Raw genomic sequence first — 137,126 nt, 5'->3', positions numbered from 1 at the left:
TTTCCCTAGCACAGAAAATAGAGGATTTTACAAACAAGAAGCCCTTATGCTTTCACCCACATTCAGACTGGTGTTAGCTCTTAAGTCACATTCCTTTCCCCTTGTCCTCCCACCAAGCAATCTTCTGTAGCTGGATGGGGGAGGAGGTATATCTTTCCCTTGCTCCCTTATTTCCTAAGGTCCTACTTGGATAGCCTCTCTTCTCACACTCTCCTCCTTTCAGGGGAATTGAAACCATTGTTGCCATCCTTGGCATTCTCCCTTCATGGTGCTTTTTCCAAGACTCTCCCAAGCTGCAATTACTGGTGACACACAGGAACTGCAGGGCAGCAATCAGTTCCAGTAGAGAGAATAGCAGACCATAGTGGAATTGCAGCCAACCCATCCAGAATTCCCAAGCCACAAGCAAGTACTTGTGAGATCAAAAGCAGACTGAAGTACATGGCCAAAATTATGGCATTCATGGTACTCCAGTGTTGGTAAACTTGGGTCACAGGGTGGAAGTTGCAGGGTATTTCTCCTGTTCCCCTGATTCTCAGTTTCTTATGTGGTCAAGAGGATATACTCAGGATGGGGATACTCAAAGTCATTTACATTTTGTTTCTCAGAAGAAAAAAGTATGCCTAGTGACCACTTTATGCCAACTAGGCTGGCACAAAAGGATCCTCACATAAATATCCCTGGAGAATAACCCTAGAGTAAAGGTCTCTACAATTGGCCAATTGAAGCAGAGGAAAAATTTGTTAGGGGCAGGAGAAGGCATTACTGGGCAATTTTGTGCCTCAGTAGCGGGCAAATTAAGGTAGCCCGCTTTCCTGTGCATAACTGTTCCCTGTAGCCAAGGAATAAAGACACAATCCACATGCCTCAGTACCTGAGCCAACATAAGGATTAATCTTGCCCTGAACAGTGTTATGACTTGGTTAAACCTCATTAAAGATGGTGGGTATAACAGCTGCCCTTCACACAAGATAATTGTTATTTACATTTAAGTTCCTTTATGGAACCAGGTAGCTAGTAGTAGCTTCACCCAAAACACAGGTACATGTTATGGTCCAAAAAAAGCACATGAGAGGCTGCTCAGGAATCTGAACTTATCGGCTAGTGAAAACCCTCTGCCTGCAGATTGATGGAGCTGTGTGTCTGTTGGGTGTCAGAAGCAGCAGAAACACCACAGAAGGACTGAGAGAGAAATGGCAGAAAGCCAAGAACATAACCAGAACAAGCACAAGGAACATGGCCCTTAGGTAAAAGCCTACAGAGGGAGCTTTTAGGCTAAGTACTGGCTGGAAAGGGGCTTGGAAGTTGGAACTCTGAGCAAAGAAATTGTCTTCTTCTGTTTGACTTCTGCAGTGTTCAGGGAAAGAACTTTGTACATTCTTTGTAAATAAACTGCACTGTGTCAAAGAAATACCTGACTGCAATATCAGTTTCTCCTCCTAACCAAAACAACCTTCCAGACCAGGGGTGGGCAAACTTTTTGACCTGAGGGCCAAATCAGGGTTCCAAAACTGTATAGAGGGCCGGGTAGGGAAGGCTGTGCCTCCCCAAACAGCCTGGCTCCCACCCTCATCTGCCCTCTCCCACTTCCCGCCCCCTGACTGCCCCCCTCAGAACCACCGACGCATCCAACCTCCATTGCTCCTTGTCCCCTGACCGCCCCCCTCCTGGGGCTCCCCACCCCTAACCACTGCCCTGGGACCCCACCCTCTCTCCAATCCCTCCTGCTCCCTGACTGTCCTGCCCCCTATCCATACACCCGCCCCCTGACAGGCCCTCCAGAACCCACACCCGATACAACCACTCCCTGTCCCCTGACTGCCCCCTGGAATGCCCTGCCCCTTATCTAACCCCCCCGCTCCCCACCCCCTTACCATGCCGCTCAGAGTGCCAGGACTGGCAGCCATGCTGCCCAGCCAAAGCCAGCCACGCCATTGCACAGTCTAGAGCATCGGGGCAAGCAGGCAGCTCTTGCAGCCACACTGCCCAGAGCGCTGGTGGTACGGCAAGCTGAGGCTGCAGGGGTGGGGGTACAGCAGGGGAGGGGCTGGGAGCTAGCCTCCCCAGCTGGGAGCTCAAGGGCCAGATGTGGCCTGCGGGCTGTAGTTTTCCCACCTCTGTTCTAGACACCTAATTCTGGCCACCTGTTTTGGTCAAAAAGGGGTAATGCTGGTGTAGTGTTACATTTTAATGCAGTTCTCCAATATACATGGAAATAAATTAGGGGGAAAATTCTTTTGCTTTTATCTGACTCTGGCATACAGTGGCTTAGTACATCATCACTTCTGTAAATCCCTCAATTATGGGAAAGTCTGTTTATTACATTGGTTCACAGTAAGTAGTTATATCCTAATTTTAAAGGACAATATCCCTGAAATCAGAATTCTCTTGCTGTATTCCATTGTGTATTCATGGTAGTGACCAATATGGTGGTTCTGTAATTTTTCTCCATTTAGAAGGAAATGTATTTTTTTGCTATAATTTTGGCTCCCAAAGTTACATATCCCAGTTTAAGGGGAAAAAAAAGTTCCCTGAGACTAGAGCAAGGATAAATATGTATGTTGTATATTGGTCCTCTACTAGTGCTTAGAAAGGTTTCTTAGTCCTTAAAAGATTTCCTCTGAAGTATTTCTAGCCCTGATAGGTCATGGGACAGCCAACCTTAAAAACGAAAGACAAAAATCAGCTAAGTCTTGAATTATACTCTTGATATTTTCCCCGATTCTCCCTTCAGTTTTAAGATAATTTTGAAAGCTTGTTATTTCATGAACCACTAGAATAGGGTCCCAATCCTGCAAAGCAGTTAATCACTTAAATACTTTAATGCTTAATTAAATTAACATACAAGACAATTGAACATACTTAGACATATGTTTAAATGCATTGTCGGATCCAGGCCCTTGAGATTAATGCCTACAGAAAGATTTCAAGCCTTCAGATAAGGTAAGAGTAATCGTTTCCAGTTCTAGAAATTGTGGCCATTAAAGCCATTTTGGACTCGTAATATGTGGGAGAAACAAGGAAATACCAAGGACATCAATACTTCCTAGTCCCAAACCACAACTCTCTGACCTTGTTGTGCAAAACACCATGTAGCACATCAATAATAATATTTTAATTCATCATGCACACCACCATGGAATGAGATCCTAAAAATAGATATAGAAAGTAAAATGATAATCTGAATTATGAAATTCTAATGTAAGATATAGTCTGAGCTACCAGGGATCCCAGAATTACAGTGATGTGATATAAAGCAGTCATAAAATATTGGAACTTAAATTTGTCACAGGTCACTCATTATAGCAATGACATTTTAGCAGCAATTCAGTAGTCAATGGAGTTCCAAAAGGCCAACCTATACCTCAGGGCTCTGTGCTCTGGAGTAAAGCATCCTGAACTGCAAATATTCTACCCTTTCCTGTCTGTATGAAGGGACAGCTTTAAATCTGTACTCCCTAATAAGGCCAGTTCCCACTCCTGTTGTCACAACCCTTCCCTATTTTACCAGCTCAAGGCAGGAATTTGAAAGGAGTGAAACCAATAGACCCAAAGTTACAACACAACAGAACCCCCTAATGGCATGGCACCCACCTCCCACAAACACCCCTTTCTGGTCAGGTGTGTCTGCATTCTTTAAACCCGCCCTGCTATTCAGCCATACCCCCACAGCTTCCTCCCTGGAGGCAATGGTTTCACATTCTTAGTCTGTTCTGACCCCAGCTGGGCCTCCTGATAATTCAGTCCCCTTCTAGGGGTGGAGGATTTACTGTTGTCCAGCTGTAGGCCCTTCCCCAGTGGCCTATGGTGGGTGGGACCAGGAACCCCAAGAAGAACAGACATGAACTGCTGTGTCCACTTAGAAAAACTGCCTTCAGTTCCCTGGTCCACTTCCCCACAGCCCCAACCTTCACTGATACCTTACCCTTAGCTCAGGGCTCTTCTAAGGTGAGGCCCAGCAGCCAGTCAGGAGCTCCTCCTCACTCCCCCAGTCCTTACTAGCACTGACTTGCCCATTATGCTGCAATTCCATTCAGCCAGCCAAAAACACCAGCTGCACTCTTTTAACACCAACAATGAACTGCCTGTCTCTGGCTTTCCAGCTCCTTTTTATAGGCCATCTCCTGGGCCCTGATTGGATGCTTCCCTTGTAGCCATTCTAGCCTCATTGAGGATCTCTCCATTGCTCCTTTCTTGGGCGAGTGTGGCAGGGGCCTCTGGGACTAGTCCACCCCTCACAAACCCCTAATTGGGCTATGTCTCAAGTAATTATGAAATCCAATCTCAGCACAGTTTTGTGATTTCCAGAGGAAGATAATAATCCCTCTGAAGATAAAACCAATCTACCACAGGAGAAAATTCTGTCCTGAATCCTAAATATGATGATCAATAGAACCCTGTGCAACCAAACAAAAGTCATACACAATCCAAGCCAACACTCCACAAATGCCGAACCACAGCCTATGGGCCCATTTCATGTCCAGGTGGCAAACCCAAAACTTGTTGATGGGTGATCTTACAAGTTAGGGTGGGAGAATGGGAAGATTCTTATTGGTCTAACAAGGTGAAGCTGATGAGTGCTACTCTTCATTCTTTCATCTCCTTTCCTCATGCCAATCCCAGTACATGGTGTTCAAACTATCCAATGGTGGAACCACTTGCATTGCAGTGTACCAAAATAAGCCCATTCTGTTGAGCAATTAGGGAAGGTCCTCCTGTCTTCTTTGGCACCAGGATGGAAGACGTGGTAAATCACGTGCCTATGGCAAGTAAGGAGGCACGATTTTTTGTGGCTAATCAGAATAAATAAATAAATAAATCAGTCCAGGCAACCAGAAAAATAAATTACAAATATAAAGAACGAGTTGTTGATCTTCCAATGCCGTAGGGTTAAACATTTGTCTGTAGAGTTGAATATAAAACTACCATAAACAAATGCTATTCATCTGAACCCTACTGCATGTAGGCCATCCAGACACTTTTTTCCATTTCAGCTGCTTCCCCCTGCATCCAGTTGGGGTTGTCATTCTGGACCAGACTCAGTTTACATTACTTAAATTTTCAGTCTCAGAGTGATGAAAAAACTGCTGGTTAAGAAGCAAACTTATTTTCAGCCAGGATTCCAGGTATCTCAAAAGGGCATGTTCATTTTTTAAAAAAGAATCTGTACTTCTTGTTTAGTCTTCTGAGTAGGGTTTTTTTTTAAATAAGAATGTGCATTCTCTTCATCTCTTGAAGAGAGTGAACTTTTTGCTGCCCTAGTAATTTTACTGGTTCTCTTTAGCAGATTGCTTTTGATGTGGTGTAGGCATGAATTTGCTTTACAATTACCTTTCAAGTTGTTTTTCCTTTTTTCTTTCAGCCCCAGAGAAACCCAAGCTTTGTCCTGTGGAATTTCTTTAGAGAAGGGTCACATGAAACACTTGTTGCTCAGTCACTTTCAGGGAAGACAGATTCTGATTTTGTTTATATTTCTAGTAAGCCTCTAGAGTCACAGCATATGTCTGGATGACTACATTGGATCATCCCCTCCTTGTTTTTTCCCACCAAGTGGATGAAGCCCCATGTGAATTGTCAGTTTGTTAATAGGAGGGGGATTGAGTGTAGGTCAATCGCCCTCCCTCCAGCTCCACACAAGCCGCAGTCTGTGATCTCCAGAGGTTTGGAATGCCATGACTGGGTAAGAAAGAGGGCTTTGGTACATGGGTGATAAGCAGCTTTGAAACAACTAACGTTGGTAATATAAAGATGAATGGGTAGACGATAATTAGATGGATGCAAGGGTGGGGACAGAGGCTGGGGATGGCCATTCCCCATGGCATCCTTCTCCTCCAAACCCAGAGAGGAATACTGTTGGAATTAGTGCTGACCCTGCCAACATTAATAAGCTCGGACTGCTCCTCCATGTATGCAAACACTCACTGAAGCGGGACCTTGTGACGCGCCACTTGGTGGAAAAGCCATGCTGGCACAGAGGGCTCTGGAAGTCTTGTGAAGGCAACAACTTCTGCACAACCATCCTGGCCTTCAGTAGACGATGGATGTTGGGACTTCCATGAGTTAGGAGGGCTACCTTTTGTCCACTCCATAGTTGACAGGGTAAGTATATTCTGCCTTTGATGGATGATTCCAAGAAACATTTGGAGTTTCCTTGCCCTTCCACAGGCTTTTTCTAGTTTGGGGCATATGATTTGGCTCTTCCATTGCATACTCCTCAGATCTGAAAAGTGATAGTGCCCCATGTGTACACTGATCTGCAAACTAGAGAAAGTCTTTTGTTGCTTTTGATATTTGTCTGTTTTCTGACAGTTGCTAACAGAAGCTCATCAAAACCAGCATTAGCTTCAGCTTCCCACAAAGAGGAATCTCCATGAGAACAAAATTTCTATTTTAAATTAATAAAATACCTCAGTTAATTCAGGTATGTTGTTTATATATTGTATGATAAATCAAGAAAAGGAAAAAAACACTTTCACAGATAAAGCTCTAAAAGTTTTTGATTTTATAGGAATTTAACATCTTCACAACTTGTTTTTTTCCCTTCCGTTTCCTTAGCTTAAATTATCCTCTAAAACATAATGTGCCAATGAATTTTGACCAGTGTATTAGATAATCAATAAAACGTAACAAAGGATGTGGTTATGACACATATCCATATGCCTTGGGTGCATTGTGAGATATATGATCCCCAATGCAGGTTGCCTGCAACCACGTGAGAAGCATGAGTATCATGTAATCCAAACTTACAAAACTCTACTCACCTGGGGCAGGTAATTTTTTTTAAATGGGCAAGTTAATTTTAAATTATCGCTATGGTGGAAGAGGGGCCAGTAGATTTTGTGCCAAAGATGATAAATTTATGAAAATTTTGCAAAACTGGTGTAATCAGATTGCTTTTGTGATGTATATTTTAACCCTTCTTATCTTGATGCTTAAACATAGTTGGTTTTAAAATATAAGGCCATACCCATAGATATATGAAATTGGTAGCTGGAGACTTTAACAGGTAAGACCCAATTCTGTGAGGCATTGAATGCCACCTGCAAGGTGCTAAGTCTCAATGGTGCTAAACCACCATTCTGCATCTTACAGGAGGTGCTCAGCCCATTGCAGAATTGGGCCTACAATAACAGTGTTCATTCATTCCTCCCTCTCCTTCCCCACCTTCCCGCCCCAAACAACAGTTTTCTTGGGAACAGCGTTCAGAACAAAAGCATTGTTTTAAAAGCCTTAATCCAATTCCCCCTGACTTCAGTGGGCTTTGGGTCAGACTCTTAAAGTCAATTATATATTTCATAAACCTTAACTTTATTTTCACCCTTCTGACAGAGCTAGACAAATAATTTTAGTGAAAGATTTGACCAATTTAACTTGTTTTCGGTTTGAAACTTGTCCATTAACAAATTATTATTTTTCTCAACTCTACTTGGTATTCAAAATCATTGGTGAATAAACTTATTTTTTAAATAGTTACTGAGTTGTAGGTTCCTGTGCAAGTAGCTTGTTGGAAGAATTAGATATTAACAATTGATTAATTTTGATTGTACATTTTGGTTACATAGCATTGTTCTGCTCTTGGAGTGAAACATCATAACTCTTATAAGCACATTACTGAGTGAATATGTACATTTATGGTTTCGAAATTTGCTTTTCATTAGTTTTCTCCAATATTTGCTTATTGTGTAAACATTCCTCTGTTAAACTTATTGATAAGAATATAACTGGAAGGTGAATGCTAAAATGGAGCATATACAGTACAAACAAATTTAGTGGATTTATATCAAGGAATATTCTCTCTCCCCACTCACCTCCCGCCCCTTCCAAAAAATTTAGCTATTTGATCAACTCATCTCTCCATGGAAAAATAAAAAACAGAAATCTAAAATGTGAGGTCTTGTTTATTTCAGCTGCTGGATTCCAGTTCCAGTACTTATACATTTTTGTGTTAGTTCACCGCTGCTCTCTGTCTTTCTACAGGTTGTTTACTGGAAAAGGAGGATTGGACACAGTGAGCCCTTGTCTGTGTTCAACAACTTTGCTAGACTTGCTTTCCTGCATCCCCTCCTCTCTGGTTTGGCAGTCTACAGAATATGAACATAAACTCAATGATTGTAGGCTGAGCTCCAGTCTACTGTAAGGCTCACACTTCCATGTATCCACTAATCCTGGATGCTGAAGAGTGGGACAATACTTCTTGGTGAAGCAGGAAAATGTTGCATCTTACTTATTACATAGCATTCCTGTGTTTATTACAATAAGAGAAAGGCAATGAGGTAAAGTCTTCCCTGTTATTCTTGTACAACTCCATTTATAATCAGTTCTTAGAAATGGAGCTGGTTGCATGCGTTAACAGAGGCCAGAGCTGACTTTAACTGTTAGCTTGCAGTTCTGTTGTGAGTTTTCATCAAATTTAGAGCATTTAGAATTCACTTTGTTCAAACTCTATAGGCAAAATGCTGCTATTATCTACGCTGGTGTAAATCCAGAATATCCCAGTTGAAATCAAATTAGCTATTCCACATTTACACAAGTGTCCCTGATGCCAGAGTTTGACCTGAAAAACTGAGATAAATGAAGCGGAAACAGAGTACAGATTCTGAGCTGAAATCTGTCCTACTGAAGTCAACAGCATTTCAGTGGAACTGGGATTTCTCACTGATAACTGAAGAAAATACAAAAAGATGTCAAGAAAGTGGGCCAATTTCAGCAGTGATCTAGTCAGTATGCAGTTTCCATATTTTGGCGTAAATGAGCCAGAAAATAGGCTAGATTCATAAGTAGTAGTGCAAGGTAATACAAGTTATAAGGCATATGAAAGGTTGGTACACCATTCAAACTGTAAATAGTCACTATTTGCAATGTTGCTGTAGCCATGTTGGTCCCAGGATGTGAAGGAGACAGGGTGGGTGAGGTATTATCTTTGTTGGTCCAATAAAAGATATTACAGTTCCCAACTTGTCTCTCTCTAAATAATCATAGCTATGTAGTGCAGCAGTATGTACATCAGAGGTTGAATTGCAATCTGCTGTCTACATGATAGACAGATATATATACCCTCATGATACCAGTAAAATACTGATGTAGGGCCACGCCTTAGGGCCCTAAAGTAGTTAGTCTCTGCCAATGGCACCAGCGGGTCAGGAAATTATATTTAGGTCGTTTAAATTTGTGCACTGCTTTGTTTTTTTCCTAGTTCTCAAGGACAGTTTTAATTGTAGCTTTAGACCATAAACCTCAGCTTCTATAGTTTGTTTGCGAGTTTCCATGTACAGCATATGCCACCCACTGCTTGCTGCAGTCCTGTAATGAACATTTGCATGGATGTTATAGTTTTTGTGCCTAACATCCTCTCATTTTTATACACCATGCTGTGGCAGTTTAACAGCATTTGCCCACTTACCTATGAAATATGCCTTTTTTGTTGCCCCTTACCCTATGTCTCTGCCCTACAGCCTTCCTGAACCAAGAATAAGGGGGTACAGGGCAATCCTCTAGTGACTAGTGGAATGCAGTGGCTCATGTGAATTATGAACAGCTTTTACAAGTTGAAGTAAACTATGATAACACTGCCCCCTATTGTACATTGAATGTGCAGACACAGTTTGACTTCAAGTGAATGAAAATGTTGCCTGAAGAGGCTTTATAGACACTATCATTATTAGTCACTAATTGCTTTGGTCTCTCTTCCCATTATGGTTTACCCTTGTTTCTGTGCATTTCTCTTTGCTTTAGTATAGAATGCTGGAAGAAAAATAAGTGTAATTGGGATTAGGATAAAAGTCACCTGTGGAACAAAGATCAAGGCTTTCAAACAGTTAAGCCATGTTTTGGGGCTATATGTATTTGGGGGAGAGGGGTGGCAGAAGCCAGCTGTAAAAATTTGACCTCTGTATTGCCTACATGACAGGGAAGAGCTTCCCATAGCAGTCTCAGCAATCCAGGACGGGAACAAGCCCAGGAAAGGTCATGGGATCTTCATTTACATATATCCAGTAGCCCTAGCCCATGTACAAGTCATACAAAGGTGCCTCAATTGTTTTTGCAGCCCAAAGACTGAAATTATCCATATCAGGTAGGGGAACTGTGCTGCAGACATATGTCCCAGCTCTGCGATGGGTGGATGGATTTCCCCATCTCCAATCCTCTCCTCTATTCTGCACCCACATAAAACCTGGGTATTTAGGCTATATGCAAATGAAGTTAAATTCTCCCTCTAATCCAGACAGCCTAAATAAGTGCATCACTGAAGGTTTTTATGAAAGATTTTAGTGATATTCTCAGGTACCCTGGTGCAGGCCCTCTGCACTGGGATGGATTTCATACTTGGAGTCATTGGAGTTAGTTAAAGGTTAACGACAAAATAATCTTCAAACAAAAGACCACCTCAGTGCATACTATCGTTAAATGCTTTTCCTAAAACTCCACTAATTTATTATTTTTTCTGGTTGTATCTCTTCCAAACAACCTTTTTTATTACATCATAATGAGTTGTGGTAAGTATTAGTTTCATCTCATCACTAGGTCGTGCAGAACCCGTTTGAAGTTAATAGTAGCATAACAAACTCAGAGCAACCACTATCATTTACACTGTCAAATCAAAAGGAAAAAATAAATGGTGACATTATAGCACCTGCTGCTGTGGTGACTGGGAGAAGGTTTTGTATGCAAGTTGTATCTTATATTGATTTGGGGAGACAAAAGCCAAATGCAAAAAAACTGATCAAATACCATTAATGGGAATTTTATTTTCACTTAATTTATTCTATAATGGTATTAATGTGTCTTAGTAGTTCTAAAAAGTGAAGTTTAAAAAGACAAGTAACTTATTTCATGATTCTCTAAAAATAAGGGCATTTAGACCTTAATCTGTAATACTTTTGTCCTAAAATAGAATCTGCCTGGATGTAGCTTCTAACAGAGCTTTCGCTACAGTCTGGCCTTTTCTTAGTTATACTAGAACATCAGCACTGTAAGACTGGAATAGCCCAATGCTCCATCTGTTCTGGTATCTTGTGCCTGATAATGGAATCATATAAAAAGCGAGATCCATCGATGTAGCATTACACAGCTTGGTGTAAGAATTTTTTCTTCACCACTGCTGGTGGGCAGTTTATGTACAGAAACACGAGAGCTGATCACATTGGAAATTTTATCCTGCCAGTATCTGTGCAGATACTATTCTTGTTTATAAAATGCCTAGTCATTTCCAAATATTAATAGTCTATTTGCTTCAGTATCTTCAAGCAGCAAATCATACAGTCTTGCAATATAGTATATTAAAATATATTTAACTTTACCTCTCATACATTTGTTGTCTAATTTCATTAAGTGCTCTCTGATAAACATATACATTACATTAGTGCCCGTGGGTCCCAGTGAGGCAGGGACTCCATAGTATTAGGTGCTGTACAAAGATAGATAATAGTCCCTGCTGTGGTCATTTTACAATTAAGACCTCAATCCTGCGAACACTTACACTTACTCAGCTTTAACCACACAAGTAGTCCCACTGAGCTGAGCACCTGGATAAGATTTTGCAGAATTAGGGACAAAAAGACAAAACACAGACAAAAGGTTGTGAAGACAGCTGGGGAGCAAATGAGTTTCCTGTCCCACAAAACTATGTAAGACTCCAAAAATTTTTCTGTTCTGCACTGGGACAAAACGGACACCTTTTAATTTTTTTAAACTAGGGAGAAAAAGACCCATCCCAGAACAGCTAATTGGTTAGAACGCTCACTTGGGAGACCCAGGTTCAAGTCCCTACTCTGCCATTCTCCCAGGTGAATGCCCCAACCACCAGGCAATTGGCTATGCTGGGCTGGGTCTCTCAAGCTTGCCTGTTGAAGCTGTTCCACTTGTAAAATTAAACATTCATTGGAGCAGAAACTTCAGCCTGGGCCTCGGCCTGCCAGGTGAGGGCCCTAACCATTGGGATATAAAGTCAGTCTCTCTCTGGCCCAGTGCACAGTTAATTATTTATACAGTATAACAGCTCCAACAGGACACCTTAAGGTGAAAACAGACTCAATAGCCTGGTAGGTAGAACGCACAGCTAGGAAAACAAGGTTCAAGTCCCTGCTATGCCCAATTCAGAGCAGAAACCTGAAACTGTGTCTCCCACATCCCTGCTGATTATCTTGACCAGTGGGTATTCAGCAGTCCCTCTCTCCTCTTGCCAAGCCCCCCTGTTCCATTCTTGAGCTGAGGGGACCTTTCCTGACAAGAGTTTTGTTGAAACTGGCACACTCCCAAAAAAGTTTTGGTGTCAATGAACTGGCATTTTCTGACAAGTTTTGTGAAAAACTTCTCAGCTAGGGAACAGAGAATAATATGCAAATCAATGAACCTGGTGACTGGCGTTATGCTGTTAGCTATGTGTTTTGTTGTTGTTTTTAAACTGGGGTTAGAGGCAGGGTGAAGCTTCTATGAGGCAAAAGGTATTTCCAGGAGCAGTTAGCCTTCTCAACTGCACCAGTCATTATTTTAGATCTTTTATGACAAAATTAAGTGGTGGGAGGCAGGGTTTCTCCCCTCCACTGCAGCTGGCTGGGGGAGAATTCCCCATGTGCAGGCATGATGTAGGAGTGCTACACCATCTAGGGTTGCCAGGTGAACGTCAAGTCAAAAGGGAAACTGGCAGCGTCCGATGCCAAAAGTCCAGTTACGTGCAGTGACCAGTCCCCGCCACTACGGGGCGGGAAAGAGCAGCTGCTAGAGCCTGGAGAAACTGCTCTGCTTAGCAGCTGCTGCTCTTCCTGCCCCACAGCCTGACTGAGAACTGGCTGGCTCCTGGGCCCAGCTCCGGTTGTGTGCTGCCTACCTGCCCCACGCTGCCCCGCTAGACCCTGATTTTCTCCAGCCCCTAGCTCCAAGGACCGACACACCCCACTTCAACTGCGCTGTGGCACCCTTCCCCTACCTAGCCCCTCGCTCTGGGGACCATATTAGTCTTTCTGAGTAGAGCCAGATTTATGCGCAACTTTATGATCTTTAGAAGCCTCCAGAAAAAATGGAACAAAACCATAACTTTTTTCCCATTCTGGAGAAGGGATCTTTAGAAAATATTTAGGGATGTTAGGAAGTATGTTAAGTATGTTAGGAAATTAAATTGCTGAGCAAAAATCATTTAAAGTTTTACCCTTTTACATAGACTGAGCTTTAAATTTTTCCATCTTCCACTATTAACTCATATTTGTCTAACAGGGATCCAACTGCATCCAAGTTTGCTGTTTAAACCTGCATTTTACTATATATGAACCACATCCTGGAAGATACTGAGTACCAGCAGCTCCCCTTGAGGGCTTGATCCTGCAAAAGCTACTGGTATTAGAGTTTACTACTGTGACTAGTCCATAGAAGTCAACTGGGCTACTAATGGTACTAGCTCTACATACCCTGTGAACGTTTTGAATTTCTGCCATACAAGATAAAGGTATGTATATTAAATTTAGTGGTGGAGTTTACAGGTGTGCATTTTACATGCAGGTGCTCTTGTTGTATATGTTCAAAATTTGAGGATCTTATTCTATGTATATGCCATTAAACTCAATTGGGATTTTGTCTGAGTTAAAGATTGGTTACAAATTAAGTAAGGAACTCAGATTTGACTCTCCGTATTGTGCATATTGTACTAAGGGCGTAGGGGAGGGGCTTTACTTTTGCAATTGGTGCTCATTTGGATACTTCCTCTCCTCATCTTAACAGAGAAAAGCTTCAAGTCTGATGTGGGGGGTTGAAGGCGTCAGACCATTTCCCCCCCTTTTATGCAGCCAGGCCCACACAAATCATACCAGTCCTAGCCTCAGGGTAGCCTTCTTTAAGAGGCCTTCCCTCATACACCCTCATATTCAGAGTTGCTGTGTACCAATCACTCCCCTTGAAATCAATGGGAGTTTCAGGTGCTCAATCTATTTGAAAATTGGACCTTTATTGTTTAGGGATCAACAAAATCAAACCTCATTTGTCAGAATCCTGAACTTCACAGTCACCTTAAGCCTTTCAGTTGGCTAATCAAAAGAAAACAGAAATAAGTTCAGTTTTCTAATCCCAAGCAATCAAAAATAATGAGATACCTTCCCTCCCCCTGCACACACACAAATCATGACTGGCTTAAAAATTGTGTGGTTTTTTTTAAGATACATTTTGGGTTCTGTGGTATATTTACCACTTGGGTTTTGCACCTTTAGGTCACACACAAGTCACATTTTGAAGTTTTTCTTCATACTTTTAAAATTTGAGAGTTGAGATGCTTATAATTCCAAGAGGTGAGGCTTTAAGAAACACCCCCCCCCCCCAATGTTACAGTAGTCACAATAAAATCACAAGTATTAGCAACACTGCATGTTCTAGATATTTGTCTACCACTGACAGCAGGATTCTTCTCTCAGATACTTCCTCTTCCCTTGGGCTGAGCATTCATTTCTTGATAACTCCAATGATTCATAGAATATCAGGGTTGGAAGGAACCTCATGAGGTCATCTAGTCTAACCCCCTGCTCAAAGCAGGACCAATCCCCAATTTTTGCCCCAGATCCCTCAATGGCCTCCTCAAGGATTGAACTCACAACCCTGGGTTTAGCAGGCCAATGCTCAAACCCCCGTGAGCTATCCCTCCCCTACATCAGCTCTGTCTTTCCATGTACTTTACAGAGACTGTGGTTCCATTAAATGATTGTATTTTGGCCTATACAGCTGGAGATAAAAGTTTACACTCATGATACAGCTGGAGAGGTCATTAAAAGATCTAGAGAAATCCATCTGTGACTCTCACTCTATAAAGGTTTTATGTAACAGTTTTATCTAACCAAGATGGAATTGAATAACACATTGCAAGCTGAAAATCTTATAATGCTTTCCAAAGCCTGGATTTATGAACAGGGAGATAAAATAGATTGCTTTATGGTCTGGCTGATAAGAAAGAGAAGAGCTCTAGATTTGCTGGTGATATATTAAAGCTGGATGTGGTTAAAGGTTTTCCCCCCAAATTAAGTTTGTAAAGCATGATAGTGTGATACCTGGGATGAATTTGACCTATTACTTTCACTGGAGTTATGTCAAGGATGAATTTGGCCCTTTTTGCTACCAAAAAGCTCTGTAAGAATTTAAGGAATGAATATGTTTTAACAAAATTATTGGAGACCAAAGGGTGATTAAGAAATAAGCATTGTGGAGAACTGTCATTTCTGCCTCTGAGAGTCTTCACACAGGGAAAACCCAAATACTGATTTGTCATTTGGCTAAAGATCTGTTCTTTGTCTATTTGCGATATACAGGAAATAAGTAGAGACTCATGTCTTAGGTAATTTAGTAGTCTCTTAGAACAGCTTTGATTATGCCACTTGTGCTTACACATAGGCTTCAAAGCTAAGGCTACTATAATCCAGTTGAAGTCAAGAGAGTTACACCAGAGATAACTTTTACCTCTGATATCTTCCAGGAATGTTGGGGAGTAATAAATGTATCAATCATTTGTATTATAATGGTATGCATAAATGTATTCCTGTCCGTATATTTATGAGTTCAATAAATGTTCTTGATATTAGTCTAATATAGATACAGTGGTCTAGCTAGGAACTTGGATATTTGGGCCCTTTATTCTCCTTATATGGAAAAGCCATTGCCTACCTTCTGTGTGAGAGGATATTCTGCTGCCCGCTGCATGCCCCATATAGAATAAGGAATATTCTAACAACATAAGCACCCTGAGCAAGTGTTTCTCAGAAGTAGCAGGGCTGCAGAATAGGGTCCTTAGTTTGCTGTTACTTAGGGTCTGATTGTAATGCCCTTATTTATATGGAGTAGCACTTCACTCCACAAGTGGTCCAGTAGGGCTAGTCATGAGGTAAGGTGTTACCCTTTCTTGTGTTGACTATCACAGTCTGATCCTTAGCAAACTGTTATTTAGCCAATGTTCTAGCAGGCATAACAGAGAGAATTCAGGTGAATGGAACTAAGAATATAGCAGCAGAACAAATTTAGAAGACAGTAAAGGATTTAATTAGATAATGGAGGGGATTTTCAAAGGAGCCTAAGGGAGTTAGGTACCAACCCTTGGTTCCTCTGAAAATCCTAGCCCTTGACTACTTTCTTGGGCTATAAAAGGAACTGAAACAGTTGGATATGAGCATCTGTGGGACAACACTGATGTATTTAGCACATGAATCCCCATAAGTCTGTCTGTATGTACATGACCTAGTTCAGGCTGTCATAGGGATTGTGCCTACTTCCACTGAAGGAACTGAAATTTTTGCCATTAATTTCAATGCAAACAAGATTGAACCTTTAATGTCCTTTTAATTTCCTGTTGCCAATTCACATAATACTTACAAAATATAACATCCCCTAAAACCAGTAACTTACAACAGAGTGAAAATATATCTCCGACAATATTATGTACAGATAAAACTACAGTATTATAGTATCACACCTGAATTTGCCTCCCACCAAAAAAGTAACTAACTTTAGACGATATACTTCTCAGGATTTAAAGTTCAAGCTACACAAGATACTCAGCGAGAGACACTTGCCCATAAAATGAGAACCTAAGTTTTCATGGTAGTGCATAGGGAGTATGTTTAACTTGGTAACTTTTGCTGATAGTCGTACCACTACATCTCTGTGCATTGCTTTGAAAATGTAACCTATTATAAAATTCAACATCACACCTTTTGTGCCATAATGTTACTTTATCAAAATAGAAGATTTTGTTATTTTATCACCATCTTGGGGTAGATAGCTCCCAGCATCCGATGACTGCACAGGATAGCTGTATTATCACCAGTCTCAAGAATGTTCAAAAAACATCACGTCCTAGAAGGAAACATACATTAGAAAAATGCCATTAGATGTGTTTAGATATACACTATAGGTCCTTTCCCTGAACAGTTATATTATCATTTTAGCCATTGCCACATAGTGCTACTCCCAGTTTGACTGGCCATTGTTGGTATGTGTATTTGTAGTGATCATAGTTATTACATAATGTTTGTACTGCTATTAGCCACCATAAGTAAGTGGCAGTGGCATTCTGAACTCTCATGCAGGGCACAATTTTGCACAAGTTTGTGATTGCAGCACAGGCTAGTGGAGATACTAAAGTGGTTGATCCTACATTCAGATATTTTACACCATGGAGGGCAATATATGTTCCAAGATTGGAAAGGCAGAACCAACATAGCATCTGAAACCTTTATTAAATGACTGAGTTCAGACTGTAAGATTTTTGGGGCAGGGACTGCCTTCTGTGATGTGTTTGTATAGTTCCTAGCATATTGGTGCCCCGATACACAACTGGCATTCTGAGGCACTACAAATATATAAATAAATAATAATGGGAGATAATTATTAGGGTGAATTTTCTGATGTAATGGAGTCATTTGCATTGCACTGACAACATAAACCAGCCCTGACACCAGCTTAACCAACCCAGGGACAATCACCCCACTGTAAGAGCCAACACAGAGCTTCATATACCTCTCAATTTTGCTACTGCTGGCATAGCAGGGAAAGAGGAGAAAGGCTGGCACTCCCTGTGCTACACTGAAACTCATTGGCGTTTTGGTTCCTGTGGCTCTTGCAGCCAGCATAAAGTGATGTAGTGGACAGGGCCAGGCAATGCAAAGGTAAGCTTAAAGCCACTTTTGCATACACAACCCATGGCCCTCTACGCAGCTTAGACACACTTCAGCATCGAGCTCTGTTGTTTTGAGTGTGTGTGTGTGGGGTGACGTTCCCCTCTGGTGTTGTCTGGACCGGTGATTGTTGGGTCGCCCTCAAAGTTATATAAGTATGATAGAATTATAATTATGTAGTGGTAGAAATAAAGATAGTCAAAAGAGTATATAGGTATTGTAAAAAGCTATGAACATCAGTTCCATGCTGTTGAATTTCACTCTGTAACAAATGCAAGGCCAAAGTGCTAATTATTTCAGGCCGGTACAGGACAAAGAGTCTGTGCTGGAAAGTGATAAGTACTTTGAGGAAACAATGCTGTTCTTTAAAACTATACTCTTCCCCCGTGGGGGCCCCTTGTCATGCCTATGTAAATCTTGGTATCCAAAGAGGGAAAAATAGATAGTGGGATAAAACTTGTTAAATGAATCAAGAGTCACAGATTGTGTTGTTAAGTAAAAGAATGAATGATGCATGGAATTGAGAGCCTGAAGCAGGGAAATAATTGGTTAGTAAATGGTGCCAGCCTAATGCTAAGAATTTCAACCTTGATATCGATGGGCCGAAGAATATGCAAAGTGGAGATAACCGGATGACCCCCGGAGGGCTAACCGGAATCCACCCAAAACGCATCAAGGAAGAACAAGAAGATAACACCTAGCCATCATGGAGCCGTCATGGATGTACCACCTGCTGATTTAGCTGATGGATGGTCATGTCAATTGTAAATTCAGCATGATGAAGCAACTTCCATAGACTTGTATTGAACCAGAGACCTATAAAAATTGGGTCCAGGGACTGTGTTCTTTGAGTCTGGTTCTACGACCACCCTCCAGGAGCATCGGATGCGCATCTGACAACGACTCAGCTCCACTCTCGTGTCCAGGCCACCTGGCCAGTGACTTGGCACGAGCAACATCTAGGCTAGTAACTATAACAACCTTTATGTAGAACCTGTGTGTGAATGGATCTATATAGAAATTGCATATAGGAATATTTTGTTGTATTTACAATAAACGTGGCAATTTGCCTTGTCCCTCTTACAAGATGTCATGGTTCCTCCCCCACTCTGAACTCTAGGGTACAGATGTGGGGACCTGCATGAAAACCTCCTAAGCTTACTTTTACCAGCTTAGGTTAAAACTTCCCCAAGGTACAAATTAATTTTATCCTTTGTCCTTGGAATATCCACTGCCACCACCAAACTCTAACTGGGTTTACTGGGAAACGTAGTTTGGACACGTCTTTCCCCCCAAAATCCTCCAAACCCTTGCACCCCACTTCCTGGGAAAGGTTTGGTAAAAATCCTCACCAATTTGCATAGGTGACCACAGACCCAAACCCTTGGATCTGAAAACAATGAAAAAGCATTCAGTTTTCTTACAAGAAGACTTTTAATAGAAATAGAAGTAAATAGAAGTAAAGAAATCACCTCTGTAAAATCAGGATGGTAGATACCTTACAGGGTAATTAGAGTTTGTGTGTGTGTGTGTGTGTGTGTGTCCCCGGGAAAAGGGGGGGGGTGAGAAAGCCTGGATTTGTGCTGGACATGGCCCACCTTGATTACCATGCACATTGTAGGGAGAGTGGTCACTTTGGATGAGCTTACCAGCAGGAGAGTGAGTTTGTGTGTGTATGGGGGTTGGGGGGGGTGAGAACCTGGATTTGTGCTGGAAATGGCCCAACTTGATGATCATTTTAGATAAGCTATTACCAGCAGGACAGTGGGGTGGGAGGAGGTATTGTTTCATGATCTCTGTGTGTATATAAAGTCTGCTGCAGTTTCCATGGTATGCATCCGATGAAGTGAGCTGTAGCTCACGAAAGCTTATGCTCAAATAAATTGGTTAGTCTCTAAGGTGCCACAAGTACTCCTTTTCTTTTTTCAAAACACAGAGAATCCCTCCAGGCAAAACCTTAAGTTACAAAAAAGACACAGACAGAAATAGTCATTCTATTCAGCACAGTTCTTTTCTCAGCCATTTAAAGAAATCATAATCTAACACATACCTAGCTAGATTACTTACTAAAAGTTCTAAGACTCCATTACTGTTCTATTCCCAGCAAAAGCAGCATATAGACAGACAGAGACCCTTTGTTTCTCTCCCTCCTCCCAGCTTTTGAAAGTATCTTGTCTCCTCATTGGTCATTTTGGTCACGTGCCAGCGAGGTTACCTTTAGTTTCTTAACCCTTTACAGGTGAGAGGATTTTTCCTCTGGCCAGGAGGGATTTTAAAGGGGTTTACCCTTCCCCTTATATTTATGGCACAAGATCCTGTTGGTATCATTTTTATTAGTGTACCATGATCTGCTAGGCCACTCCAATCCTTGACTCTAGGAGCCAGCCTTACCCTGCTCTGCCGCGAGAACCCCCACTCCTGGGTGTTCACACACAGCCTCTGGCATGTAAGCTGCTCCCAGCTACTTGCAAGCGAATGACACTCGCCAATATCTCCGGTCCCAGGAACAACCCTACGAACCTCCGTCTTTCAATGTCCAGTTATGCCCACTGGATGCTGCAAGATTATATAAATTCATCAATTTAACAAAGAAATCAATATGTACCAGGCTTGTTCTCCCAAGGGAGTCTCTGACACACTGCAAACCAAATGCACTGCTTCAGGTAGAATAAACAAACAGATTTATTAACTATAAAGGTAGATTTAAGTGATTACAAGTCAAAGCATAACAAATAAGATTTGGTCACATGAAATAAAAGCAAAACACATTCTAAGCTGATCTTAACACTTTAAATGTCCTTACAAACTTAGATGCTTCTCACCAGAGGTTGGCTCTTCAGCCAGGCTCTCCCCTTTGATCAGTGGTTCAGGCGCTTGGTGGTGGTGGTGTCTGTAGATGTAGGTGAAAGAGAGAGAGCATGGCAAAATGTCTCTCCCTTTTATCATGTCCTTTCTTTCCTCTTGGCTTTGCCCCCAGCCCCACCCTTCAGAGTCAGGTGAGCATTACCTCATCACAGTCCCAAACTGCCCAAAGGAAGGGGGTGACTCCCTGGAAGGTCTAACAGATTCTTTTGATGCTGCCTAAGCCAGTGTCCATTGTTCCTGTGAAGCTGGGCTGGGTTTGTCCTATCCATGCCCTTACGAGGTGTAAACTACCTCTCTGTTCTTGGAGAGTTTTTGCATGGGCTTGCTGTAAGCCATGAGGATACATTTTTCAGCCTCATAACTATATACATGAAATTATAACCTATAACATTACTATAACATTTCTATAATCACCATGCTCGGTGCATTATGAGCCTTCCGAAGACACCCAACATGACAAACTTTGCATTGGATACCACATAATCATTTTATAAAGATGAACATGGAGGTGTAGGGTGTTCCCCCAAGGTACAGAGCATCATGGGGGAGGGAGGGGAGGTTGTTTCCTTGGTTGTTTTTTGTTTTAAGTTTAAAGCCAAACAGAAATAGAAAAGTTGGGAATCATGAAAGGGTTATTTAAAAGGGACTAACACTGCTAAGGTAAAAAAAACTGAAGCGTAAAGGCTGTAAAAAGAAGTCAATTATATTGGGATGATAGCTGGCAGAGCTCAATAAAGATGTAATTCAGATTGAAATTGAAAACAATTAACTGGAGTTTGACTTTCATTTAACATAAAACAAATATTTATGAATATGATAAAATTGTAAAATTATTTGCTTTGGAGGTGCACTCAACTGGTGCTTCTCCACTTTATTTTATGGGAGCAAGTATCAACCCTTAGTTAAATAAAAAGGAACTAAATACCCTGTTAATTCAGAGAACCAGTGGAGGGAAAACAATACTGCATTCAGTAAACATTCTTTTCAATATTACAGATAATAGAAGTCACAATCAAGAGAAAAAAATGCTGCAGTTAACAGACGAATGTAACAAAAATGGATGAGCTACAGAAGAATATTATGAATAGTCCTACTAGTGAACATGCAATACAGGTATGATTCCAGAACTATCACACTGTAAAACCACCTCTCAGGGCTTGCCAAATAGCTAGTTAATTTTTAAAAAGATATTTAAAAGAAAATTTGCCACACCGATACTGGCACTAAATCAGAGATACATTAGGTTTTTTCCAGTTTGTTTTCCTCTCTCCCTCCTTCTCCTGAGATGAGCAAAATCATCATTTTTTCTAAAAGGAGGAGAAATCCAGCAGGATCTAAATCCTGTTGCCCACGTCTGTTACTACTGAATAATGAATAAGAACAATTGTACATAATACAAGCCAGGAACCTGGATCTTGCCTTTATATCCTCTGTGGATGGAGAGTTACATTTCAAGTACAGCTGGGGATGCTTTGATGTAGAGAAAATTCCCAGGTGATGTTGTCAGGGTTCCCTCCCCACTCTGATCTCTGGGGTACAGATGTGGGGACCTGCATGAAAGATCCCCTCAGCTTATTTCTACCAGCTTAGGTTAAAACTTCCCCAAGGCACAAATCCCTTCTTGTCCTTGGACGGTATTCGCTGCCACCACCAAGTGAGTTAGACAAAGATTCAAGGAAAAGAACTACTTGGAGTTTCTGTTCCCCAAAAATATTCCCCCCAAACTCCTTCACCCCCTTTCCTGGGGAGGCTTGAGAATAATATCCTCACCAATTGGTACAGGTGAGCACAGACCAAATCCCTGGGTTTTTAGGACACTAAAGCCAATCAGATTCTTAAAAAAATCAGAACTTTATTATAAAGAAAAAAAAGTAAAAGAAGCACCGCTGTAAAATCAGGATGGAAGGTAATTTTACTGGGCAATCAGATTCAAAACACAGAGGAGTCCCCTCTAGGCAAAACTTTAAAGTTACAAAAAAACAGGGATAAACCTCCCACTAAGCATAGGGATAATTCACAAGCTAAATCAAAAGATACTCTAACGCATTTCCCTGCTATTACTTACTATTCCTGTAATTTTAGATGTATCATTCAGAAGGAGCTGGATTACTTGCTTGGTCTCTCTCTTTGTCTCAGAAAGAGAACACACACAGAGCACAAAAACAAAGCTTTGCTCCCGCCCCCAGATTTGAAAGTATCTTCTTTCTCCATTGGTCCTTCTGGTCAGGTGCCAACTAGGTTAATTGAACTGATTAACCACTTACAGGTAAGGGGATTCTGTACCTCTGGCCAAGAGGGATTTTGTATTACTGCATACATAAAGGTTGTTACCCTTCCTTTTATATTTAGACAGATGTAAAGCTGGTGGTTCCTTCACTCCTGGGAAGAAATGAACTGAGATGGAAAGCAGTCCACTCAGGCAATCCTCACACAGCAGAATGATCCCAAGGGGAACACTCCATATGGAGTGATTTAGAACAGCCCTTAAGCTGCTAAAAATTATGAAGGGGAACATTTTGTCCTCCAGCTAACCCCAGAATTGAGAAAGCTTAAAGCCACATTTCCCCCAAACCTCTGTGGGTTGGCTGGACCCAAGTATCTGGTCCTATGATTTAAGCATCAGAATATATATTACCTTGGATAATATAGCAGTCATGCTTTGTTTTGGCACCATCAACAGCAATGCTGAAAGAGGTTATTACACATTTTTAATGTGACGATGTTTGAAGTGATGCTTGTGCAGCATCTTCACTCAAAGAGGAAAAGGGACTGGGGGAAGTTAGGTGTGGCTACCTGTTGGCTGTGTTAATCAGTAATGATTGCAGGGAATATTTTTATAAGTATATATTCTGGCTCTCATGCAGGAGTTAAAACAAATATACACTCATCAGATGTAAACATCTGCAAAACTACTTCAAACCTCTTCATCCTACTTCAAAATCCTTCTTGAAACTCTTATTTACCATGAAGCCTACAAAGAATGGCTAGGTTATGGATGTGCTGAGATCACAACCTATCATGCTGACAAGCGCATTCTCATGGTTTCCTTGTACTCCCACCTCAGTCTGTCTGCATCCTCTGTGCCTTGTCTTATATGTAGATTGTCAGCTCTTTGGGGTAGGGACTGTCTTTTTGTTTTCTGTTTGTATAGGACCCAGCACACTGGCATCCTGGTCCATGACTGAGACTCCAAGGCACAACGGTAATGCAAATAGTAAAAAATAATAATATGGGCATTATGCAGAGGAGTCCTATGGCTCATCGGCCTTTTGTTATTTCAGCGGAGTGATTGGCACATTTAAAAAAGGTTGAATAACTAAACAAAAGGAATGTATTTTGAGAAAAGTGAACAAGTAATTAGAATAGACTTGTCAACAATATCACACAGATGGAGGCACTCACACAAAAATGCCACCCTTAGCATGTAATAAGCATCTGGGACTGAGAAGCAAGTGTGTGCTTGTGAGAATAGGGGCTGGGAACTGACAAATGTATTCATTTGTTTACCCAGTTCAAATAAAAATGCTTATAAACCATAATCAAAAGGAGAAGACAAAACAGTTGAAAACTGATTATATAAAAATAGCGTCATGGGGTCTTATGTCTGTTTCTCCCTATTTCCATACTAATTTGCTGAGTTTACAAATAAATTAACCTACCAAGTCTTCTTAAATACCTCTGATAGCTAGTGCCTAGGCCAGTGGCCAGGAAGAGGAGTAATGATATTACCAGAGCAAAAAGAGAGGGAAATCATTAACTGTTCCGACTTTTTTCTTTTCTCTCTAAATATGTTTACCTAACTGCCTTGGTTCTACGATCAACTGTAATTACTGAGCAAGTGAAAGAGGATTCACTCTAAGGTACAAGCCGCCATACAGTTATGTTTCCATCATACTACAAAGAATCAAAAGTTCATAAAAAAAAAAGAGTTTAAAGGCCACTATATGATCCAGCTTTTAAAAGAGTTAAAAAGTGGCCTATCAATAACTGTAACAAATTTTAACCCAGAACACCAAAATCTCCCTCATGTTCTAGGTAAGTGGGACAAGTCTATTTTTAAAAAGGGTTTAGGTCTGCTTTAATCTTGCTTGGGTAAACTGTTAATTCTGAAAGACTACCAGCTGTATACAATGTCTTTAGGAATCACTTTTGCCAGTATCAGTTAACACATAGTTAAATTACAGTGAGGCACTCTACTTCTGTTGGGCAAATTTGCATCTGGATTGTGAGATGCGGATGAAGATAGTGGAAAAAACAGACCTTTCATTTACACCTCTGCTCTCATATAATATTTTCTTTTATATAGTTGAAATATATTATAAACATCAAAATATGAATGCTAATATCTATTTTATCATAATTAAACAAAATATAGGATTACAGTGTTTAATATACAATATATAGATATTACAGAGAGAACTGAATTTTTTATATATATATTTAAAAATAAAACATTGACAAAGTTAAAAAATCTGCCCTTGTTGTAGGATCAACTGTAGTTTTGTGCAAGTGACAGAGGATTACTCCCAGTCTTCCAGTACTATAAAAGATCTTCTACAAAGTGCTCACAAGAATAAAGAAATCATTTTTGCAGTTCATATTCTAGTCAGAGAAGATTCACAAACATTTCACATTATTTATACAGATCTAATCTATATTATATCAGAGGTATAGAATTGTATTTGCAATATCAAAACAATAAAATAGGGCAATAGAAACTAAGTTACAAAAGAAACTAGCAATAAGCAAAAGATCCATACATGTTCTATATATACTGGATTTTTTAAATATATTTTAGAAAAAGAGCACAAAGCCGTGTGAAACTTTTCTCTGTAAGCACGTTTTAAGCCCAACAATAGATTCTACTGCCACACTCCTGCTCGCTGGTTCTTATTCCCAGTTTGTTCAAAAAACATGAAATCCTAAACAGCAAAGAAAATGAACATAGAATTAGATAGTTCTAAGAGGCCAGGTATGTAGATCAGAGTCATCTTAATGCTTTTAGAGATTATTCTGAGAACTAAAACTTCATGGGGGTTTTAAATTCTATTTTGCAGAAAATACAAAATAATGCTCTCTTCCCCTTGGGTCATTTGATACAACCTTCAAAGTTTACTTTCCTAAGAACACATGCTGTGTCAGTGATAAAAGTACGAATAAGGATTTCTGAACAAACATTGTTGCTGTGTGCCAAATAAAAGTAGCCAAACATAAAAAAGTTTATTTTTAGTTTACCATTTAAAAAGTGAAAATTGACGATTTTTTTGTACTAAGAATAGGAAAAACGATCTGAGCTTACCTGAAAGTGTACTTTTTTTTAGGTAATATCCATATATCTGTTATTTACATACTCCAGCCTGCTTGCAGGTTGGGAACAGAGCCAGACCTGTCAGTCATTAGCGGAGTTGGGGGAGGTGGGGATGGGAATGCCCCACCTCTTAATTTCTTTCTTGTTGAGACAACTTTTACACAAGCATAATTCCATCTTTCTTTCCTAAATTACAGATGCTTTAATTATATTCTCCGTGTCGTGGTGGTGAGTTTCTCCTTGTAACAAGGTGTGTAGAGAGCCAGGCGGCCTAGTTGCTGGAGCGCCTGATGTCCGGCCCCTTATTTCCTTGGTTAAGGTACCTCAGTCTTTCAGGCAGTGGGGCTAGGAGGACCTGGGCACCCCCATTTCCACCGAGTCCCAGCCCAGGGCCCTGTGTGAGCGGACCACTGAACAGGGGGTTCTTTGAGGAGGGATTCTAAATCCACTGCTCTGGGCTACTTCCTACCAGAGTCCATTTAGTTTGGGGCATGGCCCCCTATAGTCCAATATGCTAGGGTGGCTTGCCACCCAGGTCACCCTCTTGCGGATCTTGGGTGGTGCCCTACTGCAGTTCCAAGCTCTTTCAAGAGGGGCAGCCATCAGTTTGGTACTGCCAAACTCCACAATGTCTCTGGGTTGCAGTCAGACAGATACTTCAGTCGCCATTACAGTTACTAAAGGCTCCTAGGTCTCCTCCGCTGTCTCTCTTGGCTGGGAGTCAGAACATGCTCCCTGTTGGCTGCCTTGGCCGGCAGGCTACTGCTCCTTCCTGTCTTTGCCAGTCAGCCCTGAACTACGCTAGACTCTCCCTTTTTACCCGCTCCAGGCCTGGCATTAGCTGCAGGTATAATAGGGTAGGGCTAGCAGGGCTCAAAGGTTCTCCTTAGCTCCTGCTGTGCTGGCAGGCAGTTTCTCTGCATTATCACACATTCCCCCATCCCCATAACCTCATCTGGAATCTGACCTCCCCAATCTGGTCTCCTCCACCTTGTGAAAAGAAGTCAGCATTCAGGTGTGCTCTGCTAGCCTGGTGTTGGATGTAGAAAGAAAAGGGCTGGAAGGAGAGGTACTAACGCATAATTCAGGGATATTATCCTTCATGGCCTGTAGTCATTGGAGAGGGGAATGGTCAGCGACTAGCATGATGTGAGCACCCCAAAGGTAGTAGCAGAGCTAGTTGATAGCCCGTTTTACTGCTAATGCTTCCTTTCCAATCATGGAGTAAGCCCTCTCTCTTGGGAACTGCTTCCAGCAGATATATAGGATGGGGTGCTCATCACCTTCCATTACTTGGGATAAAATGGTCCTTATGCCCACGTCTGAAGAATTGGTCTGCAGCAGGAACAACTTGGTGAAGTCGAGGCTGTAGAAGACGGGTTTTCAGCAAAGCTGGGCTTTCAGGGTTTGAGAAGCCTCCTCACAACCTTTGGTTCTTCTTTGGACTACCATTCTTGAGAAGATCGGTAAGAGGGGCCACAATGGTTGAGAACTCAGGAATAAAATCAGTGGTATCACCCAGTCCTAAAAGACGGCACACCTGTTTCCTCGAGGAAGGCATAGGGCATGTCTGGAGGGCTTGGATCTTATTGACCAAGGGTTGCACTTTCCCTTTTCCTAAAGTGTATGAAAGGTAGGTTATTTCATCCTTGCCCAGGTGACATTTCCTTCTTTACTACAATCCAAGAACGATCTAAAGCAAAAGGGAAGGAGGGTGGGTAGTGAAATACATATAGGGATCTCACATCATGAAGAACCTCTCTTTGTCTTTGAGTGTTGGTCCCTATGTGTACTCCACTGTGGGTGACAGACAAGCAGTACTCACGTAGGAGGAGGGTGCAAGGTTGCAGGTGGCAGAGCTGTCTGAATCCCCATCATCCCAAAAGATGTGTCAGTGGAGGAGTCCTGTACTAAAGCATATCACCTCACAAATGTGTGGTTGGAAATCCAAGTAGCTGCTCTGCAAATGGGACGCAGAGGTACTTCTAGAAGCAACAGCACCGATGTTGCTTGTGCTCTTGTAGAATAAGCCCACACCTCATGAGAAGGATGAATATTAGACAGCTTATAGCAGGGTAAGAAATAGACCAGGATCCATTTAAATATCCCCTGAGAAGACATAGCTTGACCTTGAACTCTTTCTGCTACAGCAATAAACAATCTGGGAGATATTCTGATTGGTTTTGTCTCTTGCAGGTAAAAGGACAAGGGCTGGTCTACACAGAGTTTACATCAGCATAACCACTTCTCTCAGAGGTGTAAAAAATTCACACCCTTAAGAGACACAGTTATACCAACCTAACCCCCGGCGTAGACAGCGCTAAGTCGATAGAAGAATTCTTCTGTCAATCTAGCCACTGCTTCTCGGGGAGGTGGATCAACTACAGCAATGGGTGAACCCCTCCTGTTGCTATAGTGAGTGTCTACGCTGAAGTGCTACATAGGCGCAGCTGCATCACTGTTGCATTTTAAGCCTAGACATACCCTAAGGCTCATCACGTATCGAGGGAATGAAGTCTCTTCTCTTCTTCAAAGGCATGTGGTTTGGGGGGAAAAAAGAACAACCACAGGTAAGCGAACTGACTAGTTCAGATGAAACTCTGAAACTACTCTGGGGGTGAACTTGGGATGTAAATGCAATGGGACTTTGTCTTTAGGGAATATAGTGTAAGGCAGATCTGCCATCAGTGCTCTGAGCTCAGCCACCCTCCTGGCTGAAGTGATGGCTACCACAAATGCAATCTTCTTCTATCCATGAGACATGGAACACATATCTAGTGGTTCAAAGGGATAGCGAGCACTGAAAGAACAAGATTTAAAGTCCATTGAGGAGTAAGTTTCCTTATTGGCAGAAAGACTCTGAGCAGACCCTTCCAAAAACTGGTAGTCAATGCAGGAGCAAAAATTAAGTAACCATGTGAAGGTGGGTGGTACACAGTGATTGCTGCCAGGTGGTTCGTAAAGAGTTGCTGGAAAGACCCACTGTTTTGAAGAGGGGGCGGCGGGGGGGAGTCCAAAATAAGGGGAATACCTGTAATCTCTGGGGATATATGTTTTTGTTGCTCCCACGAGAGAAATGCTTCCATTTGTCAGTGTAGCATTTTCTAGTGCAATCTTTTTTACTGGTAATAAGAATGCTTTGCATAGCTTCAGAACACAAATGCTGTATTATTTACACCTATCCAAAAACCAAGCCCTGAGATGGAGTGCTTGGGAGATGGGATGCTTGATGTTGCCTTTCCCCGGGTCAGGAGATTGGAAGAAGACTGAATGTTGATCAGCGACAGAGACAACATGCATCAGAGACTTGGGAACCAAAACAGTCTGGGTCACTGGAGGCTGATGATGATGACTTGTGCGTTGTCTTGACAAAATATTCCATAAGACCTGAGGTGGGAGTGGTAAGGGAGGGAAGGCATAGATGGTTTGACCATGGAAAGAGGAGATTGTTGCCCTGAGAGAAGATGACTATGGCTTCTCTGGAGCAGTATGTTGCAATTTGTTCATTTGAGAGGCAAACAGGTCCCTTGCAGGGGTTCCCCACAGAGCAAAAATACTGTCTACCATGGAGCCATGTAATTCTCATTTGTGATTCATAGCAAAGTGTCTGTTGAGGGAGTCCACCGGCGCATTCTGATCCCCTGGAAGGTAAGTTGCCAACAGGGTGATTTGATTGCTGTTGCGATATTTCCATAGGGTGACTGCTTCTGCACACAGGGGAAAGGATCTCACTTGTCCTTTCTTGTTGATGTAAAAATCAGTTGTCATATTGTCCGACATGATGAGGATATGGATATCTTGAATGAACGGGAAAAAGGCTTTGCAAGCTTCCTGGACTCTCACTTTCAGATTGCTGATGTGAATCCTGGTCTCTTGTGAAGTCCAAGTGCCCTGCGCTGCAAGCCCCCCAGCCTAAGAGATGCATCCATAATGATATCCCATCTAGTGAGGGGGAAAGGAATGGCACACTCATGCATACCTGCTGGGGATTCCTCCATCATAGCAGAGATGATGTAAAGAAATAAGAAGCGATGGATGGAAATGGACAGAACAGAGTCTGTCTGGGCAAAAATTACATTGGGGAAGAAAACTATTAGAGCCTCCCCGGGATAGTGCTTGGGGTGTGCTATAGACCGCTGGGATTTAATTTGGATATGGATAGAGTCCTTTTTAATGTTTTTAATAAAGTAAATACTAATGGAAAATGTGTGATCACGGGAGACTTTAACTTCCCAGATATAGACTGGAGGACGAGTGCTAATAATAATAATAGGTCTCAGATTTTCCTAGATGTGATAGCTGATGGATTCCTTCATCAAGTAGTTGCTGAACCGACTAGAGGGATGCCATTTTAGATTTGGTTTTGGTGAGTAGTGAGGACCTCATAGAAGAAATGGTTGTAGGGGATAATCTTGGCTCAAGTGATCATGAGCTAATTCAGTTCAAAGTGAACGGAAGGATTAACAAAAATAAATCTGCAACTAGGGTTTTTGATTTCAAAAGGGCTGACTTTCAAAAATTAAGGAAATTAGTTAGGGAAGTGGATTGGACTGAAGAATTTATGGATCTACAGGTAGAGGAGGCCTGGGATTATTTTAAATCAAAGCTGCAGAAGCTATCGGAAGCCTGCATCCCAAGAAAGGGGAAAAAATTCATAGGCAGGAGTTGTAGACCAAGCTGGATGAACAAGCATCTCAGAGAGGTGATTAAGAAAAAGCAGAAAGCATACAGGGAGTGGAAGATGGGAGGGATTAGCAAGGAAAGGTACCTTATTGAGGTCAGAACATGTAGGGATAAAGTGAGACAGGCTAAATGTCAAGTAGAGTTGGACTTTGCAAAGGGAATTAAAACCAATAGTAAAAGGTTCTATAGCCATATAAATAAGAAGAAAACAAAGAAAGAAGAAGTGGGAGCGCTAAACACTGAGGATGGAGTGGAGGTCAAGGATAATCTAGGCATGGTCCAATATCTAAACAAATACTTTGCCTCAGAATTTAATAAGACTAAAGAGGATCTTCGGGATAATGGTAGCATGACAAATGGGAATGAGGATATGGAGGAAGACATTACCATATCTGAGGTAGAAGAGAAACTCGAACAGCTTACTGGGACTAAATCGGGGGGCCCAGATAATCTTCATCCAAAAATATTAAAGGAATTGGCACATGAAATTGCAAGCCCATTAGCAAGAATTTGTAATGAATCTGTAAACTCAGGGGTTGTACTGTATGATTGGAGAATTGCTAACATAGTTCCTATTTTTAAGAAAGGGAAAAAAAGTGATCTGGGTAACTATAAGCCTGTTAGTTTGACATCTGTAGTACGCAAGGTCTTGGAAAAAATTTTGAAGGAGAAGGTAGTTAAGGACATTGAAGTCAATGGTAAATGGGACAAAATACAACATGGTTTTACAAAAGGTAGATTGTGCCAAACCAACCTGATCTCATTCTTTGAGAAAGTAATAGATTTTTTAGACAAAGGAAACGCAGTGGATCTAATTTACCTAGATTTCAGTAAGGTGTTTGATACCGTGCCACATGGGGAATTATTAGTTAAATTGGGTAAGATGGGGATCAATAGGAAAATTGAAAGGTGGATAAGGAATTGGTTAAAGGGGAGACTACAACAGGTCCTACTGAAAGGTGAACTGTCAGGCTGGAGGGAGGTTACCAGTGGAGCTCCTCAAAGATCAGTTTTGGGACCAATCTTATTTAATCTTTTTGTTACTGACCTCGGCACAAAAAGTGGGAGTGTGCTAATAAAGTTTGCGGATGATACAAAGCTGGGAGGTATTGCCAATTTAGAGAAGGACAGGGATATCCTACAGGAGGATCTGGATGACCTTGTAAACTGGAGTAATAGTAATAGGATGAAATTTAATAGTGAGAAGTGTAAGGTCATGCATTTAGGGATTAATAACAAGAATTTTAGTTATAAGCTGGGGATGCATCAATTAGAAGTAACGGAGGAGGAGAAGGACCTTGGAGTATTGGTTGATCATAGGATGACTATGAGCTGCCAATGTAATATGGACGTGAAAAAAGCTAATGCGGTCTTGGGATGCATCAGGAGAGGTATTTCCAGTAGGGATACGGAGGTTTTAGTACCGTTATACAAGGCACTGATGAGACCTCACCTGGAATACTGTGTGCAGTTCTGGTCTCCCATGTTTAAGAAGGACAAATTCAAACTGGAACAGGTAAAGAGAAGGGCTACTAGGATGATCCGAGGAATGGAAAACTTGTCTTATGAAAGGAGACTCAAGGAGCTTGGCTTGTTTAGCCTAACTAAAAGAAGGTTGAGGGGAGATATGATTGCTCTCTATAAAAATATCAGAGGGATAAATACCGGAGAGGGAGGGGAATTATTTAAGCTCAGTACCAATGTGGACACAAGAACAAATGGATATAAACTGGTCATTGGGAAGTTTAGACTTAAAATTAGACGAAGGTTTCTAACCATCAGAGGAGTGAAGTTTTGCAACAGCCTTCCAAGGGAAGCAGTGGGGACGAAAGATCTATCTGGCTTTAAGATTAAACTCAATAAGTTTATGGAGGAGATGGTATGATGGGATAACATGGTTTTGGTAATTAAATATTCATGGTAAATAGGCCCAATGGCCTGTGATGGGATATTAGATGAGGTGTGATCCGAGTTACCCAGGAAAGAATTTTCTGTAGTATCTGGCTGGTGAATCTTGCCCATATGCTCAGGGCTTAGCTGATCGCCATATTTGGGGTCGGGAAGGAATTTTCCTCCAGGGCAGATTGGAAGAGGCCCTGGAGGTTTTTCGCCTTCCTCTGTAGCATGGGGCACGGGTCACTTGCTGGAGGATTCGCTGCTCCTTGAAGTCTTTAAACCATGATTTGAGGACTTCAATAGCACAGACATAGGTGAGAGGTTTTTTGCAGGAGTGGTGGATGAAATTCTGCGGCCTGCGTTGTGCAGGAGGTCAGACTAGATTATCATAATGGTACCTTCTGACCTAAATATCTATGAAAAAAAAACCTTGGTGGACGCAGTTATATGGCATTCATGGACTGTTTGTTTGGTGAGTACAGTTTGAAGCCACGCTTGCAAGAGGGATTCTACTTCTTGTTTGAGAATCTCCTTATGAAAATGGCCCCTGAAAAGGGGTGGGGATGGAGTGTTTGGAGGAGGCAGGGAGGTAAATTCGATAGTATAGCCAGAATGGATAATGTTTAGTACCCCCACTTGCCTGTTGTTTTTGCAATCCAGATGTGGAAAGAGTCCTAGAAAAATTCCCGCAGAGTGTGGGGGAATCGGCAGGTGTTGGCATCACTGGTTTGCAGCTCTCGAACTCCCATCAAAAATATCATTTCAATGGAGGCTGGCATGGGACCGATGTTGTTGCCACAGAAGGTCTAGGGAGATGGGACTTCTGAACCTTTTGCTTTTTACACGTTAGTTCATAAGATTGTTGGTTGTAAAACTGTTGCGCTATTGGTCTAGGCTTGTATGACTGCCTGAGCAACTCTATGGCCTTAAAGTTGAGGCCAGGGAGGCTAGAAATAAGTTAACGGTGGGCCAACCATTTGTTTGTTCACATCTGGACTGTTCTTTCTTTTGTCACTCCACCATCAGCCGCAGGGGAAGCGGAAATGGCAGCTGTGGTAGGGTATTGTAACTCAGTGACAGTTGGGAATGACAGCTCAGCACTTTCCTAAACTTCTAGGTGTGGCTGAAAGCACTTCTCACATTCTTATGATATCGTCCCAATAAGTACAAGAAGAAAGATACAGCTATCATTTGTTTAGAGTAGCCACAGACCTCCTGAGCACAGTTTCACAGCACTGTTCCTCAAAGACTGTTAGGATTATTTAACATATATGTTTTATTACTTTGATCATTTTTAGTGTGTATAGAGGAATCTGCTCAGGTCTGCGGCTTGGTCTTTATTGGGTTTAATCTGCCATTCTGTACTCCTAAGGTAAGCAGGGGTACCAGATGTAGATTTTATTTATTTCCCCTTTGGAAGATTGTCCCTATGATTCTGCTTCAGAAGGAAGAGTGAAGTTGTGCTAAGAAAGATTTCAGATTGTCCCAAAAACATTTCAGATGATTAGGGCTCTCCCTACCATCAAAGGGAGACACTGTCAGCCTTCGAGCACTGGGGCACTTTCTCAGCCTCTCCGGAGGGAGTGAGATTTGAGAACAGATTTCCCAGAAGTCAGAAATTTCACACTTCTCTTCCGCAAAGCAATCAGAAGAGTCTGCATTTCTCTTGGAGGTGCCAGCTTAGGATATCCATTGGAAAATCTTCGGAGGCTTGTTACAGAGCTGGTAGCATGGGAAGTGGTCTAGGCTTGAAGTCCCCTTACCACAATCCAGCATCAGCAGCATCTATGTTGTGTACAAAGCCCTCCATCTGTGGTCCAAGGAGAGGTGGAGCGGGAGAAAGTGGCTGACCTCCACAGACAGGGGTGTGGCTGCTGGTGCAAGTTCTAGAGATCATCCCTTTTATTTGTCTTGGGCCTGTTGATTTGTCCAACCCCTGATACACTGAGTTCTAAAGCAGAAGGGAGGGGCAGCTGCAGCTCTAAACTACTACTCTGGGTATCCACAGGCCTGAGCGTTTTTGTACCTTTGTCAGCTTTTTCAATCTTGCCTCTCTCTTTAGCCTGGGGGATAGAAGCAGAGGGGTCTTCAGCCAGAGTGGGCAGCTGAGACCAGTGCCTTCATTATGTCCAGCATAACCAGGTTCCCTAATCCTTCCTGGCTCCTCTCCTGCCCAGGTAAGTTGCACTGTGATTCCACATATAATGGGGCTAAGGGGAAAATTCACTTCTGGCCACAGATGTGGCTAAACTTCCCAAAGAGAAACTTGATAAAGGAGGCACTGGGAGAGAAGAGACCGTGGGTTAAAGCACCAGACTGACTTTTTTCTTTTTCGCCTTTAAGATTCCTTGGTCTAGTTTTCTCTCTGGAGCCTGCAGGTGCACCAATCAATGTAGCATCTCAGAAGGGGAAGTGAAGCTGAGGGGGAAAATTCACCAAAAGATAGAACAGTCCTAGGACATAGCTTGGAATTAAACTGAATTGTTAAGCAGAAATTTGAAATAAAATGTTGTTGCCATTTTCTCCAGGAAGGAAATCTAGTTAATCTTGCCTGTCACTGAGGAGATAGAGAAAATTGGAGGAACTACAGGGACAGGACATCACAGCTGTCATTTTGCCCGCAAACTAAAGTGCCCACAATGAAGAAAAACAGCTTTTTTTATTGGAGGGGGGAAGGTCAGTGTCTGTGTTGGAGGGGAATTTAGTAGCTAAACAATAGCTGAGCAACAACTCTAAGAAGCATGTGGATGAGGTATTGGAGTGGGCACTTCCTTAACTTTCCCTCACTTCACAGAAATCTGAAACCTCGTTCTTTGACATGGCCTGGAATTTAAACATTGATTCCCATTCTTTAACTTCCACCAACCCTTTTTTTTTTTTTTGCCCACCCACAATCAGAGAAATCGACTAGCTACACACATGCAAAACATAAAAACCCAACAAAAAGACACAGCACACACACGCAAACAATTTATTTGTGCTTTATAATGCCTTGTGCATTTTGGGCCCATTCAGCAAAACACATAAGCATATGATTAATTCCATCCCTGTACCAATCATTTGATTAAGTTCCATTAAAATCAATGGGACTTAAAATACATGCTTGCGTGCTTTGCCAAATTGTTGTCTCTAAGCAGGGCTGTTTCCCGTATTTTTATCTGCATGACAAAGTCACACAAAACAACATAGCCAAGTAAGAAAAGGCTCTGGTTAATCAATAATGGTCTGATAAAGATTGCTGCTACAGAGCAAGGTGGATTGTTGACGTTTCCATCCCTGAGCTGATGCATATGCCTCTCTCCTTCCTTCTAGTTTTCTTCCCCATTTTCAGAAAACTCAAGCTTGACAGTAAACATCTAGCAGAAACCAGACGTGTCATGGTTACAGTAGTCTTCAAGGGAAGGGACAAGTTGCTCTGCTCTTTGTTTAGTAAATGTCAGCTAATTAATGGAATGGCTCCTACAGCAGCTTCAGAGAAGCCATGCAGTGATAACTGGTTCCTTATGGCATAGAAATGGTGTGAAACTTTACAAGAGCGGGCATATCAGCAATAAATAAGTGTATTCCTAAATGTAATTTTATACTTCCAATTGCACCAAATGTAATTCCATTATCTGAAATAATTCATTTGTCATGCCTCCTAGGAACCTGATCCTGCACCCTCAAAGTCACTGGGAGCTTTGTTGTTAACTTCAATAAGCCCAGGATCAAGTCATATCCCAGTACAATTTTAACATATAGATGAACAGAAATGAGCATATATTCATTGTTTAAAGTTAGTGGATTGGCAGACTTACAATGAGGAAGCAGGCACCAATCATGACAGCTTTCATCTTAACATCAAGATCCAGTGGAAACTGGATTCCAAAATTATCAGCATCTGTAAATGCCTCTCTCACAAATCCACTCCACTGCTTAGAAATTCTTCCGACTACAGAACTTTCATCCATCGACTTCACCTAGTTTGAAATAAAACAAAGAAAGTCTGCCACTCATAATTAAAAAGATTTTGTGTGATCATTTTAAATGCTCATTCAAAAACTTCAGGATATTCACATTTATATTGGTTGTTATATGTACTACAGCATGTGGTATTCAATATTGTGGTAATCTCAACTCTACATCAGTAAATCATGGGCGCAAATCCTAGGCTAGAACTTGGGCTCATATCAGTGCTAACTACACAGTACAGCACAGTAATGGAGAAGGTTGCAGGGCAGCACTGTTAGAAGTGCTGTAAATCAAGGTTCCTTCACCCAGTGACAGGTGTCTACGTGGATATTAAAAGATTACATGATAATTTTCCAAAGTAGGGGAGAAGACATATGTCAACATTATGTCTTTTGAAAACTGGTTTCAGTGTTCAAAGCCATGTAAAATGGCTATTCTGAAGAACATAGTGGCTACTAAGCCTGCTTAGAATGATCTTGCAAACCCTTGCTTATGATTACTATACATTGTTTTAGAATAAACTAGTATCTGGAATATGAAAATAGGATTCATTAACTCTTCATTAGTTTAAGAATTAATTAATTACAGAATTAAATAATGTACAATAAAATTACATGATCCACTTATGCTGATCCATTTTGATCATTTACATCAAGTACTGAACAATTAAGTCAGTGGCTCTAGAAAGTTGTCATTTAATTAATATACTTAAAAATACAGTACTAAGGGAAAATTATGTATTGAATCTATTCAAAAGTGTATACTGAATCTATTTTTACTACCTAAAGTAAGATAATGTAATGATATTTTCCACTGTTAATTCAATAAACATTAAAGAGATTTCAACACCACCACAGTAAAACAACTGCAATATATGCAAGGTACACTCTAATTGGCGCTAAAAGCTTCACTCCAACAGGAAGAAAGGGAAAAAAAAGGATGAAATATTATCTAAACATTCAATATCTCATGGTTTGGTAATCTGAAAGTTGATTTATCATGACAATGTTTGAAACCTGGGTTATTTACTAAGATAACTGTTTTCAAAGATTTTCATATGCAAACAGTTGGACTATCTAAACACCAAATGTTATTACTGAATGCATTACAACTTAGTTTTGTGGGAAATGGTCCATTAGTAACAATAAGACCAGTTTGAGATATTAAACTATTAGGAAAACCAACTAATTAAAAATAGAAGAGAGGAATACAAACACTTTAAACAATGTTACCTACCTCAAAATTAATATCCTCACAACAGCTGCATACAACGCATGGGCCAATGATTTTAAATACATCAATTTTTGCTTCATTTTGAATAGTAAATTTAGGCAGACAGGGATGCCAGTTTTGTTTTATGTAGCCAACTGGTGTACCTGGAGGGGCCTGAACTTCAAGCTTCAAAAGAAAAAAAAACCACAACACAGAAGTGGTATAAAAGTTAAGTATCTGCATAATTATTCCAATTTGTTTTAAATGCTTGTAAAATAATCTTCAGCATAGAGAAATACTGTAATGCAGAGAACGGGTTATATATCCTACAGGAACTGTAGTACTTTAAGATGTCAACACAGATTACATTCTTGGTGTGCATGCGCCCACATGCTCACAAAATCAAATTCTTTTGAATAGCAGTGTCCATTGTGGCAGATAGATTCCAAGTTGGCAAAATCGTAACACTGTTCCTATAAATTTTATGCTCTGTCTCAGAGTCAGTGTTGCTTTATCCTTGTTGATGATGAGTAAGGCTATAATTTAGCCAGAGGTATTTTTAGTAGAAGTCATGGGCTGCCTGAGCAACAGCCAGTGTGGCTGGCCCCAGGGACTGCCTGAGCAGCGGCTGGTATGACTGGCTGCAGGGCTGCCCCACTGGCTGGCTGCAGAGCTGCTCCAGCAGCAAAGCTGCTCCAGCAGCGGCCAGTATGGCTGTCTCCGGGACCACCTGAGCTGCTGTCTCTGGAGCCAGCTGCTTGGGTGGCCCTTGGGTCAGCAAAACTGGCTGCTGCGAAGTCATAAAGGTCACGGAAAGTCATGGAATCCGTGACGTTCACGACCTCCGTGACAAACACAGAGCCCTAATCATGAGGCAGAGGGAGGCAAAGTGGTTTAAGGTGTTCTGCCTAGAGTTTGACTTGTGGAGAAGAGCCTCGTGTCAGCCAAATTATCCAAATACACCAGGACTTCTTGTCTCCTTAAATATACTGTCACCACTACAGCGAGGACTTAGTAAAATCTTGTGGCTATGGACAAACCAAAGGATAGGACCCTGTACTGATAATAGGATGTTTCTATTATAAACACCATTAATTTTCTGTATGCCGGGAGTATTGAGATATGGAAGCAAGCATTGTGTAGATTGAAAGCCATGAACCAGTTCATGGGATCAAATACAGGAATGATGAAAGCTAGGATGACCACCCTGATCTTCTTTGGGATCAAGTAGTAATGGGAGTAGAAGCCCCGCTCTGAATTTGAGGAACCTCCTCTATCACTCCCAACTGTAGCAGGGAGTTTACTTCTTGTTGTAGAAGTATCCTGTGAGAAGGGTACCTGAAGAGCAGTGGGAAGGGAATTAGAACAGCCCCAAAACCTTCCTTATGGTCTCAAGGACCCGTCACAGGTGATCCCAGCCCAAGCTTATTTAAAATAATAAAGGTGGTTGTCAAACAGAAAAGTGGATTGATTCAGAGATGGTCCAGGTGGGCTCTTGACTGTCCTGTCAAAGCTACTTCCTTCACACTTGTCCCTGCTGTGGGGACAGCCAGAGTGAGGTTGATGAGCACCACTGGTGGAACTGTAGGCCTTTCCTCAGTGGTTCTGATGGACACAGTGGGAACTGTTGCTGGGATCTGTAGCAGAATGAGGACTGAGGCCTCAGTTTCTAATGCTGTTTGTGCCTGGGCTCTGTTTTTTTAATGAGTGCAAAGCCTTGTTGGTACCAGTGCTGAACATGTCTTTCCATTGAAATGGAAGATATTCAGTGGTCACTTGTACTTCTTGGGGAATGCTTGACATCTGCAGACAGGAGGAGTGTCTTATTGTGTGACCATGGACACCATAGTTCGTGCTACTGTGTCTTACATATCCAGTGCAGCCTGGCATGCTGTTCTCACAATGAGCCACCCTTCAGCCAAGGTAGATGTTAGTTTTTCCTGATATTTGTTGGGAAGCGTATCCATCAATTAACAGAATCAGTCCCAAAAAGAGAGAATTGTATTTAGAGAGGAGCACCTGTTAGTTCACAACTCTACTTTGTAAATTCACTGATAAATACACTTTGCATCTGCGGAGATCCAGTTTGTTTGGATCCTTTTCTCTCAGAGTTCCTCTGATCTGATCTTTAGACTGGGGTGGGCAAACCTTTTGGCTCGAGGGCCACATTGGAGTTGCAAAACTATATGGAGGGCTGGGTACGGAAGGCTGTGTTTCCCCAAACAGTCTGACCCCCACCCCCTATTCCCCCCTCCCACTTCCCACCCCCGACGACCCATCCAACCCCCCCTGCTCCTTGTCCCCTGACTGCCCCCTCCCGGGAGCCCCTATCCAACCTCCCTGCTCCTTGTCCCCTGACTGCCCCGCCCCCTGACAGGCCCCTCAGGAGTCCCACACCTATCCAGCCCCCTGTTCCTCATTCCCTGACTGCCCCCCCCAGAACCGCTGTCCCATCCAACCGTCCCATGCTCCCTGTCCCTTGACTGCCCCCTGGAACCCCCACTCCCCGCCCCCTTATCATGCCAAAGCCAGTCACGCTGCCGTGCTGCCCGGCCAGGAGCTCAGGGGCCAGGCAGGATGGTCCCGCAGTCCGGATGGGGCCCGCAGGCCATAGTTGCCCACCTCTGATTTAGACTGTTCTTGTGCAACTTGGATGATCAAAGATCCCAGAGTGGGATGTTGGAAAGAATAGCCTAAACCCCTTTGTTGTTATCTGATACTTTCTGTCCACTTGCTAGCAGGTGACAGTGAGCCAAATGATCTCAGCAGGCTCTAGAAACGATTTATCCTTTCATTAATGGGCAATTGCCCGACTCAGAGGGCTAAAGAATGCCTGAGAGCTTGTGCTGCTTCTCCTGAATGTTTTTGAGGAGTCTGTCAAGAGCACTGCCAGATGCCTCATCAGGTCCTGAAAGATCCTGAGCTCACCTATGGAGGGAATGGATGGAGAGGTTGATTGCTTCATCTGGAGGCAACGAAGATATGGCCAATAGTTGCTGGTGCTCTGAGGAGAGTTCCTCCCTGCTGAACTTTTCCTTTTCCTTTGCTACGGACAGTTGGGGAGTCTGTACTAGAGTTATTGTACATGCTGCCTCAGAGATGATTTGAAACTGTCTGGGCAGTTGGCTTTCTGCCATATGGGATGACTCCAAGGGGGCCAATATGTGCAAGGCTTAGATAGGACCATTTCCGCATGGCAAGGGAGATCTAAGTTTTCCCTAGTCCGTGGTATGAGTGTCCTTGTGGACTTTGTCTCACACCAATGTTGAAGCAGGAAAGGAACAGGATATGTAAGAGTGTGTCCCCAGAGCTCAGGTTGGCACAGCAGTTTACAGGAACACTTGAGAAAAGAGATTGACTGGTGGGAGGTGGCCTCTTAGCTGGCTTGCCTGGGTTGGATAACACACTGAAGTCTCCAAAAGATTCAACTTCAGTCTGCCCTCTTTGGATTTTTGCACGTACTTTGAAAAAGCCTTGCACTCCGAGCAATGCTTAGGCATACACCCCTCACCTAATCAAAGGAGGCATCTAGCATGACCATTAATGATGGACATTGCCAAGGCTCAGAAGGAACAGATCTTGACTCCTGGAGCTTTGCCTTCAACCAGGTTGGTCTTGTGTACAGAGGGAGAAGTGGGGAGCATTGGGTCCTAGATATGGAGGTTGGGAGGAAAACTATCAATGCCTTGTTTCCACCGGGGAAATTACACCCCCCCCCTTCAACAAAACAAAAAAAAAAAACAATGTTGAAGAGACTTGCAAACCACATAGTCCAGCCTGAAGGAACTGTGAAGCGGTTGAGACCACCTTGCCTCTCATACTCTAAGCCACAGTAATTGCAAGGGATCTCGCAACAGACACTGCTATTCAAAAGAATCTAATCGCATGCTCATGAGCACCAAGAGTGGAATCAGTGTGGAAAAAAATCACTTGAAGACTACAACTGTTTCTTAAATGATTCAAGGAGATTTGTCTGAACATTCTGTGAGAACTGTCACAGATGCTACCATCGTTTAATAAGAAAAAACACATGTTCCCATCCCCCCAAACCGCCAACCCCCAAAGTTGCTGGACCCATAATACTACAAAAAGCAGCGAGTTAAGTTAAGCCAGTGTAAGCTTTAACTTTGTCCTAGTAAGAGATTTAATAGTGTTTTAATTATAGGAATTTCAATATTGTTTTTATCTATCTGAACAGTATTAAAACTGAGATTTTGCTTAGTATAAAATAATTTTACATTCCAAACTCATGTAGTGTTTCACTTTATTTGCATATATATATAAAAATTTGTAGTGGAAATGAAGGGCAGATTGTGACTCTAAACAGAAGACACCATCCTACTGTGTAGCCCATAGAGCTAGCTTAGCTTTTTATTTTACTCAGCAGTAACACAAGAAACCTACAGGCCTGTATTCTATAAGACACTGGCTTAAGCAAGTTAGCATAAGTAAAGTAGGTCTTGTGATTCTGTGTATAAGAAAGGTGACCATTTATATCACTGTTACCACTATTTCAGAATTTCCATAAGTCTTGTACAAAGTATGTCATGTAAGATACCAATAGAAAAGTTATGAATTGGCAAGTATGATTATCTTGTTTATATTCATGTATCATCTGTGTAGCTGAAGTTCTGAATATGAGTGAGTACTTGTATCTTACACATGTGTTGTATTTCTGGGTGACACCCCGCAGATAGATTTGCATCAGACAGCTAGACTAGACAGATATGTGTTGATGGCCCATTAAGGACACTCAGCTCACAATGGGCCATTGAAGAAATTCATGCCATCCAGTAAGTTTTTCTTGTGGACACCTCAGAAAGAATACAGGCAATGTCTGCCCTTGTGAGTCAGTAAAGCATGTAAGGACTTGTGATAAGGACATGTGACCCTGGACTCCATCTTGGTCCGATAATTTTCCATGCACCTGGACTGTGGGCTTTGTTTGGGACAGTAAATTTCCATGCACATGGCAAAGGATATAAAAGACCTCTGAGACACCTCCATTTTGCTTCTTTCCTACTCTAATTCGCTGGACTGTGGATTTACAACAAAAAGGAGCATCTTGAACTACGGACTGAGGATCTTCCAATCTTTTGGAAGTTACCAGACTTTACAAGCAAACAGTCTATTCATTCACCGCTACAGACCTGACATAAGGACTTTGCAATCATTTGTATGCATATGATCTATTAACCATTTATCATTCTCTTTTTTATTATTATTAAATCTTTAGTTAGTTTACTAAGGATTGACTGACAGCATGATATTTGGGCAAGATCTGAGATACATATTGACTTGGGGTATGTGTCTGATCCTTTGGGATTAGAAAGAACCTCACATATGGTAAAATGAGTTTTCGATAACCTCTCACTATATTAGATTGGCTTGTCTGGATGGGAGCCAAGTGCTGGAATGCCTAACGGGGACTGTGTTTGGCTTCTGGTTAACCAGTGTGGTACTGGCAGAAGCTCTTTTGTTACTGGTTTGGTGAATTTGATTATAGAATAAACCACCAGTTTTGGGGGACTGTCTGTCCTATTTCTTGCAGTCTGCCCTGAGTGTTGCACTCTCATTGTGGTCTAACCCAGGCACGTGGTCACAGGTCCATGACCCTTAGCATAGATAAAATGGCCCAACAGTTATCCTAGATTTTGGGGAACTGGGAATAGCTTGCTCAAGAGAAGGAGTTGGTACATAATGATACCAGGCAACCATAGGAACACTGAACTGATACTGGGATTGGGTATTTTAGGATAGAATCATTGGTAGATGTTTAATCACAAACCTGCTTTAGCAATAGGTGACATATATGATAATGAGTTAGAAGGCATTAATATGTTAACCTATATGATAAGGGCACCCCAATATTAGGAGGGTAAGGAAGTTAGATTTGGATATGGAAGACTGGGCATCTGAATGAATATTCATGATAGTGCCCAGAGAATATAATAACTAAGCCACCATGTAGCTGGGGTAAGCTTTCCATCACCGATAACAGCGAAGAGCTGAAGGGTCAATCACCAACCTTTGGGGTTCTGGACCATCAGATTCATTTGGCATGCCAGGGACAGGGCTGATCCTTTGTCTCTCACCATGTTGGATCATATTAAAGAAGTTCTGTATTAAAATCACAAATGAGTTTGATTCCCCAGAGTTTAAATTCCAGGGTATTACTAATGAAGAGGTCTCTTGGTTTTTGGTACTGTTTCTCTCCCTCTATGTATGAAACTTGCAAGCTGCTAATTGTGTTAGTACATTCTAAGACAGAGTCTGTTCTCAAAGCAATTCACAGAGAGAGAGAGACTCAAAGCAATACTCTAACAACAGAAACAGCACCCAGAGACTCCCCGCCCTTTTGTTGTATTAACAATTGTGATTAAAATAGAGATAGAGGATGTATGTGGATGGATGCTTGGTGTGGATAATAACTGAATGATCAGGGAGGTGCCAGCCTAAGAATCCAGTGTCCATTGGCTGAAGAAGGTGTCAAGTGGAAATAACCAGAGGACCCCCCCCCCCCCCCCGGAGGGCAGACTGGAATCCACCCAACAGCCTCAAGAATGGGAGAACCAAAGAACAAGATAACATCTTGGAGCTGTCAGGAATGTGCTATCTGCTGATTGATTCAGCAACAGCATGATGAAGCAATTCCCATAGACTGGCATAGGAAGAAATTCCTATAAAAATAGACTCTAAAAAGTGAGAACTTTGGGGTCTGATTCTGCAAACCAACTTCCAGGAGCATCAGATGAGCATCTGACAAGGCCCTGCTCCCTCCTCATGTCCAGGCCACCTGGCCAGTGGCTTGGCATGAGCAACTCTAAGGCTGGTAACTATGATAACAACCTTGCAGAACCTCTGTGTGTGTGTGTGTGAATGAATGTGAGAATAAATTTGAGATTGAATGGAATGTTATAGCTATAACTAACTGCTTACTATGATTCTTTCTGTATTCACAATAAATGTGGTATTTTGCCTTTTTCCCTTTAATAAGATCCTGCTGGTTTTTATTTTATTGGTACAACAACCACAAGGTTCCCAAGGAAGGATGAGAATATATACGAAGGATGTACATGAGCAAATGCAGGGAATGATACCAAAGATATCCCTAATAATGTGTTACTACTACTTGTGTATGTGGTTTGGAGCTTTGTCTTTACGGATTGTTTTAATAAAAGTGGCTAAGGCTTTGCTTTGCCTTCAGTGTGCTTTGCCATACATCCTGGGGTTCCCTACAAGATACTGAACTTGTTAGTTTTAATTCTGTGGAGCCTAATTCTGGGATGAGAACCCTATTATCTCCAGCTCATTAAATCAGTATCAATTGGCAATCAATACAATTGTTATTAATCATTAAAAAGGATCAGGCAACAACTATACATCATTCAATTAGTAGTATCAGATTCCTACAATGAGGGTCAGGTCAAAGGTTTATGAACCTGGTACCTTTTTCTCCTCCTTTACTTATCAATATTCAGAAAGCTAAATTCTTTAATATTCTTATTCTTTAATAAGCTAAATATAATAATCAAAATTTTGAATTAAGTTGGTTCCTCATTTGGGTCCAGTCCTAAAAAAGTATTGAACACCCACTTTTCAGGGAAGCCACTGTTGTCTTGAGGAATTTATGTCACTTCCCGAAAGGAAGGATACAAGCATTAAGCCCATAGCAAAATGTCAAGAAATTCCATCAAACAGGAGACAAAAATCATGAAAGAAATTTTCAAAAACCCTCAAAGAACAAAAAACAAAACAAAAAAATCACAGATCCCCACAAAATTACAGATGAAGTTAACCTTGTCCCACCTGACCTCTTGACACAAAAGAAAATCTCTGAAAACTTTTAAAGGTGCAGGAAAGAGAAAGGAATATCTCACCTCTTGCAAGCAGCAAGGACAACAACATGCAGAGCATCTGAGAGGTCTCTGCAGTGTTATCACTTCTTGACCCATATTGTCAATGATCCTAATGGTGAAAGATCGTGATGGTCCACAACAATTTCGAGTACAACAGTCATTTTCCTCTGCTGCAAAATATACTCTTTGCCCCAAGCTGTTTTTGATTTCATATTTGTTGTTAGTTTCAAAACCAGTAAGAACTGAAAATTAACAACATTAAAAAGGTATTCAGTTGATACACTAAATAAAAATATTAATAGAAATAGCAGAGGCCCCAATCAGGGTCAGGAACCCACTGTACTAATCCCTACATAAACATATAGGAAAACATGTCCCTTTCCCTGAAGATCTTACAATCTAATAAGGTTACTAACATATGGGGGGGGGGGAGGGGGAGGGAATCATAGAAGAGATACATACATATTTGCAATGTATTATTTTATTGTATTATTTTTTCGTTATGAATAAGTTGCTAACTTTTCCCATTTGCCCTTCAAAACTAATTAATGTGAATGGTGAGTTCTTTTAGATATTATGGCACAGCTGAGACTTACGGTATCTCAGGATGGAGAAGGCCTTATGATCAGTTCAGAAAGGGCATTCCACGGGTGAGATGCAACAGAGGTGTTTGTGTGAGAAGTGACAAATGAGCAGACAAAACATGCACCACTGTCACAGTGGATGTGGCAGTGGGGAGGAATGCAAAAAAGTAAAAAACAAAAGTAGACAGCGAGGGAGGGGTAGAGTTGTGAAGGGCCCTGACAATAAGAAAAAGAAGCTTTAAGTTGATGTGAAACAGCTGGAGCCAGTGGAGGGATCTGGAAAGTAGCACAATACTGTCAGAGGTGTAAACCAGCAAGATTATTTTAGCAGATGTGTTTTGAATGGACTGGAGGGGGAAAACATGCGTGGAAGGGAAGCCAATGAGTAGGTGGTTACCATAATTGAGATAGGAAATGATAAGGACCTGAACAAAAAACAACAGATCAATCTTAGAAATGTTATGGGATGAAAAAGCAGCAAGATTTGGGTGTAGCCTAGTTGTAGAGGGTAAGAGAGAAGGTGTCAACAACATCATCAATATTAAGGGCCTGAGTAACATCAGGATCATGATGTTGCCAAACATGGCAAAGAACAAGCAGAGTGGAAGGGATTTGGGAGAAAAGATCAGTTAGCTAGCAGCAAGACTTCCAGGAGGAGATGTCAGAGAGATAGGCCGAGATATAGGATTAGATTGAATTAGACAGGTCAGATGTAGCAAAGGAGATCTGTACAAATGACAGTTTGAAAATCACATGAATGAGTGAGATTAGATGTAAAGATTATACTTTTAAATTAGAAATTGTCACTTTTAAAAAAAAAATACAAATTGAAATATAAAAAAGTTCACATAAATTATATTTTAAGTTTGAGATACTGAAAGTAACCAATATTTTAAGAATCAGTGTCACCCCCTCTCGGCTCTCCAAAATGTACTATGGTAGAGAATTGATTAAAGATATAAAAGACAAAAAACAAATCAATAAAGACCCCATCTTTAAAAGGCAATGAATAAATGAAGAATTTCTATCATTAAATAAGACTGGTGTTTAACAGTCATGTATAATTACTTGATATAGGACCAAAGTCATTTAAAATATCTCCAGCATAATGATCTTCCATTTAGCAGTATAGCAAGGTACACACCTTCCAGAAGCTCAATCTGCTGATGAACTAATATCTGGTCAATCTGTTACAGTGGTAAAAAATAGTTTAGAATAGAAGTTAATAAATAAAAGTTATAATTAAATTTCAAAAATAAAATCTACAAGTATGTCGGTTTTTATTTTTCAAAAATTAGATTTCAGGACACAAAATTATGGATCAATTCATAATTTTAACATTAGATCATCTACATTAATTGTGCTTTAGAAATGGTCTCTCTCTCACACACATAGATGATCAAAGAGATCATTCAAACACTAACATTCCAATTTTGCGAGCTGATCTGTTGTGCACTACATCTAATTGAATATACTTGGAGGTGGAGAAAGGGAATGAATACTAGTGCTCAGAAAGAGTACCACATTGAAAGTCATGACGTCTGATGTGCTACTGATGACCATATGGTCATATAAGCTTTTGCCACACCATACTGCCCTTACCTAGGGTCACTATTTCTGATACAACAACGTACAATAGAACAATACCCATTCTCATTTAATCTTAAATTCTTGGCTAAAATTGCCAAATTGGGTGTCAATTAATGGTGGACACTTGTCTGCTAAAACTGGAACTATGCAGTGTTGTTGCAGCCATGTTGGTCCCAGGATATTAGAGAGACAAGGTGGGTGAGGTAACGCTTGTCTCTCTCCCCAACAGAAGTCGGTCCAATAAAAGATATTATCTCAGCCACCTTGCCTCTGTAAAACTGGGACTGACAGTACTTTTTCAAAATGGGCCACTGAGCAGCCATAAAATGGTAATATGCTTCAATTATGATGGTCCTGAGATAGATTTTTAACCTCTGACCTAAATGTAAATGGCTCTGTATCCCCAATACCAATCATGTAAGCCACTTGATTTCCCAAAGTAGATAAAAAGGTACTTAAATGCACAGGTATCTATTAGTTTTGTATTTTCATGGGAGTTTAAAACGGAGAAGAATATAGGTACCTGACTTAGGTATTCTAATCCGGGTGAACAGTTGAGAGTGGGAGGAGGTGCTGGAATCCAAGCTGCCCCACTGGTCCCAGAAGGCTGATTTTGGACTGGAGGGACCCCAGGTCCATATGGAGCTCCTGCTGGGTAACCCTGGAAGGCATAATTAGCTTGTTCTGGAGCATCTAGTTTGTGGCAAGATAAACAAAACACACACAATTCTGAAAAATCAGATATTAAAAACATAGTTTCAACACACCAACAAATACACTTCTGAAGTTCTAGCATTTTTAACTATTGAGAGTTTCATACTGAAACTACATTAGATAATTAGGCTTGGCAGAAATCAACTTATTTTATAATTTCAACAATATTGACATTTATTTTAAGCATTTTTAAATTATTAATAATTTACATTTTCACAGTTGTGCAAAATTATGGGTTGTAAGCTTTTTTTATTTTTATCTATTTAAATTTTTGGCAGTTGTGGGAAGTTATGGGGAGGTTAGACACTTACTTAAATGACAATAGTTGTTGAGATTCAAAAGTTAAAGCTTTATAACCATTAAAACATAAATTGAAAAACTCATGTCAAAATATACAGAGTAAACATCCTTAAATCAAACTCCAATAAGTTCTCAAGGAGCATTTTTCTTATTCTGCCTATCTGCACATTTCTATTATTATAGATGGAAATATTTTGTCATCAGTTTGTGTGCATAGGGTAAAACTGATGTTTAATAATAAAAATCTAATACTTCCAAGCTCACCCATAATTCAGTTCAGTGATCCTCAAACTCTGAAAGCTGGAGAGCCACTACAACAGCAAAGTGAGTAGCCAGGAATCACAAAGCTGCAAACTGATGCCGTCACTCTGTTGTAACTTTCACATCATGATAATGAATCACATCAACAGGTCATTATTTACCACTGCAACTCCAGGGCTCAAACTTCACAGTAACGTCAAAGACACTGCTTAACTATTTTTTTGTGGCTCTTTGACTGACATAGTAGCTCCCCTCTCCCTATCTTCCTTCTGGCTGTTTGCAGCATAGACAGGTCACTATTCTCTCTCCTTTCTAAAAAGCTGATTCTCTCTCTCTCCGTCTTCCAGCACAGCAACAACCTGTATCGGTATAACTACATCTGTACAAGAGTCATTGTATGGCTTCAACTATATTGGTATACTTAAAGCAATATAACTTACGTGTAGACAAGGTCATAGAGTAAACAGGACTTACAGGGAAGCCACCAGAGGATAGAACACTGACAGGGACTCAACAGACCTAGCTTCTATTCCCAGCTCTGCCACTGGCCTGCCTGGGTGACCTTGGGCAAGTCACTTCACCTCCCTGTGCTTTAGGTTCCCCATCAGTAAAATGGGGATGATACTGACCTTCTTTGTAAAACAGTTTGACATCTACTGATGTAAAGTGCTACACAAGAGCTAGATATTTTTATTATAATAAGACAAAATATCTGGAACCAGATATTTTACACCCTTCACACTAATATGAAAAGAAACCCCTCTCCCACACATACAAATTTCATATAGTAAGATATCTATAAATAATCTACAAATTAAATGTAATAAAAATGAAGCTGCTCATTTGATCTCATCATTACAATTTAAAAGTAATATACAGCAAATGAAAATAGAGTATATTTGAACATGGAGAGGTATTTGATAAATGACTGTCATACTGCCATGTTGTGAATAGCAATTTGAGAACTTTTAGAAAAAGATTTTCTATAGTTACTTATTTTCACTTATTTTAGAGATAGTGTGTCTCTAGAAAAATCAGTCTGCAGCTTTCAAGCACGTACTATACTCTCTCTATATATTTAATTAATTTTGTCTAAATAAAGAGTGTCAAGAAGTTTGTCATACTGTTAATTCATACACAGAAATAATTAAATAACTGCATACTGATTTTAGCTATATTAAATGAACTATCTCCCATTTACTTTATTTGCCCACACAGAACTCAGTATAAAATTAGATTCAAGTCACGCTGTTTAACACTTAGCATTGTGATAGGCCCACTAGATGGCGTACACAGTATATATTTATGTTCATGGATTAAGATCTCTCTCTAAAAAAAAAAGGAGGACTTGTGGCACCTTAGCCCTGGTCTACACTAGGACTTTAGGTCGAATTTAGCAGCGTTAAATCGATGTAAACCTGCACCCGTCCACACAATGAAGCCCTTTATTTCGACTTAAAGGGCTCTTAAAATCGATTTCCTTACTCCACCCCTGACAAGTGGATTAGCGCTTAAATCGACGTTGCCGGCTCGAATTTGGGGTACTGTGGACACAATTCGATGGTATTGGCCTCCGGGAGCTATCCCAGAGTGCTCCATTATGACCGCTCTGGACAGCACTCTCAACTCAGATGCACTGGCCAGGTAGACAGGAAAAGAACCGCGAACTTTTGAATCTCATTTCCTGTTTGGCCAGCGTGGCAAGCTGCAGGTGACCATGCAGAGCTCATCAGCACAGGTGACCATGATGGAGTCCCAGAATCGCAAAAGAGCTCCAGCATGGACCGAACGGGAGGTACGGGATCTGATCGCTGTTTGGGGAGAGGAATCCGTGCTATCAGAACTCCGTTCCAGTTTTCGAAATGCCAAAACCTTTGTCAAAATCTCCCAGGGCATGAAGGACAGAGGCCATAACAGGGACCCGAAGCAGTGCCATGTGAAACTGAAGGAGCTGAGGCAAGCCTACCAGAAAACCAGAGAGGCGAACAGCCGCTCTGGGTCAGAGCCCCAAACATGCCGCTTCTATGATGAGCTGAATGCCATTTTAGGGGGTTCAGCCACCACTACCCCAGCCGTGTTGTTTGACTCCTTCAATGGAGATGGAGGCAATACGGAAGCAGGTTTTGGGGACGAAGAAGATGATGATGAGGAGGAGGTTGTAGATAGCTCACAGCAAGCAAGCGGAGAAACCGGTTTTCCTGACAGCCAGGAACTGTTTCTCACCCTAGACCTGGAGCCAGTACCCCCCGAACCCACCCAAGGCTGCCTCCTGGACCCAGCAGGCGGAGAAGGGACCTCTGGTGAGTGTACCTTTTAAAATACTATACATGGTTTAAAAGCAAGCATGTGAAAGGATTACTTTGCCCTGGCATTTGCGGTTCTCCTAGATGTAGTCCTAAAGCCTTTGCAAAAGGTTTCTGGGGAGGGCAGCCTTATTGCGTCCTTCATGGTAGGACACTACCACTCCAGGCCAGTAACACGTACTCGGGAATCATTGTAGAACAAAGCATTGCAGTGTATGTTTGCTGGCATTCAGACAACATCCGTTCTTTATCTCTCTGTGTTATCCTCAGGAGAGTGAGATATAATTCATGGTCACCTGGTTGAAATAGAGTGCTTTTCTTCAGGGGACACTCAGAGGAGCCCATTCCTGCTGGGCTGTTTGCCTGTGGCTAAACAGAAATGTTCCCCGCTGTTAGCCACAGGGAGGGGGGAAGGTTGAGGGGGTAGTCACGCGGTGGGAGGAGGCAAAATGCGACCTTGTAACGAAAGCACATGTGCTATGTATGTAATGTTAACAGCAAGGTTTACCGTGAAAGAGTGTAGCCACTGTTTTATAAAATGTGTCTTTTTAAATACCGCTGTCCCTTTTTTTTTCCTCCACCAGCTGCATGTGTTTCAATGATCACAGGATCTTCTCCTTCCCAGAGGCTAGTGAAGCTTAGAAAGAAAAAAAAATGCACTCGCGATGAAATGTTCTCCGAGCTGTCCTCCCACACTGACAGAGCACAGACGAATGCGTGGAGGCAAATAATGTCAGAGTGCAGGAAAGCACAAAATGACCGGGAGGAGAGGTGGCGGGCTGAAGAGAGGGCTGAAGCTCAAATGTGGCGGCAGCGTGATGAGAGGAGGCAGGATTCAATGCTGAGGCTGCTGCAGGACCAAACCAGTATGCTCCAGTGTATGGTTGAGCTGCAGCAAAGGCAGCTGGAGCACAGACTGCCACTGCAGCCCCTCTGTAACCAACCGCCCTCCTCCCCAAGTTCCATAGCCTCCACACCCAGACGCCCAAGAACGCGGTGGGGGGGCCTCCGGCCAACCAGCCACTCCACCACAGAGGATTGCCCAAAAAAAAGAAGGCTGTCATTCAATAAATTTTAAAGTTGTAAACTTTTAAAGTGCTGTGCTTAAAGTGCTGTGTGGCATTTTCCTTCCCTCCTCCACCACCCCTCCTGGGCTACCTTGGTAGTCATCCCCCTATTTGTGTGATGAATGAATAAAGAATGCATGAATGTGAAGCAACAATGACTTTATTGCCTCTGCAAGCGGTGATTGAAGGGAGGAGGGGCGGGTGGTTAGCTTACAGGGAAGTAGAGTGAACCAAGGGGCGGGGGGTTTCATCAAGGAGAAACAAACAGAACTTTCACACCGTAGCCTGGCCAGTCATGAAACTGGTTTTCAAAGCTTCTCTGATGCGTACTGCGCCCTCCTGTGCTCTTCTAACCTCCCTGGTGTCTGGCTGCGCGTAACCAGCAGCCAGGCGATTTGCCTCAACCTCCCACCCCGCCATAAACGTCTCCCCCTTACTCTCACAGATATTGTGGAGCACACAGCAAGCAGTAATAACAGTGGGAATATTGGTTTCGCTGAGGTCTAAGCGAGTCAGTAAACTGCGCCAGCGCGCCTTTAAACATCCAAATGCACATTCTACCACCATTCTGCACTTGCTCAGCCTGTAGTTGAACAGCTCCTGACTACTGTCCAGGCTGCCCGTGTACGGCTTCATGAGCCATGGCATTAAGGGGTAGGCTGGGTCCCCAAGGATACATATAGGCATTTCAACATCCCCAACAGTTATTTTCTGGTCTGGGAATAAAGTCCCTTCCTGCAGCTTTTGAAACAGACCAGAGTTCCTGAAGATGCAAGCATCATGCACCTTTCCCGGCCATCCCACGTTGATGTTGGTGAAACGTCCCTTGTGATCCACCAGAGCTTGCTGCACTATCGAAAAGTACCCCTTGCGGTTTATGTACTCGGCGGCTTGGTGCTCCGGTGCCAAGATGGGGCTATAGACGGAACCCATATCCCCACCACAGTTAGGGAATCCCATTGCAGCAAAGCCATCCACTATGACCTGAACATTTCCCAGGGTCACTACCCTTGATATCAGCAGATCTTTGATTGCGTGGGCTACTTGCATCACAGCAGCCCCCACAGTAGATTTGCCCACTCCAAATTGATTCCCAACTGACCAGTAGCTGTCTGGCGTTGCAAGTTTCCACAGGGCTATCGCCACTCGCTTCTCAACTGTGAGGGCTGCTCTCATCTTGGTATTCATGCGCCTCAGGGCAGGGGAAAGCAAGTCACAAAGTTCCATGAAAGTGCCCTTACGCATGCGAAAGTTTCGCAGCCACTGGGAATCGTCCCAGACCTGCAACACTATGCGGTCCCACCAGTCTGTGCTTGTTTCCCGAGCCCAGAATCGGCGTTCCACAGCATGAACCTGCCCCATTAGCACCATGATGCATGCATTGGCAGGGCCCATGCTTTCAGAGAAATCTGTGTCCATGTCCTGATCACTCACGTGACCGCGCTGACGTCGCTTCCTCGCCTGGTATCGCTTTGCCAGGTTCTGGTGCTGCATATACTGCTGGATAATGCGTGTGGTGGTTAATGTGCTCCTAATTGCCAAAGTGAGCTGAGCGGCCTCCATGCTTGCCTTGGTATGGCGTCCGCACAGAAAAAAGGCGCGGAACGATTGTCTGCCGTTGCTCTGACAGAGGGAGGAGCGACTGACGACACGGCTTACAGGGTTGGCTTCAGGGAGCTAAAATCAACAAAGTGGGTGTCTTTACATCAAGGAGTATTTCAGGCAGGACTTCACGGAGGGTTCCAATAAGAAATGGTGCACCTAAGTTATCGTTCTTATTGGAACAAGGAGGTTAGCCTGGCTAGATTTACATGGCTAGATTTACCTCGCTGCACCTTCTCTGTGAGTGACTGCAGTGTGACCTAGAGGAATGAGTCCCCTAGACAGGGGAGGAGGCAAATGAGTACAAAACAAATCTGGTCTATTTCTTGTTTTGACCCACTCCATCTATCTTTTACATCTTTGGCTGGCAGCAGACGGTGCAGAAGGACTGCATGCCATCCACATCTCATGGCTGCTCGGCAGAAGATGGTACAGTACGACTGCTAGCCATCCTCATCTCTTGCCTGCCTGGCAGAAGATGGTACAATACGACTACTAGCAATCCTCATCTCTTGCCTGCCTGGCAGAAGATGGTACAGTACGACTGCTAGCAGTCCATATCGCCTGCCCGCTCACCATAAGACGGTTCAATAGGACTGACTGCAGGACTAAAGAGAATGACCTGGTCAAGTCACTCCAAATTTAGTCCCTGCGCCCATGTCTGCCCAGGCGCTCCCAGCCGACGTGGCCAGGAGCACCTCGGACACGACGAGGACGACTACCAATCGTATTGCACCGTCTGCTGCCAGAAGGCAATGGGTTGCTGCTACTGTGCAGCAAAGCCGTACCGCGTCTGCCAGCACCCAGGAGACATAGGGTGACGGTTACCTGAGCGGGCTCCATGCTTGCCGTGGTATGGCGTCTGCACAGGTAACTCAGGAAAAAAGGCGCGAAACGATTGTCTGCCCTTGCTTTCATGGAGGGAGGGAGGGAACGGGGGCCTGACAATATGTACCCAGAACCACCCGCAACAATGTTTTAGCCCCATCAGGCATTGGGATCTCAACCCAGAATTCCAATGGGCAGCGGAGACTGCGGGAACTGTGGGATAGCTACCCACAGTGCAACGCTCCGGAAGTCGACTCTAGCCTCGGTACTGTGGAAGCACTCCGCCGAGTTAATGCACTTAGAGCATTTTCTGTGGGGACACACACACTCGAATATATAAAACCGATTTCTAAAAAACCGACTTCTATAAATTCGACCTTATTCCGTAGTGTAGACATACCCTTTGAGACTAACCAATTTATTTGAGCATAAGCTTTCGTGAGCTACAGCTCACTTCATCGGATGCATTCAGTGGAAAATACAGAGTGAGTGCATCCGATGAAGTGAGCTGTAGCTCACGAAAGCTTTTGCTCAAATAAATTGGTTAGTCTCTAAGGTGCCACAAGTACTACTTTTCTTTTTGCGGATACAGACTAACACGGCTGCTACTCTGAAACCTAAGATCTCTCTGTATCTGTAATATAAATTCTATACTACCAGAGGAATGTGTTATCTATAGCAGTGCTGGTAGTATATAAAATTTATTTATAAAGATTAAAATTGAACAAATGTGTACAATGTTCATGGAAGTTATATGTAAGAACTAAAGAAGATTCAAATTTAGCATGAATTCAACATCAAGCTGGTACAAGTTTCTCCACCTACAGAAAGTAAAAAGTTTAAGCTTCCTCCTCTACAATGAAGCAAGCATTATACTGAAACTATAAAGAATGTTCATGCAGTTATTCACGCACTCTAACATTTGCAAGAGATATTACCACAAACACAGCCTTAGTAATGGCTGGTCCACCCAAATGTTTTGCACAGCTTTTTATAGGATTTGAAAAGGGCATCTTTTCCAGTGAAACTGGATTACACTACAGCAAATAGCAAATAATTACAGTCTACAGAGAAGATTCTTAGCTAGTGTGACTATGACAATGTGTGTTTGTACTTAATATCAGGCTCAAACAGTGAAAGTGCAAACTACTTTGAGCTCAGAATTTAATCTTTCTTGTTCTGAAAAGAACAAACTTTTTTCAGTCTCCACAATGCATAATCATTATTGCCAAGTACTGACAGTGTTAACAGAATGTGAGAGTACAGTTGCACTCTGCCACAAAGTGCATAAAATCCAAAAGACAAGCAAGAAAGGCCAATACAGGACAAACATAACTCAATACTTAAGACATACACGATATCACTGAGTGTGAACGTTCAAGTCAGAGGCTTTCTTACATTTAAAAAAGCTAAATAAAAATGTCAAACATTCATATTTCAGCAAATTATTACTTAAAGGGTTATTTGAAGTGGTGTGTTCTGGAGGAAAGGCTTGAATGTAGAGAGGAAGGTCACTCAGCAAAGAGGGAGAGATAACAAGTTTTAAGTTTCTGTGACAGTGTGGAAGAAGGGGCAACAAAGTGGGAAAAATCATGAGGGTATTCAGATAGGAGGCTGGTAAGACAGAAACAGTACAGAGATGGAGACTATACCTTCTCCAGTTTTAACTCCAGTTCTAAATTGCTAGAAAAAATTAGTAAAATATTTTTATTTTAAAAGACACTATTGACTGAGATGTAGAGTTCAAAAGCAAAGAGCTGCCATGCATGAGCTACTTCTGCAACTGCACCAGCCTCCCTGCCTTCGCCCCTACAGGGTTTTCCTGCAGACAGGAGATTTTCTGACTATTTAATTTTCCTTTATAGGTAGCATGTTACCACAGTAATACCAAATAAACGAAAGAACAACCAATCTTTCCTACAAGTCTAAAGATTTCATCCTGGAAAATTAATAGCAGGGGAATTAGTTCACAGATGGCTGCCATTTTGGAACCCAAACTATTTTTTCTGGGGACAAAACAGATCAGTTAATTTGTACGGCATATCATAATCAAATAACTTACTTTGGAAAATTTGAGGTGCGTACTGAGGATATCCATGAGGAACTTGATTTCCTGCATAAGTTGGAGGGTAAGTGGGATTTGGAAATTCAGCAGCTTTATTTGCTGGAAGAAAGAAACAAATATTCATTTTTTTTTGTTTTGTCAAATTAAAAAACAAATCTATAAAATGAACTTATTTCATTGTAGATAAGATCTATATGAAAATTAGACATTATGACAAGTTTGCTGTATTTAAACAATATGAAATGCCCTTAAAAACAGAAGGCTTGTTTTAAAAAACGCTAATGGGAAATTTTACATTATGAAAGAATCAGAACAATTTAGATGCATTCAAATCCAAAAAGTGCTGAAAGTAAACAGGTACTGTAAACTGTATCTAATTAGGAGGTTAGTTCATGCTTACTCCATACCAGCACCTTCCTTTTCTATTTCTCTTGTAATACTCAAAATAGAAAGTTCTTGGTACCATTCTAATTCAAATAATTACTTGTGAACACAAGTCAACATTCTCCTCCATAGAGAAGGAGAATTAAATGATTCTCCTAATTAATTTTGGTATAATTTTTTCTCACTTAATTAACAAACAGCTTTACAGGTTCAAGATCCTTGAGATTTTTTTTAAATAGTTCCTGCTCCTGCGTTGTATCATTTCACTCACAAGGGACCAATTATCTGCATTTAAATCCCTATTAGCTCATCCTGATAATTTAGGCCTGGTAACTACTTATACTGATCAATGTAGTTGACATGTGGCGACATGTCATAAGGATGTTAAGAGCGATTTAAACATCTGTGTTGAAGCGCATTTATTCTAAGAAGCCCTCCCACTACTACTGTAGCAATATATATCACTAATTTAGCTGTTTAGTTTAGACTCCTGTAAGTGATCCACATTTAGAAGACATTTAACCAATGTTAATGAAATATTTTACTCACGTATTTCCATGGTCCCGTTTACAAGTGTATCTGCAAAAAAGACATTTGTTTCACGCTTTGAAAACAAAAAAAGCCCTCTGTTACACAAAACTCACATTTATGGTTTTCTATTTATAAGTAATTAGCCACGAATACCTTCAGACTATGTATTGAAAGGGAAAGGGTACAATTTTTTCCATTTTCTTAGCTTAATCGATTTAAGTATTAAGATGGTTTTTCAATCATGTTAAGACACAGACTGACAAGGCTGAAGCAGTGTTAGCTGGCTATTTTGTAGCAAGGAGTCAGCCTAAGTTACAACACAGCCAGCTAGCATGGCTTCACATGTGTCACCCTGAATCTTATACAATGCCTTCACTCAAGTTACCCTTGTGACACTGCAAAATAACAGCTCAAGTCAGCACAACTTGTCAGCTGCAGCCCACATCCCTCCACAGGCCAACCAACTTGAGTTAAAAACACCATCACATTTGAGTGAAGGATGTGTGGGGAGGGAGCAGGACTCAAGCTAGGAGCAATACTTTGGATTAACCCTGCAGTGAAGGCAAGCCCTTAAAAGGCATGTTTTTACCAGAATTAGCTGAGCCTAGCCAGGGTATAGCCCCTAAACCTTTCTCCATTCACATGGAAAGACCTCTAACCTGGGCTTGAGGGTGCCTGACGCTCAAACTAGCAGGCACAGATGAAGGTAGAGGCTTGAGGTCATGTTTGCTTTAGCCTGGGCTGGCAACCCACACTTTGCAGGGAGAATGCACCCTAATCAAGCCCAGGCACTGCTAGTTCTCCAGTGCTATCCCACAATTCCACCTGGGCTGTATTTTCTTGTTATCTTTGGACTTTTCTCATTATAGCTGACCCCTTAGGGTCACTAGGGAATGTCAACACTACACTCTAAACACAGCTCTGTGGGACCCACAGTTGTGGACTCTGTGTGTTGAAACCCATACTTGAGCACTCACACTGCATTGTAAACCTGGGTTTACAATTGCTAGAGTCGAGTCACACAACCATGATAATACATCCATACTGAACTATGCAAACCTTCTGACTCAGGACTAGGTTGAGCTGTGTCCACACTGCAAAATAACAGGGTTTGGACCTGAATTTCAGCAGGACCCAGGTTGGTCCTATGACCCAGTCCTGAGTGCTTGCTGACCCAAGTCAGATTTTTGGGGGGGAGGGAGGGGGAGGGTCTGGGCTCCAACCTGAGTCTGAGCCTGTGTTTACAGAGCAGTGTAGGCATACCCTGAGAGGGTGGAGGCAGAAATATCATTAATGTAAGGTTGGGTATTTGATCCAAAAATAACTGGTCAATTGATGAGTCAAATAATGTCAAAAATGGTCAGATATATTAAAGCACTAATTTATTAGAACAGTAAGAAAAAAAGAGTAAGGCTATATTGTCTCCATAAAGGCTTATCCTCAGATAGGTACTTATGCTCAGTCAGAAAAACCAAGTTACTTAACTGAGTTAAAATAACTCAGAAAAATGTGAAACACAAGGAAATGAAGTGCTAAAAAAATGAAAGAATGTCACCATGAGCCAATCAAAAAAATAGGCTGCCACCTACATCAGGGAATTGTTGCTGGAATATTTGACTGTAGTCAAATAATAGGCAATCAACTGAGTGGTCAATTGGTCGGCTGGCCAACCTCCGTTTAATCTTCATGGGTTTAGCTGGTGTAGAAGCATGTAAAGTGCATGTGCACACACTCCACATCCACCTTGCTGAATCTGACACAGTGTTTTGAGAGGTGACTTAGCATTGTAAGATGCACAGTGTAGAAAAACTAAAAATGAATAAATAAATAAAAAGCAACTAACTGGGATGTGTCCGTTTTACAGAGTTTGACTGCCATTCCTAGAATATGAACAGAGTGATACCACTAAAAGGAGCAGAGGTAGGCTCCCTTTATTTTGATACAAAGTGTAACACAAACATGTACAGTTCTGAGGGATTGGGGTGGAGGAAGAAGAAAGAAAGAAAGAAAGATATCCAGACATCTGTATCACCCTGCTGCTCCTATGACCAAATTTCAATAAAATTGCTAATGAGGAGGAGAGACTGGGAAATGAGTGGGCATGTTTGAAGTATGAATAAAATGGGGAAAAAAACCATTTATATTTGGTCCTGCCTCAGCATAGTGGGATGGACTAGTTGACCTCTCAAGGTTCCTTCCAGCCCTATATTTCTATGATTCTGTCTTTTTCAGATAATATACTATGAAGGAGGAAATTCCTGCCTGGCTGAATCCACGATAAAGAATCCATTCTAGAAAAAAGGGTGGAAACTTGCAAGTAATTTGTAAAACCCTTCTACTATTAGATAAGATATTACTGAATTTAATGGTAGTCCCTTTCATAAGTATAGGGAATACATACTCAAACAGGCAATAATTTACCTTCCTGTGAAGGACAATGGAAACTTTAATTACACCCACTGTAACTTGAAAGGGAGGTAAATATTATTTTTTGTAAAAAAGGAATTCCTTCAACAGAATTAATATAACAAAAAAGTTTCAGCAAATAGGATTCCACTAGTGAATGAACCTGGCTCCCACAAACACTTCACAATTTGTAATAGTACTGATACTAATCTTTCTATTACATAAGCCACTTCATGAACTTTGGACTTGTGATGTAAATTGTAATAGCGACTTTATTCCAGTATTTATATGTCCCTTATCATCATAGTATCCAAGATCCTAATAGTAAAGAGCATTATATAATCTTGATATCTTGGCACTGAGGTTCCCCAGGAAGTGGAGGCTGGTGGAGCAGGGTGGGTATTAGAATATAGATATTCAGGCCTGCCTGTTAAGGCCTATACTTTAAGAACGTAGGTGTATTTTTATCACTTAGCTAGTTACCAGGTGTAGCAGGGTGCTGGTGCAAAACCACCTAATTAGCCCCTGCCCAGTCAGCTCCAATCAGGGGAAGCCAATTGATGGAAAAGGCCTGTTGCTCCTGGCCTGACAGGGAGGGAGGGAGCCAGAAGGCTGGGGGGCAGCCAGGAAGAAGTCAGTCAGTCAGGGAGGAAACTGGAGGTCTCCTAGCTGAAGGCTGACTCTGCCTGTAAAGGAGGTGACTAATCCTGTCAAGCTTGTATATAGACACTGGTGGTGGGATAACTTTAAGTAAATAAAGGCATGGGTGTTGCACAACCCTGAAGCCTCTCTGAGCCTTATTGGGGGCAGCAAGCGGGCCCCTGGAAGAGGGGTGGGTTGTGAACCCTGTTACATGTGGGGGCTTGTCCGGGATACATTGCCAGTGACACAGTTTGGCGACCCAGAGATGGAGGGCACTCTGCAGTGGCTCATGGAGCAACACAGGGAGACACAAAAGACACTGCAGGCCTTTCAGCAGTCCCACCAGCTGGAGAGGCAAGCTTTACTAGCTTGGCAGGCCAAGCAACAATGGACTTTGCAGGACTTTATCAAAGATCAGGAGACAGTGCAGCAGCAGCTCCTGCAGAGGCTGGTAAGTCCTGCGGGGAGAGATAGCACCTGGCCCCTGGGCCTTAGTCTCTGTAAGATGGCCCCGATGGATGACCCTGATGCCTTTTTGGGTACCTTTGAGTGGGTGGCCCTGGGCATGGGATGGGACCAGGTAACCTGGGCTCTGCAGCTAGCCCCATATCTTGCTGGGGAGGTGTAAGTGGCATACATGGCCCTGACGGATGCCCAGGCTAGGGACTATGACACAGTGAAGGCAGCCATCTTGGACTGCCTGGGGCTTTCATCAGGGAAATACCGGCAAAAGTTTCGGGCAGCCCAGTGGGCAGGGGGTGTGCAGCCCCAGGCCTTCGTCCAGAGATTGACGGACTGGGCGACGTGGTGGTTGAGGCCCAATGCCCAAACAGTGGGGCAGATTATGGATCAGGGGATCCTCAAACAGTTTGTGCAGTGCCTCCCCGATACCATGCGGGTCTGGGTGTGGCGACATCAGCCTGGCACTATAAAAGCCGCTGCCAAAAGGACAGAGGAATATGCAGAGGCAGACTTCCCCGTGAGGGAGCACTGGACCCTGTGAGATACAGAGGGAGGCAAGAAACACCATGAGCACCCTGCTGGGAAGCTGGCAGACAAGCAACGGGAGGAGCACAAGGGAACCCCTAGCCATCCGGGACGGATTTTATGCTGGTGCTGTGGACAGCTGGGGCATAAGAGCCATGACTGCCCAGTGATGGACTGTGGGGTTGCTGAATTCTGTGGTTGGACCAAGGTTGGGGGGCTGAAGAAGTGGCGTGGAATAGCCACTATCCCCGTGTGGGTGGGGAGAAAGTCCCAGAGAGGTCTAGTCTAGATACAGCCTCAGCCCGCTCCCTCATACAGCAGCGCTTGGTAAAGCCGCATTGGCTTATCCCTGGAGAAAGGATGCTGGTGGAACACATCCACGGGGATGGGGAGTATTGTCCCGTGGCCCAGGTATCCCTGGAGGTGCAGGGAAGGTTTGCCTGGAAGCGGGTGGGGGTAATAAAGGGGTTGCCCTACCCCGTGGTCCTCGGGTTGGACTGGAACCCTTCCTAAAAAGGGAGAGAGGGTATGGGGAAGAGACCAACAGAGAAAGCAAGAGGGAGGACCCTGGAGGGTGGGGGCAAGGCCTGAGACCCTGAGAAGAGGGAGTCCCCACAACCTCAAGGGGAGAAAGATACAAACGCTAGACAACACAGCCAGGATAGGGACCCTACAAGAGGGACTGATGAAGGAACAAGTGTTCCAGAACGGGACCACCCAGGGGAAGGAATCTCTGTGATAGAGGCAGAGAAGCTAAAGAAAGATCAGAATGTAGAAACCCAAAAGGGAGAGGCCCAAACTCCAAGAGGCAGAGGGCCCAAACCAGAGACACGGAGCAGCCTCAGGGCAGTTGACGCCGAGCCGTCTCCCCCACCAGGGAAGGAAAGAGAACATCTAGGGCGACCTGCTCAAGGGTGCGACTGGTGTGACAACCTCTGGGTGGAGGTGGACTTGTGGGGTGGCCCACCCCCTACCCAATGCACCTTTTGTGGGTGGGGCATGCCAAAACCCTACAGGGTTGAGCCCAGGGACCACCCCGCTGGGCAGGGAGGCCGCCCCCAGAGTAAAACCCCAGGCCGAGAAAAGCGGCACCAAGGAAGATCAGGCCTGGCGTCGGCTTAAGGGGGGGAGGTGTGTAGCAGGGTGCTGGTGCAAAAGCACCTAATTAGCCCCTGCCCAGTAAGCTCCAATCAGGGGAAGCCGATTGGGGCTGATGGAAAAGGCCTGATGCCAGCCTGAGGATTGGCAACACCTGCTGGCCAGACAAGTCAAGGGCTATAAAGGCTGGGAGGGAGCCAGGGAGAGGTCAGTCAGGGAGAGAACTGGAGGTCTCCTAGATAGACACTGGTGATGGGATAACTTTAAGTAAATAAAGGCATGGGTGTTGCACAATCCTGAAGCCTCTCTGGGCCTTACTGGGAGCAGGCAGCGGGCTCCCGGAAGAGGAGTGGGTTGAGAACCCTGTTACACGGGGGGTATAAAAACAAAGAATCAAAATCACAGTCCACCTGTGTATGGGCCTTCTCTCACTAGGATAGTCCAAGGCCTTCTTCTTAGGCTAAGCCTTTTGGTTAAGCAGCAGGGGTAGCCATAAGCTGGGAAGCCTAAAGTCACATCCTCACATTCTAAACCAGTCACATTGAAATAAGGTGGTATTGGGCTGTTAGAATACAATCCTGTCCTGATAGTGCCTATCACCACCAGATAAAGATGGAAAGAGAAAACTTAGTTTGATGGCATCCTGTCTGGCAAGAAATCATTTATCATTGGTTGGTTGTGAAACCCTCATTTCTGTACTGTTTTCTCTTTACGGCCTCAACTTTTCCATTGTAAATCTGTCTGGTTCTCTAATTGTTTCTGTCTGCTGTATAATGAATTTTGCTAGGTGCAAGTTAATTAAGGTAGTGGGATATAACTGGTTAGCGAATTACGTTACAATATGTTCGGATTGGTTAGTTACATTTCAATAAAACGATTGGTTAAGGTATAGCTGAGACTATTACTGTATAAACTGGGGTCAAACAGGAAGTGGGGGGGAAGGCAAGTTGGAATCATGTTTGCTAAGGGGACACTGGGTAAATGCGCTGCGGCATCAGAGCTGGGAAGGGGGACACTGGGGAACAGACTATCAGAATATAGAGATAAGCCCGACTGGTTTGAAGGGCTTCAGAATACACTTGCTTGGAAACTAACCCCAATAAACATGGCATTGTCTGCGCTTCGGACTTCTGGTCTCTTGCTGCTTACTGTCTGCGTGACAAGAACCAGGGAAGTGGGAGGGTGAAGGGAAATCCCTCTAACAATGTGTATGGAAGAAAAGGAGTCCCAAAAGCATCTAGTCACTAACTAGACTCCTTCGAGAAAAACTCTGTTACTGAAGGAGGGGATTTGTGGCAATGCATCGCTCTCTCTTTCTCTCCAGGGTTCCATTTTGCTCAGAGAAGCAGTACCCATTCATTCAGACAAAGCACCAAGTGCTATTGTGTGAGCTGGAATCCAAGCAGAGGGCTTCAGTCCCCACTGCCTTGCACAGCATGTAGTCTTTGACACTTGTATAAAACAAGCGTAAAAGTGCTATCACTTTGCACAGGTGTAAAGGACTAGGCAACATGGAAGGCAGAGATTCAGAGCAAGCAGAGTGCTACTCAGTGAGATTTCCCATAGTCCTGGTGACAACAAGCACCAGATGAATAAATTAGATGATCCCCCTTTCCCCCCGTTTCAGAAGTCCCTCTGGTCTTTGTAGTTAACCACACTACCACTTCCTTCAATGACAATACTATTGTTCCTGTTAGCGTTGAACCATCGATTTAAGCAGATGATATAGATCCATGTAGTAACTTAGAACTACACATACATCTTGAGAAAATTTTACAGCTCATTTGTTTCTTCTCCTACAAAAATTAAATATCTCTAGACAGTCTGCACCTGGACGAAACTGAACCCAGGCAAAAAAGACAGTGTTGCTAGAAAGATGCCATTTTGCGTAGTGTTAGGCACATGTCACCACTGTTCTTGTGAGAAAACCGTTTAGGTGCCTGACTTCAGGAGAGGGTTCCTGAATGTGGACCCCAAGCTGAGACAGGATGCCTCCCTTCAACCTAGACTTCGGTACCTAACTCTGGGAGAGGAGTGGGACTTAGGTGATACCCCTCCAGTCAGCATCCACTATTGGCAAGCTTAGGTGGCTTTTATTCTTAGATGTCTATCTCTCCCCATTCATTGTATAGGGAGCTAGATGCCTAACTCAGGATTTGTGGATTCCACTGGGTGGCTATGCACCATGACTGAGAAAAACGCCAACTTCCACCTGAGGCTGCCTAGAAGACTACATCCAATCCTATCACAGACAAATCTGGCTATAGAACCCTATACTTTTGTGGCCTCCTGGCTGAACGTTGTAATTCAATCTGGGAATGAAGCCATATAACTTTAATAAAACAACCAACCAAATAAGAGTATTCAAAAAGCTTTAACGGGTACAAAGTGCAACAGACCATTTCCTTAAAAAAACAAAAAAAACCCCCCCAAAAACAGGTCATCATGAACACATGACCCTGGTACTCTATTTCCTACACTGGCTCCCAACAAAACAGAGTCCTCCCCATCATCTTAATATTCAAATCTCTCCATAGGATCGGCCCTAGCTGCCTAAAATATCATCTCCCTCTCCATATCCAGGGCCTCCATCTACAGCTGTTCACTTCCAGAGATGTAACTGTTTTGTGACTAGAGGATGTCAATTCATGGCTACTAAACATGTCAAATTTTGGATTTTATTTTGCCACTACCAGTTTATTAAGGAACCTGCAAACACTAATCTGGAACAGGTGAGTTAATCATAAATAACTATCCCATTTTCTTTGAATCTTAACATACTGCTTTGAGTCAACTAAGAGGACTGATACAATTTTCTAGATATTGAATGAGAGATTAGTATACATATTTGAAAAAAAAATATTTGAAGTGCAGTAAATATTGTAACATGAATGACACAGATAAATATGAAGCCAGTAACCTAGGATATGACCCCTCTTCTGTCCAAAGATACGAATCTTCTTAGTTCAGGCTCATGTGTGCTCATCATTCAAAATTAAAAAAGATAAGTCTGATGCACAAGTATTTAAATCCCACTGTCCAATAAAGTTCACTGGTTAGCCTCCAGCTGTGAATTTCTGCTTTCTACCATTATCCAGCTTGTCAGAAAGGTATTAGCAAATCTCCTCCTCTCCCTTAAAGTGTGTTTGTAGCTAGGGAGGGCCGTTGCTAAGAAACAGATTGGCTCTAATCAAGTCCTGCCTAACAAGCTGAACTGGCAGAACAACATGCCCTTCTGCTTCCCATTGCAAATTAAAACCTCAAGGCACCTGTTTAGTTCCATTGTCTTACTCAAGCAGAAACATTATTGATGTAACGGGCAGTATCAATTAGTACCAATATTGTTCTGCTACCATTGGAGGGATCCACACTTCCAGTACTTAACTATATGTCCAATAGACAGATTAGCCCAAATGCCTCGGAGACATTCAAAACATTTGTAAGAACAGTGGAGGAAACAACTGCTTTAAGAGAAATCAGAAGAATGGGATGGTGGTATTTTTAGTGTATTATGAAATTTATTAAACAGGGAAATAACACCCCCACATTCTTTTCCCCATTTCCTACTCATGAACTGCACTTGGGGAAAAAAAAAACTTTCAGCAAAACATTTTCATATATGTTTCCTCAGACCATTGTTTTATGATTATTATGTAGACAGATTCTGATTTCAGTTATCCTGGTTTAAGTCAGGAGATGCACTCTCTAGGTTGACAATAGCAAACATAGGATCAGAATCTAACCCTAGATGTATGCAGTCAGGTGCACTACAGGATTTTTCCATGGGCAGAGTGTCTAATAGGCAGGGGAAGGCTGTGCCTCCCCAAACAGCCCTATGTGGCCCCACCCATGCTCCATCCAGAGGCTCCCTCCCCTCTTGCTGCTAGTTGGCCCCAGGTCCCTGCCCACCAGGCAGGCTACTCCTCTTCCAGGAAGCGAAGCCTGCTGGGGCTGGGTCTAGTGCGGCTGGGACTTGGGGTAGCTGGGGCTGCCCAGTGCTGGGGGGGACGCCCGGCACTGGGACCGTACTGCCCAGTGCTCCAGGGCAGGGGGTGGGTGGGTGGGTGGGGAGCTGTGCGCCGCCTGCCACTCTGGGGCTGGGGCATGGCTGCACGCCTGGTGCTCCAAGGCTAGGGGATGTGCGCCCGACCAGCGCTCTGGGACTGGGAAGGGGGCGCATGCCTGCCCAGTGCTCCGGGGGGGGGTGGTCTGGGTTTGGGTGGGGGAAGCCTCAGGCAGAAGGAGTGGACTGGGTCGGGGGCTAGCCTCCCTGAGCCCGTGGTTCACCCACTGCCCATGGATTTTTCTATTTTGTTTTGAATATAATTTAAGGCAACTGTCATCTCTCTTCATGATGAGGTCTAAGCAGCTTTATCTCTTTCTGGTTATGTCACAGAAAATACTGACATGAACATATTTGCTTAGGGCCACAAAAGTAGTAACACTATGCTCAGCCTCATAGAAGAAGCAGGCATTAAAGCAGACCATTCCTTGGAAAGTTTACAGTGTAGAAAGCAGACTTACAAAGACAAGCTGCTCTGGGGGATCCAGAAGGAACTTTATCTTAGATATCTGGGAGTGACTTTTGTTTCTTTTTCCACACACATTATGTTAGATCAGTGGTTCTCAAAGTTTTGTATTGGTGACCCCTTTCACACAGCAAGCCTATGAGTACAACCCCCCCTTAAATATGAAAAAATGTGTTTTTAATTTATAACACTATTATAAATGCTGGAGGGGAAGCAGGGTTTGGGGTGGAGGCTGACAGCTCGTGACCCCACAAGTAGTAACCTTGTGACTCCCTGAGGGGACACGACCCCCAGTTTGAAAACCCCCATGTTAGATTGTTTATATAAATCCTAACCTTCAGCCTCTATTGCTGACAAGCCAGCACATTTCAGGAGGACTAAATTAACATGAAAATCAAAAGCATAATAATTAAATAATCAAAAGGGGCACCTCAAAAACCTCTGGTCCCTCCACAAGCAAGTGAACAACTATTAAAAAAAAATCTAGATACCCTCAAAAGAGTGAAACATCCAAAGGAAATATCTTATCACTCCATCAATGTCTCTGCATAGAAACCTGTGACGAGAGAAAGCTGAAATGCCAAACTGCCCAGCTTTACAGTGTAGCTGTAGCCATGCTGGTCCCAGGATTTTAGGGCAACAAGGTGGGTGGAGTAATATGGTCCAATAACAGATATTACCTCACCCTTCCTGTCTCAGCTTTACAGAGTAAAACTAAGACCAGATTTTTTGTAAATATATATTGTGACACTTTGTATCCCATGTGATACACTGTACCCCATATTCCTCACTTTCATATGGTTATGATATATGTTGTACAAAGTATATTTTCTGAAGAAGCATTTGAAAACTCATAATCTGCTGAATATTATCATCTTGTTGAAATGTGTGTAACACCACTGCATGTAAAATTGTGAGATTTTACTATATGATTGTTACTAAAATATGCTGTAGTTCTGGGTCACACCCACAAACCAGTTTCTCAACGACAAAGATACACTAGCACGCCAGCAAGGTACTAATGGGCCAGGAAGGTGTAAACAAGAAATTTACATTGCATCACAGGAACATTTCAACCCCCACATCTACGAGGGACTACATGTTGTCTACACCCCAACGGGGGGTAATCCTCCAAGAGGGGAGAAGGTATGAGAATGAGTGACCATGACCACCCATCTCTCTGCTTATGACATCAACAACTTTAAAAGAACTGAACAAAGGTTGGAGTGGTTCCAGGCTTGAAGAAGACCCAGTCTGCACTGCGAGGTTATGTTGAGAAAGACATTTTGCTTTTAATTTCATTAAGTATTAGCTTTTGTTTTTATCTTTTTATTTCTTTTGTAACCAATCCTGTCTTATATACATCTATACTTATAATCACTTAAAATCTATCTTCTGTAGTTAATAAACTTATCTTATTGTTTAATCTTAACTAGTATGAGTTTGGATTAAAGTGTGTGGGGAAACCCCATCTGAGATAGAAAGGCTGGTGCACATTTTATTTCCTTTGATGAAATTACAGATGTACCATGAGCTTGTACTGTCCAGGAGTGTACTAAGCAGTACAAGATGCACATTTCTGGGGAACAAGGCTGGGACTAAGAATTTGCAGGTATCACACTATATGTAGTTCATGAGTGGCTGGGAGAGCATTCATATATTTAGCTGGGAGTGAATTTACATGCTGCAGGCTGCATGTGAGCAGAACGGGGAGAGGTTGTTGTTCACCACTAAAGCATTGCAAAAGGCACCCCAGGCTAGAGAGTTCAGGGGACACCGTTATTCAACAGTCAAGATTTTACCCTAGGGACATCTTCCAGGTCAGAGCATGCATTTGATATGTTTCTTCACAGAATTTACATCTCCAACCTTTAAGATGAGTAAATAATTGAAAATGTCCCATAGAAGAGATAGATAACAGATTAAAGAAGTACATTAAACACATGGGGGTTTAGAGATAAAGAAAATAAACAAATTTGGAATTTGCAGATTTTAAGACCAGAAGGGGCCAATAGATCATCTAGACAGATCTCCTGTATAACACAGGCTATAGAGTTTCACCCAGTTATCCCTGCATTGAGCCTAATGACTTAGACTCATAGGCTTTAAGGACGAAAGGGACCATCATGATCTTCTAGTCTGACCTCCTATACGTTGCAGGCCACAGAACCTCACCCACCCACTCCTCTAATAGACCCAGAACCTCTGACTGAGTTACTGAAGGCCTCACATGATTTAAACACGTCAAATTACAGAAAAATCCGTCATTTATGCTAGTTTAGGCCTGCAAGTGACCAGTGCCCTATGCTGCAGAGGAAGGCAAAAAGCCTCAGGGTCTCTGCCAATCTGACCCATGGGAAAATTTCGTCCGGACCCTAAATATGGCAATCGGTTAGACCCTGAACTTGTGGGCAAGACCCAGCAGCTAGACACATGGGAAAGAACTCTCTGTAGTACCTCAGAGCTCTCCTCAGCTAGTGTCCCATCACTGGATGTTGGAGATGTTGGATATTAGCAGTTGCATACTGGCTACATATCATTGTAGGCAGTCTCATCATATCATCCCCTCCATAAATTTATCAAGCTCAGTCTTGAAACAAATAAGGCTTTTTGCCCCCACTGCTTCCCTTGGAAGGCTGTTCCAGAACTTTACTCCTGTGATGGTTAGAAACCTTCGTCTAATTTCAAGCCTAAACTTGTTGATGGCCAGTTTACATCCACTGGTTCTTGTGTCCACATTGGTGCTTAACTTAAATAACTCCTCTCCCTCTCTGGTATTTATCCCTCAGATGAATTTGTAGACAGCAATCACATCTCCCCATAGCCTTCTTTTGGTTAGGCTAAACAAGCCACACTCTGAGTCTCCTCTCATAAGGTAGGTTTTCCATTCCTCAGATCTTCCTAGTAGCCCTTTTCTGCCCCTGTTCCAGTTTGAATTCATCTTTCTTAAACTGTATACAGTATTCCAGATGAGGTCTCTCCAGTGCCTTGTATAATGGTACTAACCCTTCCTAGTCTCTACTGGAAATACCTCACCTGATTCATCCCAGGACTGCATTAGCCTTTTTCACGACCACATCACATTGGTGGCTCATAGTCATCCTGTGATCAACCAATACACCCAAAGTCTTTTTCGTTCTCTGTCACTTCTAACAGATAAGTCCCCATCTTATAGCAAAAAATCTTGTGATTAGTTCCTAAGTCAGTGTCCTTGCACTATTAAATTTCATCCCATTTCTATTACTCCAGTTTTCAAGGTCATCCAGATAATCTTCTATGATATTCCAGTCCTCCTCTGTATTGGCAATACCTCCCAACTTTGTGTGACCTGCAAATTTTATTAACACACTCCCACTTTTTGCGTCAAGATCATTAATAAAAATCTTAAATAAGATAGGTCCCAAGACCGGTCCCTAAGGAACTCCACTAGTAATTTCCCTTCAGTCTGACAGTTGACCTTTCCATATGACCCACTACAGTCTCCCCTTTAACTTATCTATCTTTCAATTCTCATATTAGTCCCAATCTTCTCAAATTTAACTAATAATTTCTCATTGGAACTGTGTCAAATGCCTTACTGAAATCCAGATAGATCAGATCTACTGCATTTCTTTTGACTAAAAAAATCAGTTATCTTCTCAAAGAAGGAAATCGGTTGGTCTGACATGATCTACCTTTGTAAAGCCATACTATATTTTACCCCAATTTCTGTTTACCTCTCTGTCCTTACTTACTTTTTCTTTCAAAATTTGTTCCAAGATTTTTCACACAATTGAGGTCAAACTAACAGGCCTGTAGTTTGCCAAATCACTTTTTTTCCTCTCTTAAAAATAGGTACTATATCAGCAATTTTCCATTCTTAGGGTACAACCCCCGAGTTTACAGATTCATTAAAAATCCTTGCTATTGGTTTGCAATTTCATGTGCCAGTTCCTTTAATATTCTTGAATGGAGATTATCAGGCCTCCCCTTTTACTGCCATTAAGTTGGTTGAGTTTGATTTCCACCTTGGATATGTTTCAGAGTAACAGCCGTATTAGTCTGTATCCGCAAAAAGAAAAGGAGGACTTGTGTCACCTTAGAGACTAACAAATTTATTTGAGCATAAGCTTTCGTGAGCTACAGCTCACTTCATCAAATGCATTCAGTGGAAAATCCACTGAATGCATCCGTTGAAGTGAGCTGTAGCTCACGAAAGCTTATGCTCAAATAAATTTGTTAGTCTCTAAGGTGACACAAGTCCTCCTTCACCTTGGATATGGTAATCTCTGCTTCCATATTATCATTTCCATTAGCCACCCTCCCACTATACCTAAGCTCCTCATTGTCCTGATTGAAAACTGAGGCAAAGTATTTGTTTAGGTGTTGGGCCATGCCTAGATTATCTTTAATCTTGACCCCATCCTCAGTGTGTAGCAGTCCCACTTCTTCTTTTCTTGTTTTCTTTTAATGAATAGGACTATAAAACCCTTTACTATTGGTTTTAATCTCCTTTTCAAGGTCCAACTCTGCTTGGCTTTTGGCAGTTCTCATTTTTTCCCCCTACACTTTCTGACCTACAAGAGGTAGCTTTCCTTGCTGATCTACCGCATCTTCCATTCCTTGTAGACTTTCTGCTTTCTCTTAATAATATGTTTGACATGCTTGCTCATCCATCTTGGTCGGCAGCCTTTCCCTACAATTTTTCCCCCCTTGCTTAGGATGCAGGCTTTGGACAATTTCTTCAACTTTAACTTGAAGTTGATTCCAAGCCTCCTCCACATTCAGATTCTTGAGTTTTTCAGTCCAGTCCACTTCCTTAACTAATTCCCTTAATTTTTAAAGTTTGCCCTTTTGAAATCAAGGACCTAGTTGCAGGTCTATTTTTGTTTATCTTTCCATTTATTTTAAACTAAATTAGCTCATAATCACTCAGACCAAGGTTTTCTCCTACAACCACTTCTTCTATGAGGTCCTCACTACTCACCAATACCAAATCTAACAATGGCAACACCTCTTGTTCGTTCAGCAACTAGTTGGTGAAGAAATCTGGAAGCAATCTCATCCAGGAAAATCTGGGCCCTACTGTTATTAGCAGAACTTGTCCTCCAGTCTAAATCTGGAAAGTTAAAGTCTCCCATAATCACACAATTCCCAGTAGTATTTATTTCATTAAAAACATTAAAGAGGTCTTCATGCATATCCAAATCAGATTCTGGGGTCTATAAGGTACACCAAGCACTATCCTAGGGGAAACTCTGGCAGCTTTCTTCCCCGAAGTGATTTTGACCCAGACAGACTCTGTTTTATCCATTCCATCACTTCTAATTCCTTTACAGTCTACCTCATCATTAATATACAATGCTATTCCACTACCTTTATCTTTATTTCTGCTTTTCCTGAACAGCACATGCCCTTCAATCTCATACTCCAGTCATGACTGCTATTCCACCATGTTCCTGTTATCCCTATAATTAGGGCCCTACCAAATTCACAGTCCATTTTGGTCAATTTCACAGTCATAGGATTTTAAAAATTGTAAATGTCATGATTTCAGCTATTTAAATCTGAAATTTCACAGTGTTGTAATTGTAGGGGTCCCGACCGAACATGGAGTTGTGGGAGGCGGTTGCAAGGTTATTGTAGCAGGGGTTGCGGTACTGCTACCCTTACTTCTGCACTGCTGCTGCTGGTGGCCCTGCCTTCAGAGCAGGGCAGCTGGAGCGTGGTGTCAGCTGGCTGGGATCCCAACTCTGAAGGCAGAGCTGCTGCGAGCAACAGCACAGAAAGATGGCATGGTACAGCATTGCCACCCTTACTTCTGCACTGCTGCTGGCGGGGCACTGCCTTCAGAGCTGGGCACCTGGCCAACAACCGCCGCTCTCCAGCCCCCCCCCGGCTCTGAAGGTAGCGCAAAAGTAAGGGTGGCAATACTGTGACCCCCCCCCTAAAATAACCTTGTTAATAAGGCCCAACAAAGAAAGTAACAGAACGCCACTAGCTGTCGCCTTCAGCCCCCAACTAAAACCTCTCCAGCGCTTCATCAAGGATCTACAACCTATTCTGAAGGACGATCCCTCACTCTCACAGATCTTGGGAGACAGGCAAGTCCTTGCTTACAGACAACCCCCCAACCTGAAGCAAACACTCACCAGCAACCACACACCACTAACCCAGGAACCTATCCTTGCAACAAAGCCCGTTGCCAACTGTGTCCACATATCTATTCAAGGGACACCATCATAGGACTTAATCACATCAGCCACACTATCAGAGGCTCATTCACTTGCACATCTACCAATGGGATATATGCCAGCATGTGCCAGCAATGTCCCTCTGCCATGTACATTGGCCAAACCAGACAGTCTCTACGCAAAAGAATAAATGGACACAAATCAGACGTCAAGAATTATAACATTCAAAAACCAGTCGGAGAACACTTCAGCCTCCCTGGACGCTCAATTACAGACCTAAAAGTCGCAATTCTTCAAAAAAACCTTCAAAAACAGACTCCAATGAGAAACTGCAGAACTGGAATTAATTTGCAAACTGGACACCATTAAATTAGACTTGAATAAAGACTGGGAGTGGATAAGTCTTTACACAAACTAAAAACTATTTCCCTGTGCTAATTTCCCCCCTACTGTTACTCACATCTTCTTGTCAACAGTATGAAATGGGCCATCCTGATTATGACTACAAATGTTTTTTTTCTCCTGCTGTTACTAGCCCACCTTAATCGATTATTCTCGTTTGAGTTGGTATGGCAACCCACATTTTTTCATATTCTCTGTATATATATATCTTCCTACTGTATTTTCCACTGCATGCATCTGATGAAGTGGGCTTTAGCCCACGAAAGCTTACGCTCAAATAAATTTGTTAGTCTCAGAGATGCCACAAGTACTCATCGATCTTTTTGCTGATACAGACTAACACGGCTACCACTCTGAAACCTATCTTTCAGATAAGCATCCTGAAGACCTCAAGAGGGGGAGACTCCACTGCTTTCCTTGGTAGTTTGTTCCAACAGTTAATTTCTCTCAATGTTAAAAATATGTGCCTCATTTTTAATTTGAAGTTTTTGTTGTTAACATCCAGAGATTGCTTCCATTTATGCCTTTCTTTACTAAATGAAAGAGCCCTGTAGTACCTGCTATTTTCCCTAGTTAAGGTACTTATTATGACTCACCTCTCAGTCTTCTTTCTGGCAAAGCAAACAGATCAAGCCTAAAGTCACATCCTCACATTCTAAACCAGTCACATTGAAATAAGGTGGTATTGGGCTGTTAGAAATACAATCCTGTCCCGATAGTGCCTATCACCACCAGATAAAGATGGTAAGAGAAAACTTAGTTTGATGGCATCCTGTCTGGCAAGAAATCATTTATCATTGGTTGGTTGTGAAACCCTCATTTCTGTACTGTTTTCTCTTTACGGCCTCAACTTTCTATTGTAAATCTGTCTGGTTCTCTAATTGTTTCTGTCTGCTGTATAATGAATTTTGCTAGGTGCAAGTTAATTAAGGTAGTGGGATATAACTGGTTAGCGAATTATGTTACAATATGTTAGGACTGGTTAGTTACATTTCATTAAAACGACTGGTTAAGGTATAGCTGAGACTATTGCTACATAAACTGGGGTCAAACAGGAAGTGGGGGGAAGGGAAGTTGGAATCATGTTTGCTAAGGGGACACTAGGTAAATGCTCTGCTGCGTCAGAGCTGGGAAGGGGGACACTGGGGAACAGACTATCAGAATATAGAGATAAGCCCGATTGGTTTGAAGGGCTTCAGAATACACTTGCTTGGAAACTAACCCCAATAAACATGGCATTGTCTGCGCTTCGGACTTCTGGTCTCTTGCTGCTTATTGTCTGTGTGACAAGAACCAGGGAAGTGGGACCTGATGATCACTTTAGATAAGCTATTACCAGCAGGACAGTGGGGTGGGAGGAGGTATTGTTTCATATTCTCTGTGTATATATAAAGCCTGCTGCAGTTTCCACGATATGCATCTGACGAAGTGAGCTGTAGCTCACTAAAGCTTATGCTCTAATAAATTGGTTAGTCTCTAAGGTGCCACAAGTACTCCTTCTCTTTTTGCGAATACAGACTAACAGGGCTGTTACTCTGAAACCCTCTAACAGTGTGTATGGAAGAAAAGGAGTCCCACAAGCATCTAGTCACTAACTAGACTCCTTCGAGAAAAACTCTGTTACTGAAGGAGGGGGTTTGTGGCAATGCATCGCTCTCTCTTTCTCTCCAGGGTTCCATTTTGCTCAGAGAAGCAGTACCCATCCACTCAGAGGGGGGAAGCAGACATACAGACCTCAGTCTACAGACAAGCCGGGTCCGGAAGCTGGATCTACAGAGACGACAAGGGTCGCTGGCGCCGTCACCCGCATCCCTTTCAGGCGCAGAAGAAACGAAAGTGAAAGCTGTCGATTGCTGGGGAGGGGGCAAGCCGCGCCATCGCCATCACCCGCATGGGGCACCGGCCCCCTGCAGCCGCCCCTGGGGCGAGCAGGACCCCGCCCCGAGCACCATGGGGGGCAGCTCCCCCCATTTGCCCCGGAGGGCGGGAAAATCCCCTCTGGCAACGCCGGGGGCGGGGCGGGGCAGGGCAGTCGGCTCCCCTGTCACCCCCTCACCTTCGGGTCCGGGTCCGGGTCCGTGGAGCAGCGCAGCGCGGGCACCCCGCTGTCCGTCTCCCTTCTGGCTCCACCGCCCCGCGACGGGCTGGTCTGAGAGGAAGCGGAGAGCGGCCGCTGAGACCCGCCCCCTCCTGCGCCTAGTGGGCAGGGGACGGGAGAGGGGCCGGTGAAGCGGAGAGGGAAACGTGGGGCAGGGCTCTGCCCCGAGAGAGATGAGGGAATGGGGGGGGGGGGGGTCTATGCGCCGGGGACACCTGCCGAGCATGCCTAATTATTATAAAGCAGCCAGCTCCACTGCAGCTGCCCCAGAGGTATGCAAATATATGTTAATACGTGCATTTGTGGCCTGTGTGACCTCGGACCTTGAAGGCCCAGTATAAGCCAGTCTCCTTGGATTGCCTGCCCCTGGCCTCCCACCCGTCTTGACCCCCAAGAGCCTGCCCCACAGGACAGCCAGTGTGGGCTCCTCAGTCCTACCCCCTTCCGAACCATTTGCCCAGGCCTCAAATTGTAAGCCCTTGGGGGAAAGACTCTCTCCCTCTCTCATTCTACCGCTTTTTGTTTGTACAACACCTAACACCCTGGGATTGCAGTCCTGATTATGATCTTTAAAAGAGCCAGTGAATCCAGGAAGTCCTCTAGAGATTTTGTTATTGCTATGAATTTGGGGTGGCATGTGCTCGCATACTATGGTGATGGACAGCAACACAAACTCTAAAAAAGGTACTGTAATATATTGGATAATTACAGGTTTCAGAGTGACAGCTGTGTTAGTCTGTATTTGCAAAAAGAAAAGAAGTACTTGTGGCACCTTAGAGACTAACCAATTTATTTGAGCATGAGCTTTCGTGAGCTACAGCTCACTTCATCTGTTTAAGCAACAAGTTGGTAACTGTTCTCATTGCTAGAAAGGCTTCAGAGAAAGCACCTAAAATACTGTCAATGACTTTCTTCACGGGTCACTTCCATTAGTAGTGCAAGTACACAATGCTTGTACAGAGGAGGAGGAAGGTGATATGATTTTGCAAGGACTATGGAAACCATTGAGATTTACTATATCTCTAGAAAAATATTGCTTTTGAGAGATTTTTGTTATTTGTAATAAAAGGGCAAATATATGTGACTGGAAATGCTCAAAGATGTGAATTTGGGTCATTTTGACTCATTAATGAACAGACAGAAAAGCATATGGAATAATAAAATTAACAGATTGAGACACTGACTGCTGCAGAGAGCATGAGTTAACCTTAATCTGAACCATATACATTGGTAGAGGCAGTAAAATACAGCCAGGGGCTCCAGGTGATCCAGCAAGCAGCAATTCCATGAGGCATCATTTCAGAAGGGGAAAAGTACAGCTGAAGGAAATAGCAATCGTAATCAAAACAGAAGTAAAAAGCTTTCTGAAAGTCAGATTCCTATTTGATGGATGGATGGATGGTGGTGAACGTGAGCCATGAAATATCAAATACAAAGAGACAAAAATCATTTTTCAGAGGTATATTGTACAGTTACAAAGTCCAACCTAATCTTGGAGAACAGCAAGGTTTTGAACAGATCTCCTTGTAGATACACTCACTGTACAGCAAACTTCTTCACCTTGAAAAATACAGCTAAAGATAAATGGCAGATGTAGCCATTAAACAGGATATTGATGCACAATGGAGTGTTAGTCCAGGAAAAAAATATATAAAAAAAGCTCCACCTTTTTTAAACTATAACTTCTGATATCATATAATATTTACTAGGTCGTAAATCGGCCTTCTTTGGGAGAAGGCTCAAGCATTTTTATGAGCTGGCACCTCAGATTGAGACTGCTCAGGATTCTGAAAACATCTGATTCTCATTGGGCATAATTAAAAGCATAGCAGAGGTGTCAGCACAGTTATTCTCGTAAAAGTGTTGCATAATCTTATTTGCAGAGTGATGCTGTAGTTGGAATACGATACAATTTGTAAGAACAAGTTCTTACAAACTGTTGTCATCTCTAAGTATTGCTTAATTTAGTAATTTCTAACATGACTGTTTTACAGAGTGGCTTTTTTGATATGAGAAACATTTCATATTGATGTCAAACCGCTATAGTTAAGGATGAGAAGGTCTTTCATTTCCAGAGCACTTTTTTGAGTGACTTATCTAAAAACAATTATTTGTTTATATTATAAATGTTTCATGAACCTTCTTTTATACTTGGCTAATGTACTGTGGCAGCATACATATCAACAGTGGTATCTATAGCAGTAAAAGCACAGGTCTTTCCTTGTCACAGGGCAGCTCCGTTGTAACCCAGTGAACCACGCTGCCTAGTCAGGTGGTATCACAATCACAACCACACACCAGGCTATTTATCTTTCACCAAGGTGTGTATTGATTCTTCTCTTATGCACTAATACTGTGCAATGCAGGTTTACAGCAAGGGTAGGCTTCCCCACAGCTCTCTCTCCTCAGCACAGGCTCACCCTCTGAGCTGCCCTTGCTTCCTTGTTTCCTCCCCTGATATTCTCCCAATTATCTCATTAGCCCAGGGATTGTCACCCCATGCTCACAATCCCCCAACAGAAAGTGTATAATTGCCCTCAGCTGAGCCAGCAGTCTTCCCCAGGCTGCAGCAATATCAGTGATCAGGGTGCTGCTGATAGCACCCTGTCAGACTCTTGCTTGAGCTAAACAAGGTAAAAATATATTGTGGGGAGAGACAAGGGACAGACCCCTTTTCTCTCTACCCCTTGAGGTATCTTTTTTTGTCCCTCCCCTTCCACTGCAATCAAATTGTCTAGATTTTAATAGCCATTTGGTAGAAAGAGCTGTTATTGCCAAATGGAAAGACTTGTCTACTGAGCTTCAGTTTATCACTTTCCCCATTTTCTTTCTTTCTATGATGTTTAAAATTAATGCAACAGCAGGTGGCTTGAATAATTTGTTAATTGTGCTGTATAAATAAACCTTTGATCTTCCACTTTGAGTAGAGGAAGAAGTATGGCACGTTTTAAATGCTAACAAAGCAGAAGGCTAGCCTTGACAAGCTTAGTGTCTTTGCACCAAAGTCAGAATCTCACACAGTAAAATGAGGATCTAAAGGTTTTCTTTCTCAGACCCTATATTAATAAAAAGAGGAAGAGATTTTGTTGTTGAATGGTTCATGTCCTTTCCAGGTTACATATATATATTTCTATGAAGGGCTGAATTGCAATCAAGGGATAGGAGAGAATGTCCTGTGTGGAATATATCCATGAGCCAGAAGCAAAGCAGCAGCGTGCGTATGGGATTTTGTCATTTCAGCAATATAGAGTGGGGGAAATAATCTAAAACATTCCTTCTAGCTAGGAGAGGGAAGGGGAGAAAAGCTAAAAATAGACAAACCTCTTACAAACAGTATTGTGTAGTCAGGTTTTCCTTGTTTAAACAGTAGACATCTGCGATTTTACTGGCATGTGATGGATGAGAAGGGCAAACAAGTGTAAATATATTTTCTGAAGATATAGTCTATTGACCTGGCATTTAGATTAGAAAACTATATAGTGCAGATGGAGAGGAGAGGGTTAGGAGGAGAAGCAGGATGGTCATTACTACTCATAGTAGCTCTAAGGAAAAAAAAAACCCACCCCCAACACTAAAATACTTGAAGTAGTTTGTGAATTTCACTAATGCACCTGACTAATGGAGGAAGGAACATGCAAAGAAATCTCACTATCAGCAAACCAAAGACAATCATCAGGAAAGTGAACCTGATAATGCTGGCTTCCAGAAAGGCTATCTGGGTGTCCACAACCTCTCTTTTGATTTTATGAAATCATTTATTGCAAAAATTTAGGCATATAGGTATATCCCTTTTTATGCTGCAATGCCTCCACCCCTTAGTAAAATAAACAACACTTCTGTTTGAAACAAATGAAATATTCTGGATGTTAGAAACTCATGACATTTGCAGTTAAGAAACCCAACCTTAACTTTGCCCCTTTCCATCTCTACATATAAGTTGAAGACCACATCAGCTGCCTCGAAGGAAAGAAAGAAAGAAAGTTGTTAGTTTTGAGTTCAATGCACTGTGCTGCAACTCAGAAGACCTGGATTCTATTCTGGTCTTTGCCACAGACTTCCTGTAGACACTGGGAAGTAATTCCAAATCTCATTCAAACTGGTCAGAAGGCAGTGAATTACTCTGTACTGCTTGTGCAACATGCAGGACCCAAATTGAGTAGGCAGAGAAATGGAAGATGCACTGGTTGAATTGGAGTCCCTCAGTTTGTGTCATAAGACATGAGGAGTGCACTGAGGAGGCTGCCAAGTAGAGCTTATTTAATCCTGGATCTCAATAGGTGACAGAATTTGTAACATCTATGGTTTTGGTTCTTGGGGGACTGGGTGTTACCAGTGTGAACAGAGTCATATCTGAGGCCTCAAGAAAGCTCCAGGATTTGCCAGTAAAAACATTGGAATCACTATGAAGCTCACTTTTCAGATTTCACTGATGTTATGAACACCACCAGCATACTCCATGGGGCTCTTGGCAGTTACAGGACCCACCGATGTGCTGCTGACAATACTTAGAACTTTCTGGAAGAGTTCAGGTTTTAAAAGACTCCATATAATTCAGAATTTGGAAACCCCTATTGGAACCACTTGGATATACCCTATTCTCACTCTGCACTGCACAGTGTATCCTGAACATTTGATTCTAAGGACAGAGGGAGGCTTTGAATGCAGATAGGCAAATGGTGGAATAGAATTTTTGTTGAAAAGTATTCTGTGTAAGATCAGGGCACTGCCATTTTGCTAATCATTGTACATATCCAAAAGAAACTGTCTAAATCTAAATTTGGACAATCTAAATAGACAAGACAAAGGATGAAAAAATAATTATTCCTTTTATTATTATTATTAGAGAAACTGAGGAACAGAGACGTGATCATACTGGAAATCTGTGTCATCACCAAGATCTCCTGAGTCACAGTCAAGTGCACAAGACTAATTTCCATTTTTCAGTAAAAGTGTCCGGTCTTTGTCACTATGATAATCACAAATCTTGGGAGACAGGCTGTTAGCCGACGGCCAAGGATGTTTGGTGAGGTGCCAGCTATGCCCGTTTATACCATCCGTGACTTTAACCGCTAGGACGCACTGTCCCTTCGCGGCAGGCAGCCCGGGCTAGGCTGACGGATGCCCCAAGGTCCTAACCACCCGTGACTTTAACTGCTAGAGCTCAGAGCTCCTTCGCAGCGGGCAGTCAATACTGACTGACAGGTGCCCCAATGGCAGCACTAAGAGCCTCTCCACACCCGTGACTTTAACTGCTAGAGCTCAGAGTTCCTTCGCAGCGGGCAGCCAGGATTGACTGACAGGTGCCCCAAGAGTTTGCCCCGTGGAGGCGGCACAACTCAACGCTAGGCTCTTAGTACTCTCACCTAATGGCCAGGCTTTAGAGCCAAAACGGCTGAGGTTCTTTAATTGTGTTGGCTGCTTTACAGTAAACCAGAGAAAACAAGTCAGGCTTATGCATAAATGGTTACCAAAATTTATTAAGCTAGATTCTAATCATGTGGTTACAAAATTGCTAGTGCCTACTTATTTAAATGTAGAGATGTTACACACACAAACAAGTTACAAAACTGAAGCCACAATCCCAAAGAAAGAAAACAAAATATAGAGCTCTATTTCAAAATATGTGTACACTAAAGATAGGAGATCAGGTGTGGGTGCTTCTTACCCTCCTTGCATCTCTCGATTCCAGCGGTGCCAAGCCAGGATCGGTCACTCAATTCCGCGGAAAGACGAATAAGGGACAAGGCGTAGGGACCCTCTTAGCTGCAGAAGCCTTGGGAGGCTGTCACTTATCTGACCAGCAGATAGATAGTGAAAAGCACTCAAAAATCATGGTGCTGTAGGTCCCCTACTTATACCTCTGTACTCCTTTATTCTCTTTCTCCTTTCTTATACCAAATTGAGGCTGGTCTGTCTGGGTGACGCCAGCTTTCGCAAGAGTAGTTTACACTTGCAAAGGAGAGAAACAATAAGTTTCGACTACTGGACATTTCTTTTATCAGGGTAAATATTTTCCCACCTAGGATGTTGGTGTGTGTGCATCACGCTATTTAGTTGGGGCTAAGAGCCATGTCTGTCACAGGGCCTCTGCCTGCTGTGAGCTTAATCCTTGTATCTGCTCCCAGAGGCACATTGTAGCAGCACACCTGTGCTTTCACAGCTTCAAAGGCTGTGCTGGAATATATGTTAAGTGCCCTGTTCCTGCTTCCTCCTGTGTTTCCAGCAATGCTGGTCTGGGGGGGGGGGGGGGGGGGGGCTGGCTGTCTGGCTACATTCCACCCCCTGATGCACCACACTACATCCCAGATTGCAAGGTGGCGGTGATGCCAGCACCTCTTGCCCTCCTTGGGGAAATCTAGAAATACCCAACAACCAAATTAGAGGATGAGGGTTCGCGGAATTGGGTAGGATCCCTTTTTAGCTCTAGGTATCTGATTTGTGTGGAGGACAGAGCAGTTTGAATCAAACGCTTCATAATACATAAAGTTACACAAAAAACAATTACAATAATTAAAATGGTTAAAACAGTATTCACAACCGAATGTAAAAACGGGGAGAGGGAGAATCCCAAGTGTTGAGCTAACCATTGCATCCATGAGGTTTGTCCATTCTCAGCCACTGCATGTAGTGGTACAAATTCAATTCCCAGTCCATTGGTTGAATCTAGCAAGGTGCACATCCAGCAATTTGTAGCACCAGCAGCTGAGGCGATGGTTTGGATTGCTCCCCGAAGAGGATGTTCTGGTATTGCCAAGGTGACTGGAGCCAACAGAAGGATCATGAGGGCTTGCAGGAACATATCTCTGGTGGGTCGTGTTGTAGCTAAAAAAACTTATTTTAAAACCAAAAGCAAAAATTACACCTGCTATTATAAGTAATGGCAAATATATCAACAGTCCATAGTAGTCTCTAGTGATCAAACAGGTCTGCTGCATGATCCATTTTGCTGACAGGTTAGCTGGCAGGTTGCTCGGAACCATGGGACCATTCCTGCAATAAATCACATGGTCAGCCGGTCTTGGATGCGATCCAAGCCTCTGTAATGGTTATTAGCCTTTTATCAGCATTTAAGGCACTCCATACACCTTTCTCTTTATAGGCGTGCAAAACGCAGGTAAAGGTTCCCAGGGCTGGGTGTTTAATCACAACAGTATCTCCGGGAGCATACTTGGAACTGTGCAGTGGTGTTCTGGCAGGGGAGATAGCTTTCCCTGTAGGGAAGAATCCCCTGCTGATTGGACTTCCTGTAGGAGTCTGTCTGTTGTTTAATCTCTGCACCACTTCGTCCAGTCTGTCTCCCCATGTGCCATCAGTAGGCTTCAAGTGATTCTTTAGCAACCCATTCCAGCACTCGACCATGCCATTAGATTGAGGTCGATATGGAAGGTGGAAGGTCCATTGGACTCCATGGTTAAGGGTCCATTCCCTTACAAGTTTATTCTTAAAATGCGAACCATTATCTGATTGGATTTCTTGAGGCATTGGGACAATTGCTGTTAAGCGGTTTAGTCCCATAACTGTGGACAGCCCTGTTGCCAATCGGGTTGGATATGCAAAACCAATCCCTGAAACAATTTCTACCCCAGTCAAGATGTATTTCCACCTCTGCCTTGTAGTGGGCAGTGGTCCGACATAGTCGACCTGCCAGGTTGCCCATAGTGTTTTTCCATCTCTTAGCCTGGCAAACCTTTGTCCTTCTACTATATGTTTTCTAGTCTCAGCACAAATAGTGCAGGCTTGTACCAGGTCTCTAGCCTGTCTGTGGGTGATAGGCCACCCCCTGATATGTGCTTGCCGCACTAACTCATCACTTCCTGTGTGTCCTAAATTATCATGTAACCATGAATATAAGCGTTCCCATTCTACTTGTGTGGTAAAGAGCTGGGCAGCTGCATCGGCTAAATCGTTTAACTGTGCAGCTGGGGTATTATTCCTCTGATGAGCTGAGACATGTCCTATAGACAGGGGTTGTTGCAGGGCATGCTGATATAACCACTTCCAGTATTCCAGTCCCCAGACTGGTTTACCTCCTATTTCCCAGTGGTTATTTTTCCAGTTAGTGATCCACTGAGTGGCACCTGCCCATACCGCATAGGAGTCCGTATATACTGCGGTGGCTCCTGCTTCACAGGCCAGTTTAATTGCAGCTAATTCTGCAAGTTGTGCTGACCCATCAATTTCAGCAGTTAGGGGTGCTGCAGAGGTGTCTGCAGGCACTGCTGCAGCTTTTCCCTTCCATTTTCCTTTTACCAGCCTGGCACTGCCATCAGTGAACCATACTCCCTCAGGCTTAGAAGGATCAAATGGGGCAGCATCCTTAATGGGAGACTGCTGTGGAGGTAGGCGGTATTCATCAGGCATTCCTACTTTCCATAGGGATTCCTGAATCATAGTGGGGTTTTGTGCAGTGTCTGCACTCCCTACCCTGTGGTGTATGTAAAGTGCCCATCTTTGGATAGTCATCTTTTGTGCTACACCAGGTGGTAACTTTCCCTTCCAATACAGGTTTAATGATTGGAAGAGGAGTGTGAATTGTGATGTCCTTATCCTGAGTTAATTCCTCAGTTTCTCTCAAGGCTGTATAAGCTGCCAGAAGCACCTTCTCATAAGGCGTGTAGTTAGCCTGTGACCCTTGCCATGACTTGGAACCAAACTGAATTGGTCGTCTGGGAGCAGTGTTACTGTCTTGCCAGAGAGCATAAGACATTCCAGTGGCTCCCACAGTTAGGTACAAATGGAATGGGGCTTCAGGATGTATGGGACCCAGGGCCTGATAGGTGTGTATCTCCCCTATCAGTTGCCTGAGGGCTTCCTCATGGGCAGGAGCCCATTCCCAGGCAGCACTTTTCTTTAACAAATTGTACAATGGTCTGGCTATAATGGCAAAGCCAGGTACATGTTTTCTCCAAAATCCCAAGGTTCCCAAAATCTGTCTCAATTGATCTTTACTTTCAGGGGAGGGTGCCTGATTTAGCTCTTGCACAGTGTCATTAGGCACAGACCTCCTACCTCCCATCCATACAGTACCTAAGAATTTTATCTCTTGGGAGGGACCTTGGCATTTCTCAGCTGGTAACTCTAAATTAAGGGCTTCTAGTGCTCCTTTGATTTGATTCATAGCCTCCTGTACCTCTTCTGAGGTTTTCCCACCTATTAAGATGTCATCAATGTATTGCACAGTTTGTACATTGGGTGGCAGGATAAGGTCATCTAGGACCTTTGCCAGTGCCCCATGGCAAATAGTGGGTGAGTGTTTAAACCCTTGTGGCATTCAGGTAAAAGTGTATTGTATACCTTTCCAAGTAAAAGCAAATCTTTCCTGGTCAGCTGGTTGCAAAGGGACCATGAAGAACATGTCCTTTACATCTAATACTGCTAGCCAGGGTTTATCCCAGGTTTGTATGGTGTTTACAATATCTGTTATGCTAGGGACTGCTGCAGTTAATGGTCCAGTGTTACTGTTTAGCTTCCTATAGTCTATAGTGAGTCTCCATTTGCCATTTGGTTTCTTGATGGGCCACACAGGAGAATTAAAGCGAGAGTGGGTACGAAGTAAAATTCCTCGCTGTTCCAAATCTTTGATCAGGTCAGTAACAGGGCTTATGGCCTCAGCTGGGACATTATACTGCTTTATGTTTGTTACTGTTGAGGGCGGGAGAGCAGGCGTGCTGCTAAGTAAGTTTACAGAATAGTGGGGAGGGCTTTCCTCTTCCAGGTGGGTGGCATGAGGAACAGAACTGACTCCAAAAGCCCATCTTTCCCCATTAATCCTTCCCTTCTTTCCTCTTAAAACATCCATGCCCAGTAGGTTGGCATTGCCCAAAATCACCTCATATTTTCGGGGCTGATGGTGGGGTTGCAAGGGGATATCCAGTTTTATCTTAACTAATGGGTAAGTTATGGTACTGCCATTTACTCCTGTATCAAGTACCTGCTTTCCGCCAGTAGGTGGCGAGCCCTGAAAACTTTCTCGCTTAATCATGGACATTTGAGCCCCTGTGTCCATTAAGAAAGGAATAATGTGTTTGTCATTTACAGTTACATGTATCCGGGGGTCTTTTGCTGTTGTTTTCTCCTCTTTGGATTTAAGCTGGTTTATTAGGAGAGGAGATTGACCCCCGCAAGCTAGTTTCCCTGCTCTGGTAACTCTTGTAGTTGCTGCAGCAATGGAGTATACCGGGTGTCTGCAGGTGGGGAAAGAGGAGAGAGCTGCAGAGGTGCACTGGGAGTAGCATTAGTTGTCTCCCAGTCAGCTCTTTTAAAGGTGGTGAATAATTTTAGCCGCTCTGTGGGCAGTCCATTTATCACATCTCTGGGATAACCTAAAGCCAGACATTGTCTCCACAACTTGGCTCTAAGCTCCTTTTCCTCCTGGGTTGGCTCTCGCTTGTTTTTATGTCCTTTAGATGGTGCCCCCTTGTTTCCCTGAAGGGAACACATCTTAGCTTTGCCTGTCAGTGCTCTGATGTCTCCGAATTCTCTAAAGTATGACACCAGAAGGTTTAGCAGTGCCCGAAAGGTACTGTTATGTGCTGCAGCTTCTGATCTAAGGGACAGTGCCATAGCCCTGTGGTTACTCGGAACTCCCTTAAGCAGGGGTCTGAGATCATCTACATCTACCTGACCCTCCCATGGGCTTTCATAGGCTAACTCTTGAGGGTTTTGGCCAAGCATGCTAATGACAGCCACAGTTAATAGAGCTGTTTTTACCTCATCTATGTTGGTCCCGTGCATTACTGTGGGTTCATCTCGATCTGCTGGGTAAATTCCTCTTGCCCATCGACAAGCCAGAGACCAAAGTGTTTTAGGGGTGTTCCCCTCTGAGTGTTCCAGGAATATTCCTGCACCTAAGTTAAGGCGCTCAGTTTCTTGGGCTGTTAGGCGTATATATCCACCCCCAGTGTCCCAGAGGCGGACCAGCCACTCTATTATACCTTCCTCAGGCTTTTTAGCAAAATCTCCCTGGATTGTTTTTAACTCCATGGGAGTATATTGGCGGGTGGTAATTTTGGTAAAGTGTGTTGGAGCTTTACTCCCTTTTCCCTTTTTACCTCCCTTCTTTGTTTTTGAAGAGGTGGATGGATAATAGTCATCCCCTTCTTCATCCAGCTCTGCCCCACTCAAATTTTCCTCATGTTCTTCTGATTTGTGTTGTGTGATAGCTGGTCTTAATTTTACAGAGGGACCTTCCTCCTCAGAGGAGGGGGACTCATTTGCTGAATCCCAAATGTCTCCATCCCATTCCTCAGGGTCTAGCCAGAGAGCAGTCTCAACTTTAGCCCGGTTGATTCTGCGTGTTTTAGTCTCCAGCTTTTCCCTTCGTTCTATCCCTTCTTTCTCAATTAAGGGAAGTAATCTTTTCTGAAGATGTTTCATATCCCTATTCAGTGTTCTTACTCTGGTATCTAAATTCTGGCATTCCTGGCGCAGTGTGTCCCTTTCCTGTTGCAGCCTATTAAATTCTATTGCCAGACTATGATAATCCTTACAGGCAGCTTGCCAAATGTTAGTAAGCAGCCATATACAAGCACCTTTTCCTTTCCCTTTCTTCATCTTGCAGGCAGTTCTCCAGTTACAGAAATGCTGCCAGATCTCTGCTGGTTTTCCCCAATATTTCTCCAGCAGTTCTTTGCTCCACAGGGGATTTCCCCATCCCTCTTGGGTCAAACTTTTCTCTAGCTCAGGGAATTCTGTGGTGTTTATCATGACTGGTTTCATTGTGTTACTGTAGTGCAGCCTATATCACAATCCTGTTCGTGATGCCAATTTCTGTTAGCCGACGGCCAAGGATGTTTGGTGAGGTGCCAGCTATGCCCGTTTATACCATCCGTGACTTTAACCGCTAGGACGCACTGTCCCTTCGCGGCAGGCAGCCCGGGCTAGGCTGACGGATGCCCCAAGGTCCTAACCACCCGTGACTTTAACTGCTAGAGCTCAGAGCTCCTTCGCAGCGGGCAGTCAATACTGACTGACAGGTGCCCCAATGGCAGCACTAAGAGCCTCTCCACACCCGTGACTTTAACTGCTAGAGCTCAGAGCTCCTTCGCAGCGGGCAGCCAGGATTGACTGACAGGTGCCCCAAGAGTTTGCCCCGTGGAGGCGGCACAACTCAACGCTAGGCTCTTAGTACTCTCACCTAATGGCCAGGCTTTAGAGCCAAAACGGCTGAGGTTCTTTAATTGTGTTGGCTGCTTTACAGTAAACCAGAGAAAACAAGTCAGGCTTATGCATAAATGGTTACCAAAATTTATTAAGCTAGATTCTAATCATGTGGTTACAAAATTGCTAGTGCCTACTTATTTAAATGTAGAGATGTTACACACACAAACAAGTTACAAAACTGAAGCCACAATCCCAAAGAAAGAAAACAAAATATAGAGCTCTATTTCAAAATATGTGTACACTAAAGATAGGAGATCAGGTGTGGGTGCTTCTTACCCTCCTTGCATCTCTCGATTCCAGCGGTGCCAAGCCAGGATCGGTCACTCAATTCCGCGGAAAGACGAATAAGGGACAAGGCGTAGGGACCCTCTTAGCTGCAGAAGCCTTGGGAGGCTGTCACTTATCTGACCAGCAGATAGATAGTGAAAAGCACTCAAAAATCATGGTGCTGTAGGTCCCCTACTTATACCTCTGTACTCCTTTATTCTCTTTCTCCTTTCTTATACCAAATTGAGGCTGGTCTGTCTGGGTGACGCCAGCTTTCGCAAGAGTAGTTTACACTTGCAAAGGAGAGAAACAATAAGTTTCGACTACTGGACATTTCTTTTATCAGGGTAAATATTTTCCCACCTAGGATGTTGGTGTGTGTGCATCACGCTATTTAGTTGGGGCTAAGAGCCATGTCTGTCACAGGGCCTCTGCCTGCTGTGAGCTTAATCCTTGTATCTGCTCCCAGAGGCACATTGTAGCAGCACACCTGTGCTTTCACAGCTTCAAAGGCTGTGCTGGAATATATGTTAAGTGCCCTGTTCCTGCTTCCTCCTGTGTTTCCAGCAATGCTGGTCTGGGGGGGGGGGGGGGGCTGGCTGTCTGGCGACACAGGCCAGTCCTTGCCTACAGACAGCCCCGCAACCTGAAGCAAATACTCACCAACAACCACATACCACACAACAGAACCACTAGCCCAGGAACCTATCCTTGCAACAAAGCCCGTTGCCAACTGTGCCCACATATCTATTCAGGGGACACCATCGCAGGGCCTAATAACATCAGCCACACTATCAGAGGCTCGTTCACCTGCACATCCACCAATGTGATATATGCCAGCATGTGCCAGCAATGCCCCTCTGCCATTTACATTGGTCAAACTGGACAGTCTCTTCGTAAAAGAATAAATGGACACAAATCAGATGTCAAGAATTATAACATTCATAAACCAGTCGGAGAACACTTCAATCTCTCTGGTCACGCAACCACCGACATGAAGGTCACTATCTTACAACAAAAAAACTTCAAATCCAGACTCCAGTGAGAAACTGCTGAATTGGAATTCATTTGCAAATTGGATACTATTAATTTAGGCTTAAATAGAGACTGGGAGTGGCTAAGTCATTATGCAAGGTAGCCTATTTCCCCTTGCTTTTTCCTACCCGCCCCCCCCAGACGTTCTGGTTAAACTTGGATTTAAACTTGGAGAGTGGTCAGTTTGGATGAGCTATTACCAGCAGGAGAGTGAGTTTGTGTGTGTTCCCCGCCGGGGGGGGGGGGGGGAAAGCCTGGATTTATGCTGGAAATGGCCCACCTTGATTATCATGCACATTGTAGGGAGAGTGGTCACTTTGGATAAGCTATTACAGCAGGAGAGTGAGTTTGTGTGTGTGGTTTTTTGGAGGGGGGTGAGGGAGTGAGAGAACCTGGATTTGTGCTGGAAATGACCCACCTTGATTATCATACACATTGTGAAGAGAGTGGTCACTTTGGATGGGCTATTACCAGCAGGAGAGTGAGTTTGTGTGGGGGGGATGGAGGGTGAGAAAACCTGGATTTGTGCTGGAAATGGCCCAACTTGATGATCGCTTTAGATAAGCTATTACCAGCAGGACAGTGGGGTGGGAGGGGGTATTGTTTCATGGTCTCTGTGTGTATATAATGTCTACTGCAGTTTCCATGGTATGCATCCGATGAAGTGAGCTGTAGCTCACGAAAGCTCATGCTCAAATAAATTGGTTAGTCTCTAAGGTGCCACAAGTACTCCTTTTCTTTTTGCAAAGACAGACTAACACTGCTGTTACTCTGAAACCTATGAAAATCAAAACACTTATTCATGGTATTTAATCAGTTCTATATTTATAAAACATTTGTATCTCTGGTAACAAGGATTAACTTGGTTTGTTTCATTCACAATGTCAAGTCACTCACCTAGCCTGCAGGCAACAGATCAATTACCTGGTATAAGTATTTTTTAAAATGCTCTTTTGAAAAAAAAAATAGATGAAGCAGAGGTTTAGTTTTGTAGGTCATTTTGTAAAAGCACCTGGATAATAGAAATGTACAGCTTTGAATTCCAAACAACAAAACACAGAAGCCCTTAGTTTTAAACATACACTGATCTTTAATGCTCCTTCTCAACTGCTACTAACCAACTAGCAGCAAAAAGGGGGTTTGAAAATAATCACTTAAATTAGAGAAGTAATCACAGCTGCAAACCTCACCCAACTTCAATCTTTTTTCAAGGTACAGAGTCATTGAATAACGGCAAGGAAAAACAACTAAACAAAGCATCTTTGAATGTTTTTCAGCAACTAAGTTTTTGCACAAAGTTGATTTCAAGTTTTGACTTGAAAAGAGGTGTTGGGAGGGGGGAGAGAGAATGTTACCATTGCCAATCAGAATCTATTTTAAAATGTCAGCACTGCAAATAAACCAGAATAAGCTGCTTATTGGAAGGGAGGGGAGAGGAACAACCCAACATAAATAATAAGGGACATTACAATTTACAGCATTTAGGATTAACACATATTTGGCACCAAGACTTGAAAATGTAGCTTGTGCAAATCCAGTTTTCTGCTAACTGGCTATTGATGTTATAAATAAATATGCAAAGGGTAACCTATTGTACTGGAGTATTTGAATAAAGTGTTTCCTTTTCCTCTTTTTTTATTTTGACAGCATTTTTTGCTTTTTGTTGTCTTCTATCCAATATGTACACAACTTATATCAGAAACAGGAGAGGTTGTGATAAGAATGCAGCTGTTAGCATAACTAGGAAAGACAGGACCATTCTATTATGTTAAGAGATACCAAAGACCTGGATCCCAGGTTTGTCTATAGAAGGACACTGAGGAAAACTAAGACAACTCAACTAAAGGTATGATGTCAATACATGTAAATTAAAGCACATTAATTCTCCCCCAATGTTGTTATTAACAATATCCCTTATTTTCTTTCCCCTTAGCTGTGGAGAGCTGGGGGGAGATAGACTACAGTCTTTTAGATGGTATTAAAGATAGTAATAACTGTCCTTTGTGGGAAAAGAGAAAAAGTTAGTTCAGAGGGGCTAAAGCTGCTATTGTTGCTGCTGTTGTGAAAATCTTATCCCGTTTCCTAGAAAAAAAAGACATACACAAAAGGGCAAAGAAAGAAAAATATAGCTTCTGTCTTTAGTGCTGATTCACACTTGCAAACTTAATGCTGGAAAAACACAGGCACAATACAGAGTCTTATCACCCCAATTAGGGCCAGGTTACCTCCAGCCAGCTCTAATTTATTCCCCTAAATGGGAGCTAGCATGACAGAGGGCTGAATCAGCAACGCTTTGCCTAGCACCCTATCACATAGTGCTTCTTATTTACAATGTTAGCTGAAAGTGAGAACAGGAGTTTGCATGGGACTGTTGTGGCCAATGTTACAAGGTCTTTACGTGCCAGATGTACTAAACATTTGTATGCTCCTTCATGCTTCAACTCCCATTCCAGAGGACATGCTTCCATGCTGAATTTAAATTGGCATTTTGGTATTGTTTAACAGTACTATTAAAACTGTGATTAATTATGACCTTTTTTTAAATCTTGTGATTAATTGTGATTATTTTTTAATTGTTTGACATCCCTACTAATAATATCAAATGTCTTAGCTGTCATGAGGAGTCAGTGCTCAATCTGAGCCCCAAAGTCTTTAGTATGCTTCTTAGATGATGGCTGGTTGTGTTCCTGAGAAAATAATGATTTTCATGTTGCTGAAATTTAATGTAATTGTATTTATAGTATAATTATGTTTGTCTTAGATAAGCATCTTTTATTTTAAATCTAAATAAATAAAATAAAATAAAAAATAGCAGGGCAGTCACCAATAGGAGTACATCACCCTACCAATATTCTTCTTCAGTTGATAAAATATTTTCACTGTCTTCCTTGTTATAGTGTGCAGTTTATGTCTCTCTGCAGCAACTCTGGTAGCCAGGCTGACAAAAAATTAAAAATAAACAGAAGTATAAAAGTACCAGTCTAAGGTCCATTTAATTAGCACCGCTGATATTGCAGATAATTCCTTTGAGTGTGTCAACTATAACTGGAAATGTTTAATATGGTATTGGAAAAAAAGACAGATTAGAGTGTTCCATGAGTACCAGTATGGTTCAATGCAGGCATCAGATATGCTGACGCAACCATTTCCAGTCTCCATGGTGCAAATATGCTTTTTCTATGTACAAAATGACACAAATACAAATGGGAAAATTACTATTTGCCAGCAAAGCCACAATTGCCATCCAATTTTCAAAGGGAAATTGCCCCACATAAATTTTTCTAGCATATCAGATTAAAAAAATGGTGACAGCCCAAATACACGTACTTATCTGTTGATACTAGTAACCATCTATCCCATGTTTGTCAGGAGTCTACTGAAAAGGTGAACATGCAGCCTTAGTCAGAGGGGAAAGAGTTACATTTATGTCCTGACACCTCACTGCATCCTTCTCATCCAGAACTTCCTCCCCACCTGTGTACACATGCGCACACACAGAGAGATAGGGAAAAATACAGGTCTCTATATCCTGATCCAACAGGCCCATCTAGCAATTAGTGAGCTATTTAGGGGGCAAATCTCCAAGGCATGTCCATGCCATCTGCCTCCAGAAAGCCTTCTTTTTGAGCATTTACAGAGGAGCTAGTGATGTGATTCCACAAGGACAACTATCCAGCAAAGATCATCTTCACATGTAGATAGATCCCTTCTATCCAATAGTTATTCTATGGAGAGCACTGAATGTCTGGATAAGGGATTCTAGTCTGCCTTGCCCCCATCTCCACGTCTCTTTGCATATGTGGACAATAGAAGTAGAGGAAGATTTTCAACAGCCCAATGGAAAAGATGAAGTGATAACATTATTTATTTTCTGCTACACCTGGCACGGGGGGATGGGAATGATATTGAAGGATCTGCCCTAGGAAACAGGTCCATTCCTTAGTCCCATTTGTGGATGTTGAAAGACCTGGTAGCTTAATATCCAGCACAACCATTCTGTCTGATGCATGCACAGTTTGAGCCAGGTAGACTCCTGGATACAGTTAGGAGCATTTTGGTATAATACATACACTCTAAAGAGCTGTTTGTAAGCCTGACAATGTCCCATGACCTGGTCTCCCTTACTTCTATCTACAATATCATTGGGGGTATTTGCATTATTTCAATGCTGTTAATTATATTGATTATACAGTATACAGGTATTGGGGGGAAAAACAGCCTTTAACTCTCTACTCTATCCAGCCTTTAACTCTCTGCTCTCAGACTGATGCCTTAGAGGCTTGCGGGTTTGGAGGGGTGTAATAAGGGATGGATCTACAGTTGCACAAGGGGTGGTTTATAAAGGATTGGTTTTATATATTTGATTACATGAGTCAATACTCATTTACCTTATCATGACTAACAATGTCATATTATATAAGCCATCAAGGGTCAGGTGGAAAACAGGATGTTGGTAAACTTCAAAAAGTTAAAGTTCATGTATTTCACAATAGGCTCAGCAGATAAAAATGTGCTGGGTATATTGAGAAAATGTTATAAAGGCAGAAGAACCACCACCGACAGACAGACCTGCAAGAGTTCAGGATTTGAACTCAAAGACTAATACACACCGTGATAATAAGGAAAATATGGTACCAGTTAGGGGCTTCTCACAGTGACGGCTGTGAGCATGTAGGAGATTTGGAAGCTAGGAAGGGAAAAACATTAGGCATGCATAAGCTTTAGCTGATGAATGTGCATTTGTTTCCTTCTCTTTCCACCCATTATCATTATGTATTTCCAAGCATGTGGAGGACTGAAAGCAATACACATCACGCTTAAAGGACTCCTTACTATATACCTTTTTGACTAGGAATCACAGACATGCTTCACCATCTCTTCTTCCAGAGTGAAAGCTGGTTCACCTTTTGAGTTGGTCTCTGTGAAATTCCCTAACTTTACAATAAAACCACAATGGTTGCACTAAAACAAAGCTTATTAAGAATGGAGAGACAGAAACCAAATAAACAATAGGCATAATAGGCCAGATCCTCAGTACCTCAGTGGGTACTTGTGTGTTTGAAAATTGGTCTAGTTATCTTCTAGATCAATGTAATCAATTTACCTCCATAACATAGATGGAAGTTGCCTGGACTACTTCACCTATGAAACTGGTTCCTTCATGCACTTAGCCATAGCCTGAGTTGTCAGATTTCAGGTCAAAATGAAGATGTATTTACTGTGATCTTTTAGCCGTTAACTAGAAATTTTATTTATTACAGAAGAGAAGGGATGATAGGTCAAAACAGCTATTCCCCATAGGAATATTTTTTTGGCCTGCCTAATAGGCAGCTTTATTGTTTATACATTTGTTTATGTTTGAATTACTATCTAATTGTTGTAATGCCTCGGAGCCTTAGTTATGGACCAGGACCCGATTGTGCTTGGCACTGTACAAATGCAGAACAAAAAGATGGTCCCTTCCCCAAGAAGTTTACAATCTAGGGCTACACTAGAAAGTTTTACTAGTAGCATTTCTGCTGACATTTAACAGCTAACAATGCAATTTTGTTATTGCATGTGCACATTTGACTGCCTTTGCTGGTACAGCACGTCCTCACAGCAAGAGGTTGTATTGGTAATGGACATCCTGCATTATGGGTGGGCAGAGCAGGGTATCCCACACCACTGTCCAGTGCACTACCTTCTGGGATATTTTGAAAATGCATTGTGGGATACTAGCACTCCTTTTGGGGAATTTAGAGAGCCTGGGGTCAGTTTTCCACAATTCCCTCTCTTCCATCCCATGATCTTTTCCTTTCACATGTTTTTTTTTAAATTCCCACAGTTCCTGATACTGTTTTTCAATCTCTCTGTCATCTCATCGACAGAAGCATGGATGTGAAGCAGATCAGCAGAGTGCTTGTGTCTGTGTTAGAGACAGGACAGAACTTCTGTATTTGCCATTCTTCACCAACTACAGCACCTGGTCCTGCCACAGTGAAGAAACAGGGGAGGAGAATATGATGCAGACACTGAATGATGGTTGCCAGCTGCTGCAGGCATTCATTGACCAGTTCCCACAGTGTTTCTGGGCCTGTGAAATGAGCACCAAGTGATGGGGGATCTGTGCGTGGAGCTTGCCCTGCCCTCTAGCACTGAAACACCAAAATGAGAGGTGCTTTGAGAGTGGAGAAACAAGTGACAATCACACTGTGGAAGCCTACACTCCCAGATTTCTATTAGTCAGTGGACAATTAGTTTGGTGTTAGATAATCTACAGTGCAGGTGGTCATCATCCAGGAGTGCAAGGCCATTAAGCCTATCCTGCTGCACAAGATTGTGACTCTGGGGCACTGCCAGGAACAAGTTGATGGATTCAATGAAATGGGTTTCCCTCACCAGGGTGGGGTGACGGATGGGATGAATATGGGAAGGTGTATGATGCTTGTATTTTTAGGAACACAGGACTTCTTGAAAAGCTTCATGCTGGGACATTTTTCCTGACTGGTACATTCATGTTAGTGAGAATGCAATGCCAATTATGATTCTTGGGGACTCAGCCTACCCTTTGCTTCTCTGATTCATGAAGCCATACACCAGATATGTAGCAAGGGGAGATTTAACTATCACCTAAGCAGGTGCAGGATGACTGTTGAAGGTGCATTTGGTAGCTTGAAATGATGCTGGAGATATCTCATGACTAGGCTGGATCTCAGTGAGCCAAACATTTCTACTGTTATTTCTGCATGTTGTTTCCCCCTTTGTTTTGCAAATATGCAAAACACATTACTGCCAGGATGGAGGGGGGAAGTGGAAAGTCTGTTTTTTGATTATGAACAAACAAACACAAGAACAGTTATAAAAGGAAGCTAAGGCACTGTACAGCTGTAGGAGATCTTGAGAGCTCACCGTGACAGTATACAATAGTCAATGTACTGCTCTGTGTTCATTTGTGTCACTTCATGATTAAACTGCAGGTGGCTTGGTATGAATGAATTGTTCATGTATTTTATTAATCTAGTGACGTATCATGGACCCAGCCTTCTACTCACCCCACCTTAGGGTGAGACAAGTACAACCCTGTACTCACGGAAGGTCAGTAGTACAGGTCAAAGCACGGATGTCTCATGAGTTTACTCCTTGTGAGGTTATAACGGTCCTCCAGAAAGGAGGGGGAAAACAAAACGAAACAGCAGTCCCTTGAAGGAGGCTGTAGTCTCATTCAATGCCCTTTGTCAAATCAGTAGAAAGGGTTCCAAGGTAATTGATCAGAGTCCTGTCCACCTTCCTCTTTGGGGGTCTCAGACTGGCTGTGGTCAGGCAACCAGTCCCTGTCCTGAACAACATTCCTCCACCAGAAATGAGATCTATTCCCCACTCAGGGTTGCTGCTAACTGAACTGGGCTTCTCCTGTTTAAGGCCCTTTCTCCAGGCCTGATATGTCTTGCAGTTGTGGCAGGGTGGAACTGCTTGAGCCCAGAGCAGCTCCTTAACCCTTACATGTTCAGGGCAGGGTTTGTATACCCCGTCATAGGACGTCACATGGCTTTCTTGCAAGACAAAATAAATAAATCTTGATTTTCACAAAACAAATCTTTACTGAGGAGTAATAGCAACAAAAATATTTCTACAAAATGTTTAAAGCCAATTAAGAAGGTACAAGGTGTTGACTGTTCCTGCATGACTCACAGCTCAGTGTAAGTATAGTCAGAGCTATTCTCCTTATTTCCCATGGGATTGGCAGGGATCAAATGGCATGCTCTTCTGGTGATGTGGCGGGGTGAGGGCTGGAGTGTGAATGGGCCAAGCCACAGAAACACAGAATTGTCCATGTAGTGCAATGGCTGCCGGGGTGCAATGTTTTGCATCTATGTTTGCCAGCTCAGGAGCTGTATAATGTCTTGGTGGCTTTCCCTATGCACCTTCTGGTCCTTTTACCTCTCCTTCAGCCCTTACTCCCTTGTTTCATGGGCCCTGGACTCTGAGCTCCTGAGGAGAGCTGAGAAAATATTCTTGTCTGTTTCTTCTTCCTCTTGATCAAGGTGAGTCTTTCAGCAGTTGCATTTGAGCTGGCCTACCCAAGCTGAGGCCACTGACAAACAATAAGACAGACAGGCATTGTTAGATTTAAAGGTGGACAGGAAAAGATAAGTGAGAAAAGTCCCTAAAAATATACTATAAGGATATTCATAAAAGTATGAACTGGGTTAGACTTGCTTCAGGGCAGCTTGCTTTTGGACAGTTCAATTGCTCTTAGCATGGTTAATAGATACGGGTCTTTTTCAAAACCTGTAGCCATGAGGAATGGTTGGTGGTTTTCCCTGTGTCCCAGATAAGTGGAATAATTAGCAATGTTTCCTGCACTAACTTATTACATCAGTGGTGATTCATAAGGGTGGCAAAGGCCCAGAGAAAGTAACTGTTCCATGTGGCTGGAGGCCGCATTTCCCCGTATGTGGCAACTCTCTTCACAGTGATACTACTGTCGGATCTCGTTGTGGAGTGGTGTGGGAAAGTTTCCTACCATGGCGGAAGAAACAAAACAGTCTTCCTGAGAAATGTTCAGGCAAAAATTAAAGAAAATCTGCTGACAGACCTTATCAAGATCGTGGCAGATGACAAATGGGAGTGTTGTGCCAAGATCAACTTTGAAAGAGAAGGAGGCTGCTTGCCACTGCCAAGCCTTGCAAGCTAATTCAAAGCCAAGCCCCCTGAGCCAGCAACAGACCATCTCTGTCTCTTTCTATCCCTGAATCCAAGCATAGCATGTAAGTTATTTGTTTTGGACTTGGGCTCTGGGACTGGAAAAATCAAAGCACTGCATTTTTGGGTGTTTATATAATACATGTTGTTTACATTACAATTTGAGCCATAATATAATAACAGGTTTCAGAGTAACAGCCGTGTTAGTCTGTATTCGCAAAAAGAAAAGGAGTACTTGTGGCACCTTAGAGACTAACCAATTTATTAGAGCATAAGCTTTCGTGAGCTACAGCTCACTTCCTCAGATGCATATCGTGGAAACCGCAGCAGACTTTATATATACACAGAGAATATGAAACAATACCTCCTCCCACCCCACTGTCCTGCTGGTAATAGCTTATCTAAAGTGATCATCAGGTGGGCCATTTCCAGCACAAATCCAGGTTTTCTCACCCTCCACCCCCCCACACAAATTCACTCTCCTGCTGGTGATAGCCCATCCAAAGTGACAACTCTTTACACAATGTGCATGACAATCAAGTTGGGCTATTTCCTGCACAAATCCAGGTTTTCTCACATCCCCCTCACCCCCATACACACACAAACTCACTCTCCTGCTGGTAATAGCTCATCCAAACTGACCACTCTTCAAGTTTAAATCCAAGTTAAACCAGAACATCTGGGGGGGGGGGTAGGAAAAAACAAGAGGAAACAGGCTACCTTGCATAATGACTTAGCCACTCCCAGTCTCTATTTAAGCCTAAATTAATAGTATCCAATTTGCAAATGAATTCCAATTCAGCAGTTTCTCGCTGGAGTCTGGATTTGAAGTTTTTTTGTTTTAAGATAGCGACCTTCATGTCTGTGATTGCGTGACCAGAGAGATTGAAGTGTTCTCCGACTGGTTTATGAATGTTATAATTCTTGACGTCTGATTTGTGTCCATTTATTCTTTTACATAGAGACTGTCCAGTTTGACCAATGTAAATGGCAGAGGGGCATTGCTGGCACATGATGGCATATATCACATTGGTGGATGTGCAGGTGAACGAGCCTCTGATAGTGTGGCTGATGTTATTAGGCCCTGCGATGGTGTCCCCTGAATAGATATGTGGGCACAATTGGCAACGGGCTTTGTTGCAAGGATAAGTTCCTGGGTTAGTGGTTCTGTTGTGTGGTATGTGATTGTTGGTGAGTATTTGCTTCAGGTTGCGGGGCTGTCTGTAGGCAAGGACTGGCCTGTCTCCCAAGATTTGTGAGAGTGTTGGGTCATCCTTTAGGATAGGTTGTAGATCCTTAATAATGCGTTGGAGGGGTTTTAGTTGGGGGCTGAAGGTGACGGCTAGTGGCGTTCTGTTATTTTCTTTGTTAGGCCTGTCCTGTAGTAGGTAACTTCTGGGAACTCTTCTGGCTCTATCAATCTGTTTCTTTACTTCTGCAGGTGGGTATTGTAATTGTAAGAAAGCTTGACAGAGATCTTGTAGGTGTTTGTCTCTGTCTGAGGGGTTGGAGCAAATGCGGTTGTATCGCAGAGCTTGGCTGTAGACGATGGATCGTGTGGTGTGGTCAGGGTGAAAGCTGGAGGCATGCAGGTAGGAATAGCGGTCAGTAGGTTTCCGGTATAGGGTGGTGTTTATGTGACCATTGTTTATTAGCACTGTAGTGTCCAGGAAGTGGATCTCTTGTGTGGACTGGACCAGGCTGAGGTTGGTGGTGGGATGGAAATTGTTGAAATCATGGTGGAATTCCTCAAGGGCTTCTTTTCCATGGGTCCAGATGATGAAGATGTCATCAATATAGCGCAAGTAGAGTAGGGGCTTTAGGGGACGAGAGCTGAGGAAGCGTTGTTCTAATGACCACTTACTGGATTGCTTGCAATGATTATTTTAATTTTTCTATGTATTTTATCTGAATGCTAACTTTTGGTTTCACTGTGTTTCTTTTTCTGTTTCTAGTGCATCTCTTGATGTTGCTAGAAATTCTATCTGCCCTCAATGGGAAAAGCATGCATGTGGGAAGGTTTTCGTGTTGCTTATAATATTCTCTCTCTTCTTCTTTGCCTAAGACTGCCAGTGCACCTTGTTCAAATAAATCAGCTACTTCAAAAGGCAATTCCTTTATTCCCCACCCATGTGCATTCAGGCACCATTCTGAGAAATGTGGAAGAGGGACAGGGAGGGAGAAGTTTCAAGGCCCATAAAAAAATTAAAAAAGCATTAATACACATATCTGATCGCCCTTCTTCCTCAGTGGGTTCCTCCTCTGGGTTCATCTGTGGCAGGTTTGGCTGGCTTTTGATGAACTCCTAGCTCTCTGCCCAGTCTGCATCCTCTCCTTCCCCCATCAGCTTTTTGTCAATGTGCATTTCTGGGGTTCCTTCCTCTGGGTTTCATGAGGTGTCCACAATTACTCACAGGATGGTTGTGGGGTCACTGCCTAGTACGGCATCCAGTTCCACAAAGATGCAGCAGCTATGAGGGGAGTCCAGATTTTCTGTAGGCCTCCCTTGCCTTTTGGTACGACTGCTGCAGTTCCTTCCCCTTGGCTGGCATTGCTACTTGTCAGAGTCATGCTTCAGCTTCTGCATTCCCTCTGCAATATCTGAATAGACACATTTATTTCTGCAATTAGTCTGAAGCTGGGCTTGCACCATTCCTTCTCCTGACAGGCTGAGGAAATCCAGGACTTCTTTCCTGGAGCAGGAAGCCGCATGAGGTTTACCTGTAGCTTTATGTGGATCCATACTTATGGTTGCAAAGGAAGACTTGCCAAGGAGGGATAGCAAGAAGTGAGACATTTCAAAAACACACTGGGTATTTTAAAGTGGGAATGGGCTTCATTCACCTTATTTTCTCCAGGATGATATTGTGTTAGATTGGGGCCTACTCCAGAAACTCCTCATGGCAATGGGACTATCCACCTACGTGACTGAAGAATCTGAGTGTTAGTCTAAATTTCAGCACTGAAATTCTGGCTGTTTTTAAAAAAAAAAAAAAAAGCAGTAATGAATGGCTTGTACTTGATTTCCTTAGTACAACACAGCCCTGGTGGCACGGTGCGCTTTTCTGAAGTGCAACTTTTTCTTTCTTCTGCAGGAAGTCCAGAATTTGATGAGTCATTGTTTTGATCTGTTCTGTAGCCCATCATAAACCTGCCATCCTATGCATGTGTTTCAAAATCTATAGTATCTTTAGTGCCTTTATGGTTTTAATCTCTTGTGAAATTCCCTTCCCATATGAGTTCCTGACAACTGAAACCTAACCCTACAATTTTGTCATGAATGTGTGATAAAGCTTAGTTAACTCATTTAGTATAATACATGTTTTTTTGGTCTTAAATTCCTGTAAAGGAGTGTTTGTGTCTTGACAAATGTTGACAAAAACAGTACTTTTTCTGGTAGAATCTTAGTGCCCAGTGTTAATAATGAGTCCATCCAAATCATAAAACGTATGACCCACCTCCCAAACTGGCAGTTCAATGTTTTGATGAAGATGAAATGGCAGCCACAAGGAAAGAAACACAGGGCTGGAGTATGTTAGGAGGATACAGTAGCACAATATTCTCTTTGCAGTCATACTGAACTGCCATATAATAGGTTACTGTTTTTCCTCTGATTTAGTTATTTTTAAATCATTCTATTAGATTAAAAAAAGATCCAGACTATTATTACATTTCCAGATCCTACTGTAATTAAAATATAATTTATTTAAGACAAATGGAATAAAATGCAAATCTAATGTGCAATATGCCAGTTTCAATATGACTGTAAAGAAAACACTATGTGCTTGAGACCTCAGCCATAACCACATTATTCATATGCTCAGCTAATGTAAAAATTCCTCCCCCCACCCCCCAGTCCATCCATTATACATTAAAACATGTCCATTTATAATCAGGTATGATGTAATTAGAAAGCAACAGAGAGACGTTGCCAGGAAAGCTGCTCCTACCCTTATGACCATCAAAATGAGAAAATCTCCTAGGTAAGATAGAATCATAGGACTGGAAGGGATCTCCAGAGGTCTTCTAGTCCAGTCCCCTGCACTCAAGGCAGGACTAAGTATTATCTAGATCATGCCTGACAGGTGTTTGTGTAACTTGCTCTTAAAAATCTCCACTAATGGAGATTCCACAACCTCCCTCGGAAATTTATTCCAGTGCTAAACCACCCTGACACTTAGGAAGTCACAGTAAAAGTAGCTGCAGTGATGCTTTTTCTCTTTCTGAGGAAGAGCACCCCAGCAACGCTTATGGCCTATGACATATCTCAGTGCAATACACATCAAGTCAGATACTCCTGCCCCTTTACATTACACTGGTGGCATAAAGAAACTGGAAAACCTACTGAAATATCCCCTGGGAAATACCCCTGGTGTAAGGGGGATGCTGCATGGTGTAGAGCTGCGGGAATAGCTTCACAGTACTTCCTCCTTCACAGCCCTCAGATAGGGGACTAAGGAAGTACGATTAGGATGCTGCTGGGAACGGCTTCTTTCTGTTCCTGTGGCAATCATTGCTCCAGAGGAATGGAGACTCTGGCCCAACTTCCTTGGGATTTTCCAAATACATGCTATTCTATACATACAGTACATTCCGTTGCTCTGATTCTGTCATGTGGCCCTTGAGTTTTTGGTATGCCATGTTTATTATTTATTTATTTGTTTCACGCAGGAGCCCAGACCAAGACTGAGATCCCATTGTGTTGGAAACTGTACAAATTACCAGTAAAAGATTGTTCATTCTCACATGACATGATGTGACACATAACAGAGGAAGGGGGGAAGTTCTGTTGCAGAAGACACACTCCCTGACTGCAGTGATAGAGTTCACATGGGAGCTATGTAACCCCATTTAAATATGGCACACAGAATGTGGTACTTGTAGGTATGTAGCTGACATTATGACTTTGTTTTTCTGCTTACTGCACCATTATATTTCCAAAGAGTCTGTCTGTCTGCAGGGTCAGATGACATTATGTGAGGCAGAGCTGATGCAGCATGTTACAAAGGGGAGACATGCTCTGCTTTCCAGTGGAGACTTTACTTTCGTTCTTTCTTGCTTCATTGCTCACTCTTGCAGGGATCTTTTTCTTCATTCAGGAGCAGCAAAACTTCAAGCCCCCAGCATTCTTTTTCTCTCTTTTTGACACTATATTTCGTGCTGTCTCTATTACATGTTTACACTGATAATAACTAGTCACTCTTGCAACAAGTCTATCCATCCATTGTATCTATGAGTTTCAAATGCCTCCATCTCTATATAACCTAATCCATGTCTCTGGTTGTCTTCTGTCACTTAAAATAGACCTCTAGTAGCATAGCCACTTCAGCATTTTACAGTACTGGTCCCAAATGTTATAACATGCGCTACAGTTTTGGGAATGTAGAATACTTTAGCGATTTTTTTTTTAAATGCAAGACCCATACCAGCTACTATCAACAGTAATTCTAGTGGTGGTCAAATTGTTTTGCACTAACCATTTTTGTTTTTTTAAAGAAAGAAAAAAGAACGTTTTCACAATTTTTCACCTTAGAATTTTTTTCAGTTTCTCTATGAAATTGAAGCAAACAATTTAACTTAGTTGTTGTTTTCAAGTTTTCAGTTTTTCTGCCTTTCTGTTGCCCTTAAGCCTTTTTCTTTCAGAATCCTACTTTTCTTTGCTAGTATTTTGTCTAAAGTCATATTTTCTTTTCTTGAAAACGTAAGGAATTTTTTTGAAATTTTTTTCCAAGAAACTTTTTTTTGGGAAAAAAATATATGTAGGGGTCTGTTTGGACCTCATACAATGAAGACCATATACCAATTTTGAAATTTTTAACAAAACTTTTTTTTAAACCGGATCTAACTATTTCCATGTGTATTCATGAAAATTAAGCTATCTTTATTTCAGAATGGTAACCTTTGCTTTAGGGCGATACCAGATTTTATGGGTGCCTCTAAAACATGAGCTTTGTGTTCTCGGAAGATAAGTGTACTAGCACGGGGTTCTGTGTATACATTGGTATGATAAAATTATTAACTTTTATACTGGTGTAATATAACAATCTATTATGCAAAACTGATTACAACATGTTTCAGAGTAGCAGCTGTGTTAGTCTGTATCCGCAAAAAAAAGGAGTACTTGTGGTACCCTAGAGACTAACAAATTTATTTGAGCATAAGCTTTCGTGAGCTACAGCTCACTTCATCGGATGCATGCAGTAGAAAATACAGTAGGGAGATTTTACATACACAGAGAACATGAAACAATGGGTGTTACCATACACACTGTAACGAGAGTGATCAGGTAAGGTGAGCTATTAGCAGTAGGGGGAGGTGGGAACCTTTTGTAGTGATAATCAAGGTGGGCCATTTCCAGCAGTTGACAAGAACGAGTGAGGAACAGTAGGGGGGTGGAAAATAAACATGGGGAAATAGTTTTACTTTGTGTAATGACACATCCACTCTCAGTTTTTATTCAAGCCTAAGTTAATTGTGTACAGTTTGCAAATTAATTCCAATTCAGCAGTCTCTCATTGGAGTCTGTTTTTGAAGTTTTTTTGTTGAAGAATTGCCACTTTTAGGTCTGTAATTGAGTGACCAAAGAGATTGAAGTGTTCTCTGACTGGTTTTTGAATGTTATAATTCTTGATGTCTGATTTGTGTCCATTTATTCTTTTACGTAGAGACTGTCCGGTTTGGCCAATGTTCATGGCAGAGGGACATTGCTGGCACATGCTGGCATATAGCCCATTGGTAGATGTGCAGGTGAATGAGCCTCTGATAGTGTGGCTAATGTGATTAGGACCTATGATGGTGGCCCCTGAATAGATATGTGGACACAGTTGGCAATGGGCTTTGTTGCAAGGACAGGTTCCGGGGTTAGTGTTTTTGTTGTGTGGTGTGTGGTTGCTGGTGAGTATTTGCTTCAGGTTGGGGGCCTGTCTGTAAGCAAGGACTGACCTGTCTCCCAAGATCTGTGAGAGTGATGGGTCATCCTTCAGGATAGGTTGTAGATCCTTGATGATGTGTTGGAGAGGTTTTAGTTGGGGGCTGAAGGTGATGGGTAGTGGCGTTCTGTTATTTTCTTTATTGGGCCTGTCCTGTAGTAGGTAACTTCTGGGTACTCTTCTGGCTCTGTCAATCTGTTTCTTCACTTCAGCAGGTGGGTATTGTAGTTATAAGAACGCTTGATAGAGATCTAGTAGGTGTTTGTCTCTGTCTGAAGGGTTGGAGCAAATGCGATTGTATCGTAGAGCTTGGCTGTAGACAATAGATCGTGTGATGTGGTCTGGATGAAAGCTGGAGGCATGTAGGTAAGCATAGCGGTTAGTAGGTATAGGGTGGTGTCAAGGTTCCTCCCCCACTCTGAACTCTAGGGTACAGATGTGGGGACCTGCATGAAAAACCTCCTAAGCTTATCTTTACCAGCTTAGGTCAAAACTTCCCCAAGGTACAAAATATTCCACCCTTTGTCCTTGGATTGGCCGCTACCACCACCAAACTAATACTGGTTACTGGAGAAGAGCTGTTTAGACGCGTCTTTCCCCCCAAAATACTTCCCAAAACCTTGCACCCCACTTCCTGGACAAGGTTTGGTAAAAAGCCTCACCAATTTGCCTAGGTGACTACAGACCCAGACCCTTGGATCTTAAGAACAATGAACAATCCTCCCAACACTTGCACCCCCCCTTTCCTGGGAAATGTTGGATAAAAAGCCTCACCAATTTGCATAGGTGACCACAGACCCAAACCCTTGGATCTGAGAACAATGAAAAAGCATTCAGTTTTCTTACAAGAAGACTTTTAATAAAAATAGTAGTAAATAGAAATAAAGAAATCCCCCCTGTAAAATCAGGATGGTAGATACCTTACAGGGTAATTAGATTCAAAAACATAGAGAACCCCTCTAGGCAAAACCTTAAGTTACAAAAAAGATACACAGACAGAAATAGTTATTCTATTCAGCACAGTTCTTTTCTCAGCCATTTAAAGAAATCATAATCTAACACGTACCTAGCTAGATTACTTACTAAAGGTTCTAAGACTCCATTCCTGGTCTATCCCCGACAAAGACCGAATATAGACAGACACACAGACCCTTTGTTTCTCTCCCTTCTCCCAGCTTTTGAAAGTATCTTGTCTCCTCATTGGTCATTTTGGTCAGGTGCCAGCGAGGTTACCTTTAGCTTCTTAACCCTTTACAGGTGAGAGGAGCTTTCCCCTGGCTAGGAGGGATTTCAAAGGGGTTTACCCTTCCCTTTATATTTATGACAGGTGGTGTTTATGTGACCATCGCTTATTAGCACCGTAGTGTCCAGGAAGTGGATCTCTTGTGTGGACTACCAACACTACAAAAAGAAGGATTCTGGGTGGACTCCTCCTGAAGGTCGAAACAACAGACTGGACTTCTACATAGAGTGCTTCCGCCGATGTGCACGGGCTGAAATTGTGGAAAAGCAGCACCACTTGCCCCATAACCTCAGCCGTGCAGAACACAATGCCATCCACAGCCTCAGAAACAACTCTGACATCATAATCAAAAAGGCTTACAAAGAAGGTGCTGTCGTCATCATGACTAGGTCGGAATATGAACAAGAGGCTGCTAAGCACCTCTCCAACACCACATTCTACAAGCCATTACCCTCTGATCCCACTGAGGGTTACCAAAAGAAACTACACCATCTGCTCAAGAAACTCCCTGAAAAAGCACAAGAACAAATCCGCACAGACACACCCCTGGAGCCCCAACCAGGGGTATTCTATCTGCAACGCAAGATCCATAAACCTGGAAATCCTGGACGCCCCATCATCTCAGGCATTGGCACCCTGACAGAAGGATTGTCTGGCTATGTAGACTCCCTCCTCAGGCCCTACATTACCAGCACTCCCAGCTATCTTTGAGACACCACTGACTTCCTGAGGAAATGACAATTCATCGGTAATCTTCCTGAAAACATCATCCTGGCCACTATGGATGTAGAAGCCCTCTACACCAACATTCCTTACAAAGATGGACTACAAGACGTCAGGAACAGTATCCCCGATAATGTCATGGCAAACCTGGTGACTGACCTTTGTGACTTTGTCCTCACCCATAACTATTTCACATTTGGGAACAATGTATACCTTCAAATCAGCGGCACTGCTATGGGTACCCGCATGGCCCCACAGTGTGCCAACATTGTTATGGCTGACTTAGAACAACGCTTCCTCAGCTCTCATCCCCTAATGCCCCTACTCTACTTGCACTACATTGATGATATCTTCATCATCTGGACCCATGGAAAAGAAGCCCTTGAGGAATTCCACCATGATTTCAACAATTTCCATCCCACCATCAACCTCAGCCTGGACCAGTCCACACAAGACATCCACTTCCTGGACACTACGGTGCTAATAAGCGATGGTCACATAAACACCCCCCTATACCGATAGCCACACTATCAGAGGCTCGTTCACCTGCACATCTACCAATGTGACATATGCCATCATGTGCCAGCAATGCCCCTCTGCCATGTACATTGGCCAAAGCAGACAGTCTCTACATAAAAGAATAAATGGACACAAATCAGACATCAAGAATTATAACATTCAAAAACCAGTCGGAGAACACTTCAATCTCTTTGGTCACTCAATTATAGACCTAAAAGTGGCAATTCTTCAACAAAAAAAACTTCAAAAACAGACTCCAACGAGAGACTGCTGAATTGGAATTAATTTGCAAACTGGACACAATTAACTTAAGCTTGAATAAAAACTGGGAGTGGATGTGTCATTACACAAAGTAAAACTATTTCCCCATGTTTATTTCCCCCTCCCCCCCACTGTTCCTCACACGTTCTTGTCAACTGCTGGAAATGGCCCACCTTGATTATCACTACAAAAGGTTTTGTCCCCCCCCCCACGTCCTGCTGGTAATAGCTCACGTTACCTGTTACCATACATGCTCTCGTTACAGTGTGTAGGGTAACACCCATTGTTTCATGTTCTCTGTGTATATAAAATCTCCCCACTGTATTTTCTACTGCATACATCTGATGAAGTGAGCTGTAGCTCACGAAAGCTTAAGCTCAAATAAATGTGTTAGTCTCTAAGGTACCACAAGTCCTCCTTTTCTGATTACAACATCTGATCCTTACTGCTTCCTTGTGGGTTAGTTTTGATTTTTCTAATACAGTTATGTTTGTTTAACCTCCTGAGTGCCACTCATTTTGTATGTAGAGTACAAATAGCATGGCACAAAACTTCGAAGACATGAGCATTCTATTCCAGAGCTATATTGCTGATATTATTTTAGATATATGTCTATCCAAAGAACACAAATGGCCTGTTTTAAAGCCCATTAAAAGTTAAAGGAAAGACTTCCATTGACTTCAATGGGCTTTGAATCAGGCCCTAAGGGTTCAATCCTGCATTATACTGCTGTACCACTTGGACTGTGAGGGTCAGCTTGCAGGATCAGAACCTGGTGGCACTCAGATGTCATGGATGATGGATGCAATTGAAGACCCTGAAAAGAACAAAACCATAGCCAAGGAAATGCACGGCAGCACAACACAGTGCAGTACAGCAGGATCATTTTACGGTCTTTGAGACAAATCTAGGTCTTAGATACATATTATTTCAGAGTAGCACTAACTCACACAACTGAGACGATAAGATGGCCTCTGTATTCTGCACTGATGCTTAAAATAATCATTAAAAGCCAACCATTCAGAGCTCAAGTACACAACAAAACACAAGTAATACCTTTTGGGTTGCCATTGAACTCAGAAACCTAGTATTTGAGACAGGGGAATCCCAAAAGCTCTGACTAATTTAGATAAAGACTCACACCAAAAAAGGTTTTGATGAAATAATTATTTAAATTTAACAGCTAAGACTCACATGTGGTGTATTTTGCACATGAGTTAAATTTGTGGGTGAAAGCTGTGACTACCTCCCCCGCCCCCCGACCTCCACATTTTTTCCATGCAAGGGAGTTCAATTTTTTTTTTTAACTCTTGAATGATCTACAATACTAAGTGCATCATGAAAATAATCAAACATGTCATGCAATAATTAAATACATAGTGTCAGTGCTGTTCAGATGCTTTTAGTTTACCTTCATTTTCCATTAAAACTACTTCTTTTAAAAAAATATAATGTCCCATAAAGCAGACAAAATCTAATGGAGCAGTATAGCTTAAATTTACTGGCACTGTTTTCATAATACTGTGGCATCCCTAAATAAATTTATACTGTATGTAAGGTTCATAATACTCTTCATTCCACTGAGCACATATTTGTCCATGAGCCCTGTAAACTTTAGTTACTAGAAATCATTTTGCCTCTCTGCCACATTTATAGTCAGCTCTCTTAGTGCTAAGCAGATTTTACGTTCCCGAGAGCAGTCCAGGCAATATCTTGAATGGTATGGATAGACCCCCCTGAAATGGGGTTTTGAAATATGCTCTCCCTGCAGCTATAACAATGCATTCATGGGAACTAAGGGCAACTTCAAATTGGTCCCTCACAACTACTTTTAAGCACACCTATTTCCATGCTCTGTCTCTTTTCTTATCAGCACAATTACCCCTTGGCTCTGCAGTCACTCCCCATCATTACTCTCCACTCCTCCCCTTTTTTGGGGGGGCCCAAAGAAACACAAAACCCCTCTCCTCTCCTCAATAACCACCTCTTCCAGTGATCACAGGGTAACTCTTCTTGATCACAAGTGAAATAGTCCACATTGCAATGAAAATATAAGGCTTCAGTTTGACTTAAACAGGAGTTAGTCATATCCAGGGGGAGAGAATTGGGCTTCAGGACTTTACTATGAAAGAAATTATGCTTATGCTTTCACAAAGTGCTGTTTCCTTAAAATTATATAATCTAAAGTCACATCACATCTACACTTTTTGTTTATTTTTATCATGAAATTTGAGATCATTTCTAGATCACAACCACTAATCTCAAAGGCCTTGTCTATACTAGCCTTATTTCTGAAAAACTCCCTATAATTCCTAACACTTGTGGAGCTCCGCTAGGCATAGCAATGACAAAAACAACAAGGAGTCCGGTGCACCTTAAAACTTTTGTGGGTAAAAAGCCTAGTTCTTCAGATGCATAGAGTGAAAATTACAGAAACAGGCATAAATATATATTGGCACATGAAGAAAAGGGAGTTAACTTACAAGTGGAGAACCAATGTTGAAGGCCAATTAGGTCAGGGTGGATGTGGTCTACTCCCAATAATTGATGAGGCTGTGTCAGTACCAAAAGAGGGAAAATCGGTTTTGTAGTGAGCCAACCACTCCCGGGCCCTGTTCAAGCCCAAATTGATGGTGTTAAGTTTGCAAATTAATTGTAGCTCAGCAGTTTCTCTTTGAAGTCTGTTTTTGAAGTTTTTTTGTTGAAGAATGGCCACTTTTAAATCTATTATTGAGTGTCCAGGGAGACTGAAGTGTTCTCCTACTGGTTTTTGTATGTTACCATTCCTGATGTCTGATTTGTGTCCATTTATCCGTTTACGTAGAGACTGTCCCATTTGGCCAATGTACATGGCAGAGGGGCATTGCTGGCACATGATGACATATATCACATGGGTAGATGTGCAGGTGAATGAGCCCCTGATGGTGTGCCTGGTGTGGGTGGGTCCTATGATTGTGTTACTAGAGTAGATAGGGGGACAGAGAAGGCAACGGGGTTGTTGCAGGGATTTGTTCCTGGGTTAGTGTTTTTGTGGTGTGGTGTGTAGTTGCTGGTATTTGCTTCAGGTTAGGGGGCTGTCTGTAAGCTAGGATTGGCCTATCTCCCAAGGCCTGTGAGAGTCGGGGATCGTTTTCCATGGTAAGTTAGTCTTTAAGGTGCCACCAGACTCCTCGTTTTTGTGGATACAGACTAACACTGCTACCCCTCTGATACTTGATAGCAATGACAGGAATGCCAGCATAGACAAGACCTGACTGGCCTCTAGTGTATTAACCAAGTTCTGAGACCTGATATGAGCAGGCTTAGATGACACCATAGATAAAATATCAGCAGCTGCTGCACTAGTAGAAATCTTTCAGAAAAAAATAATCTAGTGTAGAAACAGGCAAAAGTTTCAAAGAACTGATTAACTTTGGAGAAGTATCCAGTAACCTCAATGTTTATGCACAGAACCACTGGCAATGTAGAACAGCCAGCCTTTCATGTAGCACCTTGGCACATCTGGTTCTGAATCAGTGGTTTTCAATCATTTTTTCATTTGCAGACCCCTAAAAATATTTTAATGGAGGCATGGACCCCTTTGGAAATCTTGGCCATAGTCTGTGGACTCCCTAATGGTCCATGGACTACAGGTTGAAAACCAGTGTTCTAGATTAAACCCAGGGGGAAAGAAACTTATCCAAATGTTTCAAAAGTTTCAGTTTGAGTTCTGTCTATAAATGGGTGAAGGCTTTATGTCATGTATGCTAGGGATTCAGATATTTTTTCCCATGCTGACTTCCTCATTCTTGTGTACAGTTGACATTTAGAAGGACAATTATCAAGGCTGCTTGGTGCAAAATTTGACGCAATGTTTTTCTTATATCTGTTTGCAAAGTCAATGTAATTCTTCATGTCTCAGATAAGCATCAAATGGCAGTAACAAAATAATAATCATTGTAATCATTCACCTCGTTTTTTTCTTTCTTTACATATAGCTGTGCCAGCGGCTCATGAGCAAATCCTATGATGGAAGAAAGAAATTCAGGAATCAATACTGCAGACGGAATTTCCACTATATTTGCTAATTTGAAAGTACAGTGAAACACAATTTCCAAGGATCATTTGTTGGTACAAGCAAGGAGCAGTAGTCACCTGCAGAGTCCATTTAGGAATGTGAGAATAATTTAATGCAACTACAAGGTACATAGCCAGTGTACCTTGTGTAAAACTAAACAGGAACTAAAATAACTTTAGAGTAATTTCCTTTTTAAACAAATAAAGATATGGAAGCCAGATACTACTATCAGGAAGAGCCTTCCATAATTCTGTCTTGAAAACATAAGCATTCAGTGCATTTCCCGTTGTTTAAATTCTGGGAACTAATACATACCATAGATGAGAGACAAAAAGTTCAGATACATTGATGGATGCACTGTGTTATACATAAAGTGTGTGTGTGTGTGAGGGAGAGTGTTTGCAACCTTTTAACCAATAGAGCTATGATTAGGGCCCTACCAAATCCACGGTCCATTTTGCTCAATTTCACAGTCATAGGATTTTTTAAATAATACATTTCATGGTTTCAGATATTTAAATCTGAAATGTCAGGGTGTTGGAACCACGGGTCCTGACCCAAAAGGGGGTGATGGGGAAGATCTGCAAGGCTGTGGTAGGGGGGTCATGGTATTTCCCCCTTACTTCTGAGCTGCAGCTGATGGCACTGCTGCTGTCAGAGCTGGGGAAGCCGCAGAGCAGCGGCTGCTGGCCAGGCACCCAGCTATAAAGGCAGCGCCACCGACAGCAGCAGTGCTGAAGTGAGGGTGGCCTGGCATGGTATTGTCACCCTCACTTGTGCACTGCTACACAAGTGAGGGTGGCAATACCATGCCAGGCCACCCTCACTTCTATGCGGTTTCTGGCAGCAGCGCTACTTTCAGAGCAGGGCTCCCAGCCAGCAGCCGCTGAACTTCCTGCTGCTGGGGACGGTTCCCAGAGGTGGGTCTGAACCGGCCCCAGGAGTGGCCCCTGCAGAGGAAGAGGAAGTCCCATCGCTTTCCAGCCTGGCTGGGACTAGCAGCTGGACCCCGGCGTATGGTAGGAGCACCCACCCCACCCCCTCTACGCTAGCCAGATTTTATGGGGGAGACCTGGTTTTCCGGGGAGATCAGATTTCATGGTCCATGTCGTGTTTTTCATGGCTGTGAATTTGGTAGGGCCCTAGCTATGAACCTACTATTTGAACTGTTTAAAAAAACAGTAATATTCTCACAATATGCCACCTTGTGGTATGCTAAGATTATTTCTCATTACCCATTTTTCTGTGGTACTCCCCCCGCCCTCAGATTGAGCCTGATCTTTAAACCTTCAATCAAGTGAGGAATCTCACATAAGCAGTGTTCATGAAGGCAATAGGACTGCTCAGTGAGCCAGGACTGTCCACTTGATTAAGGTTTTGCAGGATCAGTTGATGAGTTCCTGCTGGCGTAGCTCCTCTTCTCAATCACTTGGTTGCTCAGGGCTCAATTCTGCAAGTTGCTGAGTTCTCTGGCCTTGATGCACTTATGTGCATCCCGAACTTTAAGCATATGAATAACCTCAATTCTGACATGCTTAAAATTAATCAGATGTTTAAGAGCTAAGCTTCAGGGCCAGAGTGCTAAGCAAAGTTCAGGACTGAGCTCCCAAACTGTGCAACTATGAATAGATTTCTGCAGGAGTGGGAGATGTGGGAGCCGGCACATAGAGCAGGTACTTTTTCTCTTTCCTGCCAGTCAGACCCTCAGACTCGATCTGAACTGGATACCCTCCATTTACGGAATCAGCACTGATAGTCAGGGGCCAGGCTAGGTATTTCCAGGCTTGATCAGAAAAGCTCACCCTATGGTATGCTGAATTTTCCCTAATGGATGTGAAGGCAAGCAGCTACAAGTTTCCGTTAGAACGTCCCCAGTTACTGAGAGTTCAGTGGCAACTTGCAAACAGTAAAACAGTCCCAACATCTTGTGTCAAAGGTTTAATATCAAACAGCAAACAAAGTAAAACTGTTCTCTTCAAAAGGCTAGAAATCAATTGCAGGTTGAAGCGGTCTCTGGTGAAGATCATGCTCTGTGGAAAATAAATATTGAATGATGAAATGTTGCTGCCACCTACCGAACATATAAAGCACATAGTTTTACTATTTGTATAATGGTTGGTAGTGAAACTAGTCACCTTACTAGATAATCTAAAAGATGTGTTAGCTATTTGCCAGCATTCACTGCCCATTTCATGCAAACAAATCTCAGCCAATGGATGTTTTGTAAACGGTTCACTCAGACTGAGCACTCTGTTATTCTTTGTGTGTGATTTGTCACCTATATTACATGGCATTGTTTCTGTCACCTGAATGCATCACTGAAATTTTTAAGCAAGAGAATTATGTATAACAATTGACAAACAGCAAATAATGTTCAGTGAATGGTTTTTTTTTTTGCACAACTACTCTTGATCACATATAAATAAATATACCCATATATAAATATGGGTATTTCAGCAAGGCTGGACATTCCCCGAACAATTGTATAAGCAAAAGCCTGAGAATGTGAATGTTCATGAACAGTAAGTAGTAATGTATATGAATATGGTACAAATGAACAGCCATTAAAAATCTGAAAAAGTAGTAGTGAACACTCTTAGCAGGATGTGACTACCTCCAGCCTTAAGGAATATTTCTATATTGCAATTTACATCTGTGTCTGAAGTGCAGCTAGAAAGCTTCTACTGCACAGTAATATCACAGAAAATATCTGAGTCTGCCTGTTCCCAAAGGGGAGGTATAAAAGGCTGACGCTTTGGTTCAGTTGGGTTGGTGTTTGGTTTATGTTGGCTTCAGAAAAGTGCAGGCTTGAATTAAAAAGTTAACTGTATTAGGGTATGATGTGGATTAAAGCAAAGGATCTTTTCCACAACAACAAGGTGGGAGTAAACTTCTTGAGCACTTTAAGGCATTACATACTTGAAAGTGTTAGTTTTTTTCCTCTCTCTCTCTTTCTCTTTTTCTCTCTGTAATGTGGCCAAGAAACTCAAAAACGCTTGCCTGACTTCAGTGAAAATTCTGGATGCTCCAAACTTTTGAAAATAGGTCACTTATTTATGTGACTAATTATGGACTCAGAAACTTAACTTGGACTCCTATTTTTGAAAAATCTTTGCCATAAAATCACGTGATTTATAAACCTTAGCTGTGTTAAATATCTCTTAAACCCAAGCAGGTAGTTTCATCACCTCCACTGTCCCCACACAAATATATACCCATTTTAAACTTCCCCATTGGACAATGCCAGTACATTGTTACTGTTATATTCAGTTTGTTACTCTTAGTTAATAGTAGATCTGAAAGCTACTTCAGAAATAATGGGAAGTCCCACCTTGTTTGGTTAATAACTAGCACCAGCACTTGCAAAACTTCAAAGGGTTCTCTAAATATAGACTTTTCATCAGTGATGCTGCAAGGCTTAGTTCTAATCTTTCATGCTTTACATGAAAAAACATCAAAAGAGAAAAAAGAGAGAAGCAGTTTCCAAAGCAACATTGCTCTGTCGAAACCTGTATGTTTAGCAATACATACAATTCAAATGGGGAAATTATTATTTACAGAAGAAATATTTTAATAAATACTATCATTAATTTTTTCCTCAAAAAAAAAAAAAAGATTTGTGCAGTAAAATATAATGCCCAAAGCTCAAGGGATTTGTAGAAGAAAATGAAAAAGAATCAGAAAGTGTCGAATGTAGAAGCCTTGAAAGCAAGAAGATCAATTTATATTCTCTCTTACTTACTGAAACACATTCTGCATATTTTATTGTTTCTGTCATCTTGCTTGTTATAATCCATCCAATGAGTTCTCAAAGAACATTAAATCCTACAAATAAATGAACTGTGAATGTTAAGGAAGATACAAAAAGGCAACAATTAATATCAAAAGCCAGATTTGAAGGCTCTTATTAAATAAAATAAGTATATTAGGCAACGACTCTCTGCCACTGAGCAGTGAGAGTTATGTAGGAGGAAATCTGAAAATCTTAAGTGTCATGAGAATTGTATTTCTAAGCTTGTTGCAGCCAAAAACTAGAATAAAATATCAGAATCACTGTTGTGGGGTTCTTTTCAGAAGTACAGTTAAAATAGCTCTGCCTGTCTTCCTGTCTCCTCTGATCAGAGAATCTAAACAGTTTTTTGAAATCATTATGTGGCCATCATTGCTGTACCGATGTGTAGCGTATTAGATATAATGCATAGGGAGAAATAAATCAAGCAAGAACAGGCAAAGATATTGATTTGTCATGATAGTTGTGCACCTCAAATCTATGCACACCCCTCTTTGCCCCTGTTCTTGAATGTTTTAAGATTCAATGTTTTACAATAGAATCTGTAAAGGAAGAAGAATATGGGCTAGGGAAAACATTTTGACCCATTGGGCAGAAATATAGATAATGCTGAATAAAATGAGGAGCTGTGGATAAAGCAAAGGATTCACCTTTTCAGAGCCCTATTCTGCTCCTCAGGATACACATAAAACTCTCCTGTGAAATCAATGGGAGTTATTTATATCCTGCAAGGGGCAAATCAGGCCCAGGATCTTGAAACACCAATAAAGAATCAGTGTAATTGCTCTTCTCTCTTGGTTCACAGACATGGTAACACGTCCAAATTCAACAGTTTTTCTCATTGCCTCAGATTATCCAGGGTTCTGTTAGGTTCTGCGAGGATTAAAATATTTGATCGCATCTTTTGTGACACAGGACAACACATGAAAATATCATTTAAACTGACAGGATGTTGGATGTGGTGTAACTTTATGATAAAATGAAGCAAATTTTAAAGAATTCCATATCACTAAATGATAAAAGAAAAACCCATTAAAGTTACAGGTTTCCCAGCTAATAATCTTTTAGGTATTGACAATTTTAGGTTGGGTCCCAATGCTGCAACAGGATCTGAACATACCCAAGGGTACAGTCATGTGGATCCTGTCGTAGGACTGAGGTCTTACCACAGATAGTGGGTGCTTTGGCTCCACTTTATTTTTCCCTCTGGTTTTGTGTACTTACTATGAGGAAACAAGCTCCGATCATTATAGCCTTGATTTTCACGTCAAGATCTACAGGAACCTGGATCCCAAAGTTAGCAGCATTGGTAAAGACATTGTTTACAAACCCAGACCAATATTTGGAAATCTTGCCAATTGTTGACATTTCATTAACAGTTTTTACCTACACAAGAGAAAAGAGGGATTAAAAAATAGCCACACTAACATATAGCCCCCTCCAATCCCTCCCCCCAAACAATAATTTAATGGATTTGTTATGATCAGTACCCTGTAACAGACAAGAAAGTATTCTATTCTTAGTGGGCCAGATCTCAGTTGGTGTAAATCAGAATAGTTAATTTATTCCATTGGTGTTTTTCCAGTTTACACAAGCTGAGGATTTGGCCCAGAAGGTGAAATGAAATTCGCCAGAACCATTTATGTCCATGCTTACTAGAATGTATTATTATAATCAAAAGACAAAAATGTTTGCTATTTTGAACAGTTTTACAGCCTCTACATTTCACTTTTCTGGGAAATTTTGGGAAGCCTCCTCTCCCTCTAACCGGGAAAGGGTTATTCAAAGCAGGAGAATATGGAACACACCATCCTAGTGTTTTTATTGTTACCTCATCTCTCCCATCTTCACCTTGACTTGCTTGTCTCATGCAGTTATGTCTTATCTTTCAGACTTTAAGCTCTTTGGAGCAGGAACTGTCATCTTCTATGTTGGCACAGTGCCTAGCACAATGGCCCCCAGCCTTTGAAGACCTCATGGTGCGATCACAGTATAAACAAACAAACAAAGAATAAAGCCACCTTTCCTTGACCCTTCCTGCCTATGAAATTTCAAGTTGTCACAGAGAGAGGATTCATGTTCTGTCTGAGGTGTTTTAAATGGAATTCCAGAAAAAGATCAGCTTCTGACATGTGAAAAGCAGGCTATGTGGCCAACATCATCACCATGTAGCACATGCACCCCACTGTCTGAGATTACGATCCCCGAGGACAGAGAGAGGAGCTGGTCAACCATTCCCGTCATCTCACCTCCCTCCATTTGTACAATGAACTATTGTGCAGTTTCTAATTGTGGAAACTGCACATGCACAGTATGTCACCCTAATGTTGCCTTTGCAGAATGGATACCCTTCTCTACATCTAAGTGACCCTCCCAAAAGCTGTCCCAATGGCCATTCACAATCAGGCTGGTTCATTCCCACTGGTAATCAGGGGCAAAATCCCCATTAACTTCAATGGGACTGGTTCCATTGTTCCAGTGAATTGACAACTGGCAAAGGTCCTCATGTGATTAGAGCTGGGGCCAAAGCAAAACAGCACATCTGAACATCCACAAATGTTGGATGTGAATTCAAATTTTGTGGCTTAGACTCGTCTTTCATTTTGTTTGGAGGAAAATTATTTCCCCAGTTTTTTCCCATGGTCAGCAAATGAGAATCTCAGCATTTTTGTCAGTTTGGCATTGTTCTGGGCCAAGGTGTTCGAAGCACCGCAGGCCGGCAGAGGTACTCTGAGAAAACGAGACCCACACGCAGCTAAGCAGCGAGTTATTGGCTTTATTGAAGGTTAGTGACACACCTGCAATGGGGACTCCAAGCGTTGCTGTCACAGAGGCGGGGAACCCAGCACACCGGAGCTTTGCCTGGGACGGAGTCCGAAGAAGGGGCAATCAGCGAGCCATAATTAGCAGTACACAGAAACAGCTCATGAATATATAATTAGGTACTTCCCTAAAGGGGCTTTCCGCTACCGGCAACAGGCCATGCAAGGCAGACAAAACTGGCCTAAAACCGGTTGAAGTTGGTTCTCCGTGTCCTACAGTGACCGGGCGGCCTCGAGAAAGCGGAATTTCCCTACCTAGGCCGTAACAAAGTCTTCCGCAGTCCCTTACAGGCATTAAACAATAGCTTTGCGGGGCATGTGCTGAAACTCAGTTTACGGCAGGCATGCTGGACACGCATCTGCAGCATCATACCACAACAAAGACCTGCAGCACCCGCAAACTCAGAAAAGCAGACAAAATTCAACTGAAAAATATATGTGCAATTGCACACACACAGAGCAGCTGCTGCCACGGCATCAGATACAGTGGCAGCAGTTAGACACCTCCTTTTCATACCCCTATCCTCAAGCAGATTCTCACAAGATCATTGAATCTGGCCTATTCTCTGTACACAAAGAGTCAGAGGACTCTTGCTTCAGCCATGCTGCTGCTGAGAAGTATTGTGTCATCAGCGATGATGAAACAATGGAAAGAAAAGAGACAGCGACAGCAGCTACAGTAGATTCCGCAACAATAGCTTAGATGCATATGATGCTGATGCAGCTGCCTCTGACCAAGGGAGTTACTTGCTCCGACACAGAATACTGAGTCACAGAATACTGAGAAATTAGATGGATTCCCTTCTATCTCTTAGCTTCCCCTAGCCACTGACTTTGGATTGCCACCAATCAGTACCCTCATGTTTGTCATCACTTATATGCTCTGTGGCATCATGCTTATCTATATCCATGTGAAAGGACACACCAGAAAGATACTCTTCTAGAAATTTGGGATCAGCAGCAGCACTGGAGCTCATTGGAAACCAGGGAAAAGAAATTGTGGAAGTTCTCCCCTTCTTTGACTAGCTCTAAATAGTAGTAGCATCCAATGCACCCCTAACTTCTAGCTCAGACAAATGTGTCCCTGATTCCTTGGTCATTCCAGTTATTTGCTAAATTAAATCTACATTTGTGGGCAGAATCTCACTGAAGTCTTTTGGTGTGTCTGTTTAGGAGGAAGCCAGTGTAGACGATTGCTATGATCCCTTAGTGCTTTGGATTTCTCACTTTCTCTCTGTTTTAGCAAGGCTGTGATTGTCATAGCAAATTTTGTGCATGTTTTGCTCTCCCTCCTCCCCCCGCCCCCCCAAATCTACTGCTTCTCAGACTTAACTGTCCTGTAGAAGCAGCAGTTAAGTGGCTGTTCAATGGCAACACTACTCTTAGAATTGGTCTAAGGGTATTGAAGTCAGTGGAAAGAGTCCCACTGAATTTAGTAGACTTTGGATCAGAACTTTACTGAAGGAGACTTGGATGTGATCCTGGCCCTATTGAAGTAGATGGCAACACTCTCATTGATTTCAGGGGGTTCCAGGATTTCACCCCAGGACAATGTTTTTTCCTGCATCTATTGTCACTCCTATCCAGGAAATGCATGTGGTAGACTCAACTTCCAGCCTAAGGTCTGAGGTTAGAACCATGAACTTTGATTTGTCACTCTCTGCACCATTGACATCTGGTTCCTAAATTACGGTAGTTCATTGTTTTTTTTAAGTTTAAAACCTTCATTGAATGTGTCAGTCAAAATATTATATTACCTTTAAACAATGGGTATTCTCTAGTGTATGAAACATACCTCAAAGTCTACATCTCCAAAACAGCTGCACGTTGCATAGGGGCCAATTATTTTCAATACATCTTCTTTGCTCTCATTCAGTATAGTGAATTTAGGCAGCAGAGGGTCCCAGTTCTGGACAACGTAGCCGACTATTGTACCGGGAGGGGACTGAACTTCTAACTATCAGACAAAAGTGGCATACAATAATAACACATGTAAATTTACAAGATTAATTGCCCTATTTTTAAATGCAAAATTTTAAACCATAAACATAGTATGACAAGACTTCATAGGATAGTTTTAAATACATTGAATAATATTAATTTAATAACTGCTACTAAAGAATAAAGTTTTGTATAACATGAAAAACCATATGTATACAGAAGCTAATGTATTTACAGTAATTAGTTAATATACAAAGGTCTATTTATATAGAGATGTTGATACTTCTGTACATTGATCTACATCTCTAATACAAATCGTACTGCACCACTTGGAATGTACATGGGCGAGTATATAAAGCACTTGAATAAAATGATGAAATCAACATGCTGGACTAGAATATTCACCTTTCATAGTCAATGCAACTCAGAGTGAGAGTGCTTTATAGTAATGAGTGGTGCAATACAGAAAGAAAGTATCTGTGTTCTCATTCAGAGAGAGTATTTCTAACAGCAGAGCACGCTCTTAACACAAGACTGTGGATACTATGAAACTGTATAGGGGCGATATTAGGCACATGTAGCTCATAGGACTTATCAGGACTAATGTGGACATTTTTGTACTAAACATAGCAAATAGCAAGCACACTGCCACCAAACAGGGGTGAAATCTTGACCCTATTTGAAGTCACTTATTGCCACTGATTTCACCCATGATGTTTAATTTCTCATAAATACCAAAATGAGTGTTATGTAATCTGTAAGAAACGACAGTACTTTTACTATTCAGCTTGAAATTATGATACAATGTCTTGCATCAAACTGAAGAGTGGAAACTGAAACATACTGCAAAAACACATACATGTCAAATAAAGCAGGACTCACGTGCTCCAGTTGTATAAATTATCGCCCCAATCTTGCACTGAGGACTGACCTCTACATGGGCTTCATTGCAGCATTGGGACTTATCTGAGCAGTGCTGAATGCAAGTTCTCTAATCATTTGTGGGTCTGGACTTTCAGACTCCAGTCATATCACTCAAACCCTCTGTGTTAACATGGCAAAAACCCTATGGAACTAGACATGCAGCTAGTCTGCATCATACCCGTAATCTGAATGAAGGCCAAAGTCAGACCTTCCTTGCCTACCTGTAATTAATGGTTTCATTCATCATGAAGGAAGTATGTTCCTTTCCAGTTATGTGTCTTGACAATTATTATTTTTACGGATTTTTTTTTTAGAAAGAGGAAATATGGTCTAGCAGCCAGAGCCCACCCTTCTGGTCTCTATATCTCACCCCATGAAGATGGACAAAACACATAGTCCTTTCTGTGCATTTTACCCATCTGGTCTTGTGAGCCTTATTGAAAATTGGTAAATAATTTGAGATACATAAATGAAAGGTGCTGTTGTTATTATTCACTGACCTCTTGCATGTAGCAAGGGAACCAGCAGCTGTTACATCTCAAGGGTCTATTCACTGTGATCACCTCTTGACCGGTGTTATCAGTTATCCTTATGGTGAAAGACCGTATAGGTGAACAGAACTTACGATCAAAGCAACCATTTTCTTCCATTGCAAAGTAAACTCTTTGTCCCAAACGGTTTTTTATCTCATATTTGCTGCGGGTCTCCGTACCAAGTATGACTAATAAAGTAAAACAGTTAGCAAGTTATTTAGTATAATAAATTAGAATTAAAGGTGGTCCAAAAACACCTGATCCAAGTTTGGATCCAAGTTCACAGTCCAACCTCTCTCGCTAATATATATTATAAGCTCTTTGGAACAGGGACCATTTAAAATTCCTTTAAAGTAATGAAACTATGCAATTATGCAACAATAATCAGACATTGGATTGAATCCGAACACCATGGAATCTGGAAAAATTCAGATCTATATTTTAAACCAAATTAGAGAGTGCTCAGATCAGACTTTGGTTTGACCCACTATAGATTTATGAAGTTCAGATCTGGATCCCGACTTGATATCCAGAGTTGTGGTTTGGACTCATCACTAACTTAAATAGGTGAAAAGTAATGACATGATCCTGTTCAGTTTTGCTCAGTGGCAAAACTCCTATTCATATCAATGAAGCCTGATCAGGCCCTGTGCCAATCTGCAGTGAAAAAAAATATCAAGAAACATGACATTTCATTTGCAGCAGGTAATGTTTCTAGAGTGCTTTGCAATATTAAAGCACTATATACATGCAAACTATTATGCATTATTGTATCACTTACAGATACCTTTTGTTTCTTTAACTCATCTGATCAGAGAGCATTACATTATTTAGGAGCATGTGAATAATTGCTAAAGAAAACAACATCTTCCCAACTCCGGAAACACTTATAAACATAAGTAGCTTTAGGCATGTGAGCAATCCCACTGAACTCATTGGTGAAGAAATGTTATGAGACTCATTATTGACTTTTTCCTCTCCTTTTATTGTGATAGAACTGCCGTAAACAAAATGAACTTTCAGCATTAAACCTATCAGTGCATGGAGGACCTGATCAAATGCCCATTAAGGTCAATGGAAGTGTTTTCATGGACTTCAATGGGCGAAGGTTAGGGCATAATTTATGTTACATTTACAAAGATATCTACATGCTGGCATTGTAAAGATGAAACTCATACAGATGGTACCTTCAAGAAGCTCTACCTGCTGGTGAATGATTATCTGGTCCAGCTGTTAAAAAAATGAAAATAAATGAAAGTACATGGGGGCACTCTAATAATTTTAAAGAGATTTGGAGTTGCCACAGTAATTATTCTCATATACCTGTCAAGGATACCATATGTTCCAGCAGACCTACATTTCTTTGCTCCCAGGCCAGCAGGGGCTGGATACACTGGGGAGCATCCTGCGTCACTGTAGTCATCTTCTTGTTCATTCAGAAGGGTCCTGACCTGCTCAAGAAGGAGCTGGTTCTACTCCAGGCCAGCTGGAGGGACATGATATAAGATGTGATGGTTATGTATTGTATACATCCATTTGAAAGCAATGACCAAATGAGTTCCACTGGGATCATGATGAGGCCAGGTGTAATTGAGGGAAATGTACAAAAGACGCAGAATCTGATTCTCTCTCCCACTCTGTCTCCTTTGTGCTGTTCTGATTATGCAAAGGTATCTGGCCCTTTCTCCCCTGTTGAAGATTCACCTGATATGAGTGAGTCCCCAGAAGGAACAGACAAGGACTTGTTGGGGACAGGGAGGAGGCATGGCCAGTGCACACTGGGTTTAAGGTTATGCTGTAAAAAATCTGGAGATTCAGAAATGGTGGCCATCACATGGCATTCTAGGATGCCAAAATGAGCACACACACAAAATAAAAATAAAAAAATAGACTTCTCTATAAAGCCAACTTGTTGACCAAGGAGAAATTATCATATGATTGATAGATTATAAACCAGTGACAAACAGTGAGTATTTCCCATGTATTGCTGAATCTCTTCCCCAGAGCTGCTGTAATGGTTTATTATTGTCTCTCAGGTATTCTTTCTGTTTTAAGAAGGGGGTGCTAATGCTGTAAAACTGACTAGCTATCACTTCAATGTCATTTTGACCATAGGTCAACATATGAACAATTTAGCCTTTGGTCATTTCTTTTCCTTAAATTTCTGATGGCCATCAAATATTTGGTACAAGATATTCTCATTACTCATGGCTGAAGAAAGGAAATATGTGATGACCATATGGGATCATTGTGCCACAGCCCTCCACTATCTATCACTTCTATATTTGGCAAACCTTGTGTAATACATATTCAGAACAACTTGCAGCCATTTGGTTCAAGTCACTCTTGCAGCTCCTCCAGTTTGCAAACAGAAGCTGGTGAGACAGCCTCCATGGCCTGACACTTATCTCTGAAGTACACATGCATATAAGTGATTTCTGAATAAGTCCTTTGTACTTACAAACATTTTCCTAAGCACTTATGCTACTTGCAGCTTAAAGTTCAGGAGGCATAACAAGAACCTCTTGCATCTGAAGGGAGTTTAGTGTAGAGCTTTGCTACCAATAAAAGGGACAAATACTTTATGCAGAAATGTCCCAATGTTTGAATATTGGTTTTATATCCCAATTTGGTCTTTCACAGGACAAAACTGTCAAGCTGGTAAAGCCTGGAGCTATTTTAACTGTATAAATTAATTTATTATCAAATAAAAATATGTCTAAGTTTGGAGAGTGCAGTAAGGATAGCAACATGTTATGTGCTTTTTTGTTTTATTGGATTCTGTAAGAAGACTGTCCTGATCCATCATTTATCAGTGCACTCAAGGAGCAAAGAGATTTCTCACATTGCATCTCAAAGTATCTTAGCCCCTAAGATTTATAAGGGTCTATGCAACCCGCTTGACCTTAGTCCTTTTAGCAGGTTAATTCTCTTTTTTTTTTAAAGACGGCAGTTTTGGGTGTATAACCTAAACATATCTAGGCTATAAAGGCGCTGGCCCAACTTTTGAAGGTATAAATGTTTGCAAGACACTTTTCCTACATTTTCTTCTCTTTTGGGTACTGCCTTGTATATCTCCATAGGCAAAGCTCTCTTTGACTTCAAATACAGGTCCAGGAATGGTCCCCGCATTCACTTTTTGGGATTGTGAACAATGTATAAGGCTATGATATGAGAGACAATAATGACCTGCATGCAATGTGTAACTGTAGAAAACTAAGAGATCCACTTTTCCTGAATCTTTTAAATATATGGATATAGAAAGCATGATACCTATCCACTAAGGTGAAAAGCTGGCAAAGAAAAAGGAAAATATTTTCTCCCTACATCTTAGAAACAATTTCTGATTTCCCTTATGCATGCAGAGCAATAGATTACTCCTCAGCTACTCCCATTGATTTCAGAGGGTCTGCTTGCAGACTAAACCTCTACTTTAGACATACAAAGCAGATTGGAGGGGAGGAATGTCACTTCAGAACAAGGCCAGGAGATTGGCTGGCACAGGGCTGTGGCTAGAAAAGGAACACATACAGAGGCCTGAGCACACATTGCCATTTGCTGCTACTGCTGCTGAAGCTGGAAGGAGCAGGCCCAATTGCAGGCCAAACCTAGAGCTAGGGGATCAGCCGAGGGAGTAAGCCTGGGCCATGGCAGAGGAGTTCTGATTAGTATGACCACCATGGGGATGGATGACAAGCAATGCAGAAGAAATCAGGGCTCAGCATTCTGAGCTCGCACCAGGCCAAGCACCAGTGACCAGCATATGGGGCAGAAGATGCCCTGTTTGGGTCTGAGATGCTGGAACTGGGTGCTGTTTGGATTCAATTGCCTTATAGAGTATTAGCTTGTATAGCTCAGCATCAGGATTGCATACAATGTACAATAGCTAATATGTGTGACTCCTCAAAGGGTCTTCACTGAATTGTTCCTGGAACTGAGGGAGGATTTGTCTCTGCTCATAGAAAAGTATGATTTCGTTGCTGAATGCAGCACTTGTTTCTGGAGTTAGTTCCTGATCCTCAGAAGGACTGGGAGTGAACCAAAGGACTGGGGCCTAGTCAGACGCAAGTGGGGTTTTCTCAGGCACATGGCTTAGGATTTGGGACTCCCTTAATGAAGGCTGGGTTGCCCTCACCACAAATATGCCATTGGACAGACTGTAACCTGAAGTGATCCAGCATAGTTCATAGTCTACATTGCTTTGTGAAGTCACATGTCCTCACTGTACAAAATAATAGAAGCAGGTGATAAATACACTGATGAGAGGAGACATCTGAAAGACTCAGCATGGTCAGAATAAGCAATGCAAAGTTTGGACACCTCTCTGAAGTTTATCCAAATAACCTGAGAAACTGGCATGCCAAACCTGCCCCTGTAGCCTTCAACCTTCTCCCACAAACCACCCCCCACTCAATATGCTGAATAGCTATCTCTATTCAATACCCCCAGTGAACTCTATATTTTGCCTACGTCCCAGGAGAAAATGTCAGCTTGCTACAAATCTTGTACATCAGGAAAAGATATAGGGCCTACTCTCTCTGCAGACGTGAGGGCCTCTTCTTCTGGGAAGATAGCTTTCCCACATCCAATTAGGTCACATTCTGAATTCCACTTGCTCCACCACTTATCATGTTTGTGTTGTTAATCTTGCAAGAAGTGGGGGAAGCAGGGATTTCAAATCATTGCAGAACACTGTGGTGTGTAAACTCCAGTAATTCTAATCTGCAAATCAGGTGGTTTAAGTGGAACTGTAAATAGATCCCATGGTATCAACGCAGGGAATTGAGCTACTCCCAAAAGGTGATTACCCAACTACATTGTAGGAAAGTAAAGGGCTAGAAGAAACCAACCACTAGAACAGAGGTATGTCTGAATAGAAGACTACAAGGATTTTGGAGGCAGCAGCTCCTCAGCAGTTCCCCTGAATGGGAAAGGTTGCATTGGGTAAAAGTCTGCCAGCCTCTTTCCATGAACACAACACCACAGGTAAGGAATGCAGTGAAGACTGTAGAGGATCTGGGGGTCATTCTAGAACCTCTCATTTCAGTCACTGGGTTCAGTTTGATTCTCTTCAATGGCAAGCAAGTGTTCCGGGGAGCAGGGATCCTTAATTTAACAGAACAAAAGTTCATAGGTATTTCTTTGCTATCCTTTAATAGAAGCAACTACTTCATTTAATTTTCTGCTACTGGAACAGATTTGAAGATTTAAAGAAACAAGCTTTGAGATGCTCTCAAAAGCAAAATTGATTTATAGCTGGACTATACTGGTGAAATCAAACCTAAATGATGACTCCTTAAAACTCCTGCACACCTTCAGCGCACTTGGATCTAAGGGTTCTGCCTTAGAACATCAGATCTGATCAAATGCTTCCAAATGTACAGTGAAAGTGGCTAATAGAAAACCTACAGTTGTTCAGTGGCAGGTGCACAATTGTTCCAGAGAGGTAGAGAAGGTCTTCTCTTTTATTTCTCTAGACTGGGGAGAAACTTAAGGATAATCAGAGAGGTAATATACCCATTATCTGAGGAGGCCATGATGGGTTACATCACTCAGAGAAGCAGCCTGATTATTGGACTAAGCCTGGGCATGAAGTCCAGGAAGCTCAGAGCTCTAATAATGGTTCTAACAGTGATTTGCCGTTTGGCCATGTGTCAGATTGAAAATTTCTTTAAAATGGGGATCATATAATTTACTGTCTTACCTCACTGGGTAAGTGGAGGAATAATTAGTTAATGTTTGTACAGAAATTTAAACACGTAATATGCTAAGTATTTATTATTACCATCACTTTCAGTCCTCGACTGAAACTGCTTGCTCCACCATCCCTGAACTAATGCTCATGGAATTGGCAGTGTATGTCATTTCAGGCATGTGTACCATGGACTCACCATTACGGCTCTGAAGTAAAGAACAGTTTCTGAATGGGGTGAGAAACAATTACTATTCCCTTTAAGTGCCCAGTTTCATTAGCTATCTAATACTGACAGTGTTTTCAGTAACAAATAGACACTACACGGTAATTTAGGCTGCAAATGTAAAATACATCATTTTTCCTATCAAATCCTAATGTGGATAGAAATATTCTCATGTATTTATTTCAGTTAAAGCCTTTATGGATTGAAACATTCCTCAGCCCTGTTAGAATGTTGGGAGCCAAACTCAACATCTGTCTAGTGCATGAGAATCAGAGCTACACATTCTAAATTATCAGACAAGTTTCAGTGTCAAAACAGAGGGCCTGATTCTTTCCCGCTCCCACATGCTGATCAGTGGGAGTAACTGTGAAGTAAAGTACTACACAGTTTGAATAATGGTGGCAAAAGCAGGCCTTAAGTGAAGTGCAGACAGGACTCAACAGCATATGTGGCAAGGTGATCAGACTTTAAAATGTTTTCATTCTGAATAGTTTCAAGTGTTCATGGGAACACAGCTGAGAATTTTTTTGTCATATAGACTATTTAGTTTGAAGTTGCCTCTTGGTTATGAAGCTTAAAAGATAAAAAACAATTCATTGAAGTCTATTATACCAATCATTTTACAAACCACAATTTGCTAGAGGCAAGGATGGCTTTGGATACAGTCTGTATAGGTGGCCATCTAAGATGCTATGATGCAGGGATACCTATAGCCCTGGGAGAAGTACAACTATGGGCAGAAGTCATCTGGCTAAAAGACCTTCATGCTCCTCAAAATGTGGGCTCCATATTTCCATGGGAGTGGGCCCGAGCTCCTAATGAGCTGGAGGGAGATTGGGGAAAAGAAAAGAGAGGTAAGGCATGACAAGGGGACGGGAAAGAGACCCACTTTATTGAGTCATGGAGGAATGAAAGCGAAGGCAGAAGTAATCATCCTGTCCTTCATGCAAGTCTAAATTAATTTCAAAGTTTTGTTTCATTTCAACACAAACATAAGCTATTGAGGAAACAAAATGCTATTAAAGTTTAGAGACAACAGGACCTGGCTCAGGTATTCCAGACCAGGAGGCAAGATGTGAGGAGGTGGTGCATGTTTCCAGGCTTTTGTAGGTTCAACAGGTTTACTTTGACTAGGAAGGTCTGGAGAACCCGGGAGATAATCCTGAAAGATTTTGTTTATTTGTCCTTGAGTATCTGCAGCAAGGAAAAAAAGACTTAATTAAGATTTAGCTTATACAATTAGGATATGATATTGTTGCCTAGGTAACTTAACTGCTTACTTTTTCTATCATTTTTATGTAGCTGTATCTATCAATGAGTGTGTCAGAATTTTGCAGGAATGGGCTTTCTATCAACTTTGTGGTAGAACGTGGACACCGTACACAGAGACACAAAGAGAGCAAGAACATGCACATGTACATTGTATTATGCTGGGAGCGGAGAGATACCTCACTGGTGGGGCAATAGCTGCCCCTCATTCTGGATAAATGTAACACACACACACAACTGGTCAGAAATCTGAGCTGTGTGGGCAGAAGAGTTTCACTGAGGGCTGAATGCAAAGGCAGGGAGATGGCTACTGTTTGAGACAGCTGTGTGTCAGAGAGAGGAGCAGAAACACCAAAGCCAAAGAAGACAGCATCAGAGACAGTCTGAGAAGTGCTTGTCATGTGACATTGTGAGAAAGATATGAGAGAGCACTTTTGGGTAGAGTGCTGGTTGGAAAGGGGTTTGGAACTGTGAGCAGAGAAACTGTCTCCTGATCTTTGATTCCTGTGTGCAGGGAATCTGAACTTCATAGTCATTTTTTCTGTAAACAAACAGGATTGCATCAAAGAGATACCTAACTCTAGCATTAAATTTCTCCTCCTAATGGAAACAACCCCACAAGACTGCTTGGGTCAAATGGGGTAACCATTTATATACTGAGAGTGCCTGTGCAGATCCTCTTTAAGGTTTCATTAGTGCATGATAGGCTTAATCTGAGAGAAACCTTCTCTAGAAAGTAAATGACTTGTCTGGGATCTGAGGTTCCCAAAGCCGGCTTTTTTTGAAAGGATATCAACGGCTGCATTCCTGCTACCATGACTGGGCCTGATTCTCCACACTGACAAAATGGTTTTAACCAATGTAATGCCATTGATTTAAATGGTGTTACACAAGGGTGAAATTAGGGTATTAGAAGATCAGGCTTTATCAGTCTGTGTACTTAGGGCTTGATCCTGAAAACACTCACTATTAGACACAGTGTTTGTTACCTTGGGTAGTCCAATTTAAGGTAATGAGACTACTTATACTTGTAAGTGGTTGTACGATTGGGTCCTATCTTACACCACCAAACACCACCAAAGTCAATATGGGTGCATGTAGATAACAGAAAGAAAAATCATCTTATGAGCCCAATTCTGATCTCACACTGGTTTTACCACTGATTTCAGTGCAGCTAAATTAATTATACTGGCATAAATGAAAGCAACGCTAGGCCCATTGTGTTTAAATAACAAAGCGTTTTATTAAACTGAGCCTCCACACTTAGATACTGTGAGTGTCCCCAAACAGATTGTTTCTATCAAGTGTGCTACAATACTTAGGCAGAATGGGGTTTTAGCACCAGAAGGAGCTGTGGCTTTAAAGTTTTCCTTTGGTGTTATGGGTTTAAATGAGATCCTTTGCATTATTTGAACATAGTGTGGCTCATTCATCATTTAATCATATTTTGATTTTAATTTATCTTTGCAGCTACTGCTTTCTTTCAAAGTCTGAGACCACAGGAAAAAGAAGAAAGCCCTTTGAATTACTATCTGGCTTTTAAAAATGTATAACTGGGTTATGAATATTTTATAGGTGCTTCTGCATCATTTCACCTCGCAGGGTACTGTTGTCACTCTAACTCATTACAAGAAATGCCATGAAGTCTTACTGGCCAAGTGCTAGTGTCATTCTTGAATAGTAATAAGAAATAAAATGACAAACTGCAGTTTTGTCCATCGCATTTAGCAAAAAATCAAACAGCAAATACACTAAATATTGATGGAAATCTAAGACACTTTGAAGCTTTGTCTATTTTTGTGCATATTTTGTGAAGGTGTTTTTCTATTTCACTTATGGTAAGTGAACATTTAAGATAAACAAACAGATTGGACAGTATAATCATAATTTGTAGAATTATGAGCCACTGTCTAGACGTGTATTACCACGCTTCTTTACTGTGGAAACTCTATGCTAGAAGGCTACATTATTCAGCTGTTTCTGCTAACTACTGTACAGTAAAAATATACATGACAAATTCCCCATGATAACGTCAATAGAAATAGGCAAGTCTTCACACTCCAAAAGAAGGATATTTCAAAGCATGCAGCAATAATGCTATAAAAACTACTTGGTACTCAAGAACATCCTTAGTGTTAAGCAGCATTGCATTTACAAAGTTCTAGCAAAAAGAGAGATATAAACTGGCAATCCTATATAGCAAACTGTTGGAACGCTGCTAGACCCCCAAATTCTGCTCCCACTGCACCTGTACAACTCAATGGGGTATCGTCAGTGGAGTTGTATCTACAGAAAGGAAATCTGAATCTTGGCTCTTTCTGTTCAGTTATATCATTTGATAGCATGTGCCAATGAACTTAGAAGGATTTGATGATTGACTGACTGCAACTTTCACTTGCAGTTCTGAGGAGCCAGCTGGCTCCAGCTAAAGACAATACATGTCAAGAATGAACCCAAATATAGCTAATCTGACTAAATGCAAGAAATCTTCAAATATTTCCTTTGTTACTTGGTAGCAGGATTGTGACACTTCTTGAAAAGGAGCATCATCTGCTGACACACTATTTTCAAAGTAGACTATGGAAGAAGTGTGTGCAAAATACGTTAACCTTGAATCAGTGCATACCCTTTCCACATATTCAATGCCAACTATACAGGCAATGGTACACATAGAAATATGAACAAACACCTCGCAGGTTAAATGCAAATGCTACTTTTTATTTAATATATTTTATGCAATTAACATTTTATTATCGATTTACTCTCCTCAGGAGCATCTCATATTCTGAAAAACAAAAAAGGTCAAATAACCATGCTGTGGATGATGTGGCTTTAGTCACATTTAATTAAATTGCTGGAAATTTAAAAGACTGTAGTTTTCTGTAAACATGATATAAAAATACAGGCTATATATGCATTTACCTTGAGAGGCCATGAAGCTGCCTGAGTCACTTCTTCAAAGGAAGCCCGGTTAAAAGAAAAGGCTTTTCTTGCTGCAGCAAGGGAGGCGTGGGGGAAGAAGCACAGCATGCACAAAACTTCAGAAGGGTCTGTCTACTTCATGTCAGCTTACAAAAGAGCTGGTAGGAAACATATCACCTTTCTTATGTTCCAGGACTATGCATTTTATGTGGATGGACAACAGGGGGAGATGGTGCTAGCAAACAAGAAAAATATTACTCATTTTAAAGTCATTTTGCATCAATGAAAACAGGAAAGGGGCATCACCAGTACAAAGAAGTAAACTTTAAGTGCCTGCTGGATAATTTAAACACATGGATAAGACCTAAGATTCTCTCTTATACTGTACTGTGTCTGTTTAGGTATTTGTATTCTAAGACTTGGCAAATTCTGTCTTTGTAATTCTGTATTTATGTTTCCATTTTCCCAGGACATCTACTAAGGACAAAGGAGCTGGTCATTTCCTCACAATGAAAGTTTCTACAGTTCAGAGAAGGAAGACCTACATAGGATTTTTCATTTTATTTATTTTTCTTGTAGCATCAACTTCCTCTAACCAAGGATGCTGGCTTTTCTACTAAATGAGGTCCAGAAAAGGATACCACCAGCTCTCCATGTCTGGATCTAGGATCTGTGGTTCACAGTGCATTGTTCAAACTACATTTATGCAGTTAAAAAATGGCAAATTTTGCTCCAGATGAAGCCTACTTTAAGTCAGAATGTCATGCTAATAATTACCTGCATTGCACTGACAGAGAAAGGGAGAGAGGGAGACACAGTAACCTTGACTTGCCAGCTCATATTTCTACCTCTAGTGACCAAGTCACCATGGAGATCATACCCATGTGATCTGTAGACAGATACGATTCATGACTGCTGAAATGATGGAGACAAAACGTAGTGTCAGAAGAATTAAAGTATTTTGGGCCAAATTCTGCTCTCATATACACTCATTCAAATCCCACTGATTTGAGAGGGTTTGCTCAGGTGTAAATAAGCAGAATTTGGTCCACTGTTTACAATTCATGCAAGTTTCTGAGAAGCCTCTTTTAAAAAATTAATAAGCTCAAGCTAATTTTTACTGGCAGGAATTCTAATCAGAGTACTACACACAAAGACCCCAATCCTCCACTGTAATGTGGCAGATTTGGGCTTTGTGAAACTGTCTTGGAGCTTACTTACCCAGTGTGGGGGAATCTCTATAACACAGAGTTATTGTAGGGGCTCCTATGATGCCCCCTCCCGCACAGCCTCCCTCTAACTATGGTGGGAAGTAGGGGAGAAGAGGGTGTGGCCAGGGCATTCCTGCACCCCAGAAATTCTGGGTTGCTGAGATTGACAAGGCTATATAAATTCTGCCTTGAAAATGGCTCAAAGCCTTGCCCACCCAGAATCAGGGGTTGGATAGGAGACAAACATTGCTTAAAGCCACATTATGACTTCCCTCCCTTTCCCCCTCCTACCCAACTTGATCCAGTGCAGAATGTAGAGGCCCAAGGATCTGACCCAAAGAGTAAACACAAATAAAACTTAGGAAACAACCTGAAGTAAACAGAGACGGGCAACCTCACTTCAAGGAGTTGGCTGCCCAACTCCCACTGACACCTTTAAAAAAGGTTAAAAAGGGTTAATTCACACCCAATAAAAATCGCTTTTGCCTGTATGCAAAACCAGATTTATTTCATGAACCAAATGTGCATAAATCTATTAGGATTTTTTTTTCTACACAAGCTTTTGGAAACTCACCTAGTAAAGAAAGAGAAGATTTCCTTAAACTCCCTCCTCCCACCCCAAATGAAAAAACAAAAACCTTGAATCTAAAGCAAGAGGAAAGAAATGGCATGGACATTAGTTTCAAGCAGCTAAAATGCATTTAGGAAGAAGTAAAAATATACAATCTTTTTTGGATTAAAATGTTAACAAAACAGTCTCTATTAAAATGTAATCCACAATGTGGTCAAAGGGAAAGCTGACTGGGAACTGAAGGAGTAGCTAGGACTACAATAAAGAAACATGAGCTGTCAGAACAGCTCACTTTGCAGCCACAGCAGTACCTAACCCAGGTACAGCATGCCTGTAATGTGCTCTGGAATCTCACTGTAACTTATCTGCTTGGGTGTATGAGTGAGTGATGATGCTCTCCAGCGGCTGGCCCCCAGAGTGGATATGGGACTGTTAGCACTAATAGCTAAAGAAACTTTTCAGCTTGAGACCAGTGTTTTAAGAGCTCGAGGATCAGCTCTCCATATGTGCTTTTTGCAGTGATTGTTTCTGTCTGCAACACATGGACATTAGAAAGACAAGGTGGGTGATGTGATATCTTTTATTGGACCAACTTCTGTTGGTGAGAGAGGCAAGTTTTTGAGCTACAGAGAGCTCTTCTTCAGATCTGGGAAAGGAATTCTGAGCATCCCAGTTAAATGCAAGGTGGAACAATTGTTTAGCATAAGTTTTTAGCACATATTCTAAGCTGTGTGTGACTTGAAAGTTTCTCTCTCTCATGAACAGAAGTTGGTCCAATGAAAGATACTACCTCGCCCGGTTTGTCTCTCTAATATTCTGGGACAGGCGTGCCTACAACGACATACAACACATGGGCATGTCACAGTGAAACTCTGTAGTGTGCACAAATAGTCCAACCGGGCCAATTTTACTCCCTGCCCAATCATCCATATGACATTGTGGCAGTGTATAGGCAGCCGTTCAGAAGCTCTGAGAGTCTGTGAGAGAATTACTTGGTGCAGGAGCATCCTGGAGCCAATGTATGTTTCCTAGATTCTCCCCACCACCTCCTCCTCTGCAAGGCCTTGAAGGAGACATGCCAGGAGGAAGCTGGGGGCAGAAGACTAGGGGACATGCTTGTTGTTCTCTGCTAGATTCTCCGGAGAGTCTGGGTTGCTATGCAGCCCACAGGCAGAACTGTGAAGGTTGTCATTAGTTGGAGCTCCCCAGGAGTTCCTCTAACTTGTGCTGAAGGCTGTTTCAACACCTGAGGCAGCCCAAAATCCAACCAGCACAAAGGTGGTGTAAAGTCACCTTTGCCTGTATTCCCCTCTCTGCCTCATACTTCAAGTTTTGTGCAGATGGAGCACAGAATCCAGCTCATTCACTCCAAGTGCAATGATTTACTCCTGTGTTTATAGCAACAGGTCTCTGGATCACTCTGTATTTATTTCTCTTTCAATCATTTTGTATGAGGATTAGCTAAAGTAGTGCCCTCCTCAATGGTTATTTATGGAACCACTAGTCTTTATCTGTTCTGCATCTCTTCCAGAAGTGGAGCCAAGAAATAAGAAGTATAGACACTATCAGGCAATAAAGGTCTTGACTTGCATTAAAAATGGTTCAGTTGCATGCATACAATCTACAGACATCATAAGGGAGGAGTCGTTTTCATTACTGTTGTTTCTAAAGTACTGGTGGTGTGGAACTCCAGTCTCTTCAAGGTACTCGCGGATTACTGCAGAAGGCGGGCTGGGGACCAGTACCTGAATACCCTGATGATCCATACGCTTTGTGCTGAAGCCTATAGGAAAATTGAGAGCGCTAAAAGGGACACATCTGAGCTACCGCTTGGGGCACTGAAGTACGCGGGCACAACCCCCTTAGTAGTGCCTGCAAGGACGGAGCAAGAAGTGCTTGTCATGAGTACCTGTCTGAAAGGCAGTAAAGGGACGTTAGCAATGATAGAGCAGCCGATGGGAGGAGAGCTCCCTGAAGGAGTGCTGGTCCCCAGTGGAGTCATAACCCTACCTGCTGAAGCCCAGGAAAGGGTGACTATACTGATTGCTAATGAAACGAGTCGTGATATTTTTGTGAAGCAAGGACAAAAGATAGCAGACCTCTTTGAGCCTGAGTCGATTGTAAAACCCCAGTATGAAACTCCAGTTTCGGCAATAGACCCAGCAAAGTTTGACTTTGGAGATTCACCAGTGTCCGAGGACTGGAAAGATCGCCTGAGGAAGAAACTTTGTGAAAGATCCAAGGTGTTCTCACTGCATGAGTGGGATGTGGGATGTGCAAAAGGAGTAGAGCACAATATCAGACTACATGACTCTCGACCTTTCAGGGAGAGATCTAGGAAGATTGCTCTCTCTGAGATGGAAGATGTGCGACATCATCTTCAGGAGCTGGCTGCGAATGGCATCATTACAGAGTCCCGCAGCCCATACGCCTCACCCATTGTGGTAGTCCGCAAAAAGAATGGGAAAATCCGGATGTGTATTGACTACCGCACCCTAAACAGCCGTACTGTGGTCGACCAGTACACTATGCCTCGAGTGCAAGACGCCTTAGACTGTTTGCTGGGAAGCCAGTGGTTCTCTGTGTTGGATCTTCGAAGTGGATACTACCAGATCCCTCTGGGAGAAGAAGATAAGGAGAAGACAGCCTTCATCTGCCCATTAGGGTTTTATCAGTTCGAACGCATGCCCCAAGGGATTTCTGGAGCACCTGCCACCTTTCAACGTCTCATGGAGAAAGTTGTGGGAGACATGAATTTACTGCAAGTGTTAGTTTATTTGGATGACCTGATTGTGTTTGGAAGAACCTTAGAGGAGCATGAAGAAAGACTTCTTAAAGTGCTTGATAGGTTGGAGGATTATGGTCTGAAGCTTTCAATTGACAAATGCCAGTTCTGCAGAACCTCAGTGAAGTATGTGGGTCACATTGTGTCCCAAGAAGGTGTGAGTACCGATCCTGATAAAATAGAAGCACTCACTACATGGCCACGTCCAAGTAACTACAGAGAACTCAAGACCTTCCTTGGATTTAGTGGCTACTACCGCAGATTTGTGAAAAACTATGCTACGATTGTAAAGCCTCTGAATGATCTTACCAGGGGACATCAGTCCAGCAAGAACAAATCTAAGTCCAAGAATAAGGGGAGGTCCCCAAAGCCTCCTGTGCAGAGACACAATGGCCCCTTTGCACCATTTGGGCCACGGTGGGATGAGAGATGTGAAAGGGCTTTTCGAGAAATCATTACTTGCCTAACTCATGCTCCAGTCCTAGTTTTTGCTGACCCAAGCAAACCATTTATCCTGCATACTGATGCCAGTTTGGAGGGTCTGGGAGCAGTCCTGTACCAGGAAGTGGAAGGCAAATGTAAACCGGT

General features: G+C 42.2%; 2 protein-coding genes and 1 long non-coding RNA gene across 5 annotated transcripts; 1 reads left to right on the top strand and 2 right to left on the bottom strand.

Annotated features, from left to right (window-relative positions):
• Nucleotides 1–20,291: 20,291 nt before the first annotated feature.
• LOC140917284 (phospholipid scramblase 1-like) lies at nt 20,292–75,979 on the bottom strand. Of its 3 annotated transcripts, none has more exons than XM_073359740.1 (9): nt 75,930–75,979; nt 57,655–57,684; nt 56,719–56,820; nt 48,105–48,274; nt 47,136–47,178; nt 45,429–45,649; nt 37,573–37,734; nt 36,183–36,344; nt 20,292–25,420 (listed from the first exon to the last, which is right to left on the bottom strand). In XM_073359740.1, the coding sequence occupies exons 2-9, from the start codon at nt 57,662–57,664 to the stop codon at nt 25,361–25,363; spliced, it is 930 nt and encodes a 309-aa protein (XP_073215841.1). In that variant the 5' UTR covers nt 57,665–57,684; nt 75,930–75,979; the 3' UTR covers nt 20,292–25,360. The 3 variants fall into 3 exon arrangements, with proteins under 3 accessions (XP_073215841.1, XP_073215840.1, XP_073215842.1); XM_073359739.1 differs by lacking the exon at nt 75,930–75,979 and adding an exon at nt 75,608–75,890; XM_073359741.1 differs by lacking the exons at nt 37,573–37,734; nt 75,930–75,979 and adding an exon at nt 75,608–75,898.
• A 106-nt stretch (nt 75,980–76,085) lies between these two features.
• On the top strand, nt 76,086–96,409 carry LOC140917287 (uncharacterized). Its single transcript, XR_012160782.1, has 3 exons — nt 76,086–76,243; nt 91,083–91,281; nt 95,263–96,409. It is a non-coding gene; the product is annotated as an uncharacterized lncRNA (long non-coding RNA).
• Nucleotides 96,410–113,671: 17,262 nt separating this feature from the next.
• On the bottom strand, nt 113,672–128,892 carry LOC140917286 (phospholipid scramblase family member 5-like; the record flags this gene model as incomplete). The annotated part of the gene is made up of 6 exons (XM_073359742.1): nt 113,672–113,882; nt 115,595–115,677; nt 116,867–117,028; nt 120,260–120,421; nt 121,830–122,050; nt 128,823–128,892. Coding segments are annotated over 5 exons (654 nt in total), but the record flags the coding sequence as incomplete, so codon positions are not given.
• Between the last annotated feature and the right edge of the window lie 8,234 nt (nt 128,893–137,126).

This window comes from Lepidochelys kempii, chromosome 9 (assembly GCF_965140265.1).
Source record: "Lepidochelys kempii isolate rLepKem1 chromosome 9, rLepKem1.hap2, whole genome shotgun sequence".
Taxonomy (NCBI): Eukaryota; Metazoa; Chordata; order Testudines; family Cheloniidae; genus Lepidochelys; species Lepidochelys kempii.
The sequence above is the reverse complement of the archived record's forward strand: the minus strand, read 5'-3'. Positions and strand labels throughout refer to the sequence as shown.

Coding starts and splice junctions, on each gene's coding strand:
- LOC140917284 (XM_073359740.1), bottom strand. Junction 48,275..56,718: donor CGCACCTCAAATTTTCCAAA/GTAAGTTATTTG, acceptor GCCACAAACTAG/ATGCTCCAGAACAAGCTAAT. Junction 37,735..45,428: donor GTCCTTGCTGCTTGCAAGAG/GTGAGATATTCC, acceptor TTTCTTTTGAAG/CTTGAAGTTCAGGCCCCTCC.